The sequence below is a fragment of the Cnephaeus nilssonii genome, assembly GCF_951640355.1.
Source record: "Cnephaeus nilssonii genome assembly, chromosome: 13".
NCBI classification, from domain to species: Eukaryota; Metazoa; Chordata; class Mammalia; order Chiroptera; family Vespertilionidae; genus Cnephaeus; species Cnephaeus nilssonii.
In genome coordinates, this window is record NC_137084.1 from 7139462 (window position 1) to 7272482 (window position 133021).

At 48.9% G+C, this 133021-nt stretch overlaps 3 protein-coding genes across 11 annotated transcripts; 2 read left to right on the plus strand and 1 right to left on the minus strand.

Moving 5' to 3' along the window:
• The first annotated feature begins 5025 nt into the window (after nucleotides 1–5025).
• PPP6R3 (protein phosphatase 6 regulatory subunit 3) lies at nucleotides 5026–81539 on the plus strand. Of its 8 annotated transcripts, none has more exons than XM_079787810.1 (23): nucleotides 5026–5140; nucleotides 18231–18463; nucleotides 23926–24112; nucleotides 27498–27635; nucleotides 30068–30133; nucleotides 32185–32297; nucleotides 37134–37247; nucleotides 39136–39265; nucleotides 41942–42094; nucleotides 44161–44310; nucleotides 45055–45119; nucleotides 46234–46349; nucleotides 47883–47968; nucleotides 54956–55042; nucleotides 59811–59908; nucleotides 61734–61788; nucleotides 62782–62912; nucleotides 67266–67387; nucleotides 69651–69804; nucleotides 71316–71422; nucleotides 72918–73068; nucleotides 76345–76464; nucleotides 80019–81538. In XM_079787810.1, the coding sequence occupies exons 2-23, from the start codon at nucleotides 18237–18239 to the stop codon at nucleotides 80068–80070; spliced, it is 2622 nt and encodes an 873-aa protein (XP_079643936.1). In that variant the 5' UTR covers nucleotides 5026–5140; nucleotides 18231–18236; the 3' UTR covers nucleotides 80071–81538. The 8 variants fall into 8 exon arrangements, with proteins under 8 accessions (XP_079643936.1, XP_079643934.1, XP_079643935.1 ...); XM_079787808.1 differs by lacking the exon at nucleotides 5026–5140 and adding an exon at nucleotides 5259–5381; XM_079787809.1 differs by lacking the exon at nucleotides 5026–5140 and adding an exon at nucleotides 5427–6110.
• Nucleotides 81540–105514: 23975 nt separating this feature from the next.
• GAL (galanin and GMAP prepropeptide) lies at nucleotides 105515–109409 on the plus strand. 2 transcript variants are annotated; one of them, XM_079787009.1, is made up of 7 exons: nucleotides 105515–105738; nucleotides 105985–106056; nucleotides 106531–106585; nucleotides 107897–107983; nucleotides 108266–108346; nucleotides 108752–108830; nucleotides 109174–109409. In XM_079787009.1, exons 2-7 carry the CDS (start codon nucleotides 105985–105987, stop codon nucleotides 109340–109342), a joined length of 543 nt encoding a protein of 180 aa, XP_079643135.1. In that variant the 5' UTR covers nucleotides 105515–105738; the 3' UTR covers nucleotides 109343–109409. The 2 variants fall into 2 exon arrangements, with proteins under 2 accessions (XP_079643135.1, XP_079643136.1); XM_079787010.1 differs by lacking the exon at nucleotides 108752–108830 and having other exon boundaries at nucleotides 105521–105738.
• A 2286-nt stretch (nucleotides 109410–111695) lies between these two features.
• Nucleotides 111696–130910, minus strand: TESMIN (testis expressed metallothionein like protein; the record flags this gene model as incomplete). Its single annotated transcript, XM_079788294.1, has 9 exons — nucleotides 111696–111812; nucleotides 112200–112397; nucleotides 114013–114173; nucleotides 117169–117271; nucleotides 119742–119833; nucleotides 123044–123117; nucleotides 124800–124920; nucleotides 127009–127161; nucleotides 130434–130910. The coding sequence occupies 8 exons, from the start codon at nucleotides 130908–130910 to the stop codon at nucleotides 112208–112210; spliced, it is 1371 nt and encodes a 456-aa protein (XP_079644420.1). The 3' UTR covers nucleotides 111696–111812; nucleotides 112200–112207.
• Nucleotides 130911–133021: the final 2111 nt, after the last annotated feature.

Here is a 133021-nt window from a genome sequence, read left to right on the forward strand (position 1 = left end):
TAAGGCCTGGCTCCTGCCCCTGGGTCCCCACCTGTGGAAGGAGACACAGAAGTCAGCAAGTAATGGTGTGTGATCATGAAGCTGGGCTGTTCTCCCGGGGCCAGGGGAAGCTGGGAAGGGCCTGACCCTAGTTGGGATGTCTAAGGTGGGTCATGGAAGACGCCCCACGCATAGTGCTGGGAGCACTCTCCATTGGAGTCAAAGCAGAGATCTGGAAGGAGGGCCTCCCAGCAGGACCCTGAACCGTCCCCCCTCCAGGGCCTGCATACAGAGGTGACAGCGAGGTGAACGGATCAGCTGCCAGACGGCCTCCCACAAGAGGGCCCCAGAACGCACTGGATCTGGTAGCCCTGGCGCTGAGGCAGTGGGAAGGCAGAGGCCCTTAGCACGCCAAGACTGCTTGGCCGGGGGACAAGCCTGCCAGGCCTGGCTCCTGGGGTGGACCTGCAGGAATCGCCTCCCCTGGCCCCTGATTGTGGATGCTCCTGCCGCTGACGGAGGGCAGATGCCGGGGACAGGGCAACCTGTGGTCAGTACAAAGCCACAGGGAGCACCAGGAGCCAGAGCTGAGCTCCAGCCCAGGGCTGCGGGGCCACCTGGTGGGAACCGATGCTCAGGGCCCCTTTGCCAGCAGGAGGGGTCGGATCTGCATCTGGGAAGGCCGGCTGGCCCCATCTGTTAAGAAAGGTGCCGTCACCGCCCCTTGGACTGCTGGAAGGCTTCCAAGAGATAAATGCCCACAAAGACGCCTCGCCCAGTCTGCCTGGCAAGGAGCAGGTCCTTGGTGAATGGGCGCTGGGACGTGTTAAAGCTCAGAGGTGACTCACCTGCTCAAGGCCACACCGCTAAGGACCGGCAGAGCTAGATGGCGCGCCCAGGGTCTCAGCCCAAGGTGGGGTTCTCCGCCCCACAGAGCTGCCAAGCGCCCAGGATTCCTGTTCTTCCAGGTTGGAGCACACACCCTGAGGTGCTAGTCCAAGCACCAGTCTAAGCCTGGGCAGCCAAGCAGGAAGTGGAGGTCACTTTCGCTGACTCAGAAGCAGTGGCTGCATGGTGGGGGTCTCTTAGGAGACCCTCCCTTCACTTTCTTGCTCTTCGCTCACGCATTGGGGGTCCCCTGGAGCACACCCGCTCCGTGCTCCTATCCAGCCAGCCATGCAGTCTGCTAGGGTCTGCCAGGGATCAGGCAAGGGGTGGGGAAGGAGTGGCCTGGGCTGCTGACCCCTGGTGGCCTGTGTGGGCTTCGGGGGAGGGAGAGTCACCCATCGCAGCCCTCCCCCTCAGTCCCCTTGGACCCAACCCAGCCCCGATAGAGCCATTGCGTGGCTAGGGGTGCCATCTGGTGGCCAGAGGTCACGCCCCTGGACGCTTTCCTGCCTTGTGGTCAGCTAGAGGGAGTGGAGGACAACCTGCCCTGGTCTTCATGTGCCGAGTGAATCTGTCAGCCTTCAGTAAGCACCCACTGTGTGCAGGGCCCTGCACTTAAGTCACATGCCTGGGGACCCAGACGTTAGTCAGACGTCCTCCCTTGAAGGTCTCTGAATCCAATGATAGAGGCAGACAGTTTCCAAAGCCATGGGGGTCTCTGGGGCCCAGAGAGGGTATCCCATTCAGATGGGAAGGCTTCCTGGAGGAGGTGATGTTTGAGCTGTGTCTTAAGTGAGAGGATGAAATTAACCCAGCTTCTTTCATTTAAACTTCACAATAGACCAGCTAGGCAGAGGGTATTAGGCAGAGGGTACCCTCAATTGGTAGTTAAGGAAACCAAGGCTTGGGAAAAAGAAGTCAGAATTTTTTCCATTCATTTGTTCAATCATTCCTTTTAAAAAGAATTTTTTTCATTTTATTATTTATTTTGATTAATCCTCACTCGAGGATACTTTTCCATTGATTTTTTAGAGAGAGTGGGCGGGAGACAGAGAGAAACTTTGATGTGAGAGAGACACATTGATTGGTTGCCTCCTGCACGCACCCCGACCAGGGGAACCAGCAACTGAGGTACATGCCCTTGGCTGGAATTGAACCACGGACAAGGGTCCGTGGTTGGGCTGACACTCTATCCACCGAATCAAACCAGCTAGGGCCAACCATTCCTTTATCCAATAAATATTACTAATGGACTATTGATTGCCACTCAACCTGGCCAAAAGCACTTGTACCTTCCCCCCAACACCTCTGCGGCGACACCCAGGTCACCCTGTCCCAGGATGGGTGTGGGAGCTCCTCCCTGTCCGGTCCAGCAGCCCCCTGGGGTCGATGGCGGCCCTGGGTAGCCGGACAAAATCCATGTGGCCAGATCTCGGGCATGTCCACTGCCAGGCAGGGCAGTGGGGAACCAGGATGTGGGTAATGTGGAAGGTTCTGTCCCAGACAAACCTGGATGGTAGGGAAGGGTTTGGGTCCCACTTGGCCACTCTGGGGTACCTTCTCGAGAACCACTCAGCTGGTTCTTCACAGCATTGGGACCCCCTTGCTGGTCCCACCCTTGCTGCCTCTTCTCTGGAGGTCCTCACCCAGATTCCCACCCCTCTACGTCTCCCTCCACCCAAATGCCCACTTCTCTACTTTCCCCATAAGCTCACTGGTGGCCCTAATGGTTAGCAACCCCGGCAGCTCCCCTTTCTACTGACACCTGAGCGACCAACATTCCTATGATGGAAAAGAAAATACCTCCTCCCTCCCAGATGGAATCTGAATGTGGGGGAGAAAAAGAAAAGAAGCAGAAGAGTTAAATTACCAAGTTAAAATGCGTCTACCTGTCACACCCCACTAGAACTCCCTATCGGACCCCTTCTTTCCAGTCACAACAGGTCTTGACCGGACCCAGAACCAGCCCAGGTCCCTCCAGAGCATGGCCTTCCCCGGGGTGGCCCACTCCAGCGCTTGCCTGACTGAGCCCTGGTAACATAACAAAAGGAAAGGCAATGTGGGACGTCTTTGTCCTCAAGAGGAGCTTCTTCAATTAAAAAACCTTTTCTTTATCCCGAGTTCATCTTTCTTGAGTGTGTGTGTACAAATGTCCTTCCTTTTATGAAATCATGATAATAATAAATGATGTTTTTAAAAATCAATACTTGATAGAATTAAAATTTGGCAGTTCTATGTCTGTTCCCAAAATGAAGGAGTAATAACTGGGTGATGGGCACATGGGCATTCATTACATGTTTCTCTCTATTGTTGAGTATGTGTGAAATTATTTATATTAATTCTTTAAAAGTCTAGATGGGTTGAAAATGTTAACATTAAAAATTAAATCACAAAAAGGTTAGAGAGAAAAAGGGGAAGGTAGTAATCTGTGAAATGTAGGAATTCTACCAGGGTAAGAACAACGCAGTTTCAAAGTCACTCTTCTCCTTAAAGACCCCTGGCCCTTGGTGATTGGCTGAGCTCAAATGTCTCCTCCTTCAGGAAGTTCTCCTGACTTCAACCCTTGGGATTATGTTAGGATTTTTAAAACATGCAAATACCTGCACTGACCTCTTTTCCCTTAGATTGTCAAAATATGACAGCCAACACAATAGCCATCCGGTGTGAATGAATAAAAATTATACCTTTTTTTGGTGTCAAATTGGCAAAAAAAAATTTTTTTTGGTGTGCTGCAGAGTTTTAGTAATTAGTTTATGTGTGCCATGAAATAAAAAAGGTTGAACTTGCTGGGTTAGGAGTTATAATAATTGGGGGCTTTTGGGGCCCACTTAGGTTGTTCGAAGTACTGCATTATCTCATTTAATTATAGTGCACAAGGCCCTGTGACCCACCTCAGAGTCTGGGATGCAGGAGCCTGAAGCAGGTACTGGCAAGTCCTTTGATGATGAATGAGTAAAGAAATCGGTGGGTAGCTGGGCCCGCCCCAGGTGTCCCGGAGGGCAAGTCCCGGCCCTGTCCTGCTGTTCCCTGTAGCCTGCCCCCATGCTCCTCGGTCCAGCCCTGAGCTTGCCCCTCTGGCCCTGTGCTACACGAGTTCCTCCTCTTGTCCTCAAGGTCCTGCACCACCCACCATCCCTGCCAGGCCCCTCTCCCACCACAATCCCGCCACCCCTGCCTCTCTGGCGCTCCCAAGCCTCACCTTGAAGTCTCTGGTCTCTCTCCCTGCCACCTGGACCCAGGAGCCGGCGGCCCTGTCCTCCCCGTCCATGGGTTGAAATGCCACCTGCTCAGGAAGGATGCCCACCCCTCTGCGGCCCGTTTTACTTACCGCGACCCGGTGCTGCCCAGGTGGTGTCTGACGTCCCCCGCTGCGCGTGAGCCAGGCCCCCACGGGCTGGGCGGAGCAGGCGCTCGTAGAGGGCTGCCCACGGATGCAGAGCTCCTGCAGCCCTTGCCTCCCCCGCACTGCGCGCACACTCGTGGGCGTGATGCTGCGTTCCCTGCACTCCCGCTCGGCTTCACGGGGCGCTAACCTTGCCGCCTGCCTTTCTCAGCCCGGCCGACCAATGTCGCCCTCTTGTCGTGCTTTTAGGAATAAGGCAGGTTATTAGTAAACGCACAAGGAGGGTTCAGGGTGGGCTGCTCCTCGGTGGCCCGGCTTTCGGAGGAAGGTCGTGGGTAAATCCTTCCGTGAGACAAAAGGGACTCCCCACTTCGCACATTTCAACCCACGGTTACGGGGACCTGACCCCACTCATGGGGCAGCCACCTTTTTCTCTGGAAGAGAGTAAGACGTGCTAACAGATCCCACCTCCTTTATAAAATTCAAACGTGGAGAATGCGGGCATCGATCCCGCTACCTCTCGCATGCTAAGCGAGCGCTCTACCATTTGAGCTAATTCCCCAGCTCCCAGCAACTTCCGCCGTGGGTGCACATTGTGGCTCACGTCATCACCGGTTTCCTCCAGACCCTCCGACCCGCCCGCCCATCTCGCTGCCCCATTGGTTCCCTTGCAGTTCCTAGCTCCACGACCACGATTGGTTTGGCTCCATTGAGTTTTAAAAAGCATTGGCTATCGGATTGGTGGTCCGACACGTCCATCTAGGGGAGCCCCTACTGTTGCTACGGCGTCAGGGGACCCAGCTGGGTTTCTCCTGGTTTCTGATTTGTTTCTCCAGACGCCGGGGGTCCTAGAGATTCCGGATCCGTCAAGTCCATGGGAAAAGAATGCGCCTCTCGCGCTTGACTGACGGGTCCTGAAAGCCAATTGCAGCGAGTGCAACGGGGCACGCTGGGCGCTCCAATAGACTGCAGGGGGTGGGAGAGGAAGGCCAATGAGCGTGGAGCTGGAGGCAGGGTCAGGCTCGCAATTGGCCGCGAGGCGGCCGGAGGGTGGGAGGGGGGAACTCAAGGCCTGCTTGATACGTCCGCCATTTTGGGCGCTTCGCTGATGGTGTCGGTGAGCGCGTTTCCCGCCTGAGCGCAACTAGCGGCGGGTCGCGGGCACCTCCAGGTAGTGAAGGGGGAGGAGGGCGGAGGAGCGGGTGGCGGCTCGGGGTGCTCGGCACCCGGGCGGCGGCGGGGTCCCTCCGCCCGGCCTCGGTGGCGCGGGGAGGGAGCGTCCTGGCCCCCTCCCCTCCCCCCCGGAATTCGCCGGCGGCCGGGGAGGCGCGGCGCTCCGGCTCCCCTGACCGTCCCCGCCTGCGCCTGTCAGCCGCCCGCTTGCCCGCCGCGGGCCACGGGGTGGGACGCTGGCCCGGCGGCGAACTTTGCGCCGGCCTTGGGCGGCGGCGGCGGGGCGGACCGGACTCGCCCCTAACCCGGCCGGGCCCCGCTGCGCCCCGGCCTATCTGCTCCAGCGCCGCCCCGCGTGCGGGCCCCCGAGCGTGTCAAGTTGAGGAGCAACTCGCCGCCGACTCGCGAAGACCATTGTTGGACCCCGTTCCCCGGAAAACAAGTTCTGTGGGTTTCTGTTCACTGGCCGCCGACTCTTCGGAAAACGCGAGCACTCGCTCGGAGTATTTAAATAGCCTTGCGAGCGATTTTTTTTTTTTTTAAACTCGGGTGTTGTGACTCGAGCGTAGAACTGCTCGCGAAAGCCTCCCCGGCGCACCGGAGCTGGGGGGGTGGTCCTCCTTGCGGCTGGAAGTGCCTCCTCCTCAAAGAAGCCCGTTCGCTGTTGACTTGGAGGGGCTTCCTCCCTAGACACCGCCTGCTCGGATCGCCGCTTGGACTTGAGGCTGTAGGTGCACGGAATGAGCCCTCGGTGGTATCTCTGTGCCCGGAGGTTTCAGCCTCCAAGCTTCCTGTAATTTCCCCTGTGCTTCAAGTTTTCTCCATGCGGGTCCCGTAGAGGCTTTGTTTATGTTTTGCTTTCATGGGAGGGGCACTTGGTGGTGTTTCCTTTCCTCCTCACAGCACTTGGTAACGAGGACGTGGTCCCGCTTTGTGAATTTTACTCCGGTTTTTGTCCTCAAGGTCATGTTGCAGGTAGGCAGCAAGTGGGAAAGGGACTCCAGGCTTCCAAGCCACTAGGATGTCTCCTAAGTGGTGGTGAAGTTGGAGCTTTCTTCACTCTGGAGTTAGACTTGCCTGGGTTCAAATCTTGGCGTCACCACCTTGTAGCTTTGTGACCTTGGGCATGTTACTCAACCTCTCTGCTTCCTCTATAATGTGGGAATAATAATAGTGTCTGCCAAGTAAGTTTGTTGGGAGTAAATGAGTTCATGCATATAAAGCAACGAGGAGAGGTGCCTAGAATGTAGTAGAATCAGCTTAGTCATTGGTGGCTATTATTAATTTAAAATTTACTTTTAAATGTTTAGGTGTTATTAGGAAGCCAAATGAGTGTTTAAGACCCTGCCTCTTGGTGAATGTCTTTAGAAAGCTCTTGAGTATTTAAGAGTCAGCTGGACTGAGAAAACGAAGTGGAGATTTTTTTCCCCATTTTTCACTCAATGAATTGAATATACGTTTCCAGGAGTAATGGTTAGTGGTGGTGCCTCAGAGTGTTTTGTTCAGGAGGTGGTTACATAAAGAAAAGCCCATCAGTAACTCACGTTGGATTCTTTTCCTCTGACTTTTGGATGCTACATCCTAAGTGATTGGCACCCAAATCATGAACTCCAGGATTTCTCAGTGTGGTTACTGTGTATTGAGATCTACTTCAGTGAAGGTAGTTTGGGAAATAACTGTTGTCCTGGATGGATGCATTTCACTGTGTCTGAGGGAATCCAGAGTATCTAACAAAATGCCATCCATTCAGTCACACATATACTCAAGAGTCTCTGAATTCCTGTCCCGTGCTCTTCTCCTTGGTACTGGAAACCATGCTCACTCACCCTTGGCATTCTTGCTTGGGACCTGGCTTGCGCTGAGAAAGTGTTATTTTGATAGACTCAGTCTTGGGTAGAGATGAGCATCTTGCTGGTGTAATTTACCCCAGAACAGGAAGAAGATTGTTTGGGATTAGAAAACTAGCTTTTGTGTGACGTATAGCAAAACAAACAAACAAAAAAAACTTGCTAGATTCAGTTAACTATTTGAGAATTTGAAAGTCAGACCATAGCTGGATGTAAAATGAATAGTAAAAATTAAGACTGGACAGGGTGAAGTTTACTTAGCTTCTATAAGTTTTTGTATCAATTTGGTACAAATACAATGTTATTAAAGATAAACCAGCAGCTCTTCTTTAAAACAGTATTTGTGGTATTTAGTTTGTTTCTATGATAAACTTGTATCTTTCAGTTTTATAGTTTGGATCTTTGAGAGGCAGCCTGAGTATATATTGGTCTGAAATTTTATGTTTGTATTACCCTTAGTAAGAGTGAATGCTAGTGACAGTGAAACTCTTCGAACAATCTGCTCAGCTAAAACTCAACATTGAGTTTATTTCATAAAAAGCTCAAGAAGCTGTGGTTTGGTCCTCCTAAGTCAAGATCTGAGCTCCAGTGTGGGCTGAGTAGTGCTAGCTACTTTTGTTGGGTGAGATGGGCTAAAAAAATAGACCTGGCCTCTTGGCTTTAAGTAGCTTTCTTCTTATTTTTCTTTCTTAAGAGCACCTCATATGATTGGTTTTTTATTTACTCTAGATGAGTGCTTCTCAACTGGGGGACAATTTTGCCCCCAAAGAAACATTTGGCCGTGTGTGTGTGTGTGTGTGTGTGTGTGTGTGTGTGTGTATTTTATTGATTTCAGAGAGGAAGGAAGAGGGAGATAGAAACATCAATGATGAAAGAGAATCATTGATCGTCTGCCTCCTGCACACCCCACACACAGGACACTGGGGATCGAGCCTACAACACAGGCATGTGCCCTGACGGAATCAGTCACCTCCTGGTACATCGACACTCAACCACTGAGCTACACCAGCCGGGCTGGAGATACTTTTACTGTGGGAAATGGGCAATGTGCTATTGGCTTCTAGAGGGTAGAAATCAGGGATGCTGCTAAACATCTTGTAATGCACAGGACAGCATTTATTACCCTCCTCCCCCCACTTACACAAATTATCCAGCTCCAAAATCAGTAGTGCCGAGGTTGAGAAACCCTGCTCTAGATAAATGCTAGACTGGCCTCCTTTAGAATCATTTGGGATACTTTTTATGACCATGGATGATGGGATGATGGATCCCATCTCTGGAAATTTGTGGCGGGATTGATAGTATTATTTTTTAAAAGCTCCCCAAGTAATACTGAAGTGCAGTTAGGTTTTGAAAACATTGTGCTACACCAAAAATGTCAGGGACTACTTGGTCAAAGAATCCTTCTGGTGATTTGTACGGTGTCTGTTGTACGTAGCTTCTACTTTGGAGGTTGCTTAGTAATGGGAGAGATGGTGTACATACATTATTTTCAGGTGCCTGAATACTGAACTTTAAATGAAAATTTTAATGAATTGATTTTATAAAATAATTTAGAAATGTTTCTCCCCATGAAAATAATTACCATATTGTGCCCTGGCTGGGTGGCTCAGTTGGTTGGAATGTTGTCCCATATACCAAAAGGTTTCGAATTCAGTTCTCAGTCAGGGCACATACCTAGGTTGTGGATTCTATTCCTTGGGGATGGGGTCAGTGCATGTACAGGAAGCAGCCGATCCGTATTTCCCATGGATGTTTCCCTTGATGAGGGTTAAACAGAAATTACCGTATTGTGCTGAACGTAGCAGCACTCTCAGGTATTTAGGGTTGTTTGCTCCTATGCTAAATAACCTTAAACGGTGGTTTTTGAGTTTTGTATCTTTTGCCCTCATCTTGCTTATCATCTGTCAGTTCTGTTTTTAGATGTCAGCTTCATCATTATCTTTTTTTATTCCCAGAGAGTTGGCCCTGTATCAGTTTGCCCATTCTTCCCTTTGAGGGCAAGAGAGGCTACTCTGTGCTTAACCTTTCACACAGTGACCTTGCCAGCTGGTAAAGAGGGGTCCTGTGGGCCTGGACTCTGACATAGGTGTTTTACCTCCTGAGAAATATGAGGTGCAGTAGTAGAGAGAAGGGCAGAAATCCTTTTCTCGCACACACTTAAAATTTAGGTTATCTAGTTTATTGAATGGAAGAATGCAGTGTAAAAGCTATACAAATTTTCAGCAACTTAATGTTGTTAATATCTAGACATAAAAAAGTTCATGCAGACACTTTCTAATCTTTTTGGCTTATGGTCATCTACTTCTGATCTTCATTGATTTGATCAGCAAATATATTGAGTCCTTACAGGAACTGTATTAGGGACTCACTCATGAACAGGTACTTAAGGACTTGGGCGAGACAGGAATGAAAAGAGATACAGTTTTGGCTGGGAGACCAGATAACAAAACTTGTTAAATTTTACTAGTATGTGGAGTAAGTAGCCTCTTAGTGGCCCTCAAGGCCTCAGAGGACAGAGCTTGTACTGTATTTGCTGGTTAGGTGGTTGAGATTGCCACAAGTCTTGCCAGAGAATAAAGGAGTTACACCTTTGTTTCTCCTACGTATTAAATGGTTATGTTGACTTGCGTCCTTGGTTTGGTGTGTCTTAAAAAGCAATGCCATTCTTCCCATGCTGGCTTATGACAGATATTAGCCTATATAATAAAAGGCTAATATGCAAATTGTCCCCTCTAATGGGTGTTCTATCAGGACTTCAACCAGGGGGCGGGGCCGGTCAGCCAACCTCCCACACCGGGCCTCTAGTTGATCATAATGTCTTTTGCTCTGTAGATACTAGTTGTCAGTCAAACTTGAAACAGTGACTGGCTCCATACTGATCAGGGCTTGATGTAGGTTTATGCTAAACATCTGGAGTATCCTTGAAATTGATGGTGCTTGCAGTGGGACTGTTTTTTTGCTGCAGTCTGGACCTAGGTTGACTGGAGATTTGTTTTTGTGGCCTTTTGGCTCTGGCATAGGGTTAGTTGCCATGGGAACCCCTTTTCTTCCTTTCTCCCTCCCCCTTTACTTTTCTTTCCTAGGAGAAGGGGAGATATTAGTTACTAGTTGCATTAATATCCAATTTATTTAAGTTTTTGGATGATGATGAACTGACATCTGGATACCAGGTAAATTGACTAGATGGTAAAGAAGCAAGTAAAAGGGATCTTGGCAGCAATTGAAAGGCTTTTACTTTAACTGGGACATTTTTATGTCTCAGACTTGGCAAAGAACTGGGTTTACTCTGAGTAGAGGCGGTTTACTACTTGTCACATACAGCTGGCTAGTGTTGACCTGTTTTATAAGTACGTATTAGTGAAGACTGCATAGTCTGTGAATTTATATAAATAGTTTGATAAGTTATGAACATCTTTTTACTTATAAAAGGAGGCTCTGATTTTGTACTTAACAACTATGGAGAAAACTAGGATACTATTAATTCCAGAATTTCTTATAGTGGAATATATACTGATTTTGGATGGTTTGTGTGCCCCAGAGGTTAACTGCCATTGAAATCTGGTGGCCTAAAGGGAAGATGAGTGAAAGGTTGTTTTTTGGTACATTAGAGAGCAGAACTAAAAAGGCTGCAGAAAAAATAAAAATAAATAGTGCAGAAGTAAGTATGATTGAATGTTGAGTCGGCCGACTTGGAGAAAGCTGTGTAGATTGCTAGTTGGATTCTTTAATTCTCTGTATGTGGATGCCTATCTGAACAACAGTGATGGTGTTAGAGAGATACTTGGACAAGAGAAAGCAGAGCGTGCCTCAGCACGTGTGGCACTCTGAAACCCTAATCAGGGTAAGTAAAGCAGATGTGTTACACTATCCACGAGGCACGTTGCATGGTGGCCTAGTAGTTGATAGGCATTGGTTGGACCTGGGAGAATCTGCCCCCCCCCTTTTTTTTTTTAATTTAATTTGTTTTTTGTTTTGGTGCCCTGACTGGGAATCAAACCAGCAACCTTCTAGTGTACGGGACAACGCCCAACACCTAACCAACTGAGCCACACTGGCCAGGGCAAATCTGGGCTTTCAATCCCAGATGGGGGCAGTGATGGAAGGAACATTGACAAGTATTGACTCAGTTGGGTGTTTGGGGCTTCCTTTCATGAGAATCATGGTTTTGGAGCTAGAACCTAACTTAGAGATTATTGATTATCTTAGAGAAAAATTTAGGCTATGCTAGAGAATGGACATGTGATTCCTTAGGGTTTTGCTGACTACTAGACCACAATTCCAAGTGTCATTTGTTTCAAGAGTGACATCACAGGTGGATCTCACTGAGAGTTAAGAGCAAAGGGTTAACATGAATTATTTCCTTTTTGTGGAGTACATGCCAGTTTTTGTCATTGTAGTAGATGAGGGGGGTAGTGTCTCCTGGTTTTTTGTTGCTGACAAAGATACACAGGGGTTCTGTTGTCTCTGGACCATGGGTAGGTCTCATCTGCCTCTGTTGGCTGTGAGTTCACGAGACCCTGCCCCTTGTGATTAAATAACACTCTTTGAATGAGCCCCACCCCTCTCTTCCTTCCCACTGTGGATCTCTTGTCCTTGCTTTATTACATTGGATTCAACAACTATCCAGGGTAATAAACATCCATCATAGGTATAGTATTTTAAGCTAAGGGAGTTTTCACAGACAATTATGTTTTCTGTCCCCAGTTCAGAGTATGTTATGGAGGTCAGGAGTACTCAGGGTCTAAAATAGCTGGTTTTGAGTTCTGGCTCCCACAGTTTTCCAGCTATGGGAAAATATTAGTGAATATTAAATATAGACTAATTAGCATAGTGCCTAGCTCAAGAGTAATATTTGTATTAATTTTATTGTCACCAATCTTCCCAATAATAATAGAAGTAACTGCAGAAATGACTCCAATATAAGGTGAAGTGAATGCCCTGAAGAAGTGAAATGGACTATTATGGAGTCATAGAGGACTCTGAGGTCTAACTAGTTGTTCTGGGGAAATATAGGGTGATGGTATTGGGTCAGGGGAGGTTATGGAGTTAGTATGCAAATGTGTTGTGTTATTTTTTTAAAATTTAGATTATGTTATTGAACTCTCTCTGCCATTATAAAGGTAACTCTGCTTTGAAGCCTCCCATATTAAACCATATTTTCTCAGTATCTGTGCTCTTGTAGAAAAATCACATCTGCTTTGGAGCATCAGTGCGTTTTAACAGATGATTGGTCTTTTTAATTTTGTACTTACCTTCTTTACAAATTTCACATTATTACCAGACAACTCTTCTGTAAAGGGCCAGTTAGTAAAATTGGAAGGCTCTGGGGGCTATATGGTTTATATAACTACTCAACTCCGCAGTTGTGTGAACGAAGCCATAGACAACATGTAAACAAATGAAGGTGGCTGTCTTCCAATAGTTTTATTTACAAATCAGGTGGTGGGCTGGATTTGGCCAGTCCTGTGCTAACCTTTTTATTTTCATTTTTAATAAGATCATATGTTCAAAGAATAATATCAGTATGTGTACAGATATTAAATGCTAAAACAATAATTGTGTACCCACTATCCAGCTTAAGAAATATGATGTTGCCACACCTTTGGCTCCCTGTATGTCCTCCCCAGACCCCTTCTTCCCTCTTCTGACCTCCCCAAGGCAAGCACTCCCCTGCATGTATCATTTTCATGCTTTATTTTAAGGTGTTGCCATCTGTGAATGTATCCTTAGGTAACTTAGTTTTTATATGTCTTTATGTGAACTGTACCCCTCTACTGTTTTTGAGATTCATTTATTCAAATACTAGAGGCTGGGTACACGAGATTTGTGCAGGGGGGGGAGGGGTCTCTCAGCCCTGCCTGTGCCCTCTCGCAGTCCGGGAGCCCTCAGGATGTCAGTGGGTCATCCTTAGCGCTGCTGTGGAGGTGGGAGAGGCTCCCGCTGAGCTCGCCAGTCGTGAGCCCCGCTTCTGGGGTTCTGGCTGAGCGGCGCTCCCCCTGTGGGAGTGCACTGACCATCAGGGGGCATCTCCAGAGTTGAGTGTCTGCCCCCTGGTGGTCAGTGCGTGCCATAGCGACTGGTTGTTCCACAGTTTGGTCAATTTGCATATTACCTTTTTATTATATAGGAAGGATGTGTACTTACATTGTCTTAGGCATTAAGACTCATGTTCTCATGCTGGGTATATTAGCAGTGAGGAAAACAGAAAAAAGTGTGTCTGCACAGAGTTTACATTTTAATGGGGAAAGACACTTCACAGCCCTGGCCACTGGGATGTGGTTCAGTTGGATCATAGTCAAAAAGGATCGCGTTCTATTCTCCCTTCCTCTCTGTAATTTAAAAAAAAAGAAAGAATTCACAGAAAAGTTAGATATAACAATCATGTGATCAGCAGGGAGAAAAGTAAAGCAGGGGAGTGGGTAGGTGGGTAAGGGGGGGCTGTTTGCAGATTGAAATATGGTGATCCTGGCGGGCCTCCCTGAGAAAGGAGACCTTTTAACAGGAGGTCAGGGAGAGAGCCTTGTGGCTATGGGTGTGGGTGGGGTGGGAGGAGAGCCTGGTGTGCCTGAGGTACTCAGAGGGCAGGCGGGAGGGACAGTAGGAAGAGGCCAGCCTGGTTGGCAGGAGAGCCCCAGGGAGAGTGGCAGAAGATAAGGTCAGAGGGATTAAGGTGGAGTGGGAGCCCATCACACAGGCTTTCGTTAGTATTTTGTCTTTTTCTCTGAATGAGAGATGGGAAATTGTGGTGTTTTGAGCAGCTGTGTGATGTGAGATCTGATTCATTTTTTAAAAGGCCCCCCTAAAGCTCTGTTAAGAATAGCTGTCTTGCCCAGCCAGTGTGACTCAGTGGTTTAGCATTGGCCTGTGAACCAGGAGGTCATGGTTCAGTTCCTGGTCAGGGCTTATGCCCAGGTTGTGGGCTTGATCCCCAGTGTGGGGTATGCAGGAGGCAGCCCATCAGTGATTCTCTCTCATTATTGATGTTGCTATCTCTCCCTCTCTCTTCCTCTCTAAAATAACAAAGAAAAAAATCTATATATTTTTAAACAGAATAGCTGTCTTGTGCTGCTGCAAAATAATGGCAGCTGGGACCGACAGGAAACACAGGTGTCAGTGAGAAGCAAACAGTTGGATTCTGGGTGCAGCTTGAAAGTAGTGACAATGTGATTTGCTGAGAGTGAGTGAAGGATGATGATACTGGGGATTTTTGCCGCTGTGGGAGTTGCCATTTATGAAGAAAGGGAAGACTGAGGGAGGCACAGGTTGTGGAAGCAAGATGAATTGGGATGGGGATGTGTTAAGTTTGAAACTTTTAGAGTCCACTGGAGACATGTAGGATTAAAACTTTTGAAGTTGGGGAAGATTGGGGCTGAAGATAGAAATATGAGACACATTTAAGTCCTGAGATTGAGTGAAAGCACAGAGGAATGAGGGCTGAGTCAGCAAGGGAAGCAGGGCTTGTGGTAGAGGTGAACCATGTGAGCCCATGTAAGCAATGCAGCTATGAAGCCAAGGAGAATGTTGTCACGGAGGAGGGAGTGAGACCTGTGCTCAAGGCTATTGCTGTAAGGTCAAGTCGAATGAGGGTCAAGGCTTGTTTGGAGGCTTTGGCAGCACAGAACATTGATGACCTTGACAAGAGCAGTTTCTAGAGGGTGATGCAGGAAAAACCTGGGAAGGAGGGCTCATGGAGAACTGAGAGAAGAGGACCTCAAAAAAAAGAAAGCTTTTTATCAGGCTCCAGGACGCTGCAGTGAGATTTGGGACTCAGAAGGTTTTGTTGAGATGGGAGAAATTACAGCATTTTTGTCATGTTGATGAGAAATGATTCTGTACAGAGTGACCAACTTGATGAAGTGGGAGAGAGAGGGCCCTTGCTGGAGCCTGGCTTTTGGGAAGGCCACAGAGGATGGGCCGAGTGAAGAGTCCAGAGGCTCTTGAGAAGAGGGAGATAGTGGGATCAGGTGGACATTTTCTCCTGTCTTCCCAGTGAAATAGGAAGGCATTGTCAGTGAAAATGAGGGTGAGTAGGGGCTAGTGAGTTGTGGGGAGAGAGAAGGTATGGAATAGTCTGCGGTTAAGTATGATAAGAATGTGAGTGGATTAGCAACACGGAATGGCTTAGCTGAGGGGAGTGATCTGAAGGAAACAGCAATTGTGTTCTTTTTAGCAGAGGCAGAGTAGACAGTGCTGTGTTGTGCTGGAGTGTCCCCCCCCCCCCCCCCCCCCATCGTTCCCCAGCAAAAGTGGCAATGCCAGAACAGGTCAAGGCAGTGAGTCTGCTGGTGGGGCATGAAGTCCAAGTTGGGAAGGGAGGAAGGGAGGGCGTGTCGGTAGTGAGGGTTGTCAACAGTGATGCATGTAGCTGTAGTTCATTCCTGTTCACTTGTATGTCCTGTTTTAGACTGAATACATCTCATTTTATTTTGTCCTATCATTGGAAGGTAGGATTGTTTCCAGCAAAGAAACAATAATATTATGAACCAAGTGCAAAACATTTCTTTAGGGTATAGACCTTGCAGGGTAGTGGGACCTGTACATCTTTAACTTTAGTAGCTGGTGCAAATTGTTTTCCAAAATGGTCGCCCAGTTTACCTTCCTACCAGCACTGTTGTTCCACATCCTTGCTAACCCTTGGTGTTGTCAGACTTTCTTTATTTGCCAGTTTGTTGGGTGTGAACTTATATGTCATTTTCAAAAAATAATGTCATTTTCAAAAAATAACAGCTTTATTGATATAATTCACATACCATAGAGTTCACCCATTTAAAGTGTACTAAAAATTTAGTGGGTTTTAGTATATTCACAGAATTGTGTAATCCTCGTCACAATCTAATTTTAGAATAGTTTCATCACCCAAAAAGAAACCTTGTACCCAATAGTAGTTTTCTTCATTTCTGTCTAATCCTTAGACAACTATTAATAAACTTTCTCTTTCTATAGATTTGCCTATTCTAGACATTAAGAATCAATGGAATCATACTACATATATAAATGGAATCATACAATATGTGGTCTTTTGTGTCTGGCTCCTTTCACTTAGCAAAATGTTTTCAAGGTTCATCATGTTGTAGTGTCTGTCACTATCAGTACTTAATTGCTTTTCATTGCTGAATGATACTCCATTGTATGGCTATACCACATGTTATTTATCCATTCATTAGTTGATAAACATTTGGGTTGTTTCCACTTTTTTACTGTTATTAATACTACTACTATGAGCATTTGTGTACAAGTTTTTGGGTGGACATATGTTTTTATTTCTCTTGTATACTTAGGAGTGGAATTATTGGGTAATGTGGTTACTATGTTTGGATTTTGAATAACTACCTAACTGATTTACAGAGTGGCTATACCATATTATATTCTTACCAGCACTACATCAGGGTTCCAGTTTCTCCATGTTCTTGCTAACATTTACTATTTTCCATTAAAAAAAAATTGTAGCCATTTTAGGAGTGTAACCTGTGGTATCTCACTGTGGTTTTGATTTGCCTTCCCCTAATGATAATGCTATTGAGTATCTTTTCATGTGATTATTGGCCTTTTGTATATCTTTAGAGGAAAGTATTTAAAAACGTTACCCATTTTGTTACTTTGTTTTTGCATGGTTTTAATGTTCTTTTCTCTGGTTACTAGTGAAGTGAAGTATCTTGGCTTCTTGGATTTCCACTTTTGTGAAATGCCTGTTTGTCTTTCTATTTTATTTTATTGAGTTTGATTTTTCTTATTTGTAGGAATTAACATTCTGTTTAATAATCTATTAATTATCTGTGTGACAAATAATCTCTTCAGTTTGTGAATTGTCTTTTTACTGTATTTATGGAATCTTGAAAAAGTTGTTATTGAAAGCATGGAATAAAAGGACAAAAAAGGATCTCAGTGTTCTAATCTTTCCTTCTAGCCTTCATGCTATACAGGTAGAAGAGAAAATATATTTTTGGTTTATAGGTAGTTGTCTTTTAAAAAGTTTTATGGTTTCTCTTATAAGTCTTGTACATCTTTTGTTAGATTTATTCTTTAGGTATGTTATAGGTGGGGTTTTTTTATATTGTAAATAAATTTTTAAAGTTAAGTTTCCTATTTATTGGTAAGTGGAAATGCAGGTGACTTTATAGTATGTATCTTACCAAACCCTGGTTCAGGAATTCTGCAGTGAGCACCTTTGACAGATAGGAATGACTTTTGAATGGTCTTATCCCTAATCAGAACTTTTGTCATCTTTTGGTCAAAATTGGCCTTTGAGGTTGTCTTAATTATGGCAGCTTTAGAATATGTAGTGGACTCTGTGTTTCTGTTGTAACTAATAAGGACCTCTTTAACTCTGCAACTCAAAGAAAACAAAGTTCGTTTTGAGGAGGGGGGAGGAGAAGAGGCAGGAACAGTGTAGATGTGGCATTGTGGAGTCATTGTTTTAAGTTTGTCAAGTGTTTTTCCTAGTAACTGAGAATTGGTTTCTCTTGTTCCTCACGAATTAGGTTCCAGGTTTTTAGTTTCTTTATTAAGAATTGCAAAGATTTTGCCATTTTATGACTTCCAAAGTTTCAGCTGTGAAAGTGCTGTTAAATGGCTAAAAGTGCTGGTTGGTGGTGGTTATTGATGTATTTAATTCTTTAGTATTCTGAAGAGTAGTAGATACTTAGGTCTCAGTACTTGTCGTTGTTGCTGAAGATATTTGTTCTGTGTAAGAATGTGTTCTTCACCCTTAAGAAAGGGTTTACTTCCTTTCCCTGTAGTAATTCTTAAAGTGTGGATAGGATGATTTTGCAGGTTAAAAATCCCAAGATTTAGCATTGTTTCAGCATTTCAAATCAGATTTTTGTTATCAATAAAAACTTTTTTCTGAGATGGAAAAAATCCTGCTTACTTAGGAAATATTTTATGGGTTCAATGTGAAACTTACTTTACTTATGACATTTTAGATTGTAAAACAACTGAAAGGAAAAATTAATGTGAAATTGAAATTTTATTTGAAATACTCTCTGCATTTTGTTTAGACCAGCATGTTTTGGAAATTCGATCTTCACTCATCATCCCACATAGACACACTTCTAGAAAGAGAAGATGTAACACTGAAGGAGTTAATGGATGAGGAAGATGTTTTACAGGAATGTAAAGCTCAGAACCGCAAACTTATAGAGTTTCTGTTAAAAGCAGAATGTCTCGAAGATTTAGTCTCGTTCATTATAGAAGAACCACCTCAAGACATGGATGAAAAGATCAGATACAAGTAAGAAATTCAATATTCTCTTTAGGGTGGGACTGAAGTAAAGGGGGGTAGAATATTCATTCATTCTTGTTGTCCAGTAATGTCCTACAGCTGCTGCAGACCATTTACAGTGTTTAGATGGTCAGGAGTGACGGGCTCAGCAGAGGACCTAATCTGTTCTAGAACTAAGTCCAGTGAAATGATGGGATTTTTAAAAACAAGTGTTGTATATTTCACTCAAAGGGGCAAAGTGTTCTGTAAGTAGTGGTGAAGTTTCTTAAAATAGTAAGGCCATCTAAGTAAGTATTTTCTCTTCTTTGAAAATAGGAAGATAGAGGTTATGTGACCATCCAAGATCACACAATGAATCTAAGCTGGAGCTTGCGTTCTGAAGAACCTTGCTGATAAAATAAATTCTGACCTTTTGTTAACTGAAAGTAAGGGTGTGTGTCTTGGTGAATATTAGTGTCACTAAATTTAAGCATGTAACACCTTGAATAACTATAGTGGACTTACCTACTCACTAGTTTCACCTGCTTACAAAGAGAATGTTAGTACAGTGGGACCCTTTATCACTGTCTCTATGAAAATGTATACAGACCCCTGGAAACTCTGAATATTCCATATGTATTTGAAGTATTGGGGTTTCAGTTATTTTTCCATCTCCAACTATTGAAATATTTGGTTCACCTCCCACCTTTCCCCCAGGAAAATAGTACAAATTCAGGAACGAAAAATTATTATGTGCTAAATAAACTTCATGGACTAGGAAGAATTATGGTGGTTTATTTTATCCTCCACCCCAGAATGAATATATATATTCATTCTCTAAAAATAATATATATATATATATATATATATATATATATATATATATATATATTATTTTTAGAGAGAGAGAGGAACATCAATGTGAGAGAGAAATATCAATTGGTTGCCTGCTATACACACCCCGATCAGGCATTGAACCAGAAACCTAGATGTGTGCCCTGACCGGGAATCGAACCTGCAACCTTTTGGTGTATTAGACGACGTTCTAGCCAATTGAGCCACCCGGCCAGGGCGGAAGAATTATGTTTTTTAGTTGGTTATCTTTTGTCCTTTCTTTTTAGATATCTTTTCATTTCTTCATGGTGAGAATTTTGCTGTCAGGGAAATAATAATTATTAATTTTTTTAGTCATGTTCTCTGTTAGCCATGAAGATTGACAACTAGCATTCAATGACAGCCTCCACTCAGAGATCAGTGTCTGAAAAAAGAAAAGGAAAGAAATTTGGTTTCAGAAATACTAGTGTATTCCCGTTCTCAAGAGATAGACACTGTGCTACTTTGGAATTCCTGCCACATGTGGGGTGCTGCTTGTTTGGGGCTTATGCTGGTGGGAGACACTGGTGTGGGCTTTGTATCAGACCCTCCTGGGAGGGGTGTGGCCCTCCCCTCTTTACAAGCTCTGAGAACTTGAGCAGGGGACTTGCCCTTCTGGGTTCTGCTTCTTTCTGTACTGAAGGAAGCTAATACCTCTTTAACTGGGGAAGTGTAGGCACGCCTATTGAAAGTGCTTATTTTACCAAAAAGTAGTTGTGGCTTTTGTTATGCCATGCCAGCATTTTGGTGGGGGTTTTTATTTGTTTGCGTTTTCTGGTGGTGTTTTTTGGGCTACATTTGAAGTTGCAAAAGGAGGTGTGCCTCTCCTGGACACAGCCTTCTGGATGGCACCATTTCAAGAGAGCATAACCTGGGCAGAGCCGTTCTCTGCTGTGCTTCTGGCCTAGGCAGTGCCATCAGCTGTGTATGTTCCATTACAGCTGGATGACTCAGGCAACAGGATTAGTATAGAGGGGTTTTTCCAGTGGGATCTGAAAGCTTTTCAGAGTTAGGGTTGACAATAGTCATCTAAGGAAATTGAGACTGGTGTTTTATAGTTTCTGGATGATGGAGTGATTGCTGTATTTTGTGAAGTTTATAACTATATATTAATTATAAACTCATCACTGTTCTAACTTAGTTCGGTGATCATATACAACGTATTAAAGGATTGTCATTTTACACTAACCTTTTTAATTCTAATGACAGATAACTCATTTTAAATAATTTAGCATAAATTTGAACTAACAGAACTTTAAAAATAGGTCCTTAGTAGAAATATAAATCCAAAAACTAAAATGCTGTTGGTTGGGTCAGAGTTCCCACAGAGGGACTGCGGACTTCTAGAGGCAAGAGGAGAACCAGGAGGGGCTGCTACCCTGAGAGTCGAGGGAAGAAGGGACGGGACAGTGGGACAGGGCTGCTGCCTACTGGCCAGGTGATGGTTGGTGTTTGCATCATGGAGCCCATGGGCCCTGGATCCCTTTGAGGAAGAATTGGAGACAAACCAGAGACAGCTCTTCAGGTAGTTTCCTAGAAAGGGAGCAGAGGGAGAAAGTGGGAACTACAGGCAGATGTGGAGTCAGGAGAGGGTGGCGTTGGCTTTTACCCTAGATCAGTGGTTGGCAAACTCATTAGTCAACAGAGCCAAATATCAACAGTACAACGATTGAAATTTCTTTTGAGAGCCAAATTTTTTAAACTTAAACTTCTTCTAACACCACTTCTTCAAAATAGACTCGCCCAGGCTGTGGTATTTTGTGGAAGAGCCACACTCAAGGGGCCAAAGAGCCGCATAAGGCTCGTGAGCCACAGTTTGCTGACCACGGCCCTAGATGGAAGAAATAATGGTGCAGTTCAGCGGGAAATGATGGTGTAGTGTAGACTGAGGAGGAATGGAGATTGAGTGATGTGCTGTGCTTGAGTGGGTGGATGGGGATGGGATCAAGAGGACAAGTGACTAGTAGCTTTAGGAGCAAGGCTGGCTCCCAGGTCAGGGTGCAGTTAACCAGGCTTCTCTTCTGATTGCTTTTGTGTTCTCAGTGCCAAGGAAGGAATCGAAGTCAGAGTATGTGTGGGGTAGGAGCAGAGGCCTTGGCCAGGGGTGAGGTAGAGGGTTTATTGTTTGTTTATTTGTTTTTATTGATTTCTGAGAGAGGGAGAGAGAGAGAGAGAAACATCAGTGATGAGAGAGAATCATTGATTGTCTGCCTCTGGCACGCCCCCTACTAGGGACCGAGCCCAAAACCCCAGCATGTGCCCGGAACTGGGAATTGAACCGTGACCTCCTGGTTCATGGGTCATTCATTGCTCAACCACTTTGGGTATTTTTGAAACTTTTTTAATGTTGAGGGAGAGAGGGTGTAGCCTCAGCCTGTCCAGAACCATAACTTTGAGCCTTGTCTGTAGTGCCTAGGCCCCACATGTGCTCTTTTTAAGCTAGGTCACACTTCCAAGTTACCTGCGGGAAAATGGATGCAAAATTAAAAAGATGACCTCTGTGTCAGAATTTAGAGAGTATGCCTATACATTTGATTTGCATCTGGGGTTGAGGTCTACTGCCTTTTACCAATCCTTTATTTGCCAGTAACTTGCAAATTTCGGCAGTTGAGACAATGTGCCCCCCAAGCCCTATAGCAGCATTTCAGCTCTTCTATAAAGTAGAAGATAAGAAGGAATAAAAATAGCTAACACTCATTTACTCTAAGCCTTTCTTCTCAGTATTTTGTATGTATTATTCTCCCCAGTGGAGTAAGGACTATTGTCTTAACATTACAGACTTGGAAACTGAGGCCCAGAGAGGTTAAGTAACTTGCCCATGATACAGATTATAAGTGGTGGAGACAGATTCCTAACCTCAATGATGTGACTCTAGAAGTCACGCTTGTAATCACTGGATAATCCTGCCCCCACTCCCCTAGCATAATGGCGACTTTATGTTGCGGCATCTATATGCCAACATGTGAGGAAGGTTTTGATTTGATTGAGCCACAAGCCTCCAGAAGTGGCTATTTGATAATGTGATTTTTGTGCCCACGCACCTTCCAGTTCTATTGTCTCTTTAGTTTTTTGGTTTTTTTTTTCTCTCTCTCCCTGCAAAGGTTCATTTGGGGACATTTTCCTATTGCTCAGTCTTCTGACCTCATGCCAGACCCCCTCAGGTGCTGCAGCTTTCTGGTCTGATGCCAGTGGCCTCTCCAGCCAGGGGCCTCAAAACAGGCAGCCACTTGCTTGTGTATTCTAGCCCCCAGTCCTCACCTCTCTCTTTTGTCATACAGCTGCTTCTGGCTGTTCTGTCACTTCCCTGTCCTGGTCAGCATTTGAGCTTCCTATTCCTGATGACTAGATGGTTCTGGATCCTGGCTGCTTGACAGGGAGGAATAAAGAACAGAGAAGTAAACTGTGGGTTGGGGAGAGTACAGTCTACACAGGCCTTGCAGTCTCCAATGCTACTGAAAGCATGAGAAATTGTGGTCAGAGAACTGAGTGCAGGAAATGGATCTACTGCCTGTTTTTCAGAGAGAGAGAGAGAGACAGAGAGAGAGAGACAGAGAGAGAGACAGAGAGAGAGAGAGAGAGAGAGAGAGAGCCCTTTAGTGCTCAGAGGTATGCTAGCTTGAGGGGTACAGGTACTTTTAGTGCTGTGGGTTCTGTAGAAGAAATCTGATGGTGGATTGATCCCCAGAGACCTTGGAAGGCTGGTGTGGAGAGTGTTTGATTGTTGTTGGTATTTTTTTTAAATTAAATACATTTTTATTGATTTCAGAGAGGAAGGGACAGAAAAAGAGAGCGAGAGCGAGAGAGAGAGAGAGAGAGAGAGAGAGAGAGAGAAACATCCATGATGAGAGGAAATCATTGATCAACTGCCTCTTGCAGACCCCCAACTAGGGATCAAGCCCGTAACCTGAGCATGTGCCCTTGACTGGAATAGAACCCAGGACCTTTCAGTCCGCACGTCTATGCTCTATCCACTGAGCCAAATTGGCTTGGGCGAGAGTGCGGTTTTTTATATATAGCTTCCCACCTGGCTCACTCAGGCAGATGCCCTGTTCTCTAGTATATTAGAATATTTATTCTCTTTAGATGTAATATAGATTGAACATTTGAGAAGCCCCCAAAGCAACTTTCTAGTACCATTTGTAACCCATATGTAATTAGAAGTGGCCAGTCTAGGTACCTAAATGTGTCTTGAGTACAGTACAAGGTGCTGTGTGCAGTTTCCTGGAAACCAGTGTCCCTCTTGGTTGTCCTATAAGTGTGCCAGAGTAGCTACTGATGACTGCAGCCCAAGGCTTTTTACCTGTCACATCTTGCCTCATCTGAGAAGGCCATGCCCCTGCAGCTTAACCCCTTCCCCTCCTTTTGGCTCCTCTGAGTTCTAGGTGTGTTCTAGTTTTGTTGGGGGAAATGTATTTCTATTAAAGCTTGGTTTAGGAACAGTATTTTAGACATAGCAGACTTACTTTAGAGGTTGGACAGAATAGATTGAAATGATTTTGTAATTCTCAGAAGATAATTTTTTCCCCCACAAACTTTTAGGAAGCCTTTCTGATTTGTGTGTTACTTTATGCAATTAAACTGTTAATGTAGATGATGATACAAGTATCCTATTCTTCTAGGTATCCAAATATATCTTGTGAGTTGCTCACTTCTGATGTTTCCCAGATGAATGATAGACTGGGAGAAGATGAATCCTTGCTAATGAAATTATATAGCTTCCTCCTAAACGATTCCCCCTTGAACCCACTACTTGCCAGTTTCTTCAGCAAGGTGCTAAGTATTCTTATCAGCAGAAAACCAGAACAGGTAAATATTGTTTTCCAAAAGGTAAGTATTAGGGCTGATCATCACTCTGAGATGATCCCCAGTAATTTTGTTGCTTCAGTGTTCTGAGTGTGCTCTAAGTCCAGCTTTTATAAAAGAATATATTTTATACCTTAAGCATTCTAAATGTTTGCTGGCTTAACATTGATTTATACATTAATATGTTCTAACTTTACATTCTTTTCTAAGTGCCTCACATCTCGGTTTTTTAGTAGTCTGTGGTTTTCTCTTTTGACAAGTAGCTAGAAGCATGAGAGCGCTAGTATCTGTTTGTGAAGATGGCATGACAGTGCATACTGAGCAGTTGAGTGTGTGAGTGGAGTCCTAGTGACTGTGGTAAAGTAACAATTGTTTTTTCCCCCTGATGATTACAAATGAAGCTTAAATAAAAAAGCTTTCTTATAAATGTAATTGATTATTGGTTTATACAAATGTGATTGTTTCTATTTTGATTCTACTAAAAAAAAGTTTCGCTTGAGACATCTGGGTATAGACTGTCATGTACCTATTATGTAGCTCTGCTGTAGTGATTGGCAGAAATTCATGCCTTACTGTTATGGCAGGAACTCCCCCACCCCTCTCCTCCTCTTCCTTTTTCTTCTTGTTCTCCTCCTACCCCACTTTGTTTGCTTTTTAAATAATTCAGATGTCCTTGGGAAATTTATTTTCCAAGTATCAGTTGCATATGTAGTGGTTCTCAAAAGTGTGGTCCCAGGACCAGCAGCATGAGTACCTGTTGAGACTTTGTTAGAAATGCAAGTTCTTGAGCCCCACTCCAGACATACTGACTCAGACTCTCTGGGGGTTGGGCTCAGCCACCTGGGATTTTAACAAGTCTTCCAGATCAGCGGTCTCCAACCTTTCGGGCCTCACGGACCACCGGTTGGCGACCACTGTTCCAAAGGTTTCCTTAAACCAGCGGTTGCCAACCTTTCGGATCTCATGGACCACCAGTGGTCCGCGGACCACTGCTTGGCAACCGCTGTTCCAGATGACTGATGCATGCCACAGTTTGAGAATCACTGCTCTAATCAGTATTGGTGTGAAAAGCGTCTGCTGACCATTGATATTATCCACTTAGAGAAACAGGCAGCCAAGGAGCATCGAGTCTCAGATGCCCAAGTACAAACTGTCAGTCCTGCCAGAGTGCAGCAAGCAGAGGTGTGATGACAGGGTTTGCAGGTAGTCAAACCTGTCGGGCCTGGCACCCTTCATGGGGGAAAGCAGGCTCCAGGATCCGCCTTGCTATCTGCACATGTGGAGGGACTGGAACTATTTTAGGCCTAGTGTGTCTATCCTGTTACAGGGTGAAGTGGATACATGTTTTATTTTAGAGAGGAGGTCATTCTTTCATGTCTTAACTGAGTAGGATTACCTTCTTAAATGTATTGGAATTGAGGTTCTTTTTTCTTAGAGAATCTTCCCCAAATCATGATTGCTCTGATAGATTGTCTTTCTGTCTTCTGTCTTCTGATGAGAAATAATAGGACTGCTGACTGTTACAGGAAAGTTCAAGTCACTCCACAGCCTAAATTACTAGTCAGTTCCAGATGGTTGTAGTGACTACTGAAACAGGTCCTGGTTTTCAGTGTCATGAATGAAAATGCATGAGTATTTGTGAGCTTTCTGAGTTTTTGTGTTGGTCTTCAAGGTCAGATATAGTATCTGTGTAAAGATGATGGTATGTGCCAATTAAATGCTGAGAAAAGGGCTCAGTCACTGCTGCTCATTGTGCATCTTGGTTCAGGACTCCTTGAATGAAAACAAGTGGATTCTGTAGCCTTTGGCCTTTTAGCGCCAGGAAAAGGGTCAAACCGGCACCTCTCTAACCTTTTGGGAATTATGAGTGTAAATAAAGATTTCCCATCACATGATGAATTAGTAAGGATATATGCAGCTTGTTAAGTAATGAAAAAAAAAATCAGGCTCCACCTGGCTTAACCGATACAGACATTTATTAGCTCGTAGAGCATGAAGTCCAGTTGTAGGGCACCATCATTGTTGGATGACTTGGTACATCAACAGTGTCATCCTCTGTATAGGACATACTGCTGTCCTGGCTGTGCCTTTGGGTTCCAGATCTAGTGCTTTTTCTTCCTCCCTCCTTAACTGTGTTTTTAATACTATTGTGTGATTCAATTGTGAGTGGATTCAGTGTGTATGACTTCTTTTTTTTTTTTTTTAAATATATTTTATTGATTTTTTACAGAGAGGAAGAGAGAGGGATAAAGAGTTAGAAACATCGATCAGCTGCCTCTTGCACACCCCCTACTGGGGATATGCCCGCAACCAAGGTACATACCCTTGACCGGAATCGAACCTGGGACCTTTCAGTCCGCAGGCCGACGCTCTATCCACTGAGCCAAACCGGTTTCGGCGTGTATGACTTCTTGAAGATTTATTACAACATTTAACATCATTGTCTAGAGAAGCTACATGGGGTTGTCAATCCTGCACTTACACCTGGTTCTGTGTGTGAAGCAGGTTTAGTTGGCTGTTAGACTTCTCATGGGATAATAGCAGGATCATGGCTTTGGGGACATACAAATTTAAGTTTAAATTTCAGGACAGCCGCTTGAGCCTTGGTTTCTGCAACATGAGTTAAGCAACCCCACCACTGGGGCTTGAGAGATTTCAGTGAGACTATGTTAGAGCAGCTGCCATGCTGGGCTGCTGCTTCTGGGACTTGTGAATAGATGGTTCCTGCACACAGACAGAAACCAGAAGTACACAAGGGAGTATGGGACAAAACAGTCTCCTTCTTCTTCCTGTACAGAAAAGACCCAGGTGGCAGGGATGTAACTTTATTTCTGTCGTCATGGTCTCGGTATACTGTCAGCCTCTGCCACAGTCACTCTCCTTGTGTGAATCTGATCAGGTGAATTGCTAAAATAAAATCCACGTGATGTTTCTATAGCAGGTGAGTTAGTCACTTTGACTGATAGAGAAATCTTAATGTTTTGAATTTTTCTCTCTCACTGGCTAGAGTATAATTAGGATTTTAAATATGTATCTGCAATTTAGTGCACAGTCTAATAATGGACTTTCTTTATGTTCATAAACTGAAATGGTATATCCTCTTTCTCTGAATTTATAATTAATGAAAGTGAACAGAAATAAAAGATTCTGTGATGGTGTGTTTGTATTAGGGAATATGTGATAATTTGGGAGTTTTTTCCCCCAAAGGGTTTTTGAATAGCATAACAATTAGCAGGCCTCCCAACTTGACATCTTGTTATGAATTCAACATTTGCTGTTCCTCCACTCACAGTGGTGATAGGATTTTGGTGGGGGCAGGACTGGCAGCATTCTAAAATTTCTAGTTCTCAGGTTACATGTCTTTCAGTTTTGGTTTGTTCTCCTCTAGATTGTGGATTTCTTAAAGAAGAAACGTGATTTTGTAGACCTTATTATAAAGCACATAGGAACTTCAGCTATCATGGACTTGTTGCTCAGGCTCCTGACATGCATCGAGCCTCCACAGCCCAGGCAAGATGTGCTGAATGTGAGTAGAATTATGACTGTCCTTGATTGGGGTGAGGAGAGGCGCATGAACCCACAGGCTGCTGTCTGCTGGGGTGGGATTCCACGGGTTGGTAGAAGGTTATCTGGGAAACTAGAGGGTAGGGGACAGGGTGGGGCAGAAGGTTGTTCCGAGATAGGAAGAGATTCAGATTTTGCAGGATTAAGGTTTCAGATGTGCACACCCCTGGGTTTCTGGGATGCTTCCTTGTGGGGCCTTCTGTTTCCTTTGCTGGCTTGTTTGTCAGTGGGGTAAGAAGGTAGAATGGGCTGAGGATTTGTCTCAAAGCTGGCCAGGTAGTGAAAGCAGAAGTATGACTGTTATGAGCTGCATCCATTTGAGATGCTTTGAGGCTTCTTTCTTGAGAAGATGGTCACATCACAGAGGTATCTCTACAAGTTGAAAAGAGGTGTCTGTATTTCCAGGGAATGAGGCTTCAGAAGTAACTTTCTAAGAGCCTGGGATAAGGAGAATGGAGCTTATTTCCAAAAGGGCACATATTTAAAAATTTGGGGAGATGATTATTTTAGGATATATGTGCCTCTTGAGCAGGATTTGGGTGGGAAGAGGGAGGTGTGAGTAACTTGAAGTTTCCCATAGACCTTTGTCTTTGCCTTCTTGTCTTCTGACTCTTCCCTGTTGTTCTCTTCCTTACCTTCTTCCAGAACCACTCCCTAGTTCATTCCATCTTAAATACTCAACCTCGAATCTTAGAACTTCTTTCTTTCTCTGGAAATGAGTTTTATTGGGAATGCTAATTTTAATTAAAGAAGGAGAGACAGGAGCATTTGTCAGGTGATGCCCCAGGAAAGGGGATGCTCTGCAGAAGTGGGGTGTTTGTGTGAATGGAAGGATCTGGGCATAGGCGTGGGGCTGGATTTGTAGAACAAGGTAGAGGAAAACTGAGAACCGTGCTCCTGTGAGGAAACCAGTTGGTGGACCTAGGGAATGTCTTGGGCCCTGCCCATGGAAGGGCCCTGAATTGGAACACTGGTTTCTTTTAGGTATGTTTTTGTATGTGTGAAAAAAGGTTGAGGATTCCAGGGAAGACTGTTGAGGACAAGCGGAATGTTACCTTTATATTTGGATTATTACAGGAGTAAATTTTCGGTATGGTTTTTTAGAAGGAATTAGAGGGATACAGTGACAGGTAATTAGTAAAGGCATAATTTAGGGGAAGGGTAGCTAAAAACTCCTAAATGACTTACTTTATTTGGGGACCCACTATGGGGGATCAGTCAAAAAGTGTGCGTGATATGTAGCTACTTGTTAATAGCTATGAAGGCAGTAGGGTGGGGGACTGACGAGTGTTGGTCAGAATCCTCCACCCCACCCCCTTTATACAGGCATTACCATCCTCTGTTTTAGGAGACACCATAGTTACTCATGGTGTGGTCCCAAACATCACCTGAGAGCTTGTTAGAAACCCAGAAACTTGGGTCTCGCCCTGCCCTGATGAGTCAGATCTGCACTGAACAAGACCCTGGGAGGGTGATTCCTGTGCACACCGTAAAACAGAGTTTAAACTGTGAAGTTGGGCCTCTACCTTTGTTCTCCCCAATAGCTGTTGTTCACATTTCCTTTGGCATGTCTCCTTAAGAAACTGGGGACAGTATGGACAGTATTAGGGTTTCTCTCTATACCTTTAGTAAATTTAGCTATCCCCCCATCTCCTTTAACCTTTTTTGGGGGGTGTCCTTTCTAGGTATTGAGCATCTCATTTATTATGGTGTTTCTGTTCCTTGAGGAACTGGTATTACACAAGCTGAGTTTTTACTTATTCTTCTTTATTTTCATCTCCTCATGTTTTCATTCACAGCAGTATTTCATGTGTGGCTGAAGAAGAGACTGTCATAGCCATGATAATAGCTCTTTGCTAACATGTGACAGGGTAGATAAACTGCTTCTGTAGTGCTGCCCCCACCTATGCCCCCCTTCCCCGCCCCCATGTTTCCTGTGATTGTTTTGGTTTCTGAATCTAAAAGTTCATAATGTGTTTTAAGCCAGAGGCTTAATACTAAATATTGCTTTTCTCAGTCTTTCTGAAGCTCTCCTAATGTAAATACTCTTTTATAGAAAATGTATGAATTCCATCCCCCAACCTCCAGTAACCAAAGTTCAGACCCTTTTAGTACTCAGTGAATTATCCCATGGCTAGGAAGCTGACGTATAGAATTTTCATTATGTGGGCATTGTAAGTTGGGGAGTACTTAGTACTGTTGGCTACTGTTAAAATAATATATTCACTGGCGTTTTCCTTGGGGGACTTTTAATTTCCTGTAGTGTTCAAAGTCCAGAGAAACCTGTAACATTCTACTTAAAATGTGATGGATATTTCCAAGTATGTTAACCTTCATTGGGGCTTGAACAAGAGCCACGCATTGCTATGATCACTTCTACAATGTGTTTTACAGTGGTTAAATGAGGAGAAAATTATCCAGAGGCTTGTGGAAATAGTTCATCCATCGCAAGAAGAAGATGTAAGTTCCCTTGTCTGACTGTAAACTGATTTTTTTAAAAAAAGAACCATGTTTATTTAGGCATAGAGCATAATTGCATGAAATGTGAAATGGAGGGCAGGTAGAACAGTGATAACCTAGCATTCTTAAAGTTGCCAATTTTCTAAACACTAAAGGCTTTAAAAATACTATGCTTAATATTTTTTGCTGATACCCAGAAAATTTCCAGAAGTGTGGAAAGCAGCAAAGTCTGGTTGTAGCATTCTCCTTTCCAGCGCCCAGATTTCATGCTGAATCTGCTTGCCTTTGTTACAGACCTCTGTCCATGCGTGCACATAACATGGCCACATCTGCATTTGTGTCAGGGCCTTGGTCACTGTTGACTCTGTTGAATCCCTAGAGTGATGGGGTCTTGGTGCTTGTCCTTCTTGGCCCGGACTTTATGCTCTGGCAGGTTTGGCTTGGTCCTGGGTGCTGAAGATGGACTTGGCATTAGGATTGACACTGCTTTGCAGTTTGAAGATTGAGCTCTGCTGAGGGGCCGCCTGTCAGGATAGGGTCTCGGGGATCAGCTGGTATGGCTGTGTCGAGGAGGCTAGCACTATGCTTCTCTGCTGCTACTCTTGCCACCTTCAGTAGTGGCCTGAGTCATGTGGAATTTTCAGCATTCAGCCATTTCTACCTACAGACATGACAGTTCCATGCTGTTCAACTTAATCTCTATGAAGGAGTTGGTTTCAAGAAGATGCAGGATACATCATGAGGCACAGGGGCACCTCCTTGAACCCTTAGGCTGCTGGTTAGACAGGAGAGTGCAAAAGAAGGAGCTGTGTCACCAAAGGGTGTGTTCTCATGAAGGCCTGTTTTCGATGAAGATGAACCCAGCCCCTCCCCTTCACTCTAGTCCGTTTCAAAACTTCGTACCTGGAGTTTATCTAAATAGGCTTAAAAAAAAATAAAAAAGGAAGAAAGAAGAAAAGAGCTAACTATTAAAGGGGTTGTTGATTCTCCATCATTCTTTTTGGGGCAGTGTATTATTGTTACTGTTGACATTGAGGACACATTCCAGTGTGTCAGGTGCCCAAGTGTGAGGACCCTGCTTAGAAGAAGCCTTGAGTCTAAGGGAGGTAATCTTCCCTCCTGTGGCTTGGGAGGTAGATGGTAGGTGGTTCCATGCGATGGGTATATGGAAAGTGATGGCAGGAGCACGGTCTGCCCATTCACAGGAGCATGTGGCTGTGGACCAGACTTGCTCCTCACTAGGTTCAGGTTCTTGAGCAGAAGAACTTGATGGTTCAACAGGATGTTATACCTAACTGCAGGGTCCAGGCGAAATCAAAGGAGAAGCCCCGTTCTGCAGCAGGTTTTTTCCAAAGGACAAAGTGTTTGGGGCATCAGCACCTTCCCTACTTGACTTGCAAGAAAGTTAATTTCACCCTTTGGGACAGTCCTATTGATATTTCTGTATTAAATGATAAATTACATGCTAAAATTGTACTGCCCAATTTATATTTATTAAGGAAATATTAGGCTCCTGTTTCCAATCAGTGGATTTTGATATCCCGGTGCATGTGTCATCTATGTTGGGATATCATTGTTCTACCTGTACTGCAGGTGATGCTCAGTCTTTGGACACTGAGATTGTAGTGTTTTCCTGTAAGGTAAATACACTATACAGTTGGGAAAAGTGTAATATTTTTTACCCATTGGTATAGTCCGTAAAGCTGTATTTGCTTTTTTTTTAAATGCTGATAAAAGTATATGTTTTGGGGTGTTTTTTTTTTTTTTCAAGAATGCAGTTGTAGTAGCTTTTCCTTTCCAAAAATTCTATCACCTCTCCCCACAAATAGCAACATGTACTGTGCAATATTGTTAAGTCAAGCTCATTAGCTTGGCAGAATAAAAAACTCATGCTTTTTCCATATGTTATTTATTTTGAGCTTGACTTTTTACTCACTGCATCTTATGGCCAGTGTTAATTTGTGTCATATCTTAAGCAGTTTCCTTCCTAACTTTTTATAAATTTGACTTTTGACATGTTTTATAGTTAAAATTGTACTTTTTTCCTTTAGCGGCATTCAAATGCATCACAGTCACTTTGTGAAATTGTTCGCCTGAGCAGAGACCAGATGTTACAAATTCAGAACAGTCCAGAGCCAGATCCTCTGCTTGCCACTCTAGAAAAGTATGTTTAAAATTCAGTTTTTGTCCTTTGTTCATATTGATGCTATTTGATGTGTTGCCATTATGAGATTGGTAAGTGTTGGGAATCACGTCCATGGAAAATATTATTTTGGGTGGGTGAGAAGGTAGGAAAATTGCTTGTCTGATCCCAGCCATTGGTAATTCCCAGTAGAGACCCAGAGGGTAAGAATGTAAGTAAATGACATTTATATGTAGACTCTGAACTTTTCAAAGTTCAAACTAGAATTCTTTTTTTTTTTTTTAAATATATTTTTATTGATTTTTTACAGAGAGGAAGAGAGAGGGATAGAGAGTTAGAAACATCGATGAGAGAGAAACATCGATCAGCTGCCTCTTGCACACCCCCCACTGGGGATGTGCCCGCAACCAAGGCACATGCCCTTGACCGGAATCGAACCCGGGACCCTTGAGTCCGCAGGCCGATGCTCTATCCACTGAGCCAAACCGGTTTCGGCCAAACTAGAATTCTTTAAAGCCATTGTAAGATGGAGTAGCCACATCATAACTGTACTCACAGTCTCCAGGAGTTTTGATGGAGAATTTCTTATGAATGCACTAATTTGACCTATTTTAGCGAGTAATTTTATCAGAAGCCCTTTTTAGGGTTTACTCTCCTTTTATAGCTGACTAAGGGCAACCTTATCAGACCTGATTTGAAGGGGATACATGTCATGTATGTTTCATTTCTTTGTACTGGCGTCTGCCCTTTTTAGAAAATTCTTAAATGAGCAGCCATGTCATGTTCAGGTTTCAGAAAACAGCTTGGGGGTGGTGTGCTGTTTTGAAATTTGTGAGTGGCCACCCTGCATGTACTAGGTTTTTCTAGATTCACACGTTTTCAGAAAGAGTCTTGACCATTAAATATGGGCATATGTTTGACCTGCATCCATGCAGCTGAAAGTATTTTAATAAAGAAAAACCAGGCATTTCCCCATTTAGATGGTTAGTTGGAAAGGTAGCATTGTTAAGTATGAAAGGCTGTTTTGTTTCAACTTACTGCTACTCTCCTTCTTTTTAGTGACTTTGTCAGTCCTGTTTCAATCCTCCTGTATAGTGAGGCTCATTTGCATCTTTTGGCTTAACACCTTGGAAGGCCTTTTATTAAAATAAACATGTGTATGTATTATTTACTTGGCAAGTTTGGCCCAAGCAAGGAACAAATTCGAGGCAAGGTATCTTGTTTTAAACTCTGTCTTCTGAGAAATAAAGTTGTAATTCCCAGAGTGTGTGATAGAATGGGAGGAGTTGACTAGCTCTCTCAAGTAGCAATACTTAAAGAGATTACTCGCTTTTGAGTAAAATGTCATTTTACCTGCCCCATTCAGTAGTTCTTGGCATTACGGCATATGCACTCCTTTTATAACATGTAAGACATTTCATGTTCAGATACTAATAATTGCAATATTCTTTGAATCATATAAAACTGCCATTTGAGTAGATTAAAAAATATTGAATAGCAACTATTTCATATGGTTCATGACAACACTGTCCAAGAGAAACATAATAAAAGCTGCATGTAATTTAAAAATTTCTATTAGTTATATTAAAGTAAAAAAAAAAATAGGTGAAATTAATTTAAATAATGTATTTAATAGGTTAAAAATAATATTTCAACATATTCTCATCTTAGAAAACTGTTACTGAGCCTACAGTTAGTCTTCCATATCTGCAGATTCCCTGTGGGTTCAACCACCCATGGATCAAAAATATTAGGGGGGAGAAAGTTACGATGTTGCTGACATGTCCTATGTACTAAACGTGTAGACTTGTTTTCCTTGTCATTATTCCCTAAACAATATAGTGAAACGATGATTTATGGAGCATTCACGTTGTATTAGTTATTATAAATAATCTGGAGATGTAAAGTATACAGGAGGATGTATGTAGGTTATATGCAAATACTCTACACAATTTTATATAAGGGACTTGAGTGTCCTTGGGTTTTGGTATCCTTGAGATCCTGGAATCCTTGGATACTGAGGGACGACTGTATACTGTAGTCTTCTCTTTTTTTATATAAATATAGACTTTATATAAAGTTTTGGAAATCCAACATGTTTTACACTTAAGACAGATCAATTTAGACTAGTTACATTTTGAGTATTCAGTGACCACATGTGGTGAATGGCTCCTGTCTTGGACATCACAAGTTCACTCTGAATGTCAGACTGATCACTAGTAATCACTGAGTTCTTTAACGCCGCTGCAGTCCTCTGTTCACACAACTCTGCTTGAACCAAATGGGGGATCTAGCCACCGGAGCCTCTGTGTACTAGCTGTTACATTTCAGGCTGTGTCTTTACTTCTGGGTCAGGCAACTATCTTTTGATGCAGATAGGTACATTCTCAGAATTCATACCATTAAATTTTAGTTGGAGTAGGTTTCTTCAAATACATGGATCTAATGAGTCGTGGGTCCCACTATGTCACTGAGTTAAACCTTCCCTGTACTTAGCAGCAGGGACACTTCCTCTACTTCCCACACTCTTCTTGAGAATGAGAACCAACCCCCTTAAATATCAGACATACTCCTACATTATGGTGGTTCTTTTAGTATCTGTTGATTGAGAAAATACACAGAGACAAAAGGCTTCTTTCTGTGAACCTAGTAAGCTTATTAATCATAATAGGTTTTTTTTACATATTTGATAAATTATTATGTAGAAATATAAATATTATTAGGACAATTTACTGACAATATGTAGTAAACAGATTACCTAATCTTTATATTATTATGCCAAACAACTCATAGGTTGGGTAGCACTGTGTGTGTGTGTGTGTGTGTGTGTGCGCGCGCGCGCGCGCACACCATATGTATGAATATAAGTTAGCATTAAAGGAAAAGTTTGAAATAAGCTAAAGTTAAAGAGAATGATAAAGATGGGTAGGGGTACCAAAAGGTCTCTAAAAAAGTGGGTTCAAGTGTTAGATAATGAATATTAGCTTGGGAAGCAATCTGGGCTTAAAGTGAATGTATTCAATTTAGTGGATCTGGAAAATTTTCTCAAGTTCAAAAATTCCTTGAAAGATAGTTGTGTTAGAGAGGGTTGGACTGTACAGCTCTTAATTCTTAATACTAATGAACTTGGAATGAGTTGGGGTTTGATTCCTGTTCAGCCAGTAGTTGTATAGAAGTCTTTCCTCTGCCTGCCCATAGAAAAAACAAAACAGAAGTGAGCCGTTGTCTCAAATACATGGGTAAAGACCCTGGAATGCTTCATGCACCAGACAGCTCATACCATTAGTTCCACTGATGCTCATCCAGGAACTGCAGTTAGTTTGTTTTTTAATGTAAAAATGAATATCTTTTCTCTCATGTGTAAATAAACACCTTATTAAAGAATATGAAGACATTCCTTTTATCCTATTTGGTAAGCTCAGTCCCTTGGTTTATGATTTTGAAATCTGTATTCAGTGATATTTGTATGTTTAGATAAGACTCAGAATATGGCTCAGCTACTATGTTACATCTTGACCATCAAGTGTTTGCAGGTTAGTATATCCTTTTTGTCCATTAGTAGAATGCCTTTTGGATATAGTAGAGATCGAATTTGGTGCAGCCATGAAATAGTGAGGGCCTCTTTGTTAGCCGCTCCGTTCAGGCACAGTGTTGATGAAAGTATGACAGTGCTCCCTGATAAGTAAGGTGGACATCTGTAGTCTGACACTGTGTCGGCACCCCTTTTCCTTCAGTACCTCTGAGGTTGCTATTTGAAGAATATACGTATTTTCTGTAAAAAACAACAACACTGTCTTCCAGAGCGCAGTCCCAGGCCTAAACTCATATTTACCCTGTAGACTGCCGTGCTGAGTGACTGTTAACAGTACTGTTTTAGGTAGAGGTCTCGAGTGATTTTAGTGTAGGTGTGGGAGTACCTGAATGCTACTACCTGCAGGGGAATCCTGAGTTAGTTTAGATACCAGTTTTATTTGCTTCCCTCAAGTGAAAAGAGATTCTCTCCTCCTCGCTGCCCTAGGCTGGCAAGGGGCCTGGTGTTAGGATACAGTGAGCACTGCTGTGCCTTGGGATGACTAGTGTGAGCCGCGGGGCAGCCCAGCTGTATGTCAGGGAGGTTCCTTCCTTAATCCACATGGATTCTGAAAATTACTGAGATCCTAAACAATGGAGGCTTTCCTTGAGAAAATCCATGTAAATTTTCCTAGCAGGTTACCTTACATTTTAACTGTGACCTTGCCTGTGTGCAAGAGAGCTGTAATAGGAAGCGCCTGCAGAAAATTCTTTTTGGGCAATAGTTCAGTCAGACCCATTTCACTGCTACCACATTATTTTGATTTATGAAATTTTAACTGTAGAGTAAAAGGCAATAATTGATGTTCTCTTTTACCTGTTTTAGATGTTAATTATACATTAATGCCTTTGTAGCTTCTAATTAGCCTTTTTAAAATTTCCCTTTTTGTGTGGGGGTGAAGGGTTCTAGGTCTTACTAGGCCACCCCACCCCCCAGCAACTGCCACCACCACCACCACCACTCTGGTCTAAGTGGGAGGTGATGTCCAGTCTTGAAATATTTGTTGGCTCTCAACAAGTTTGGCAAAAGGAAGCAGGGCCCAGATGATTTTGTAGAGGGAAGGAGGGGAGCAATATATATATGGAGAGTTACATTTATTATAAGCAGGATCACTTGCCTACTTTAATAAATGTATTAAAAGAAAATACTGTTAAGTGAAACAAACATGCACAAGTGACAGTGAATTCTTGTATATTTGTCTCACTGGTACCATGACCTTTTTCTCTGAAGTTGTTATTGGTGAATGATGTTACAATTAATACTTGACTGTTGATTTGTTTCCCTAGGCAAGAAATTATAGAGCAGCTTCTATCAAATATATTCCACAAGGATAAAAATGAATCAGCTATAGTCAGTGCAATACAGATACTGCTGACATTACTTGAGACACGACGACCAACGTAAGCTTTTCTTTTATATATTACAAAATGCCATTTAGTTTTGCTTTTAGATTTTTTAAAAGCTAAGAGTTGAGTTGTTGGTTATAAGCTACAATATCATGCCCTTGAATTTCAGGTGCTGAATCTTTTTCTGCTGTGTAAACTATAAGTAAGTCTTATGTGAATGCAATACATAGGGATGCAGTTGAAAAATATCATTTGGTGAATACTCTTTATTGGCAGTATTTGGATTCTGGACATTTGGGTTTTGTAGTACTTACAAAAATGTAAGACTAGCCAAGGAATTTTGAGCAAGACCAGTGATTGAGATAAGTTGTCTCCTGCATATTACAATGCATCATTGATGAAATAATATAGGGCAGCGTGATACTAGTATTTGTGATAACAAAGTTTATATGCATGATTAAGTTTATGGTTTTTTTTGTTGTTTTTTTTCACTTAAGCAGGAAAGGTGGTTGTTCTATAAATATGGCTTAGGAAGTGACTCACCACTTGGGGAAAAATATGTCTATACCTATTTTACATAAAAATGAATTCCAGTCGAATTAAATTAAAAACACTAGAGGAAAAGTATGCAAACATTCAAAAGAATTATGGAATTGTGAAGAACTTTTAAGCATTTCTCTTTAGACAGAAACTGTAATGAAAAAGGCTATATTTGGCCACATAAATTATTAAACCTCCCTACACATCCAAAAGCACTGTAATCTGTTTCCCTTCCTCCCTTTCCAATAATTGAGTTTCTGAATGCTGTCCCATGTAGCTCTTGAAGTTAGAAATCACTTCCACATGTGGAATATTTTCAAGTAATCGTCATAATAATCACTCTAGAAGTTAGCTGTGTGCCAGGCAGTGTTCAGTTCTGTGTCTGCATTAGCATGATCCTCACGGCAGTCTTGGGAGAGACGTTGAGTAAGCCCACTTTCCACATTTGAACAAATAACTGGGAAGAGAAGAGCCAGGACTTGGGCACAACTCCAGCAATGACATTATTAACCACTGGTTTGCACTGATATTCAGTTGACACCACTTCCAGATATAACTTTTCATTTGAACGGCATCCCTGTAGTTTTAGGCCCCTTCTTCCTGATGTCCTTTCTCCCCACTTGGGCTCTGTCCTGCCCATTGGGATTTGGGAGTCTCATTGCATTCATAAGTCTTCTTGTAGGAGTGCGTTATAATGAGTATTGATTGAGCTTTCGGGAGAGGGGTAATTTAAGCCTTTTAAATAGGAAACCATGTTGATTAGCCAAGAAAAACTAGAATAAATGCAGGCCTGTTACCTACATCCCAAATGGTAGGCAGTGTGGTATGCCCTGTACTTAAGGGGTCAGAGCTCCTGCTTTCCATATTTTCTGGCTAGAGAACTGCTAGTAGTGTAACAAAACCAGCTAATCCACAAGCTGTGTGACCTGCCCAGGGCCAGGCTGCCAGGACCAGGCCAAAGGATAAGGAGCCTTCTCTCCAGGTGGGCTCTGGAGGACAAGGAGGTGATAGTCAATATCCCTCCACTTCTGAGTGACCACCCCTTAGGCCAATAGAATCTGAATGGTAAGGAAAGAGGAAAAGCCAGATACTCTGGGGTTAGGGCGGGGCCTATACCTCCTCTTCTGGGAGGGGGTTGATAGTTCCCAGCAAGGACAAGTGAGGTGGATAACAGGTACAAGGAGATTGGTGGTTCAAGTGAATGGGAAGAAATCACATACAATTTCCCACCCGACTCTCTGGGCCTCTGGATTTCAGGTTGTGTCCGTTGGTCCCTGTCGAATTATTACATGTTTATATAGCTGTTGTGTACATATCTACATGCTGATAGGGAACACCGTGATTTGTTCTGATTTGTTAATTACTTATTGTAATAAGTATAATTAACTTGCTTTATTTTAAGATTTGAAGGCCATATAGAGATCTGTCCACCAGGCATGAGTCATTCAGCTTGTTTGGTCAACAAGAGTGTTTTAGAAGCCATCCGAGGAAGACTTGGATCTTTTCATGAACTCCTGCTTGAGCCACCCAAGGTAGGGCAGCTATCTTAACCTTTTGCACTCAGATGTCGAGTGTGACTCGACACGATTAGCATTAGAATAAAGGAATCGAGAAAAAAGCAAGTGAGTGCAAAGCGTTAAACATCTGGCCAGCTTAACAATTTGATTAAACAGTTGTTAGAAAAAGTATGAACCTTCTGAGTAATAGAACTGGCTGTGACCAGCATGTACAAAATATGTTACAAGTACACTGCCAGTTGTCTTTATTGCTTTTGAGCTAGTTTTTAATTGGCTTTTATCTATATACTAGAGGCCCAGTGCATGAAATTCGTGCACGGGTAGGGTCCCTAGCGGCTGCCAACTGCGGGCCGGGGCCTCCCTTCCCCAGCTGCTGGCCGGGGCCTGCCTTTGTTTTATGCTGCCCCCTGGTAGTCAGCACACGTCATAGCGAGCGATCGAACTCCCGAGGGGACACTTTGTATATTAGGCTTTTATATATATAGACTAGAGGCCCAGTGCATGAAATTCATGCACTGGGGGGGCGGCCTGCACCATCTCGCAATCTGGGAGCCCTCGGGGGGATGTCCGACTGCCGCGGAGGCGGGAGAAGGCTCCTGCCACCGCCGCTGTGCTCGCCAGCCATAAGCCCGGCTTCTGGCTGAGCGGTGCTCCCCCTGTGGGAGCGCACTGACCACCAGGGGGCAGCTCCTGCATTGAGCATCTATCCCCTGGTGGTCAGTGTGCGTCATAGCGACTGGTCATTCCGCCTTTTGGTCGATTTGCATATTAGACTTTTATTATATAGGATAGTGTCTAAATTAACAAATGTGTATAATTAAAATTAAAAATTTTTTACCTGCTTAGGAAACTTATTCTTTTTATAAACTCTGGTTACTTATATGCCCATAAAATGAATACTTTTCTTCTCATAGCATATTATTTTCACATTTTTGAGGTAAAGTAAATCTTTCAGGAATTGATCTTGGAAGTGGAGTTGTCTTATTCAGAGTTGGAGCAGTGGAGCAGCTAATGGACAGATGCTTATTTAAGAAGCTGTCAGTTGAATGTGACTTGGAGCCCAAGATTTTCCGCAGGGAGCATGTGTGTGCTGATGTAAAAATGACTGTTTACTCGGGCAGGCCATGAGAGAGCACAGAATAGGCAATGAAGACCTGCAAAACGAGTCCAGGGTCCCCAGGCCCCAGTGGTTTTATCGCTCCAGCCCCTGCCTGCGCAATGGTGCACAGGTGTAGATTAGGGTAGGAGGCTCTCTCTCTGGCATCTGGAGGGTGGAAGACTCAGTTCTGGAGAGTTCTGCCAGCACCAGCTCTTATGTGTTCCTTTTCCTTCAGCCCTGTGTCACTGGATTCAGTGTCCTAGACATTGTAGCTGGAACCTTGGTGGTATCTACTGTGTGAGCTACTGGGGATTTAGGTTTAGTATGCTAGTTTCTTCGTTCAAAATGAAATGTTTTCTGTTTATTTAGCCATTTTGTGGAGTGGGAACCCAGGATACTTTGTCTATTACCAAGGAAGAGTAGTTCAGCTTCTGGATGATCTCTTCAGATGGCTGATGCTACAGTGATCAAGTGTGGTCCCGCCTCCTCCATTCTGTCTTCCCTGCATTCAGCCTGCATGGGATTCCGGCCAGAGTGCTTGGCGTTCTTTCAGGAAAAGTGCCCGTGTTGGTATTGAATATTTAACTGTCAGTGGCATTCCTCATGCCAGACCTAGGCAGAAGAAGAGGGAGAGTAAGGAAGAAAAAGGATTTACTTAGGAGGAGAGGAGAGAACATCACAAGTGGAAGCTGGAAGAGGAAGAAGGATGAGAGAGAAGAGGGTGCATGATGAAAGGCCCTGACCAGTTAACGTAGACGACCTCCCCATCTTCCTTGCAGAGGGACATCGAGGGCAGCATCTAATGGGGAGTCTCACACGCGTATTCTTCTTGGCCTCAATCCAAAGGGAGGTATTGTCTCATTTGGAGGAGTGAGTGTGTTCAGTGTGTCCTGATTTTACTGTCTGGTGTGGTGTGTGAGTAGATCATGAAGCTTTTTAAAATATCTGATGATTAGAGCTGTTGTACATAGAGTAAAACTGTGAGCCTCCCAATCCCCTGAAGCCTCGGGGGAGCAGAAAGGGGTGAGGGTGCTGACAGGGAAGGGGACACTGAAAGGACGACCACACAGCTGAACTTGAGATTCTGAAAGGTTCTGTGCCTGTCGTGACTTCACACGATAGGAACTCCCTTTTATGGACAAGAGCAGGTTTGAGTTGATGTTGTTTCAAGGTTGTGGTCCAGAGGCCGCTTCTGAGTGTGCATCTTTATTGCAGATTTGGCAAAGGCAGAGGGCTGTGTTCCAAGACTACTTGTAACTTCTCTTGGTTTCTGGTCACGTTTGACTTATTGCACTGGTTTTTAGGGACCCACGTAGCTTTCTGCTTTCTTTCTGTGGCAGTTAGAATGTTAAAATGGGGCACTTCATTTCTTACAAAATGATCCAGGGAAGTTGCTTGATTGTTTTCTCTTGGTTACTTCATTATATCCTGAAGATGTAAATTTTCCTTCATATGTAGAATTCAGGCCAAATTGTTGACAGTGTTAGTTTACCTGCTGTTTCATCGTTAGCACATACCCTGTCCCTTTCTGTTTGTTTACCTAAGTGGATTGCATTGGGAAGCCTTTTAATTGGGAGCTTTTTCTTCCTCAGAAAAGTGTGATGAAGACGACATGGGGTGTGCTGGACCCTCCTGTCGGCAACACCCGGTTGAATGTGATTCGGTTGATATCCAGCCTGCTTCAAACAAACACCAGCAGTATCAATGGGGACCTTATGGAGCTGAACAGTATTGGGGTCATATTGGTAAGACTTTCCTGGACAGATGCTTCCATTTGCCCTTGGTATTTTATGGCCATATAACTCAAGGTACAACCTCACAAATTTACCATGCTTGTCAATGACTTTTCTCGGTCTTGCGTGTAAATGATCTTAGAAATTTTTTTTTGCCTTGAGTTAATCATCAAATTTGAATGCTTTAAACTTGTCAGTAGTTATTTATGTAAAGAAAACTGTATTAGAGACTTTCAGAGATGATGAAGACAGACTTTGCCAAGAAGTTCCGCCTGTGGTTAGTCACCCTCTTCAGGAGATTGTATGAACAGTGAATAACTGCTGGTTATAGCATTGTTTTCTATTCATTGTTAGCAAAGGGGCAAGTGTTTATCTTCTTTCCACGGAGATATATCTGTTTATCATGTCTGAGACACCATGTGGTCTTTTGATTTGAGTCCAAAATTTCCCTTTGAAACAGCTGTGAGTCTGCTTGTCAGTGACAGGGGAAAAGGAAGAGCCCAGGAATGAACTCCTCCCCAGTTTCAAAGTTTGTGCTTAGAATCCATGGGCCCCATGCTTGCTTTGTTCTGCCCCACCATCCAGAAGGTATGAGGCTAACACTTAGCAGGTTTCACAAGGTACCATCACACTGTCCATTTGGGGAGTTTAGGGTTGTTTCACAGGAGGATGTGTGGGTGTTTGATCACTACATGAAAGGCAGTGCACGTTAGAATGTGCACTTGCTTTGTGCTCATGTGATCTTGAACATCAAACACTGTGAGAGAGAGAGAGACTGTCTTTCAGATCATTCCCAGAAAAGAGATGCATTCATGCTGTTCATGGTGGAGCCAGATTTGAATTCACATCCAATTGCAAACCCATGCATGGTTTTCAACTATACCACGTGCTTGCTAACGTCACTGAGATACTTTAAGTTCAGCTTTGGTTAAATGACATGTCAGTGTAGGGCATAAAGAGCAGGAACATTTTGGATAAAGGTGAAATGTGAAAGGATAATAGTTTGTTTGGTAGCATAATTGTTGCCCTGGGGGGCATAGTATTTGCCCTACTCTCTGGATAGAATGTAAAACTCGAGGAATATACCTTTCTACTCCTGTCTCTGAGTCTCCCTAAAGTCATCAATTACTAGTCTTTAATCTTAGTAGTTTAATCTTACTGTTGCTAATCTTTAGATAATAAATTTGATAAAACTCTTAAGTGGATCATCATTTCTTTTTCATTTGAGATTAGCTAACCAGACTCAATGATATCCTAAATACATACATTAAATGTGTCTTGTGCATTTGGGAATTATCTTTTTGTGATATGTTACCTTTTCAGGTAATCAGGAAATCCCTTGTTTTGCTCCATTCGCTGACAGGTCTGAGTTTCAAATGCCCCAGTGGTTATTCTTGGTTAAGGTGTGAGCACCTCAAGATTGGGGCTTATGTGTTTCTCTCTGCCTTGTTGCGCCTAGCACTGTGCCTTGCACAAAAAGCCTTCAGTAAATATTTGTTAAATCAAAAGGAAATTATCATAAATAGAGGCCCAGTGCATGAAATTCGTGCACGGGTAGGGTCCCTAGCAGCTGCCGGCCAGGGCCTTCCTTTGTTTCGCGCCACCCCCTGGTGGTCAGCACATGTCATAGCGAGCAGTCGAACTCACGGTCGGTCGAACTCCCGAAGGGACACTTTGTATATTAGGCTTTTATAGATAGATAGATAGATAGAAAGATAGATAGATAGATAGATAGATTTCTTTAAAAATTATTTACTGAACTTAATGTCAGCATTAGTTTTCTTGAAAACATAAGAGGATATTCCCTTTCTCTTTGAGAAACTATTACCTTTTCTTCATCTGTTTATTTTTGGTGTCTACATGATTTCATGAAAACTCTGGCATGTTGAAAGAGCAAATACCCTGTTATTTAGCCTATAAAGTGCTGTTTCAAATAAACTTGTGTTCTTTTAGTAGTCTTATTGGACTAAGAATACATCATTTTTACTTTATTAAATTACTATTTGGTCAGTATTTTAAAGCAGTGACTTAAATATTGAGGTAACTGAATAAAATAAAGCATTTTTTTCTTTTTGTAGGACATGTTCTTCAAATATACATGGAATAACTTTTTACATACACAAGTGGAAATTTGTGTTGCACTGATACTTGCAAGTCCCTTTGAGAACACAGAAAATAGCACAATTACTGATCAGGAATCCACTGGTGACAATTTGTTGTTGAAACACGTAAGCTTACTTGACTTTTTTTCTGCTACTCCTGGTCATAGCATTTTTCCACTTAAGTGTGAAATGAATTCTTATAGCTCACATTTAAAAAGTATAAGTATGTTGCCCTGGCCAGTGTCTTAGTTGATTGGAGCATCGTCCCATGCAGCATCGTCCCATGCACTGAAGGGTTGTGGGTTCAATTCCTGGTCAGGGTGCATACCTAGGTTTCTTGTTCAACCTCCAGTTGGGGTGCATGTGGGAGGCAACTGATCAATGTTTCTCTCTCACATCTGTGTTTCTTTCTCCCTCTCCTGTCCTCTAAAATCAGTAAAAACAATATCCTCAGGTGAGGATTAAAAAAGAAAGTACAAGTATTACTGTGAATTCTGAGTTAAAAAATTTTCTTGATTCCATTTTACTTTCGGTCAGGCTCTGTATTTCTGGGCCCAATTTCCATGGTTAATAAAACCTGGCTTTGCTTTAGGTCAAGGGCTCATTGGTAGTAGTACTTGAAATACTGTCCTTTCCCAGTAGATGCACAGCTAAAGGTGTGGGTCCTGTCTGGAATCCCTGTAGTGTTCTGAGAGCCTCGGGTACATTTATCACCACACTGCATTTGATTTAGCCAATAATTTACAGTTATATTTAGCTTGCTGGGCTACACATACCACTATTGTATTCAATTAGCATTCTATCTCACTTTAAAATTTTGACACTTTGACATTTATATAAATGTTAACTGGAATATTCCTTTTCATTCAGCTTTTTCAAAAATGCCAGTTAATAGAACGAATACTTGATGCCTGGGAAATGAACGAGAAGAAACAGTAAGTGAATTGTTTGATAGGAATTCAGTTTGATTTTCCATTTGAAGAAAATGTCCTCCCTTAGCCTGGACAGAGAGCAGTGAAAGTGATTACATGGTATATGGTACTTCATAGTTACAGATGCTTCTCCCTGGACGGCCAGGGTATTTCCTTGTAACAGGTATTTTCCTCATAATTTATTTTTTGATCCCTCTGTCTATCTCTTGAGGGGAAACCAGGAGTTGGGAGTACTACCCACCTCTGTGCTGCTTTTGAGACTTCCTAGTCCTTTTTGAATGGCTGATTTTCTGAGAACAATGTGGAGTTGAAGGAAGAGTTGTCAAGTCCAGTCCTACTCAGTGATGGTTGGACCTAGCACTCTGGTTCTGCGTACCCCATGTTCTCACTGTGCAGAAGTGTCACTTCATGGAACTAGAGGGAGGAATTGCCGATTTTCTTGTCAGGAAATTTCTATTAGCTGATTGGCAAGATTACTTGAAGTCTTAGTTGATGTGTGTCAGTAGTTTGTTACATAGATTTATTTTTTCCTAGTGGTGGTGTTTGTAATAGGCGTTGGTCTAAATGGAAAGATGGATATAGTTGGGAAGGTTAGACCCTAAATGGGGAAAGGGACAAGGGATGATTTGCCTGGGTTCCAAGTGATATGTGGGCCAGACAAGAGTGGATTACTTCTCTTGGCCAAGTTTTCGAATCAGCTAATATTTTAACTTGAGAAATGCTGTTGGTAGATGATTATCTTTATTAAATGATTAAAATTTGATGACCTTTAATAAAATGAAGCAGTTCCCTACGATCTGTTTAAAGTCTGAAAAATAGTTTCACAAAAAGATAAAAAGGAAAGTCACAGAAACATGAAGCATCAATGAATGTTTGGGTTTTGTTGGTTTTTTAAAGCTAATATGTTATTGAGGATTAATGGTTTGTTGGTTAGTTGGTTGGTATATTTGAATAAACCTTGTCCCATTGAGTGAGGCTATAGTATAATCTTTGAGTAGAGTTTCTGCCACCCCACCTCCCATCCTCACCCCCAAGCCTGGTAATATTCTGGCACCCCGCTTTCCTGTTTCATCCCGCCGTCCTGTCAGGAATCTGAATGTCTGTCCTTTCCTATCAGGGCCGAGGGAGGACGACGGCATGGCTACATGGGACACCTGACGAGGATAGCTAACTGCATCGTGCACAGCACTGATAAGGGCCCTAATAGCGCATTGGTGCAGCAGCTTATCAAAGGTAAGTGCTTTTTGGAGTTCTCATCACATTTTTGTAGGGTCAGAGGAAGGATTTAAGGATAAAATGGAAATACTCTGTCATTTGTAATAGTTCTCTGTGGAGTTTCTTTAATAATTATCTGGAGACTTGAATGAGTTTCTTGAGAATGTTCTGAACAATGTAGTTCTTTACTGGTCTTATTTCTGCAGTCTTTTAGCAGGTATTTCAGGCTTGGCCGAGCTCAGCACACTAGAGTTACCCACCTTCTAAGTCAAAGAGCACTGCTCAGTGACCTGGTCCTTGAGCTATAATCACTCTTGCTTTCTCTTTCCTTCTGAAGACCAACTGTGTAGCCTGTGGATTGAGTCCTTTAACTGGGGTATTAAAACATTTCTCAGCATTTGTCCAAATCTCCATTACTAACGCAAGAACTCTTTCTGTACTAACATTGAAATTTAGTCAGCCCAAGGTTACTTGGAAGAAAGTGTGTGGGTGCTTTTATATTGGCACCCAGACTCTGGCCCGGTCTGTCACCTCTAAAACGAGAGAGCTCTGTGTACCAGCAGAATCACTAGTCCTGGGACTTATTCTGTGAAAAATCTTCACCTTTGCAGCACAGAGTTCTTTCAGAGTTAACTTGATGAAAATCATTTTCCAGTCTCTTCTTCGTTTATCTTTTAAGAATGTTTACAAGAGGCTATTATCTATGGGATGTACATTCAAAGAACAGCTGTTGCCCCATGATGGAAAAATTGGGGCTTGCCCACTTGGAATTTTGCTTCTCGAGAGAGGTATAAGCCAGGTCATCACAGGTTATCTTTCTGTTCTTACCAAGGAGAAGTGGCCATGTGTGTGTGTGAGATGGTTTTTAGATTGGTCTCTTGTATGGTGGTTGCTTGCCAGTGCTGTGTGCTGGTGCATGCAGGCGTGTGTTTAAAGCAGAATTGTCAGATGACAGCTGTAGTCTAGTAAGGCCTCCAAGATTACAGCTGTGGTTTCATTTTCTCAGAAAAGGCATTATGTATCCTTTTCTTTAAAAATTCTTTAGAACGTAGAATTTCACTATTGCATCTGATCCATGTGTTGGTCTATGGCACAAACATTTAGGCAACATTATTTTTGATCAATTTGAAAAGCCATACTGGGTTCCATGGAACATCCTTTGGTCAGATGTCAATCAGAGTACCTCAAGAAAATGTGCAGGAGCCGACATTTGCGGCATTGCCTAACTTACGTGATGGTGAAGAAAGATGGCATTCCTCCACCTTAGAGACCTGTTGCCTTTCTCAGAAGAGTATATTTGAAACACTCATATTTTCTAGTTTGTTTTTAACAAAAAGATTTAAAAAAACATGTTATATTTACAGCTGCTAAGGGCTTTTGACATCAAGCATAGACTTTTGGGGAGTGGGAGTTCTGATCCTGAAAGCCCTCAGGTTCCTCTGAGTTCACCTTTGGGAACTGCTTGGTGGGCCTCCTGTGTTACCTGGTGAGTTTATTTGCCTGAGTGGGTTACTATGGTAATGACACTTTTCTCCTCCTTTCCCTCTCAAGATCTTCCAGACGACCTCAGGGAGCGATGGGAGACCTTCTGCACAACCTCCTTAGGAGAAACTAACAAGAGGAACACGGTAGATCTAGTAGGTTTTACAAGGTTAAATTTCTATGGTTTCAGGGCACTTAGCCTTTGCTCATTTATTCAGAAAGACGTGAAAGATCTTCCATTTTCCCGGTAATAGTGTATCAAAGATAAGTTTGTTTCTTTACTAAGAAGACAGGTCAGTATTCGCATTATATTTGCTAATTTGTCTAGTCAGCTCCTAATTCCTGCCTGGGATGACAAAGGGACACAAGGAAGCCACCGATGCTCCTTCTCATACCAGAGGTGGTTTCTCTCTCCCTAGTCCTCTGCTCCCTGAGCACCTCAGCCACACAGTGCCTGCCACTCCGCCGGGGTTGTTGCCTTCTGCCTCAGGTAAAGGTAATTACCCTGGGTGGTCAGAAAACCTAAATATTCCTTTGGATGTTTCCTAATGTTACTCAGTTTAATTGACCCTTGTTTTAGCTCATTCTCAGTGGTAGAAAATTTGTAGATGCCTTTGAAACCCCAGTTTAAAGCCTTAACTGATTGGTACTTTTAGCCAGGGAATAATGGCATTGATAATGTTTTTTAAAATTATATTGGACTTTGGAATGCATTTTTTTATAACACGTTAAGTTTTAAGGTGAGTATTGCCTTTGCTTTTAAGATGTGGGAAAGTATTTCCTTTCATAAGCACATGGCAGCCAATGATTGAGGTGGTGGCCTTGACTCCACATGGAAGTGGGTATGTCAGGCATTGAATTTTATCATTGAAATCCAAATCCAGCAGCCACAGTCTTGAATTTATAATAAACAGTAACTCCTCAATTATTAGACAGTCAAGTCTCTGGCAGCCTTCTCTGTTCAAAATGGAATCTAGAAACAGGCGAGAAACGGAAAGGCTGAGGCAGCTACAGATGGTCACCAGGTCATCCCAAGTCACACCCCGAAGGGCCTGTTGCCTCCTCCGTTATAGATTGTCTAACAGATTTGGTTATCTTTTTCCAGACTCTTGACAGATTGGTGGGCTAATGTCTTGTTAAGGTGGGCATATGATAGAACCAGTAGGTATTAGGAGTTGGAGGAATTATGAAGTTAAGAAATAACCATAAAAAGGGAGCTATGTAGGGCCATTTAATTAAAATAGGTCTTATGGCCCTTAGTGTCTGAGTGTATTATAGCCCAACAGAGAAACACATTCACTTTGGCTGCCGAGTCATCAAGGAAGGGTTAAGTAATTCTTCGTGAATGTAGTACCCATTGTAGATTGCCCTGCCCCCTACATCAAATTGGTTAAAATTCTGGACAGTCAGCGTTTTATTGTAGAGTGAAATTGTTCTCTGATACTGTTAAATGAAGCCATTTCATTTTAGAGGCCCCGTGTTGATTCCTTGCAGACAAGGTGGTCTCCTTTAAGAGGATTTTTGTCTTATTTCTATTTAAAAAGGAATATTTGGGAATAATATTTAGGGATATTCTCATTTTGTTTGAGAGACTTCTTTTAAAATTATCCTTAGATTGACTTCATAGGTGGAAGTAAAAAATGTCCAGTTAAACTTGTTATAAGGAATTTTTTTTAAAAAGTCTTTATCTTTGGTAATTCAAGCAGATTTCTCTTGTGAGCAGTTTCTGTATAAAGGACTTCATTGCCGTTCAGATAACACTCCACAACTTTGCATGATGTTGTCAGTAATCTGATGTGTGACTGTGCAAATGTTGTTAGGTATATCCACATGCAGGCTGTGCAAACTGATGTGCAGCCTTCTGGGGTCAAACACATCTAGACATGGCACCTGTGTTGAAGGAAAATTTCCACAGGCTCCACCTGCCACTCTAATTGGAGCTCAGGTCTCCTTTGCCTGTTACACTTTTTGCCACTATACTTGGACTGCAGTAAAATGAAGTAAGGAGCAGCGGCTTATTATAGCAAAAGTGGTCAGATTTGGAGCCCTGTTCTCATTGCTCACATCCCAGGTTGAGTTAGCCCCCTCTACCACTTTATTTTCTGCTGAGAATTACAGGTTGCTCTCTCAAGACCTCTTCAATTTCTTGGTCCCACATACCCAGCACTAAAATACCACCTCCATTTAGTCTTGAGTTCTTCCTATAGGATTTTTAGGGATACAGATGTTCTAGGTTTTAAAAGATGCTTATACAGTAATCCTAGGCCACCAAGGAGACTTTAACTGCAGCCTCCAAACTCTTCATTTTTCCACCCAGAATGTTTCAGGCTATATTCCAGTGGGGTTGGGAACCATGTTCCAGGGAAGATAATGTTGTTGTGAATATTATTAGAAACATGACTTGGTAACACAGTGGTCTTGCCATGGCAAAGATGTCACACAAAAAGAGTGCACACACAGGTACTGTAGTGCAAGGTCCAGGTGAAAGCATTCCCTTCTCATTGTCTCAGGTACATTATCAGTCAGATCAGCCGTTAGGTAATAGATGGCTTTCTCCGTGGCTCCTCCCTAAATAGATAGATTAGATGCACTGCCATGGTTTTGTTGGTTTTAGGATGGCTCAGGTACCTACCTCTCTGGGAATCATGTCAGGTTATTCACAGAATGAGTCAACCTGTGACTCAAGAACCAAATGCTTGAGTTGCTACATTGTTGTGTTGCCCTGGCCTGTTAGTATTTTCCTAGTCTCAGCAAGGATTTGTTCATTTACACACCAAATACTTAACTGTCCATCCTACTGGCTGTGGGCTGGAGGAGTTGCTGGTTATGTAGGATAGGCTGTACCAGCCCCAAGCTCCTGTCACTTCTAGGGCAACAATTTCCTTATCCCCCTCTGAGAACTCTGGAGTACTTGAATCGTTTGACCCCATCAGCAGATGCATGCATATATTGCTTATGCTTTTATGTTGGGAGTTTATTATGAATGAAATTTTGTGTTTTAATTACATCCAGAGACCTTTGTGTTTTGACTAAGCCCCCAAACTGTGGATATTGGTAAGGACTCAGAGTAAGTTTAGATGATGTAGGAAATGTTTTTGTGCTTACTTTGGAAAATTGGGTTTCATTCTCAAGGGAGAGAATGAAAAGTCTTGGTGCTTCTTTCCCAGCACTGATGAGATAGTTTATGGAGGTCTTTTGTGGACAGTACACAAATGTGCACAAATGGCCCTGGTCGGTGGTTCAGTGATTAGAGTGCCGGCCTGTGCACTGAAGAGTCTCGGGTTTGATTGCCAGTTCAGGAGCATGCACCTGGGTTGCAGGTTCAATCCCCACCCCCAGTCAGGGCGTATGCATGAGGCAACCAATCGATGTGTCTCTCTCACATTGATGTTTCTCCCTCTCCCCTCCCTCACTTCCACGCTCTCTAAAAATCAAATGAAAAAATATTCTCAGATAAGAATTAATAAAAACAAACAAAAAAGCCCCACACAAGTGTGCACATATGAATTGCCTGGAGATCCATTAGGTTCTGGTGGAACCTCTGAGAGTTGGTGGTTCTAACCTGCTCCAGGTCAGAGGTTAGCAGTCAAGTCATGCTTGTGATTTCCCTTAGCAGCCTAATCAGCAAAGATAAAAGAAAATACTTGTTTTTTCCTGTAACAGCAGTTAGTAAAACATTTTTTTATAATTGATTTTTTTATTGATTAAGGTATTAACATGTGTCCATATCCCCCATTGCTCCCCCACCCCACTCCCATACATGCCCTCACCTCCCTACTGTCTCTGTCCATTGGTTATGCTTATATGCATGCATACAAGTCTTTTGTTTTTTTATGAAAGATAGTAACATCTCAAAAGCTATTTTCACTGCAGCATCAATAAGGTGCTTAGAATACATCTGGCCTGGCAAGAGTGATCGTATATACTTGTTACTTTTTAAAAAGTCATGATTCTGTGTTCTCATTTAGTGGTTTACTAGTACTCTTTAATTCAATAAATATTTGAATGGCTGCTATGTGCCAGACACAAGGACGCTGTACTAAATCAGATTGGCAAAAATCCTTGGATAAATGGATGGATAAGCTCCCAGGGAGGAGTGCAATTTTAAATGAGGTGGTCTAAGAAAACTACATTGAGAAGGTAACTTTTCTAGAGCCTTGATGGCAGTGAGGGAGGAAGGATGAGTGCCAAGACTGAGATTGGCGTGTTTCCCGTGTGTGCAGAGGCTGCCACAGTGTCCTCGATCGAGCAAGGGAAGGAGAGAATGGGATGTGAGGTCTGAGAGGTCAGATCTTGTGCAGTTTCTAGTCCACAGCAAGCCCCTCAGGTTGCGATCTTAGTACGATGAAGAGCCATTAGCTTAGGAACTAACAAGTGATGTATATTTTAGAAGATTATTATGGCTGCTGGATTAAGACTAGACTATATTGAGCATGCAGGGAGACTAGTTAGCTGCATGACACAGCATTATCTAGATGAGAAGTAATTGGGACTCAAACTAGGAAGGTAATAAAGATTTGATGATTGACTGGGTGGTGGGCACACAATGCAATATATACAGATCATGTATCATAGAAATCTACACTTGAAACTTATATAATCTTATTAACCAATGTCACCCCCAGTAAATTTAATTTAAAAAGATTTAATGAGAGGATGGGATTCTAGGTTTTTACATATGTGTGTGTGTGTGTGTGTGTGTGTGTGTGTGTGTGTGTGTAAATTGATTTTTAGAAAGAGAGGAAGTAGGGGAGAGAGAGAAACAGCAATGGGTTGCCTCCTGACCGGGGATTGATTCCACAACCCAAGTATGTGCCCTGACCGAGAATTGAACCTGCCACCTTTTGGTGTACTGGACAACACTCCAAGCAACTGAGCAAGGCTAGGTTATATTTTGACAGCAGAGTGGATAGATGTGTGTGGGACAGAAAAAACAAGATGACTTGAAATTTTAGCTGAAGGAGAAGAATGAAGGTGGCATTTACTGAAATGGAATGCCTCAAAAAGCTGTGTTTAGAAGTTTAGATCAGGGACTCGTAGTGGATACATCTGTATAATGAACTACTGGTATTCTAATTAGCAAGTTTTCCCCTGTGGGTAAATTAAATTGTCTTTTTACCTCAAAGTATTCAATTAGAATCCCCACATCTTTTTTTCTTTTTTTTAATACATTTTTATTGATTTCAGAGAGGAAGGGAGCGGTGGGAGAGAGAGATAGAAACATCAATGATGAGAATCACTGATTAGCTGCCTCCTTCATGCCCCCTACTGGGGAACGAGCCGCAACCAGGCATATGCCCTTGACCGGAATCGAACCCAGGACCCTTTAGTCTGCAGGCCAATGCTTTATCCACTGAGCTAAACCATCTAGGGCAGAATCCCCACATCTTTCAATAACATACAAAGGTGTGGGTACATGCATTTTGTTACTATTAATAATAACTTTCTAGAACAGTTTCTTTTTGGAGAAAAATATTATTTTAGATCCTTCCTAGAATTGCTTTGATGTCTGGCGCACATTAGTTGCTCAACAAAAGCTAGTTTCTTTCTCATTAATAAGCTAAATATCTTATATTGTAGCAAAAAGTAAAAGTCTGCATGAGCATATGTTGTATCCTTTTTAAACTTAGACAGGAGTAGCCACCTCTTTTTTGGTTCTCTCTTGTTAAGTTCACCTTGCTTGCTCTGTGAATTGCCTTTAATTCTGCACCCCACCATGGTGTAAAACACACAGTGGCGTAATATGACTCTGGCACTAGCCTGCCAGCCAAGTAGCCCAAAGCTCCTCTAAATCTATTGCAGTGGAACCACTTGACCCGCTCTTGATAGCAATGGCCCCAGGAAAAGCCAGCTGCCAAGGTCAAGCAGTATTCTGCCACCTCCTCTGCATTCTGACTGGGCACACCTGGCATATCCCATCCTCCCCACATCTTTCCCCATTAACTTGCTACAGTATGATTGACGTAAGCAGGTTTCCTTTATCGATCACAAATTCTGCCTCTGATTTCATCAGACCAGATTCAAAATTAGGGTGTGAGTGCGTTCTCTAGACCTTAGGGGGCATAGAAAGGGAATGAACTGAAAATGCAGGGTTATTCACTTGGGCTTAGTATCTTTACCACAGATGATCAGCCATAGAGAGAGATTAATTTTCAGGCTGTAATTTAGTCAGAATTTCACAAGCCCTACTACATACAGATCTATTTAGATTCTACTTTGGGCTTAAACCAGTGTTGGAACCTCAAAAATCAGATTGGCAGGTTCTGTAACTCCTCGGTATTCGGCACAGCTTCAAGGGCTGGTAGGTAATGGCCTCTTGTGTCCTCCCCTGATGACAGTGGTCTCTGCCCACCACACTTGTACAGAAAGTTTAGGAAGAGTAACTCAGAAAACGTGTAAGTGACCCTCAGAAGTTTTGTGCTAGTTTTTAGGATGTACAGATTCTTTATGTTTGTTACTTCCTGTATAGAAGTTATTGCTATTAGTACTATTAGTCCTTTGTATTTCTTCATTCCTAATTGTTAATACATTTCCCCCTAATATTATGTGACATTTGTAAATTAATAAAAATCACCATGAATTGGTGAGCAGAGTTCATGTTTGCGTTTTTGCTTAATTAATGAATTGGTTATAAGTTCTAAGCGCAGGGCTGGTACTTTTTAAGGGGTGGAAAATTTGGGGTCTTTTTACAAGCAGAGGACTATTAACTCAAGTGTTTAGAGTGGGCAGGAAATGCAGGAATTTAAAGTGTAATCTTTTAGTGGCTGAATAGTAATTCCTGGGAATTGCAGTTTTAGCTCTCAGGCTTGGCACATATGAATTATTTTTATATTTCATCTGAGCCATTCCTTCTGCCTTCCCTTTGTAAACATTTTATAGGAGATAAAATCACTTGAGGGGAGTAACTCATCTCTTACTGTTTTCTGGTGATGCTAGCATGAGTGAAGTCACCACAAGTGGGCGGCAGAGGGCAGGAAGCCAACCATCTGGTTGAGTGAAGTGCACCCATGAATATCGGGTGGGTTTTACAACTTAACTGTTATTAGTTTTGTTCTTGTTGTTGTAATTTTCCATAAAAATGATGATGCAAATGTCCAAAGCTTTTCTCTGTTAAATAGTCTTTTACATTTTTATGCATATAGGTTACAACCTGCCATATTCATTCATCCAGTGATGATGAAATTGACTTTAAAGAAACGGGTTTCTCACAGGATTCTTCTTTGCAGCAAGTGAGTCATGCCTAAAGCTTTGCTTTTGTTTTTATTTTAAATGCTTAGTCCAGTTGCCATTTATGAATCAGTTTGGAGACAGATTATGTGTTAGGATGTAATTTAGGGTTACTTATTAGTTAGCAAAAGCATTTAAATAGGAAGTGGATATGTGAGAGGAAGGTTTGTGTTGATGATATTTCCAGGAAATGTTCCATGCTTGGTAACGATGATTTGGGTAAGTTTTCGAGAGATTTGAATGAACGGAATAGTTTAGTAAGCGTCTCAGACATGCTCGCTGTGTAGACCTTTAAATAGTTAACTTGTTGCTTAAGGATTCCTATAGTAGAGAACTCAGGGTAAAAATAATAGGAATAAGACCTTTTTAATGTCACAAATATCCCTGAACTAAATAGCTTATATGTTTCTAATATCTTTAATGTCTTTTATAGTGACTTCTAAATTAAATTCTAGTTGAAGCAATTTATTGCCACCCTCCCTTCCTGTCCCCAAACTTATCTCTACTTATCAGCTGCTTATAATTGTTGTGAGGGAGAAAACAGGTTGTAGAAATAAATGTACAGATTTATCATCCATTGGTGGTTCTTGAAGACAAATTATTTCACCTGGGTATCAAGTTTGGGAGCTAAAAATAGAAGCCCTTTTAAGTCATCAGCTCTTCATATGGAGAAGTTGACCAGATTTTCACATACCAGTTCCTTTGGTGTGACAGCAGAATTAATGTGTTCACCTTCCCACCCGGCACTGAGTGTTGCTTAGTTCTTTTTCCTCAACCTGTAAGCCTCATTTTTTACCGGGGCCAGGATGAAGCATCTAATGGTTATACTGGCCCTGTCTTTGGCATCCAGGTAGGCTGTCACCACACTTCCAGTGTAGGTTGAGCTAAGCATTTGCTTGGTTTTGATTATAAGGCAGTTTAACATTCACATTTTCAAGATAGGTCTGAAATGGCATTTCCACAGTTGGCTGGCCTCTCTTTTGATTTTCTTCTTTTTTTAATACGTTTTTATTGATTGTTATGAAGGGAAAGGGGGAGAGGGAGAGGGAGAGAAAAAAGGAAACATCATCAATTGGTGCCTACTAAACATACCCCGACCAGGGACCGAACCGGCAACCTGGGCATATACCCTGACCAGGTAATGAACCGGAGACCTTTCCATGCATAGGATGATGCCCAACTGAACTACACCAACCAGGGCTCTCTCTTGATTTTTGACACTGCTCTTGAATTTGAAGCCAGCCTCCCAAGGTTAGGAACAGGGAGCAGCCATCCTATAGGGGGTGCTTTTGAGCCGCAGGGCCTTCCTGTGGATGGCAGCAGCCCCTCACTGCCAACTGTCCTACATTGGCTTGCGGGTCAGCAGCACTGGCCACCCAGGGCGCCCTCCTGGCTTGCTGTGAGTCCTCATGCCTGCAAGCAATCCTTTCTTGACCCGAGTTCTCTGGTGCTACCCCAGGAAGCACGTGGACGAAAGCCTTCCCCTCCACTGGAGCACCAGTCGAGTACTGAAATTGTCCACTTAACCTAGTGTGAATCCCTGCCACATTGCTCCACCCCACATGGAAGCATGATGGTGGAGAATGGAAATTACCTCGGTGATTTTGTAACTGTTGAAATAACTTGAAGACAAAGAGTCCCCTAAACTTCTATTGACACATAAACTAATAAACTTGGAGCTTCGGGCCACTGATTTAATCAGGGAGTGATTGGGTGCAGGTGTCTGGAAATGGAACCCTTATTTTTCAGGAAACCTGGTTTTATGGTTATAATTGTTCTGGGATAAATTTCTGACTTTTTTGTGGTTTGACAGGCTGTTGATGTGCACATGAAGTAACTCTGTCACAAAACTGCCTGAGTAACAGCTCTCACCAGGCTTATTCCTGTGGATTTTGTCCACTTTGTGTAACCCTCTAAAAGTAGGAAAGTAACTGTTCTTTCCTGACTGACAGGCGTTCAGTAAACTTGTTTTGCATGTTTAAAACCAATCATGGGTCATTTTAAAAATAAGAAAAAAAACCATTTTTTTTTTTTCATTTGAGAATATGAGTCTAGGTTACTTTAGTCCAGAGCTCTTTTTCATGTGAATGAGAACTTCAAGTTCTCATTCACATTTGAAGTTAGGTCTCATGTTGGTCAAGTCCTGAGGGTAGAGAGCTTAGGGAGGTCATTAGACAACGTTTCCTGAGCATGTCATCCATTCGGCCACGTTTGGCTCAGGGCATTGTTTTGCCTCCCGCCCCTGTGGTTTCCTCACCGCTGGTGTTTGACTTTTTCTCCTTGTAATTCTGCCTAACAGATGTGGAGGGTGTGAAGGTCTCTTTCTAGCCTCCTCCTGCTCCTCATTCCAGACAGGTTTGTCAAGAGGCAGGCAGGTCAGACAAAGTGGCCTTGGGTGTCTGTTTCCCAGGTGGCACCACCAAAGAGATTTGCTTAATGAAGCAGTGGGCTCACTTCTCAGTGACTTGTACATCCCTGACTTTGGCCAGGATGTTAGTTCTGGGAAGTATGGTTCTTTTGTTTTTTAATAATGGAAAGATTTTAATAGCTACACAGCCATGTGGTGCTTTCCAGATTTGGATTCCTCAGAGTTCAAAGCACTTTTTATGTAGCTTTAAATAGAATACAGTAACATCTTCACTTACATGGGTTTAGTAAGCCTTGATGCTTTCTTTATTAGTGAAAATCAGGTTTGAAACCTGAAGTTCTTTGCTAGGTTATATCTATGTAGAAGCTATAATAAACTTAGCATTAATGAGGACTAACAATACAGTTTAACAGCTATTTATACAGCATTTACATTGTGTTAGTTATAAGTGACCTAGAGGTGAATTAAAGTGTGCAGGAGGCAGGAGGATGTGTGTGTTTTATATGCAAATACTCTACACAGTTATATAAGGGACGTGAACATCCTCGGATTTTGGTATCCGAGGAGGTCCGAGGACCAATCTATGGATACTGAGGGACGATTGTATGTACATAAATGTAGGCATTGGCATACACATTTATAATACATTTAGAATTTGCGTTCTGTTTATGAAGCAGCTAAAATATCAGGAAGCATTTAAAGGAACACTTTTGGTAATATTTCTTCCCTTTTACACCCAAAAGACTTACAGTAGGATCTCTAGAAGTACAAAAGAAAAATAAAGGAAAAGAGGTCTAACAAAATAATTGAGGAGGACCTTTTCCCTGTGTGACCAGATTTCCGATAAACTCAGAGCCTGGGCTATGCTGCTTGCTCCCTCAGAAAGACAACTCCTCATTCTCTAGCACGTCTTCCAAGTTACCAAGCGTTACTTTAACTTGTAAAAGACAGCTGGTTTCTTCCTTTTTGATTTAATGAATCGCAATGCTACACATCCTGTTTTCCAATAACATATTCAAGACCCGGTCCCAGATTCCCACAACCCAGCCTTGGTTGCCTTACTAACAGCTGCCTGCAAGGCTGGCCCTGTGCCCCATGTGCTCATACAGTGTCATGTCTGGGCAAGCAGGGACCGCCTGAAAGGGTGAGAATGAACAGAGATGGCAGTGGGTATCTGGAGTTAGAGCAAAGGTGAGGTTTTAGGTTTCAGTAAAGTAGTAAAGTTTTTTTCAGACCTAAGGAAAAGAGGCCTTCCAAAGCCAAATATAAGGTTTATTTTTTAATTACCCACAACTTGGATTATTCATGCCATAATTCCCTGCCACCAGAATGAATGATCAGGAAGGAAGGACAGGGCATGTCTGCAGCAGTTTGCAGGATAGAATCCACGATCTCTCCTCAGAGAGGACCGACTCGGCTACAGCCTCCCTCCCAGCAAGTGCCTCAGGAATGATGCCTTTAGTTCAGCCACCACCTGCTGCTCATGTCCCTTGTGTGGGACTCACCTGCAGGAAAGAGCGATCTTATCTGTCCATGGGCATCACACACATTGTTTTTCGTTTCCATATTTATTGTTGGGGTAGATTGAGGAGTGGTACTTGCTTATATTTATAAATGCTTTACTCCTGATCCATAGCATTAGAACATACTCCGTTTCACTTGCCCTGGGCCTGCTTGTTCTTTTAAATTAGAATATCAACATTTTTGTGGAGTTCAGTTTAACATTCCCCCATTCTCACCTAAGAAAACCCCAGTGAGCTGGGCTCCCTGGAAGTGGTGTAGGAAACAGGGTGTAGGCTTTTCAGAGTGGTTTTGGATTAGTATTAGAACTTTGTGTCCTCTCTCTAAGGTAGGTAGGATAGAAGTTAATTTTATACTCGTCCCAACTTCTAAAACTTGAGTCTTTTTCTTCTTTAAATGAACATTGTGTTTGTAGGGTCGTGGATGTTCTCTAATGCTATGTGGTTGTAATGGAATGGGGCAGGGGATGCAGGGAGGGAGGGTGGATGGTCACCACTTGTTGGATCTTAATGAGAAGGTTGGTGGTGTCCAGAGGTAGCCAATACACCTTATAATTTCAGATTGTCACATGTCACTTGAATCATCTCCTTGAACTAGACAACCCAATCCTCTCTTAAGATAATTTGCAGTAGAGGACAGAGTGGTCTCTTAACATTTATTACAGTGACATGTGCATTGGAATGACTTGTGGACCAAATTCCAAACATTTCCTCTTGGGTAAATTATGTCTGAAGTTATTTGAAATTTTTCTGAGAAAACACACCAACTTTTAAAGCCTTACGACTAGATAAATAAGGTGGTTTCTGAAACACAGTGGGCAAGTAGTCTGTAGAATGTCATTAGAATCATTATATCACTGTCACTGGTCCTGGGGTTGCCAGGCCTTTTCTGATTATCAGATGCAACAAATGACGTCCAATTTTATTGACCAGTTTGGCTTCAACGATGAGAAGTTTGCAGATCAAGATGACATTGGCAAGTGAGTATATTTTCCTGCTTCCATAATTGTTTCCTATGCTCCCGCTCTTTGTGAGACATTTTGTGATTTTCCTGGATTCTTGGAAATTGTCTGCATCCATGAGTCAGGAGGAACTTAACCTTCCAGGTTAGTTCTAACCTGTCCGGACTTGCAGCACCCAAAGGACAGGGAGGAATTAGATTGGTCTCCCACTAAGAGGAATTGCCTTGGGGCTTGACCTGTTTCACAGAGGTTTATTTTTACTAAAAACGTAATTTATTCTTCTGCTATTTAGTGATTAGTGTTAGGTGGCAGAACTGAAGCAGGAAGTCCCTGTGTTACTTCCCAGGTTTGAGCAGCACCTTCCCTTACAGCACACAGTGAGGGTGCCCTTCTCTAAGGTACTCACCATAAGGCAGAGTTGGGTTGTTTGCAAGAGCCAGGCAGCCAGACCACACTCATTCTGCAGTCAGGGTGAGAGGAGCACAGCGAGGGGCATTGCTGGTGCTATAGAAAACTAACAGGTAGAAGCTGTGTGGTGATCCTCAGAAATGGAAACAGACAGTCTAGCATCTTCCCGGGGGGAATAAAGTGTTTCAGAGATGGGTAGCATGGCTCACTGAAAACAAAGTTTTGAATGTTGGATGGCTGCTCTCACAGGAGACTCCCTGACGACGCTCAGGAATACCAGATTGTTGGGGTTCCTCGCAATAGTTTGTTGAACTGCAGCCAGTGGAGGCTGTTGTCCATCACAGCTACAGTTAAGGCATGGGAGAAACTAAAAGACATTCCAACACACTGTCACTGCCATTTAATAGGCCACGGTGGCATCCTGCACTTCAGGCCCCACTGTCAGCCGCAGGAGTGGAAAGCTGTCAGTAGCCCTGAGAAACCCAAAGGGAGCATTCATGTCTGAACCCCAGGGGCACACACACTGGAACCTGTAGGCTCCCCACACAGCATCTCAGCACATGCCTGTCTGCACTCGTTAAATGCTACTTGTTAGGATTCCATAGTCTAAAATTTGTATTGGGGGACTTAAAATACAATAATGATTGATTAGAATAGGTCTTTTAAGATGATAAGATAGCCCCACCTATTAAAAAATTATGTTACCAGGCTCTGAATTTTTTTACTCCTTACTTTTTTCCTAATGATGCCGTATTCAAGACTAAGATTTCAGGGATATCTGCGTATTTTATATATGACTTTGGCTATACCTGGAGAAGCTCAGGCTCCACTGTCAGCCGCAGGAGTGGAGCTTTTTATGTTTTGACTTGTTTCTTTGTGAGTAACCTTTTTCCTGGTTATGGAGCCATAGTTGTCCATGGATGTTAAAAATCTTTTATAGGATGTCTTTGAGGGTGTGTTTATTGTTTCTCAAAAGGCTTCTATTTCAGCCTTCCCGTTTAAAAAAAATATTCTCTCTTTTTAAAAAAAATATTTTTTTTGTTGATTTTTAGAGAGAGAGGAAGGGAGAGGGATAGAAAGATAGAAACATCGATGAGAGAGGAAGTCATCAATTGGCTGCCTCCTGCACGGCCCCCACTGGGGATTGAGCCTGCAATCTGGGCATGTGCCCTGGCGGGGAATTGAACTGGCAACTTCTTGGTTCCTGGGTCACCACTCAACTGCTGAGTCACACCAGCCGGCCAGCCTTCCCATTTTATATAAATTCCTTAATTTCAAAGGAGGGGGTATCATTTAATGCAAGAAGGGTGTGTGTTCTTTTAATGTATACAGATTTTAATGATAGTGTAAATATTTTAAATTTGGGAAATTTCATGAATACTGTTTCTGTGAGTCTAGATAATTAACTATTTCTACACTTATATTTTATTTACAGTGTTTCTTTTGATCGGGTATCAGACATCAACTTCACCCTCAATACAAATGAAAGTGTAAGTATTAACTTACAAGTGGGAACTGGGTGAGTCAAGCTGCATATGGGTGCTGTGTACACCAGGGGCTCTGGGCCAGCAAGCTTCATCTTCGATTGGTGCTTTTTCACCCTCTCACATGGCCTGCCTGGCCCTGTGGCTAAGATGCACAGGGCTAATAAAACCAGGGCCACTTGTGATTGCAGTGTAGACATTTAGCTTCAAAGAATGCAGTTTGATGCTAGCCTGCTGCCTTTTTCTGCTGTATGTCCGCAGAACTTGGGCCAGATCAGCACCGGCCTCTTAGCCCCAAGCAGTTCTGAAACACCAAGTCACCCACATCAGCAACTGATCTAGTGGATTAGTGTCGCTTGAATGGACACAGTCTTTGTGGTTGTTAATCCTCACCTGAGGATATTTTCCTATTGACTTTTAGAGAGAGTGGAAGGGGGTGGGAGACAGAGAGAGAGAAACATCAATGTGAGAGCAAGACATCGGGATTGAGCCTGCAACTGAGTAATGTGCCCTTCACCAGAACTGAATCCGAGACCCTTCAGTCCGAGGGCTGATGTTCTATCCACTAGGCCAAACCGACTGTGCGACACAGTCTTGATGTTTAGGTTGATTGGTGTGAGAGACCACCGGTTTATTGGCTGGTGTGATAAGGTAGTTGGTGCTCGTCACTGCTTAGCTGGGCTGGAAAAGCAGAGGAAACACAGTTGCTTTTTGTGTTCCCAGAGACCTGAGACTGCATCTCAGGTGGCGGGTGTTTTACTAGGTGAACGTGCGTCCACTAGGACAGTCCTGCTTGTATGCTAGTTTTGAGTCCAGTCTTAGTGGGGGGACTTTTTGTCATTACTTCCACGGAGGCTGACACTAGATATTTGCATTTTATTTTGGTGTATGCGAGCAGCACTGTTTTTTAAAGGAAATAGAAGAATGCAGTTTACATTGTTCACTTTGGAAGATTTGAGCTTTAAATTTTGTTCTTTTCCTCCTCTCATTTTTACTTAGGGAAACATTGCCCTGTTTGAAGCATGTTGTAAGGAAAGAATCCAGCAGTTTGATGATGGCGGCTCTGATGAGGAAGACATCTGGGAGGAGAAGCACATTGCATTTACACCAGAATCCCAAAGACGGTCCAGGTAAAGCAGAGTCTGTTCCATTAGCAATAATATCCAGTGCATAAAGCAAAGATTGTTCACAGGAATCATTGTATCCTCTCCAAAGCTTTTGTCATGATCAGAAATATCCTGGATAACTGCTGTGAGCTGGTGCTAGTACTTACATCTGTAGGGTGATAGGAGAATGGATGAATCAGGGTGACCTGCTTGAAGATGCTGGGTGTGCTTATGTGTAGTTCGTGAAAAGTTGTGACATAGCCTCTCCTGACTGGGAAATGATGCCTAGGAATGTGGTCACAGAGTGCTTTGAATAACTGTTCCTCACCAGTAATAGCAGTAGCTGGGTTATGGGTTGTTCCTTACATAGACTGTTGCCCCAAGGATGGAGAAGTTGTTTCTAAAAGCTAACCTAACTTGGGGAGACAGACTCATGTCAATTGATATCCATCAGAATCAGTTCAGTATTTTTTCTCCCCCAAATTTTTAAGTCACTGTATCATAGGAACCTAAATAGATTTGCTTCTATACACAGGGAGTTCTTGTTACCTGAGTATTCATTGTCAGAATCTTTATAGTTAAGAGAACAACAGCTGAATGTTGGTGTACCTAATAACAGCTTCAAAATACATGGAGAAAAACTGATCAAACTGCAAGGAGAAGTAGACAAATCCATAGTCAGATATTGATAAGACAATAGGCAGAAATCAGAAAACAGTACTACCAACCAGTCTGGCCTTCTGGACATTTGTGAAGCACTCCGTCCAACAGCAGCAAGACGCACATTCTTTTCAAATGCACATGAAATAGTTATTCAGAGAGACTGTACTTGGGCCATAAAGCAAGTTTCAGTAAATTCCCAGGTTTCAAGTCATACAGAGCATGTTCTCTGACCCCAGTGGACTTAAGTTAGAAAGAAATATAGAAAGGTCTCTAGAAAATCTCCAAATGTGTGGAAACTAAATACCTCGTAATGAGTTAAAGAAGAAATCAAAAGGAAAATTACACAGTATTTTGAATTGAAAGAAAATGAAAACACAGCCTATCAGTATTTGGAGGGTGCAGCTAAACAATACTTGAAGGGATCATTTTAGCCCTAACTGGTTATTTTTTCAAAGAAGAAGCATCTTGAATCAGTGATCTCAGCAAACAGAAAAACAGTAGAGAAAAATTGTTATCAAAAGCTGTAAGATTAATTAAATTGATATACCTCTAGATAGAATGATCAAGAAAAAAGAGAAGTTACAAATTACTGATATCAGGAACGAGAGATCTGACATATTACAGACTTCACAGATACTAACTAAAAGGATAATAAGAGAATCTTATGCATAGCTTTATGCCAGTAACTCTGACAACTAAGATAATCTTTGAAAGATACAAACTACCAAAGCTTGAGCAAAAAAGATAATCTGATGAGTCCTGTATCTCTTAAAGACCTTTCTGGCCGAAATCGGTTTGGCTCAGTGGATAGAGTGTTGGCCTGCGGACTCAAGGGTCCCAGGTTCGATTCCGGTCAAGGGCATATACCTTGGTTGCGGGCACATCACCAGTAGTGGGTGTGCAAGAGGCAGCTGATCGATGTTTCTCTCTCATCGATGTTTCTAACTCTCTATCCCTCTCTCTTCCTCTGTAAAAAATCAATAACATATATTTAAAAAAAAAAAAAAGACCTTTCTGGTGCATTCCCCCCCAACCTTTCAGGGAGAAATAATACCAGTTCTATACATAAACTTCCAGAAATATGACAGGGAGGGTATAGTACCTATCTCATTCTATGAGATATTTTTTAATCTGTACCCGAGGATATGTTTATTGATTTTAGCGAGAATGGAAGAGAGAGAGAAACATTGATGTGAGAAAGAAACATCAACTTGCCTTTTGAAAGCACCCTGACTGGGAGTAAACCCACAACCTAGGTATGTGCCCTGACCAGGAATTGAACCCATGACCTCCTGGTGTCCAGGATGGTGCTCCAACCTGTAGGGAGCGGTTATAGGGTTAAGCCTCGGACTGACCTGCTGGCAAAGCCGCAAACAAGTCCCAGCTTAGAGGGCACAGCCCTCTTAGCATAATTAAGCTTGACCTTATGATGCTCCTTAGATCCTTCCTGGGTAGCTAATGGGCTGTGGGAGGTGCAGCAAGTGCTGCCAACACAAGTGAAACTCACAAGAACATTGTAACTATGGTGACCACTACCTTGTTTACCTCTGACCATAAAATAAAGGCTCAGCTTGCAGTCTGGATCTTTTTCTGTGGTCTCAGCCAAGCACAGAAGATCCACCTAGACCCAGCTTATTTTCTTTGTCTGTCTTTTCTTCATCCTTCGCCGGCTCCCCTCAGGCTTGCCGAACCCTTGGCTGTGCTGGCGCGGCACACCAGCCAACTGAGCCACACTGGCTAAAGCCAAAAAGTCCTTTTTAAAACTTTAGCAAATAAATGTGACAATAATATATTAGGGCCAAGCAGGGTTTATTCCAGGAACACAGAGTTGGTTTGGTTTAACATTTGAAATTCAGTCAATAAACATGTGGCTGAATCCATCATGAGAATTCCTAAGAATTCTCAGCAAATGGAAGATAAAAGGGAATTTCTTATTTTTATTTATTTTTTTATTTTTTTGTTTTTTGGAATTTCTTTTTAAAAATATATATATATTTAATTGATTTTTTACAGAGAGGAAGGGAGAGGGATAGAGAGTTAGAAACATCGATGAGAGAGAAACATCGATCAGCTGCCTCCTGCACACTCCCTACTGGGTATGTGCCCGCAACCAAGGTACATGCCCTTGACCGGAATCGAACCTGGGACCCTTGAGTCCACAGGCCAACGCTCTATCCACTGAGCCAAACCAGTTAGGGCAGAAGCGAATTTCTTCAACCTGATTAAAATCTTCAACAGTGAACCTGCAGTTAGCATCATTCTTAATGGTAAAAGACCAAAGGATTTCCCTTCAAGATCAGGAACAAGACATGTATATCTGTTTTCACCACTGCTCTTCAATATTGTGCTGGAGGTTCTAGCCAGTGCAGTAAGTCGGGAAAAAGAAAAGGCACCTAGGTTCGAAAGGAAAAAGTAAAAATATATCCACAGACAGCATGTCTCTCAATGTAGAAAATTTATTGGAATCTACAAAATGACTACTCGGACAATTAAGAGGCTTTAGCAAGATTGCATAATACAAAGTCGATAAAATTGTATTTCAATACACTGCAACAAACAGAATCTAAATAACTACACAATACTATTCAGAGTAACAGCAAAGTATTAATTGCGTAGGGATAAACCTGGCAAAAGATGTGTAAGATCTGTACACTGAAAATTACAAAACAGCTGAAAGAAACCAAGGCTTGATCAATGATAAATGTTTATGAATTGGAAGACTCAACATAGTTAAGAGTTCAGTTTTCCCCAAATTGGTCTCAATTCCGTGCAATCCCAAACAAAATTGTAACACGTTTTTTGGTAGCTGTTGACAAGTTGATTCTTAAACTCGTGTGAAAATACAAAGGATCTGGAGTAGCCAGAACAGCTTTCATACAGGATGAAATTGGAGACCACCATGACCTGGTCTCAAGTAATTAAGACGAGGACTGGGTTGAGGGACAGAATGGAGCCCATGAATAGATTTTTAGACAGCTGGTTTTGATGGAGGTGCTAAGGCAATTCAGCGGAGAAAGGGTGGACTTCGGAACAAACCATGCTCAACAGTTGGGCATGTGTATGCAAAAGAACAGCTCAGTGCACACTTCAGAACTCAAATGGGCCATAGACCTAAGAGTACAACTATAAAACTTAACACTGGAAAACCTTTGTGACCTTGGGTTAGGCAAAGATTTCTAAGATACAACACTAAAAACACTATACATGAAAAAAATTTTAGTGAGTTTAAATTTAGCAAAACTAAACCCTTCTACTCTTCGAAGGACACTACTAAGAGAATGGAAGGACAAAGTATACACTAAGAGGAACGCTGCAGCCGCCTGTCTAAGAAAGGACTTGTAGGAGAGGCAGTGAAGCACTCAGAACTGTCATGAGAAAGTAGACAGTAACCCGTTTTTAAATGCACTGAAGACAAGCAAAAACGTCAGGAAAGAAGGCACGTGGGTGGCAAAGCAGCAGGAAGGAGGAGCTCAGCACCCTTGGTCCATAGGAAAAGTCAGGTTGACACCACACAAGGTACCTCTGCACGGCTGCTAGGTCACGCGCCACATCTTAAGCAAGGGTAAGGCAGCACCACCACAGAGCCGAGTCTTGAAGTGATGTCAGACAGAGGAGCTGTTAAGTGCAATGTGGTTTTCTACTGTCGAATGACCTGTAGAATTTTCTGGTGGCTGATAGGCTGCACTAACTTATTTTGGCCCCTTTTTTCCTTAGCTCGGGGAGTACAGACAGTGAGGAAAGCACAGACTCTGAAGAAGAAGACGGGGCAAAACAAGACTTGTTTGATTCCAGTAGCGCCAACACAGAGGACAAGATGGAGGTGGACCTCAGTGAGCGTGAGTCGCCTTATTCTTCCGCGCGCATGTGTTGATCTGTGTTGAAATAGTCCTTGAGACACATGTCATTTGACCGGACCTGCGGGAAGGAGCTTCTTCTCTTGGTGTGGAAACCCCTGTGTGAGTGTAGAGGGGCCATGGCACCCTGTGCCCCTGGGTGCTTGTGCCGAACGGGAGCGGCCACAGCTGTGGAAAGATGAGCCGGTGTTGTCACTTGTAGAACATGAATGCACTGAGCCAGACGAAACACCTTAAAGCTTAAACAGTTTTAAGTGGGGGTTTTCAGAGTTTATTTGTGAATCTTGTAACCCTAAAACTCCCTTATTTGTGTCCTGCTACTTGCTAAAAAGACTTGTGTTAGCTTGTTTATTAAAATTAGTTAACTTCTAAGAGTTTCAGGTGAGATTTCCAAGCATTCGGGTATCGTCCCTTCTTGGTATCAGTGCAGCCCTGCCACACTCACCCAGCCTTAAGGGCAGGACGCATGGAACAGACCCTAATTCAGAACCTACGACGTGCAGGCCCTCACTGAGTCCTCAGCTGAAGCTCAGTAAGTGGGTAGTCCCTATCGGAATTAAACAGGTTGGGTAACAGGCTTGGGGAAGTTAAGTAACTTGCCGGAAGTCACAGTAAGGTCTTTAGAACTGGAACATTTCTGTTGTACACGGGTACGTCCCAGTCTCATGCCTCTAGGATAGTCTTCCTAACAGTTGGTAGATTCCCTAGCCGAGCATGCCTCCCTACAGCCTGGAGATCCCCCGTGTGCTAGGAAATAGCCCTGAGAGAGAACACCAGCTGACAGGATTGGGGATACAGCATAAGCACTGGGAAGGGAAAGCATATGGTGTGCACTGGACACAAGTATCAGCCTCGTGTCATCTGAAGGGGCACATCTCTGAGGAGGTGACATTTAAACAGACCTGCAGGTAGATCCAAAGTTGGCAGGCAGGTGGCATGGAGAGGCACCGCAGATAGGAATCAGATGCCCATGCAGATCCCGCCACCCCCACCCACCTCTGAAATCAGCCCATGTCTGCAGGACTTAAAAGTAAATAAAGCTTCTCTCTGTGCTCTCACAGCTTCACTTCTGACACCAGCTGGTGGGCTTTCCCACGTGGACCGCATCTCCAGCCCCAGCTGGGCGTCCTCCAGTTCAGTTCAGATACTGTCTATCTGGAGTTGGAGTGGATCTCCCACATCGGATGTCAGTCACAGTGAGACACGGGGCCTTTGTGCTTCCATCCAACCAGCTGTAAACAGGGAGTTCCTGTGACCTCTTTGGGTTCCGTTATAGCTCACAGAACTCAGAAGAGCACGTTACGTGCTGTTACCAATTTATCACAAAGAATATTTTAAAGTATACAAATGAGCAGCCAGGTGAAGAGATGACTAGCAGTCTGGAAGGGTCCTGAGCACAGGAGCTTCTGTCCCTGTGGAGTTTGTCATGGGCCACCCCAGAAGCTCTGACCCCTACAGTGTGGGTTTTTATAGGGCCTCCATGAAGTAACTCGTTAAATCATGGCCATTAATGAGTAGCTCAACTTCCAGCCCCTCCTCCCTCCTACAAAGTTGGTTTTCTTGGCATCCAGCCACCAGTCAGCTCATTAGCATATGGAAGAAACCATTTCTGAGATTAGGATGAGAGAGGAGGGACCAAATACGTTGCTTATTGTGTTCCAGGGATCCTTTCTGGTGTCTGTGCTCACTCCAGGAGACTAACTCCAGGAGACTGCAGCGGGCCCTTACTCCCTTAACAGTGAGGCATGGGACCGGATGCGGATTAGGAAGCATTAAGGTTGTTTCCAATTTACTGCAGTTGAATGAATAGCCAACATATTCTTTATTTTTAATAAACTTTTATTTTGGAATTATTTTAGATTTACAGAAAAGTTACAAAGATTTTTACAGGGAGTAGTTTCCTTTCCCCATCTTCCTAACAATGTTACTATGACCTTGGTACATTTGTGAAAACTAAGACGTTAAATTAGCATATTCTTTCATGTGTAGCTTTGCATCTTTGTGTGATATTTCTACTGGGGGAAAAATCTCCGTGGGAATTGCTAAGGCTCAGAAGGCACTGCAGTTTGTGCCACTGCCCTCCAGGTGGTGGTGCCCTGCCCTCCTACCCAGTGACTGGGAGAAGGGGATGCCTTCCCCCACCACTCCCATCTTTTTTAATCATTGCCAGTCTGTTTCTGTAAAATATCTTGTGTTATATTGAACTACTGAAGTGTTCTCAAAATGAAATTCCTCCCCTCTTCAGCACCCAACTGGTCAGCCAACTTCGATGTCCCCATGGAGACAACCCACGGTGCTCCCTTAGACTCTGTGGGCTCTGACGTCTGGAGCACAGAGGAGCCGATGCCAGCTAAAGAGACAGGCTGGGCCTCTTTCTCAGAGTTCACATCTTCCCTGAGGTGAGCATGGGTGCCAGCTCTCCACACCTTCCCATACGAGAACTGGGATGATGTGCTTTGCCGTAGGCACCACACACCATTCCAGTTGGATATGGTGCCTTAAACAAGACTAAAAATCAACACGGGGGTACTGCCACAGCTCTGAGTTGCCAGAACAGCAGTCCCCACCCTCCTTCCTTTCACCAGAGCAAGCTGAGGGAAGAAGGGAGGGAGTAGATCCTGCACCAGCAGCCTGGGAAGACCTGGCCCCAGCGAGCGAGTGGGCCGGGTGCTGATGAAAATGGCATCTCCCAGGCCTGCTCCGTCCCCACCGAGCTGTCAGGACAGGACTGAGGAGAGAGGAATGAAGGGAAGCCAAGGAACTGAGAGGCCCCTCTGGAACATGATGGAACAATGCAAAATGAATTGAATTTAGTAATAACATGGACTTCTATCTCACCTGTAGCTCAGCTAGTGCTGTAAATTAAGGGGTGTAACAGGTACGCTGTCAGTCTTACTTGTATTCTCTCTTTAAAATATATATACATAGGTTTTTTAATTGATTTTTAGAGAGAGGAAGGGGAGAGGGAGAGAAACATTGATTGTCTGCCTCCTCCACATCCCCTACTGGTGATCAAGCTTGAAACCCAGGCATGTGCCCTGACTGGGAATTGAACCAGTGACCTCTTGGTGCGTGGATCGATGCTCCACCACTGAGCCAATAACCAGCAGGGTTATTTGTATTCTCGATGACAGCAACCTGTCATTTCGTAATTTTCCTGAATAATATTGTCAGCATTTGAGTATTTATCATGGAATTCGTGTCTTGTTAGGCTCAGTTTGATTTGCAGAACATTTTTTATTTTGTCTACTGAAAAGGTGAGTGAGCAGCTACCATCTTAGACAAATGAAAGAGTAGGCTAAAACCCATGTTGCTTTATCCAACTCTAAGTAATTTGTGGTAAGTAAGCTACTATTCAGCAATAAAGTAAAATTGGCGGAAAATGTCTCCAAAATATGAATTATCTTACCAACCTCACGCCAATCCAGAACAGTCAGGTTTCCACCTCCTGCTCTTCTCTGTCTTCCTCACTGGATGATAGATATTGTGAAGCGCCTCACTTCCTTCCCCTTGTGCACAGCTCGGGTTTTCTCAGTCCGTGTCCTAAGAGGGTGGGGCCCTCCGGGCAGTTCGCCTCTACATAAGTCGGGGTTTTGGTAGAACAGACACGGAGATGCTGTTGCTGCTGTGCAGTGTGCACCATTGCTGTCCCGGCCCTGGGAGCTGGTGATGGTGGTGAGGGAAGAAGCTGGGGCCCCTAGGGACCTGGGAGAGAGAAGTTCCTGCGTTCCTGCCTTGCTGAATTTGCAGATGCTTGCCTGTGCGTAGATCCTTGTATCCCTGGAGTCTGTAACCAACTGCTGGTGCCTTCCCAGCAGAACGGAACTGACTTTCAAAGGATTTTTTCTGAATAATGGTAACAGAAGGCTATTACCCACTGCTAACATGTGCATTTTCTCTTTTCTAAAAGTACAAAAGAGTCTTTAAGGAGTAATTCTCCAGTGGAAATGGAAACCAGCGCTGAACCAATGGACCCTCTGACTCCCAGTGTCGCTGCGCTGGCCGTGCAACCGGAAGGTGTGTGCAGAGAGCCTGGGTGCACATCCCGCGGGCCGTCATTTCGTGGTTGTTCACGTTTTAACGTACGCTTAGTGTTCTAGGTTTGAAAAGGTGACTTTATCCCATAGCAGGTTTATAATAAAACCGGACTTGACTCTCTGTTCTTGGGCTCAAGAGCTCAAAGTAGCCAGGAAAATGAGATGGTGGGTCTCATGTTCACCGGGGAACTGGAGAAAGGAAATGGGGTGTTCACTTTAGAACCACAGCATGTTGAGCTGTCAGTCCCTCAGCCCATCCGTGTGCAGAAAGGAAACAGGTCTTAGCCTCTAGTACCCGGGGAAACGGCCAGAGTTAACGTGCGATCCAAGCTCAGCCTGTGCCCTGTTCTTTTGTCCCGTGGGTACTTTGCTGGACATGTGTGTGTATCCGGTGTGGTTCAGGCTGTGGGCCTATTTTCTTCTCACCTTATGAACAGACAAAATGGTCAAGGGGATCCAGTGAGTTTTCTTGTTACTCAAAATGCACACATTGTTTCTTGCATGGGCCCTGAACTGTTTTCAACCTGAAGAAAGGGACTTGGGGAGGTTGGGGAAAGAGAGGCGGTTAGTGAATGGATGTGAGGGAAAATTGGTGGTATGTGGAGGGAACAAAGAAGTAAGTCCTGTGAGGCAAGAGCTGGATGGAGGAAAATGGGGGACATCTGTAATACTCTCAACAATAAAGATTAAATAAATCAAATATTAGAAAAAGGATAAGTTCTTAGAGAAAGGAGGATACAGCAGAGGGCACAGGAACCAGGGGGCAGGGAAAAGTAATAAAACCAGTACTAATAATGCTTTTATTTGTCATTCTATTAAACATTTTGTATAGATGACCTCACTTTATCTCTCAACAATTCTGTGGGTGAGATCAGTTACCCTGTTTTGTGGTTCAGAAAATTCAGGTACCTGTTAGGTGCCTTACCCAAGGGTTATGCAGCTGCTAAGTGGCTTTTGAGTTCAGTAAATCTGACTTCAGAGCCCAGGCTTACAAGCACTAGACCAGATGGCTCCCTATGATATAAGAAATAAATCATCCACAAGGAACCACAAGTAAGTAACTTGGAAAAAAAGAATGGGACCCAAGTGGGATAACTGAAAGAAAGAGGTGAGTGAGGACAGGGCAGTGGATACACTGTGTGCACTGTGGATAGGAGTGGGGGGACTAGACTCTTTCACTGCCTCCTGCCCTGTACTGTAGGCTGGAGAACATTAGGAACAGCAGAGTCTGCTGGGGAAAGCTGGGTGTGTGAGCTCGTACGACTGGGGGTACTCACTGGTCCTGTGCTGCAGCAAACCCATGAACGTCTCCATTGGGCATTGTTAAGCCTGTGCCCATCAAGAATTGTCCAAGGCGACAACAGGCAAACCATCTCTCTCTTGAAGCAGGAGAATGTCACATTGGGTGGATGGGTCTACACAGTTCTTGTTTGGTTTTGGTGTGGATGACCGTCAGCTGTGTGTGTGTTTTTCAGTGACAGGTAGTGTGGCCATGGAAGCCAGCTCTGATGGAGAGGAGGATGCAGAAAGTACAGACAAGGTAACTGAGACAGTGATGAATGGCGGCATGAAGGAAACTCTCAGCCTCACTGTAGATGCCAAGACAGAAACTGCAGTCTTCAAAAGGTAACCAGGGGCGAGATCGTACTGGCAGCTTCAGGTTGTTGGGAGGATGATGGAGGAGAAACTTCAAATATTAATGTCTTTAATTTGGTTCAAATGTGGATTCAGACATCAACCTGACATCTTTCTAATGTCTGTTCAACTCTATAAATCTTAATGAAGAGATGAAAAGTTTGAGTCCCCAAGTGCCCCGCCCCCTTCTGGTAGTATTTAGAAGACTGTAGTTTCAGTCTAGCAGATTCAAAATACATGAGTATAAGAAATTGGCGAATCCTTAGTCATAGTAGGAATTGACTTGTATACAACCCATCACAAAGGTTCAGTATCATACTGATCGTTTTCTTCAGACATCATGCAGGCTTTAGAATTCAGTAGCAAAATGATAGCTTTAAAAGGTATGAAAAAAACTTCTCTAAACTTGTAGACTACACTTAAATCAATGCTTAGAGCTTTGGTCTCTCTATTGTACAGAGCATTTCACCTCACAAGAGAGGATGCTCCCAACTCATTGTGAGGCCACTACAAAACAGCATGAAAGAGGAAAATGAATTATAGGCTAATGAGTGGGCATAGATGCGCAAAACTTAGAAGCTAGCACACCAAATCCAGCAATGTTTTAAGTCATGACCAAGGGTATATCTCAGGAATGTGAGGATATTGTGGCATTGTAAAAATTTCAGTTGTATTTTAAAAAGCACTTGATAAACATACTCTGAAATATCTGTGGAATAATAAAGGTTGCCAAATGGCTTAGAGAACCATAATAAGGAAGGTGAAATAAAGATACTTGCCCTGGCAGGTCATGCCGCAAAAGTCACAGCAATTAAAATTGTGATGTTAGCACGCAAATAGGTGAGAGGCCAATGTGATGGGGGAGAGAGCCCAGTAACCACAGGGATGGCTTAGTGGGAGGGGTGGGTGGGAGGGGAGTGGTGGGGAGACCATGAAATCAGAGCCTCCCTGCCCTCCATTCAAAGGCAGTTCCTGCTGGGTTATATGCGCCCACGTTTGTGTGGTGCTTTAACCATTCATTGATTTCCCTCAAGAACCTGAGAGGTTCAATGAGAGTGGGTGTCCTCCCACTCTTCGGGGGAGAAAATGAGATTGGAGTTAAGTGATATGGCCAAAGTCTCATGGTTGTTAGAAGAAAATACAGTGTATCTTTCTGGCCTGCAGCAGATTAAGACTTTTTAAAAACAAAACGAAAATGTCCAGAAGTATAAACCATGATGCAAAGGATAGACTTGGACTGCATCAACGTGAAGAATTTCTGGCTCACCCTAGTCGGTTTGGCTCAGTGGATAGAGCGTCAGCCTGCAGACTGAAGGGTTCCGGGTTCAATTCCGGTCAAGGGCACATGCTTGGGTTGCATGCTCAGTCCCCAATAGGAGGTGTGCAGGAGACAGCCAAGCAATGATTCTCATCATTGATGTTTCTATCTCTCCCTCTCCCTTCCTCTCTGAAGTCAATAAAAGTATATTAAAAAAAAAAAAAAAGAATTTCTGGCTGATAAAGTACTGTAGCCTAAGTCAAGAGGCAGATGGCAAATCGAGGGGGGTAAAGGTTACAGTATCTAAACCAGAAACTAGCATTTTCTATTTAATTCCTATAAACCAGTAAGGAAAAGGTAGAAAACCCAAATCAGAAAAGGGACAAAAGATATCAGTAGGCAGTTTATAAACAAGGGAAATCCAAAAGGGCTAAAAAATTTTTTAAGGAAAGATGCTCAAAAAGCAGCTGCCACCTGACGCCTCTCAGAGCCTCGCGGGAATGTGTGGACGGTGCTGAGTGCTGGCGGGCTCTGGGCTACAGCAGCCCCGCCGTCCTGCTTGTGGGATGCGGACTGGGCTTCCTTGTAGATGGAAGGGTGACCTCCTTTCCATCGCTGGGAAATGCCGGGCCGTCCCCTGTGGCCCTGTGCAGTGGCGTGCATTGCCCTGTTGTACACAGAGACATGGAGGTGGAGGGCAGTTCAGCACTGGTTGCTGCGAGAAGCAGGTAGAACTAGAGGTGCGCGCCTTGGGGGCACTGTCAGCAGGGACAGATGGACCTTCCATAGTGTGCTCATCACAGAGGTGATACACCAGGCGTAAATTCAGTGCCGGTTGTATGACTCACAGTACACATCTGCATTGACTGCATTTTACAGGAATGAAATGCAGGGAGGGGCAAAATAGGTGGTAGTTATGAGTACATGAAAGAGTATATTCTAGCATTATTACTTATTAATTACTCCATTATTTTCCAAAGGAACACCTGTGTGACAACTCAGGGTAGCTGCTTTGGTGGTCAGGGAGTGGGGAGTGGGGATGAAGAGGAGTAATGAACCAGGCAACTCAGATTGTCAACAAGTCTGTAGACTTCAGTTCATTTTCCCCCTCATCAATTGACCTACCCATCTGAAAGCCACCCCAGAAATCATCCTAAAATTAGGCTTTTCAAAGGCAACCTCCAACTGCCCTTTAGTTCAGTTTAGTGGCATCTTGATTGTGTCAAAATGGAAATCCAGACAGAATAGGCAAACGTCTGAAATTTTAGCCCACAAACAGTTGAAAGCATTTGCTTCTTGTCTTTCTTCACCAAGAGCCATCTGAGGGGAAAATAACCCTTTCGTGTTCCGCTTCCCCAAGCCCTCTGACCCCTCCAGCCCATTTCTGCCTCTTCTGGCCGCAGATCTTGGCTCTCTTCCTTGAGGGTGTTTGTACTTCTCACTCGTGGTTGGAGGACAACTCGAGAAGGTCAGGTGCCCTAGAACCTGCTCCCGTGACCTCAGCCAGCAAGCTGATGGGGGTCTGTCCTACTGACGGTTTGAATGGTGGGCTCAACCCAAAAGCAAAATGCTTAACTAAAGACTCATTCCTTCAAACAGGTTCATTTGACACCTTCACCGAGTCTGCAGATTTGCTTATGTGCAGTCGTGGATATATTAGCCCTACCCCTCATTATAGGAGTGTTCTGAAACTCTTGTACATTTCTTTTCTGTTTTGCACACTTGGCGTCAGAGTGTTGAAATCCTACCGGTATGTAAGCCACAGGGGCCGTTCTTTATCAACGCCAGCTGCATCACATCGTCCCTTTCAGATCCCTCCTGCGTGATCCTCTCCTCCTGTGGTTTCCCAGTCACTGTCTGTGCCCCTGTGTCCCTCATCTGAGCATGCTCAGCCCAGGGCTTGTGACTCCATGGCAGTCATGACCCCAGAGCCATTGCATGATCCCTCATCCTCCACTCGGCGCTGGCACTGCGGGCTCTAATGCTGCCTCTCGTCCTCTTTACCGCAGCGAGGAAGGAAAACTGTCTACCTCTCAAGATGCTGCTTGCAAACATGTGGAGGACAGCCCTGAGCCGGCTGAGGCGAAGTCTGCAGCCCCCCGGCCCCCCAGCAGTAGTCCTGAGCAGAGGTAACCACCCGCTTTCTCAGGTCTGCCAGGCCCAGCTCTGGCTTTGGCTGTTGGCTCCTGGGCCCTGGGAGGAAAGTTGGCACAGGAGGGCAGGGGGAATCATTACAATTGTCCTGGAACAGTCAGCGACTTACCTCAGCAGTTTTCTCAGTCCTTGTGGAATCAGGGTGATTGAGCTCAGAACTTAGAAATAGTATCTCCTTACCCCAGAAGTTGAAAACTGACCATTTTTGGAGATTCAGTAACATTGCTGGCTCTTTAAGAAATTACCGTAAATGGCCCTAACCAGTTTGGCTCAGTGGATAGAGCGTCGGCCTGCGGACTGGGGGGTCCCGGGTTCGATTCCAGTCAAGGGCATGTACCTTGGTTGCGGGCACATCCCGAGTGGGGGGTGTGGGGGAGGCAGCTGATGGATGTTTCTAACTCTCTTTCCCTCTCCCTTCCTCTCTGTAAAAAAAATCAATACAATTGTTAAAGAAAAAAAAGAAATTACAGTAAATGGAAGGGTCTCTCATGCTGGCATCCCCCCCTTGTGTTTGTTTTTGATGAGATGCTGAGTGGAGACTGATTGAGCCGTCCAGGATTGGGTTCCCTTAGCGAAGGCAGCCAAGTTCTTGGCTCTGTGGAGTCATGAAGCCGCCAGGCACGAGAGGCTCCTGGTGCCTGTTTTCCTGTGGACATGCCCATGTGACTCACTCAGAGAACTTTCCTGGAGACCCTTTCGTATGTGGAGCCAAATACTCTCCACTCTGATGAGTCCATGTGTGGTTTGGTTTTTGTAAAATACTTTATCTCAAGTGTGAAAGTCCCATTACCAGATTTTCTTCCTGGTCGCTTTCTGCTTAGGCCAGGCCAGAGTCCCGCCACCGCCGCATGGCCTCACAAGCTGATCGGGGGCAGCCTAGACGCCCCAGAGCTCCGCCAGGATGAGGACTGATCCTGGGACCACAGGGACTTTTCTCAGCACTTTTGATTAAATACTTCTATGTCTGAATATTCTTCCCTAAGGAATAAAATAACTCATAAAGTCATTTCACACAAGTTGTGCTTTCTCCCTCGGCAGCCCCCTCCCGCAATCTAATCATTTTGGAGGTAACATCACCAGTGGGGCCAGCGGGGCACTCTCCGTCCACTGGTCAGCAATCCTCTACAGCAAGCATGTCAAACTTGTGGCCGGTTTGACATGCTCTACAGTAGCAAACTGCCTTTGTTTCTCTCGTGGAAATTATAGCCAGAATGAATGTGATTTTTAAATATATATTTTTTTGCTTATAAGACAAATTATGAGAACTATTTGGGCATGTTGGCTCTAGTGAAGGCTTTGGGAGGAAGAGGCACTTGACACTCCAGCTTCAGAGGATCCAGCCCCAGCTGTGCTGCTGAGGGTGAGAGCAAGTCACCTTTGCCTGGGTTTTCAATGTATGTTTTTGATAAAGGCCCTTTGTAGGTCTGATGCCTAATCATTGGTCATCTCTCTGGTTTCTACTTACAATTCTCTTGATTTTGAGACGTGTCTAGAAGGCAGAATAACCCACGTCTGTCCCAATTGGATAGTTGCTTCAGGAGTCTGGCTTTGGCCTCTCTGACAGGAGAGAGAGGTACAGGAGGCTGTGGGTGTGTTTCCTAGGCTCTCTGAGTGCAGAATTATTCACTGGGAAACCCGCTTGCTCCTCCTCCCTTCTGAGAACCCTCTGGTATGAAGAGCCCGCCTCAAATCTGCAAGGCAGAGGCGTGGAGGAAATGCGGGGCGAACCAGTGGAGGAGCTAGCATCACTGTGTCCATGTGGGCATTTGTCCTTTCGTCCTTCCTTCAGTATAGGGCTCAGCGTGGCAGCTGTTGGTCAAGCCTGAGGAGAAAGCAGTAACAAAACAGACAGACAATATAGGGAAGCATAGGAAAGGTGCTAAAGAATAAACAACTGGGCAAAGGAACAGACATCCCATTTTAGATAGGCTGGCGGGCAAGGCCTCTGAGAAGGTGACATTTGAGCAGTTGCTACAGCAGGGACAGGGTAAATTTTCTGATGTGTCACATTTGTGTTCTTAAAGCAAGTTATGCCAGTGTTGAAGATAAAGAGCCACTTGGGACTTTTCGTATGTAGTCTTCCCCACCGTGGCTCCTGTCACAACCAAACATTGATGGAAGTGCCCTATTGCTCGCAAAGATTTGCAGCACCACAGAATCTTATTTTTCACTGCTGTTCACCAAGCATGTCCGATACCTGTGCCCGCCAGCATGCTAAGTACTTGGCACACATTGTATACTCATGAACACCTGGCTGGGGATTATTGTCCCACTCTTACAGGGGGAGAAAACTAAACTGAGAGGGTAAGGAATTAACTAAGATCATACAGCTTGTAAATGGTAAAAGGGGGCCCTAGCAGGTTTTGCTCAGTGGATAGAGCGTCGGCCTGCAGACTGAAAGGTCCCGGGTTCGATTCCGGTCAGGGGCACATTCCCAGGTTGCAGCTCGATCCCCAGTAGGAGGCGTGCAGGAGGCAGCCAATTGGTGATTCTCTCTCCTCATTGATGTTTCTCTCTCTCCCTTCTGAAATCAATTTTTTTTTAAATGGTGTAAGGCGGGGAGGGGCGGGTAATGTGCCTGGCTATGTCTTGTTCCAGAACTCTAGGTTCCTATTTCTGATATAGGGAGACATCAGCAAATATAAGTAGGGTGCAGCTGACTTCTTGACTCTGTTATGGTTAGCAGTGATCTGAAAGCATCTGTTTGTGAATGTCCATGCTCGTTCAGAAGAACTTGTGTGCTTCCCAGTTTGCCCTCCAAGCATCCTCTTGCCCAACTCCCTAAGATTTGGGTAACACCCTCCAGAGTGGCTGACATGTTCAGGTTGTCGTTTTGGCAGGAAGGCAGGCAGACGTTCTGATTCTGTCAGCACCTTGTCCAGATAGTGCCACCTCCTCCCTCCCCACGGTAACCTCACATTGCTGTGTGGGAACATTTGTTACAGTGCACACCTTTTCCTGTTGATTTGAGAGGAAGAAACGGGGATTTGTTGTTCCACTTACTCATGCATTCCTTGGTTGCCTCGTGTATGTGCCCCGGCCAGGGCGCTGCAGTGCATACCTTTGTTTGCAACAGTTGGTCCAGTTGACAAGCTTTTCCTTTTTTCCTCAGTAGCAGAATCCTGTTTTTCAAGTGAAATTTTATGTGGATTTCAGTACATGGAAGAGAGAAAAGACTGTAGTGAAGGAGGGATGAGCAAATGGCCCCGAAGGTTCTGGGAGCAGCAGTTCAAACCACGGACCTGGACTGTGCTGAGCGGCGCGCTCCCCGGGAGCCTGCGTGGTGCTGCCCTGGCCAGTGCTGGCTAACCGAGCTCAGATGAAGCTTAGATGCTCTTCAGTTAGAGTTTCTGGAGCTTTAGATGAATTCATTTATGAAGCATTTCATACACAACAACCAAGTGCCAGGCTTAGTGCTAGGCACGGCACAAACGATATTAAAACACACCTCCACCCTGGAGAGCTAAATGAAGCTAACTTTCCCTCTCACATTCTGCCTAATGCCTCAGATATCTGTCTTACTGCGTAGGACTGACCAGCCAAGCGTGCCAGGCGACACATCCGTGAACGGCCCTGTATGATGAGTGACCTCTGTGCTGCTGACTGAGGACTGCAGGCCGCCACCATTCAGGGCTCCGGGGCTTCAGTTGGGCCGCCAGCGCCCCTGCTGCCTCACTCTGCAGGGGATCAGGACCAGCAACCTTTCTACTCGAGATGCTAAGACATTGTACAGAGAAATTCGACGTGTACAAATATTGCACATGACAAATACCAAGAATTTTTGCGTATGTTTATATTGTATTGTTCTAAATAATGGGTAGCCTGTGAAATAAGATCTTGCCACCCATGTAATAATAGTAGTAATACTATAGTTAAAATGGCTGTAAGAATAGTTTTATAAAAGTGAACACAGAGCTATTGTATTTGAAACATAACTATTTGACAATTATTAGTGTGACCAAAGTATTAGGCAGTTTTCATACATTTTTCACCTTGTACAAAATTCTGAATTCATTTTCTTCCAGGTCGGCAAGGAGTAAGTAGTGGGATTGGAACGCCCTCTGAGTGTTATTTTGGTTGTTCTTAACTCACAAAAGTGATTTTGAATAAGAAATACTTGGTGTTCTTTTTATAACCAGTTTTTGATTGGTAACTGTTTTTTCTGTATTGTTTAAAATGGATCAAAAATGTAAGTCTATTGGTAGAGATGAGTATTTATTGCTACAACTTAGTTGATGAATTGATGTTATTGTAAAGCCATATGTTCTGTTAAAGTCTTGTTTGCTTGAAATGATTATTCCTGCAGGTGAAACACTAGAATTTTTTGGAGTGTACATGGCTTGTGGTTTGGTTTTCTTTGTCTTTCGTTTTTGTTTTTTGTTTTGTTTTGGTAGTTCATCTGCCTTTTTAACCCATTCACCAAAATTTCCCCTGTTAACAGGCATCACCAATGAACATTTCCGAGCAGTCTGCGAATTTAACATACCAAGATCATATTAGGCAAGTCCGTTGAAAAATGCTCGTGCTGCTAATGGAATTAGAGTGCGTTCATTTTACTGGCTAGTGTTTAAACCTAGAAATCAGACTGTGGCACCTCAGCATGTTAATTGTTTTCTGTGCCCTGTGAGGTTTTCACTCGTAAATTCTCAACCAGTCTATTTTTTTTAGAGCTGGTCTATGTATATATATATAGTGATTATGGATACTAATTCAATGTAATTTATAATTTTCTATGTCAATATAAAAATACATCACAGCCTTCAAACAGCTGAAGCAATATGTTGTATATTGCGTACCGTCTGGTGAAAGGGTTAAATGACTTCACCTCTTGCGATTTTAGATGCAAATCAGTTTTTCATTTCTGTAATAGAAAATTATTCACCTATTTTTACATTGTTTGTTTTTCCTGACCAGTATTTAAAACCAAAAGGATATTCTGAGAAATGGCCAACAATTTTTTTAGAAATAGCCTCCCAAGCAACGTGCCTAAACATTACATTGCATATGGAAATAAAAGAATCAAACATCTAATGCCTTCTTTTTTGTTTCCTTTTTATTGTACGTGGTGCGGAGGCTCCTTGCGATCTTTACTGAGCAGACCTAGCACTAAGGGGCAGTGGAATCTGGGGTGTCGGGGGCAGGCTGCGGGTGCCCTCGGCCTTTGTGCGTCTCCTCCCTCCTCAGGAACCTCTGTTGTGGCTCCTCTTCCAAGAGACTGTCTCGTGTGTTCCCCTCTGGATCGGTACTCCCGATGGATGGACGCGCTCTTATCTTACCTGGTAGAGAGCTTTGCCAGCAACACCAGGGCTTGGCTCCAGGGTGCACATGCTGTCCCATATGGGTTGGATTTGGTTGGCATCTTCGTCCCACCCAAGGTAACAGTGTCTTATTTCCCCCTCCTAATGCTGATGAAAGAGCGTCGGAGTTTTCTTTGGGGCTGTGTTTGGTGTTGCGTGTCTTATGTGCAAGGAAGGGCACGAAGATGGCAAGAACAGAGCCGGTTGGCCAAGCATGTCAAACTCAAAGGCTTACGGCCAAATAAACAAGGTTTAAGTTTATGTGGGCCGCAAAAAAAACAAAAGCTTCAATTTTCATAGAAATGTAGGTTTATTTCTATAGAGAAATGCTGAATACAAAGGGCTGAAATAAATGAGTCATTGTTAACATAAAATAATAGGACATTTTAATAATTAATATTTTTTCTTGAACATTAACTTACCAGACACTGAATAACGGCACAAATTAATCAGTGTAACTCCATCCACCACATCCAGAGGCAGAGAAACAGCCTGGCGCCCAGCCTTCCAACGCACCAGGAGCTGGTGCTCAAGAGCAAGAGGAAGGGGAGGCCGAGGCCGTGATTGGCTGGGCAGTGTCCGGACTGTGTCCACTGGAAGCAGCTACCCTGTGAGGAGGAAATCCGGCCTTCCCCGGGGGAAGGTATAGGGGCGGGGCCTTGCATAAATGCCTCTTCCTCTGACCTTGATTTTTATATATGTATATATATTTTTTCTTTTAATCTTTATTGTTGAAAGTATTACATAGGTCCTTCTTTTGACCTTGATTTTTAAAACTGGCCTCAGAACTCTGGGAGCTGCTTCTTTTTTTTTTAAATTTTATTAATGTCAGAAAGGAAGAAAGAAGGAAAGAGAAACACCAATGATGAGAGAGAATTGTTGATCGGCTGCCCTGCACATTCCACACTGGAGACCAAGCCCGCAACCCAGGCATGTGCCCTGACCGGGAATCGAACCGTGACCTCCTGGTTCATAGGTTGATGCTCAACCACTGAGCCACACCAGCCAGGCTCAGGGAGCTTCTTAATCTTGCCCCACCTGACATTCCTGTAGTTTTGTTTTCTTCTTCCCTTAAACATCCTTTCTTCTCCAGCGCCTATTAGCCTTAGAAAAACACAAATCAAAAACCATTTCCTCCTTATTTCTCTCCCGAACTTTTGTTAAGAGATGGAGGAGTCAGGCCCCCCCCCCCCCCCCCCCCCCCCGTGTGGCTCAGTGGTTGAGCTTCGACCTATGAACCAGGAGATCATGGTTTGGGCACATGCCCAGTTGCAGGCTCGATCCCCACTAGGGGGCGTGCAGGAGGCAGCCGATCAGTGATTCTCTCTCATCATTGATGTTTCTCTCCCTCCCTGAAATCAATAAAAATATATTTAAAAAAATTTTTTGTGTGTGTCCGTATGGATAAACACCAAACCCTAGAATGTGCTAGAGTCTATTCTTTTTTAGAGCTAGAGTCTATTCTTTTGTTGTTGTGGTTAATCCTCACCCAAGGTTATTTTCCCTTTTATTTTTTAGAGAGAGTAGAGGGAGGGGGAGGATGAGAGAAACATTGATGTGAGAGAGACACATTGATTGGCTGCCTCTCACATGCTCCCAGACCAGGCCAGGGATCGAGCCTGCAACCCCAAGTACATGCCCTTGACCTGAATCAAATCCAGAACCCCTCAGTCTGCAGGTTGACACTCTAATCACTGAGCCGAACTGGCCAGGGCAGCATCTGTTCTTTTAAAAACTAGCCAACATGAAATGTTCTATTCCAGCCCTCTTCTCCACCTTTGAAAACAGAACCTGGCTATTGAAGGCCAGGCAAAGGGGGATCCAATTCTTCAGAGAAAAATGCACAGCCAAGGGTGCAGGTCCTGAAAGCAGACAGAGCCTGGAATCATGTGAGCCCTCCCTTCGGGAAATTATAGGCACCAGTGACTCTATTAGACATTATGACTAATCATGGTTAATACCGATGTCGTCAATTAGCCTCATTAGCACGGCAGTCGGAGCACAGACGGCATTACTTTAATTACCACAAGCAGCTGCTCGTTTGTGGAGAGGGGTGCATTTCCAAAAGGGTTACGCTTTCTGAAAATTAATGGTAACCTCCTGCATTGTTGGAAATTCAGGAAAATGGGGGATAAACTATAAGCGAGAGAATAAGAAATTAAGGTGACGAAAGTTGCACAGTAATTGTTACTATTATTTTTCTACTATTTTATTTTCTTGGCTTAAGTGAACTCGGGCCATTGTATGCTTCTTTTTCCCCCCAGAAATCTGAGTGAGAGGCAAAATTAGCGGCATTAGAGTTCAGCCAGGACATTAAGCCCATTAGGGAGGCGACGTCAAAGAGCCTCCAAAGCTGGGCTTCCGGGGCTCAGCCCGGGGCTCAGGAGGGGGCCCGGCCACGATGCTGGCCCATCCCTCCAGCCCGGCCCAGTGCCCACTGCCCAGGGCCCACCGCCTGCTCTTCCCCATCCACAGGCTTCACCTCCCCTCACCCGCCCCTGCCCCCCCCCCCCCCCCCCGCATGCTGTTGACGCCCCAGTTCGAGTTGGAGGGGCAGCAGGAGCTCACCCACGCTGTGGCCTCGACCCCACCCTGGAGGTGAGGGGGGAGAGCCAGGTCCCTCCCACCACGCCCTCAGCTGCGGCTAGCGGTGGGGCTCACTGTGCCCAGTGCACACGCTGGACATGACAGCCGCCCGGGGCTCAAAGCCGGGAGCTGGCAGGCAAGTGTCGCCCGTCACAGCTCCCCTTCTCCTCCCCTCTCTGTGCTGGGCTGTACCTGCCCCAGCAACTTGCAGTCCAGAGGCCTCAGACATTGACCGTGCTGTCTCCCGCCTCCCGCCATTTCAGGGCCTGTCCCCCAGCCCTGCTCCCTGCCTCACGCCCTCCCAGCAGGTTCCCAGCACCCAAATCTCTCCCCTTGGGCGGGCCTGGCCTGTAAGTGTGGGTCGGAGTCTGGGGGGCAGGCCCACCTTTAGCCTTACATCTAGTCATGGTTCAGTTGGCTCTTGCTGGCTGCAGGCCAGGCCCTGGGGGCCCACGGTCCCCACCTTTACGGAGTTTACACTCTGTAGGGGACGATGCCCTTTAATCACACGAAAGTCAAAATAAAAACATGGTGCACTTTGTCGTCAACCCAGAACCACGGTCTTGGAAATATTTCCGTCATAACAGCTATGGCGAGCTTATATTTGGTAAGGACCCACTCAATGAACTCACGTACATGGAGCCACACCCAGAAGACAGAGGGTCCCCTGGAGCTGCTACCCCCTCCCTTCCAGCCCACGCCCCTGAAGGTGAACCGACGGGAGGACGTGCCAGGGGCCAGTCCCCAGCTTCCCTGCAGGCCACCTCCAGCCTGCGCTGCCCTCCGCTTCCCGCTCGCTCAGGTCCCTGTTTCGCCCACGTGGTTGTATGTGGCCAGGGTTCTGGTCTTCGCTTGAACAAACCGCAGCTTATCCTTCCATTCTGCTGTCGATGGGAACTTGTGCTGCAGAATCAAAAACGACCTGCCTCCTCCAGACAGTATAGTTAGCTGCTACTGGTGCGCTGGCCCGAGGTGCTGCTGTCCCGGGGTCCCCACCCCCACCCAGGCTTAGCAGGTTCCATGCTTGCCCCCTCACCCCCTCTTCTGCCCCTCTGCAAACAAAGCAGAGGGGGCCAGGCCTCGCCCTGGCGACCCCGAGGGGCCTCTGGAGGCAGTGGAGTTACTGCAGGTGGGCTCCACTGCCCAGCTGCCCGGGGTGCTCGCACCAGACAGGCTCGGCTGGCTGGGGCCCTGCCCCCGGGATGCCACAGGATTGCTGCCCAGGACCCCCCAGCAGGAGCCGGGTCCCTGAGGGGCCTTGGCCAACCTGCCTGTGCCCTCTGACCTGGGCTGAGGGGCGTGCCCCCCAGGCAGGGGCAGGAGAAGGTGTTCAGGCCAGGCCCTCGCTGCAGGCCCTCATCTTCCCAGGGAAGGGCAGTTGTCACTGTTGAGGGTGGGGAGACTCGGCCCACCCCTCGCATCGCCATGTTTGGTGGTTCCTCAAAAAGATTAAAATAGAATTACCATATGACCCAGCAATCCCATTTCTGGGTATGGACGCAAAAGAATTGAAAATACGGTTTTCAAGAGATACTTCCACACCCATGTTCATAGCAGCATTACTCACAACAGGTAAAATGTGGAGGCACTCCAGTCTGTGCTGATGGATGAGCCAGTAGCAAACTATGGCCCATCCACGCAATGGAATATCATTCGGCCTTAAAATGGAAAGGAATTCCAACACGCTACAACGTGGATGAAACTTGAGGACATTGTGCTGAGTGAAATCATCCAGGTAGACCCAAAAGGACAAATACTGTGATCCACTCATAAGACGGCCCTAGGGGGGTCGAGTTCATGGACACAGAAAGTAGAATGGGGGGTGCCAGGGGCTGGGGGAGGGCAGGGGGTTGTTTGATGGGGCAGAGATTTTTATTTTTATGTTGATTCATATCCTTTGCCCTTTTTATGAATTACAGTTGACATACAATAGTATATTAGTATCAGGTGTACAATGTAGTGGTGCGATGTTTTTATACATCACAAAATGATCACGGTAAGTCTAGTTGTCATCTGTCACCACACATCGTTATTACCGTATTATCGACTATGTTCCCTGTTCTGTACATCACATCCCTGTGACTTATTTTATTTACTAGAGGCCCGGTGCATGAAATTCATGCATGGGGGCGTGTCCCTCAGCCTGGCCTGCACCCTCTCCAATCTGAGACCCCTCAGGGGATGTCTGACTGCCAGGTTAGGCCTGATTGCAGGATCAGGCCTAAACCGGCAGTCAGATATTCCTCTCACAATCTGGGACCACTGGCTCCTGACTGCTGGCTCCTAACCGCTCACCTGCCTGTCTGCCTGCTTGATCGCCCTTAACCGCCTCTGCCTGACTGCCTGATTGCCCCCTAACTGCTCCCCTGCCAGCCTGATCACCCCCAATTGCTCTCCCCTGCCAGCCTGATTGCCCCCTAACTGCTCTCCCCTGCTGGCCTGATCGCCCCCTAACTGCTTGTCCCCCCGTGCTGGCCTGATTGCCCCTAACCGCCTCTGCCTCGGCCCCTGCCACCATGGCTTTGTTCAGAAGGAAGTCGGACGTCCAGAAGATGTCCGGTCAACCCAGTCTAATTAGCATATTACCCTTTTATTAGTATAGATACCTGGACGTTTGTACTGGAATCCCCTTTGCTGTGTCTGTGAGTCTGTTTTGTACTGTTTGTTCGTTTAGTTTGTTCTGTGGGTTCCACATGTAAGTGATATTCTGTGGTACTTGTCTCTTTCCCTGTCTGACTTACGTCACTCATCATAATAGCCTCTAGGTCACTCTGTGACAGGCCAGGGAGGGGCACCTGGGAGGCAGCCATTGGCAGCACCCAGAAGTGGTGGGTGGACCTGTGTCCCCCAAGAAGGAAGGTTCAAGTCCTGCGGCTCCGTGGGCCTGAACTCTGCCAACGAGCCGAGTGAACTTGGTGGGATTGTCTTACAGCTGAGCGTCGGTGCACTAGGGCCCGTGGGCCAAACCTGGCCAACGCCGTTTCCATAAAGTCCGATTGGTCCACAGCCGGCGCCATCACTCACGTGCGGTCCGTGGCAGCTTCAGGCTGTAGCGTCCGGGCTGAGCCACTGTGACAGACCAGAAGGCCCGCGAAGCCGGAAATAGTCCCTGTCTGGCCTTACAGGAAACATTTGCGACCTTGATTTAGCTTCTGGGACAGATGCTGTCCTTTGGGCCTCACGGGGAGAGAAGACTTTGCCCTGAGCGAGGTCAGGCGAGGCCTGGGGAGGGCTGCCGACTGGCCTGGCCCGAGGCCCCTGGGCGCCCTGAGCCCCTGGGTGTGAACTCACAGCAGACAGAGGCCCGGAGTGAGCTCTGCCCTCAGCCGCGAGCTGGCCCTCGCTCGGGAGTGTGTGTGGGGGGGTGTCAGTTCTCCAGAATGTTCTCAGCTCGAGTTCTTAATTCCAGCAAATATCCCTGAGATGTGTTTTCAATAGCTTCAAATGAAACTCGAATCTTGTTAGGGGCCGCCAGAGCAGATTCAAATATAAATCTCCGTCTGCCTTAACGTTTTCGAATATTGGAGTTATCAACGGAGTGCCAAGTAAAGGGATAAAAATGCAAATGAAATGGAGACTCGCCCGCAGGTCCCTTCTTGGGGTCAGTGTCTGGCCCCTGCGTGGCCCTGGCCCACGTGCAGCCTGCCGTCAGCACCCGAGCTTCTGGAAGGACGTGGAGGGGTTCAGGCTCCCAGGGGCTCATGTCTCAGCCATGGACACATTTTTAAAAACACCCCAAAATATAACCACAGAAACAGCCACTCCACAGAGGTCGCCTCTGTCCTGTGCTCAGGACACGCAGCCACGGGTCCACGAGCTTCAATGGCCCAAATTGCCAATAATTTCAGCATAAATTAGGCCATTGTGTGCTGCCTCGCTCTTTCCCTGGGATGAAAAGGGACGCAGCGTCTCCTCGCCAGGCATGAGACGTGGGGGGGGGGGGGGGGGGGGGGGGTGTCTGGTGCCCTGTGGGGCCCTCGCTCCTCTCCCTGTGGGGGAGGGGCCGCTGCTCAGCCTGCGGTGACCCTGGGCCGGGCTGCAGGCCCCCAGCTGTCTCGGGAAGGGGAGGGGGTGTCACCAGACCACAGCTCCCCTGGAGACAGGCTCCAGGCGACCCTGACAAGATTTATGGAGCCCCTGGCATGGTGGGGGCACTGCCCTTTAGGGGTTCCCTGGGGAGAGGGTGACACACACAGGTCAGACCTCCACCGAGTTCCTGGGGACAGAGGAATGACACGGGCAGGGAGGGTGAAGCCATGGCTGTGAGCTGTGCACGGACTGGTGGCCCCACCCCCAGTGTGGTGGCATTTGGAGGTGCAGCCTGTGGGAGGTGGTTAGGGCTGGATGAGGTCATGCGGGCGCCCCACCATGTTGGTGCCCTCATAGGAGGAGACACCAGCGAGCAAGCTCTAGCTTCTTCCTGGGGCGCAGACAGGTCAGGGCGCACAGGCGGCCGCCTGCCGCCAAGAGAGGAGGCTCAGCATGAACCCCCCCGCAGCACCCTGACCTTGGACCTCCGGCCTCCAGGACTGTGAGACGCAAACGCCTGTTGGTTAAGCCCCAGACCAAGACCCTGGGGAAGTGGTAGACCTGGCATCAGGCCACCGCCAGCGGCTGGAAGGGCGCGGCAGGGAAGGAACAGAATGGGCGCAGGCTGGGCCACAGGAGGCCAGGTGGGAGGAGCCCTGGAAAGCCATCTTTTAGAGGAAAATGCAGATTGTGTTTGAAGCCGTGGAGCCCAGCTCAGCGCGGCTCTGTCCTCGTCACCCGCCTCTAGACCGCAGACTCCTCGCCTGCATCCAGACCTGCACCGCCTGGAACTCCTGGGGCAATTCCTGGGGTGCCCTGTGCCCTGAGGGACGTCTGCAGCACCCTGGCCTCTACCCACCAGCTGCCCGAAACACTGTTCCCCGAGTCGTGACAACCAAAACCGCCTCAGACATCGCCGTGTGTGCCAGGGACAGAATCCCTGCAGCGGAGAACCTGCCATGGCGGCCGAGGGGCCAGGCCTGGAGACAGACCAGGTTCAGGGGTGCAGGCAGGGGGTGGCCCCAACTCTGCCAGGTGCAGCGCCAGGGGCGCGCCTTTTAAACTTGTCACGAGCGCCCTAGCCAGTTTGGCTCAGTGGATAGAGCCTTCGCCCGAGGACTGAAGGGGCCCCGGGTTTGATTCTGGTCAAGGGCAGGTACCTTGATTGCAGACTCCATCCTGGACCAGGGCCAGGTGTGCAAGAGGCAACCAATCGATGTCTCTCTCACATCAATATTTCTCTCTCTCTGCCTCTCCCCCTCCCTTCCACTCTCTCTAAAACTCAATGGAGCCCGGCTGGCGTGGCTCAGGAGGTCACGGTTCAATTCCCGGTCAGGGCACATGCCTGGGTTGCGGGCTGGATCCTCAGTGGGGGGCGTGCACGAGGCAGCCGATCAATGATTCTCTCATCATTAATGTTTCTATCTCTCTCTCCCTCTTCCTTCCTCTCTGAAATCAATAAAAATGTATTTTTTAAAAATGTTAAAAATCAATGGAAAAATATCCTCAGGTAAGGATTAACAAAGAAATTAAGAAATTACTTGCTAAGAGATAAGATGCCTGTGGTGTGATCCGGCCGAGTCAGTGAAATCATAGCCTTGGGCTGTCCCGCGTGGGGACGCGGTGCCCGCCGTGCGGGTGACACTGAGGAGCGACGGGTGTCCATGGAGCACCTCCTCCGTCCCGTGTCAGAGTTTGACATCAAGTAGCTCGTCTTCTCCTCGCCACCCTGGCGGGGGGAGCGCTGCTGGTCTGGGTACAGCCGTGCGGGCGGCGGTGACCACACAGGGAGCAGCAGAGGACACAGCCCGGAGGGCCAGGTGCCTGAGCGAGCACCGGCCTGAGGTCCCAGCTGGCTGCTCGGGCCCCCAGGTGGCCAGACGGCGCTCAGTGTCCCTGTCTCTGTCCCAGAGCCCGGCTGCGACTCCCGATGGCGGGCCGCTGGGCGGGACGTGGGGCGTGGCCGCCCTGTCCTTCCGAATCTGCCTGTTGCCCACGCCCGCCCTGCAGTTGGGGCCCAGGTGGGCTCTAGGTGGGAGCTGGCAGCTGGGCCTCCCCCCTTGCTGGCTGGGCAACTTCCCCAGCCAGCGGCCACGCCGGTCACAAGGGGAGGGGAGACGCCCCGGGGAGTCCAGCCTTGCGGGGGCCAGGGCCTCTCCTGGCCGGAAGCAGCCCTTGGCCACGCAGGGCGCTGCCTGCAGCCGGACTCGCTCCTTCTTGCTCTAAGTGACCGCTGTGGCCTGCGGGGCAGGGGCGGGGCGATGCTCACCCCACAGTCAGGAGGCAGGCAGAAGCGCCCCCGCTCCGTGACGTTTTCAGGGGATTGGCTTTTTTTAAACAGAAAAGTTCATTTGCTATACGTTATTCAATTAGGAAACCTGCCAGGCATGGCGATGCTTTTTTAAAAGGGCAACAATAACCCAATAAGTCCAATTCGATTTGGCAAACTGAGTCCATATGTTCTCCAGAGGGTGCGCCGCGGCAGCAGAGGGAGGTGGGTGAGTCGTGAGCCGGAGGACAGGATTGGGGCAGGTGGCGGGCCCCGGGCACCAGCTGGGCCAAGGAACAGAGCGCCAGCCCCAAGCCCCTGCAGGTGAAGCGCAGGGCACGCCGCCTGCCCCTCGCTGGGCAGGTCCCGGCTCAGGAGCCGGAGAGTCGGGGCACCGACCCAGGCAGGGCCCGGGGACAGAAAGGTCTGTCACACCCAGAAGCAGAGGTCATTCCAGGCGGGGTGAGGGCCACGACCCAGGCTCAGGTCCCACCCAGAGGCGCACGACGGACATGTTTGCTCATACACACACATGCACACACACGCGCACACACGTACACCCGCACACGCTCACAGACACACCCGCACCCGTGCCACACCAGCACGCTCACACTGCCTGGCTGGGCTTTTCCTCCAGCTGACCAGGACATCTGATCTGCACGTCGTGGTGAGAAGGGGGCGCGGGCTGGGCCCCAAGTCCAGAGACCCCGTCCAGGGCTCCACGGGAACTCTGTGTCCCAGGCCAGCGCTGGGCCTGGCCTCAGCTTCCCTGCCATCACCCAACATCATCCAGCAGCCTCCCAGGGCCCTCCTGGCTAGAACAGTCTAGAAGCTGGACGGGGGCGGCGGGGGGGGGGGGTACGCGGTGGGGACCTCCACACTGGGAGGCTCGTGCTGTGAAAGGTCTGACGTCGGTTCTGGGAACTCTCGTCGGCCCGCATGAGCGCGCTGTTCCCAGATGGAGCCAGGTCCCCAGAGCCTCCCTTTCTCAGCAGGCTCCCGCAGCCCGCCTGCCAGGTTAGAGCAATGACTCAGGGCCGGCGGGAGGGGCAGGGCTCCCAGGGCGTCCTGTGGAAGGCAGACCCCGAGGGTGTGGAGCTAGAGAGGCCTGGGGAGGGGGCGGGGGTGGCCGGTGGGGGGCGGGTGGCCAGTGTGTTCAAAGCCAGCACTCCCCACGCTGGAGGCGCGTCTCTGGGCCCACTGACCTGCTTCAAATCCCGGCTCAGCCCTTTCCGGCTGGGTGACCTCCAGCAAGTTACTTAACTTCTCTGAGCCTCTGTTTCCTCATTACTGAAGGAGGTTAATGATTTCAGCTCCAAGTTACTCGGAGTCTTGGGTTGTTGTAACAAATCGACTGAAAGTGACTTAAGCTAAAAGGGAGAATCTATTCAAGGTGAATTTCTGGAACCTCGAGGACAAGAGAGCAGCTGGGCCTCAGGCGGCCGCTGGCACCTGTGGCAGAGGAATCACCAGCACGTGCTGTCCCCGTCTCTTACTTCCTGCCCTGCGGCTCCATTTCTGCTCTCTCCGCCCAGCCTCCTGAGGGCAGGAGGTGATGCTGCTCCTAGCAGGAGGCTTTCAGGTTTAGTCACAATCCCAAATGCTTTCTTTTTGGTAAAAATATTTTTTTTATTGATTTCAGGGAGGAAGGGAGAGGGAGAGAGAGAGAAACATCAATGATGAGAGAGAATCATTGATCAGCTGCCTCCTGCATGGCCCCCACTGGGGATAAACCCGCAACCTGGGCATGTGCCCTGACCGAGAATTGATCTGTGACCTCTTGGTTCATGGGTTGCTGCTCAACCACTGAGCCACACCAGCAGGGCCACAATCCCAAATTCTGAGGGAGGAGGTCTGACCCAGTGTCCCCAGACTTGTCCCATAGCTCCTGGTTGGGGTGGGGGAACCTCGTGGCACAAAAAGGCTGCCAGGCGCCGGCCCACGTTGATGACGTGGGGAAGGCATGGGTTTACTGAGCTGGGGGATAGCTCACACAGCTTATAGGATTCGGAACTTGAGCCCCGGTCGGAATAAGTCCAAGCCCTCGGCCGTTACCTCCAGCAGAGCCTGAGAGATTCCTGCGGGAGTGGAGTGACCCGAGGGAGTGAGGGAACCGGACAGGGCGGGAGAAGAAGGCACACGGGAGCTGGGGGTGCAAGGCCTCACGGGTCACCCCTTCCTGGGGAAGAAGCTGAACGTTCAGCCGTTACTGGGCTGTGCCAAAGCGGGGCGGGTGGGGGGCCTCCCCCGGACCTCTGAGCTGGGCAGGGCCCGATGGCAGCTCTGCAGGAAGGGGTCAGCAGGGAGCGCGGCGCTCGGAGGCTGGGACAGGTGCCCAGGGGATCTGGTCTCCACGCCGTGGCGCCCGCTGCACTCACCCAGCTCCCTGCTCCGAGGGACGAGTGCCCAAGCAGCAGGGGTGTGGGGGGAGGGGAAGGATTCTGTGCTTGGCCTGGTTTGGGGAGCACTCACTCCCCCCAATGCTGATATCTGCGTGCCCACAACTCAACAGGGCCTCCCCACCCCCCGGGAGAGGAATCCTGGGGAGATGGCACCAACCCAACTCCGGGAATCACCACCCCAAGAAATGAAGACCACACCCCCCGCTGTGGACTCCTCTGAGAGGGGACAGTCCCACATGCAGGTGGCTTCCGGGCGGGAAGCAAAGCAGGGAGCAACGGCCGGACTTTCGGATCGGCTCCACAGTGTTCCTCCGAGAGCCCTCCCCTCTCGGCGCCCTGGAAATGAGATGGCGTCAGTCGGGATAATGCCATCGGAAGGGTCACGCCGCCCTGGCGATTCTCGGACAGGCGCGGTTTATGTAATAATCAGAAAGCACTCGGGGCCTGAAGGGGCCCAGCGCCCTGCCGAGGCCCGTGGGTTATTCACAGCGCCGCACGCTCCCGGGCCTGGCGGCACCCCCCCCCCAGCCCCCCTTTCTCCAGGGAACACAATAGAGTCGGGAAGCTAGCCTCTGAAATTTGTAAAAATTTTCTCCAAATTACTCTTTTGGGGAGGGAGGACATTGTAGATAATTACATGACACTGAGGATAATTATTCTTTCTGGCTGATTTTTTTCACTTTTAAAAAATCGTGGTAAAACATATAAAATGTACCACTGTATGCATCTTTAAGGGCACAACTCAGTGGCATTAACCGAATTCACATTGTTATAAGACCACCCCCACCATCATCTCCAGAACGTTCCATCTTCCCAAACCGAAACTGTCCCCATCACACACTCACTCCCCGCCCCTCCCCCAGCCCCTGGACACCGGTGCACGTTGTCTCTGTGGATGTGACGAGGAGACCTCGCGGAAACGGGGGGCAGGCAGTCTCTGTCCTGTGCCCCGGGTCCCGTGCTCGGCGCAGGGCGCAGTTCATGGCGCAGCAGGTGTAGGGTCCCCTCGCTCCCTAAGGCCGGATGCACTCCGTGTGCGGACAGGCCAGTGCGTTAACCCATCCACGGGCGCTGGGTGTTTCCGCCTTTGGGCTGTGGTGATTCGTGCTGCCGGGCACACTGGGCAATGCCACACCTTGGCAACACATTGCAAAGGAATGAAACATTTGCCACGTTTGAAGGTCAGCATGCACGCTTCCGCGGGGACTGGGAAGGCAGCCCCCACCCATGGAAGCTCCCCCCACCCCAGGGAGCCACCTCCCCGGCCCAGCTGCCCACATGTGCCCCTGAGCCGGCCTGCGGCGTCTGCCCACCGCCTGCCTCCTCAGCCCTCCTGGCTCAGCCGCCCCCGGGCCTCAGACTCACAAAGACCCCAGATGAAAGCTCCTATAATGGACTCTCTCAGGCCCCCCCCACCCCCCCCACCCCCGGCTGGGAGAGCAAGATCAAACCAAAGTGCCCAAAGGAGCCAGATGATTGTCGTTCAGACACAGAGCAAAGGAAGCCGCTGGTAATGGGGCTCAGCAAACGGCACCCCAACGGCAGGGTGGGCGGCCTTGGCCCTGCACCCCGACAGCGCTTTCATCTGCCTCACGGCTCGGCCGCTTCCCTCGGGACTGAGCCGCCCAGGGGGGCTGGTTTCCTCGGGCCTGCCCCCCCACCCCTCCTGCCCCCCACCCCTCCTGCCCCCCCTCCTGCCCCCTCCACCCCTCCCACCCCTCCTGCCCCCTCCACCCCTCCCACCCCTCCTGCCCCCCGCCACCCCTCCTGCCCCCTCCACCCCTCCCACCCCTCCTGCCCCTCCTGCCTCCCCTCCCCCCACACACACACCTCCTTGGAGGTGACCAGTGTCAGTCTCATGGCCATTCGTTCTGTGTCTAAGAAGCTTTCTCTCTGGACATTCTATCCTTGGTGAAATGCAACTTTACTACTACACACTGCTTCTTGGGAGAGGGAACGTTTTAAGATACTTTTGAAACACCTTCTTGGATAACAGGCTATAAAGCACCTCATTTTCATGGCTGAACTGTTTCAAAGGAGAAAGTAAATGCTCTTTTCTCCCTCCTCACAGGTAGAGACTCCAAGTAAGACTGCGTTATCTGAAGGTCACTGGGGACTCTCTTAATTGTGCAAACTAATCCCCGGTTTTTCACGATGCCTTTTCATGGCTCAAAACTGGAAACGGCAAACTGAGCATGGATATCCCAAATTACATCGGTCTCTCCTGGCGGGTGGACCAAACGTTTGGGGAGCAAACGCTGGGGCAGCTGGAGGGATGGCCACGCTCTGGCCAGCCCGGGCGCCAGCAGACACCGTCTGAACGTGATTCCTGGGGCAGGGATGGGGCTTCCGGGTTTCCTGGCGAGAAAGAGCTGTGGTTGGATCTACTCTTGTTTTTTAAAGGTCTTCCCGTTTTGTTTTTTATTGGCTTTTTAGAGGGGGAGAGAAGATGATACTGATGATACTGCCTCCTGCAGGCCGCCCCACTGGGGATTGAGCCCCAAACCCGGGCCTGTGCCCTGACCAGGAATCGAACCAGCAGCTCTTGGTGCATGGGATGGCGCTCAGCCCACTGAGCCACGCTGGCGGCTGCCACAGAGTGGGGTCTGGGCAGGGAGGAGCAGGCAACACTGGATGTTAGATCGGACAAGAGTCCCGAGGTCTGGCCATGCTTACCAAATGCTGTCCTCGCTAAATGTTAGAATGCAGTGCGGTGCTTTGCAGTAGCTGGAAACAGGGTGAGCTTGTAGGAGCTCAGGGATAAAATAGCCAACGGCAACCAACATGGCCTGACCGAACAGCCTACGTAAGCCATGGCCACCCTCCCTCTGCACACAGTGTGGGTGCAATCCCCCCGACTTCTTTTCTTTTTTTTTTTTTTTAATTTCTTTATTGATTAAGGTGTCACATATTTGTCTTCATCCCCCCATTCCCATCCCACACCCCTCCCCATGGATGCCCCCACCCCCCTGTTGTCCTTAACCATTGGTTAGGCTCGTATGCATGCACACAAGTCCTTTGGTTGATCTCTCCCTCCTACCCCCACCCTCTCCTACCCTCCCTCTGAGACCCGACAGTCCGATCGATGCCTCCTTGTTTCTGGGTCTGTTCTTGTTCCTCAGTCTATGTTGTTCATCATTTCCCCTAGATGAGTGAGATCATGTGTCACTAGAAATATACTTATAAGAACCGAATGTGAGACGAGCAATAATAGTTTTGCTGACAGGCAAATGAATCAGTCTGTAGTGAGTTTCTTTCTGGACCAACAGTTCTTTTGAGACCCAATTTCAATGTCCACCAGTTCCTTATGTGTACATGTCGGCACTGACTTTTCAGTTCTGGATGGTGGACAAATGGTGGTAATGCAGGTCCGACTCCCTCTGGTTTGGTCTCGCCCAGACCCAGGGGTACGGCTTCACCCGGACTCAGGGGAGCGTGGCCTCACCCGGACCCAGGGGCGCGTGGCCTCTCCCAGACCCAGGGGCGCGCGGCCTCTCCCAGACCCAGGGGCGCGCGGCCTCACCGGGGCCCGGGACCCAGCCTCATCCGGACCCAGGGGCGCGTGGCCTCTCCCGGACCCAGGGGCGCGTGGCCTCTCCCAGACCCAGGGGCGCGCGGCCTCACCGGGGCCCGGGACCCAGCCTCATCCGGACCCAGGGGCGCGTGGCCTCTCCCGGACCCAGGGGCGCGGTCTCACCCGGACCCGGGACCCAGCCTCACCCAGATCCCGACTTCTTTTCTTGCTGCAGGTAAGCACAACTCCCCTTCCCTGGCGCGCGAATGGAGCGCCCCAAGAGGCGAGCCCCTTGCGTTCGGTAGCAGATGTGGTGCATTAAAAATCACCACAAATACTTCCACCCTGGCCCGTGGAGAGGCGGGGTCTCCTCCCACACCCCTGGCATCTGGGTGGAACCTGTGACTGCTTTGGCGATAGAACTTGGCAGAGGTGTGGCTCTGCGGGGCCAGGCCTCCCCTCCCTTCTGGAACTCGGCCCCCAAACTGAGAGGAAGCCCAGTAGCCACTTGGAGGGGGAGGAGGGCCCGCCCACGAGTCGGCATTCTCGAGTGTCTCCACCTGCCCTGGCTGAGCCAGGCAGGCGATGCTGCAGGCCCCAGAAATGAGCTGTCTCTGCCAAATCCCGCCCACCGTGCAAAACCAAGAGCAAATCCATGTAGTTTAACCACTAAATTCTGTGGGTTTTGTTAATCCTAACCTGAGGATATTTTTCCCATTGATTTTTTTTTTTTAGAGAGAGTGGAAGGGAGGGAGGTGAGGGGAGAGAGAAATATCAAGACACATTGGTTGGTTGCCTCCCTCATGCACCCTGAGCAGGGCTGGGGATGGAACCTACAATCCAGGAACCTGCCCTTAACCGGGAATCAAACCTGTGACCCTTTGGTGCTCGGGCCAATGCTCAAACCACTGAGCAACCCTGGCCTGGGCTAAACCACTAAGTTTTGGGGCCGTTTATTACATGCAATACATAACCCAAAACACTGGACATGCTGTTATATTGTAAACCAGAAGACGCCTTAATCAATAAGCCAAATGTATTTGGAGTCCTGTTCATTTCCCTAGCGCTAGCGAGCCCAGAGGAAGTCTTGCTTCTCAAATTCTGGGGCCTAATATGGTGGAAGTCTCCCTTATTTATATGTTTTTCAGCTCTTTGTTTTCCAAATTTGGAATGAGACTTGCGGACCTTCTGAGAAAAAGTCCTGTGTGCTGGGACAGGGCCATGAGACCGTATCTCAAGGCCTGGCCTGGCGCCAGCACTGACAACTCTGTCTGGGGCATAGTTTATGGCCTCTCTGGAATGGGAGTAGTCTTATTTCCCCCTATTATTTAAGCAAGCAAACGTTTACAGAAGCCAGAATAGCAGGCTTAAATTTTAAACAGCAGTTTTTACCCAAGATGGAGGTTACTATGCTTCAGCGGGAGGTTGGGGAGAGGGTTGGCCTGGACTCCCGGACAAAGACTTGCTGGGCTCGGGCAGGGCCAGCGCAGTGGCCGGAGCGGCTTCACCAGCTGCGTCTGTGTGTTTCTGCTAAAATCGCAGCAGCGCCTCCACCCCACCCCGCCCGGCGAGCGCAGTCTCCCGGGTGACGCTGGGCTGCGGCCGGGCCTCGTCTGGGCAGCGTGCAGGACAGCTGTGCCTCGGGAGAAGGATGGCCCGGCGGTGGTAATTGGCAGATCCTTCCTTTGGGAAGTCATCCTGCCTCTTCAAATACAATCACAGGGTTTGAGAATTTAATTTTTCCCCGGGGGCAGGATTTGTTCCGCTGTCAATGGGCTGCGGGGGAAGCAAGCTCGCACTGCAAAGGACCTGCCCACCTGGTTTCCTCTTAACGGGCATCGCGTCCCTCTCCCAGCGGCTCCACGTCTCCGGTGAAAACACACGGAGCCCGCGCTGGCCTTTTCACGCTTCTCTCTCATCGATGTTTCTCCCTCTTCCTCCCTCTCCCTTCCTGTCTCTCCAAAAAATCAATAAAAACATATTTACAAAATAAATGTTCATTGTCCACGATGAATAAAATATAAAACATTTAAATAAAGTTCTGCAAAGAGTTCAGTGTGGAATTAGTGGATGACCCAGCAACCGCACTCCGAGGGATACACCCCAAAGAAGGGCCGCGGGGCCAGGCGCCGGGCGGTGGAGTTGTGCGGGCCCCAGCGGGAGGGAGCGCGGGGCCCTCAGCCAGAAAGGCCGCTGAGATGCGCAAATGGAAGCGACGAGTGACAGACATCACATAGCAACGTCCGTTTGCTTTGCTTTCAGATTGCATGTATGACCGCCGTGAAAACGGAAATACCGGGAGGGGGACACACGTGCCCGTGGCAGAGGCTCCTTCCAGAAGCAGGGGTGCAGCGCGTGCATTTCTGCTTTGAAAAACCTAAAAAGTGATATGATTGTGGGTGAATTTTACTCTGTTTCGCACTGTCCTGGTTTGCATTTTCAAATATTACAGCTTTGACAAGAAGCCCTTAAGGTAACTCCATACCGAGGTCACAGCGGGCCTTCCAAAGAGGGGGGTCTGGCACGGCCTGTTTGCCCCCCGCCCCCAGCTCCCTGCAGGACTGTCCCACCCGGGAAGTCGGGGGTCGGGAGTCGGGAGTCGGGGAGTGCACGGTGAGGGCAGGAGGCCCCGGGAGGGTGCTGACAGGCCCTGCCTCACTGCCTGGGGATGCAGGATGGGTTCGCCGCGGCCAGGCGCCTCCCCAGCCTCTGCTAGGTTTCCTTTGTTCTCCCTAAACTACCTGCGGACACAGGAGTGGGTGAAGCCCGTCGGGGGGTGAGCTCTCAGTGATGTGACCAGCAGCCATGGCTGTGCCCACGGCCTCCGAAGTGACTCACTCAGCTCCGTCCACACTGAGCTGGCCGCACCCAGACCCGCACCCCTGACAGGCTCTGGCCGGCTGACTCAGGCCGGCGCCCGGGTCAGTGAGGACAGAGCCCCGAAGCCACACGGAGGCTCGGACAACTGGGAGGAGGAAGCGGACACTAAGGGGAGTCGCAGGACCAGCACCCGGCGGCCCTGCACTCTGTGCGCCTGTCCGTGTGTGGGCTCCTCTGCTCAAGGGCTCTGCGTGCGCACTGTCTCCCAAGTCCTCTGACGCACCCCGTGCCCTGAGCGGCGGGCGCCTTTCCGCAGAGCCCCAGCCCAGGCCCAGGCGCAGCGCCCCCTTGCTTCCGACAGCACCCCTCCTGTTTGCCCTCCCCCCGCCACCACCCCCCCCCCCCGCCGCCACCTGCCCTCTCCCTGGGCACCCACATCCCATTAGCCAGATGGGCTCCCACATGGCCCCGGGGGGGGGGGCTGCCGTGGGCCTGACTCAGGGCCAGGAAACAGGTGCAACTGCCCAGGGCCTGCAGCTGAGTCACCAGCTCCCAGCACCCCAGCCGCAGGGCCTCGCTCTGCCCTCCTCCAGCCCCAGCCCCAGGAGACTCCCCCCACCCGTGAGTCACCCGGCACAGGTGGGTCCTGGGCTCCCGGCAGAGCCCTAACCCGCAGCAATGCCCCCGGGAAGCTTGTCTGAATGGACTCACCATTGGGGGGCTATGGGCGTGGAGGGGGGAGGGCAGGCTGGGAAGTGGGGACTTCCTGGGCAGGGGAGGAGAGGTAGGGGAGGGAGGAGAGGGAGGGGAGGGAGGGGGCAGCAGGGGGAGAGAGGGCTCCACATGGGGGGGCCAGGAGGGCTCAGCCAGAGCCCAGGACACGTTAGATGACCAACGTGGGGCCATCCAGGCAAGGCCCCCCACTCCACTCCCTGAGGATCTCCGGGGCCAGTTGGGTTTGCAGAGTGTGGGCGGGGCAGCTGGTGTGGGGCTGTGGGCTCACTGAGAGGCCCGATGGCCCCAGGACAACCGCGTCTCTCATTCTTCCGGGGCCCTGGCCCCGGTTCACCCCCCTCCCTGTGAGGTGACAGCGTCCAGGGCTGAACCAGCGACCCTGCAGGGCCCGTCGGCCACCTGTCCCGAGGTGGGCACTGTGGCCGGAGGTGGGGGCGGGGCAGCAGCACGTGGCCCTGAACCAGCCCACGAAGCACGGAGTCCAAGCACGCTCAGCCCAGCTCCTCCCGGGAGAACCCGCCGTGCGGCAGCCGCCCCGCTGTGGTGCGAGGGCGGCGAGGCGCGAGGAAGAGATGGGGAAGCTCTGGCCCTGGACAGACCGTGCTCACAGCTTATCTCAAAGCTTACAAACTGCAACCATGAAACGGCCTTGGGCCCGGCCGGAGGCAGCCTGCGAACGGCCTGCACCAGCCTCCAGCCGAACTTCTGGGCCCAGTGCCTTGGTTTCAGTGGGGTGCTGCCAGGCCCGCCCATTAAAAAGACCCCATTTGCAGCTGGACGCGTCTCTGACCAGAAAGATGTTCGAAGAAGTGGGTGGAGGGGTCTCCCCAAAGGCCGCTTAAAGGGAGGAGGGGATCCCCTCACCAAACCACTAACCCCGCCCTAAACGGGTTTGGCTCAGTGGATAGAGCTTCGGCCTGTGGACTCAAGGGTCCTGGGTTCGATTCCGGTCAAGGGCATGTACCTTGGTTGTGGGCACCTCCCCAGTGGGGGGTGTGCAGGAGGCAGCTGATGGATGTTTCTCATCGATGTTTCTAACTCTCTCTCCCTCACCCTTCCTCTCTGTAAAAAATCAATAAAATATATATTTACAAACAAAACAAAACCACTAACCCCTCCTGTCCACCTGCTCCCCCTCCTTCTCAGCCGGCACCCCCAATAACAGCCCCGCCTGCTTCTGTGGACAAAGCCTCCCGCCCGGCCAGCAAAGTCGCACTGAAGGAGGACTGTTCACACCCACTCCAAGAGTTCAGCAAGTCCACTGGAGCCAAATCCTCACCCACTATTCTTAGGGAGCAGCTCGGGATACTTTCCCACGGTCGGTGTTACGGGAGTGGGGGTGGGGAGGGGTGGGGTTGCAGCTAGAAGTCCTGGGAGGGGAGGTCCAAGGACACACATATGTCAACAAGGTCAAATAAAAGCCAACGTTAGCCCAGCCGGCGTGGCTCAGTGGTTGAGCATTGACCTATGAACCCAGAGGTCACGCACGGTTCGATTCCCGGTCAGGGCACATGCCTGGGTTGCAGGCTCGATCCCCAGTGTGGGGCGTGCCGGAGGTAGCCAGTCAATGATGTTTCTATCTCTCTCTCCCTCTCCCTTCCTCTCTGAAGTCAATAAAAAAATATATATTTTTAAAAAGCCAACATGAGATCATTAAGCAATTTCCCCATTTCTCCAAGAGTAATGAGATCATTGGCAGGCAGTGCCCATCTGTCATCTTCTCTTCCAAGCCTCTCCTTTTTTTTTTTTTTTTTTTATCTTCACCCGAGGAAAGAAAGAGGAAAGGAGAGGGAGGGAGGGAGAGAAACATTGATGTGAGAAACATCGATTGGTGGCCTTCTTTACACACCCCTAACAGGATTGAACCTGCAACCTAGGGATGTGCCCTGATCAGGATTCGAACCTGCAACCTTTCGGTGGACGGGATGACACTCCTACTAACTGAGCCCCCCGGCCAGGGCCCAAGCCTCTCCTTCTGATGAGCCCATCTCACCAGCGAGCCGCTTACCAGCATTGGAGGCGGCTCATCCCTTCAGTCATTCGTATCCCTTAAGTCACTCACCAAACACGTGTTGACATTTTGTGTGAAACTTACTTTAAACAGGAGTAATTCCAACTACATATCATTTAAAAAACACCCCAAATAGCATGGGCTTAGGAGCCCGGAGGTGGGCAGCCGGGGACCTGGACCCCAAGGCGTCACCGGGTGACCCAAATGGCAGCTCAGCTCCAGCCCTCACGGCCACTCCGGGCAGCTGGGAGGAGGCAGGGAAAGGACCTAAATGGGGCCTCCCCATGTGACCCCTCCACCTGGGCCCCTGGCCCATCCTGTTCACCTGTCAGGTCAGGCTCCCTGAACTAATAGATTTCCTCGTGACAACGAGGCGGTTGCTTGTATAATGGTTTTCTGTGTTTGGGTCCCCATGAGGGCAGGGGCGTCTGCTGTCAATCTCCCTGCTGCAGTCTGGGTGGTAGGGGCTGGTAAGGGGTAGTAGGGGGAGGCAGGGGGTGGTACGGGGTGGTAGGGAGGTAGGGGGTGGTAGGGCGATGGCAGGGGGTGGTAGGGGGTGGTTGGGGATGGCAGGGGGATGGCAGGGGTGGTAAGGGGATGGCAGGGGGTGGTAGGGGGTGGTTGGGGATGGCAGGGGTGGTAAGGGGATGGCAGGGGGTGGTAGGGGGTGGTTGGGGGTGGCAGGGAAGCAGCGTGCTCCCGAGCGCATGGCTGAGCTCCGGTGCGGCCCAGCCCGGTTCCCCGCACCCTTGCTCTTTCTGCTCGGCAGACCCGGTGGTTTTGATGGTGGCGAGCAGGACTTCTAAGGGGAGACGGGCCAGCTCACGACGCAGGATAAAATGATGCTTTCTGCTCAGTCCATTACTGTAATGGGGCCCCATTTTGTCTGCCCCACGCTGGCCCGTCTTGGAGATGACAGGTTGACAGTGACACTCACGGGGTCGTCGCGAGCACACGGAGCCCATTAGAGCGTGGCCACGGGGCAGCACAGCCTGTGCCGGAAGCAGACGCTGCCCGAGGTGACGGTGCTGCCCGCCTCGCCTGACGCATCCGCGGCGGAAACCACAGTCTGGGTCCTCCCGCACCCGCCGGACTCCTCCTGCCAGGTCACCCCTCCCGCCCAGACCCAGGAGAGCAGCACTGTGCTGTCCCCCGTGGGGTCCTGGGGAGAGACGAGGAACTTGGGGAGCAGCTTGGTTTTTGTTCAATGGAGTCATGATACACGAGAAGATTGCTGATGACTTCCCGTGACACACGTGTTCTCTAGTCTGCATGCCAGCGCCCCTCGGTCCATGCCCGCACCCTCGCCGGCTCCCGGCGCCCGGGCCCTGCACTCAGAGCTGTGCCTCCAGGAAGGGCTGGGCTGTTCGGACACAGTGCTGACACCCACCTCCGTGCATCACGTGACCAGGCGGCTGTGCGTCCTGCTGGGCTGCAGGGCCGCCTCCTCCCCATGTGCGACCTGAATGCTGGCTCCAGGCAGGGCGTTCTGGACCCAGGTTTCCAGCTGAGACTCTGCTTCTTCAGACCGAGAGGCTCCTTGACAAAGGGAGTCAGAGCAGAGGGTCCTCAGGCTCCCGTCGGTGGCAAGCGGCACCTGTCTGACCTGGGCCGCAGGGGAGGGTGGAGCTGGCCCAGGTGCACCGTGCACCGGGCACTTGTGTTCTCAGAAGAAGAGTTGAGTGCAGAACCAGCAGTTCTCATGGCCGGGGGCACCTGTGGTTGGCCCCTGCCCACTCCCCAACACGGCCTACATACAAGGCCACAGGGCATGACAGGGCGTCACCATCACTCCCGTGATGAGTCACAGAAAACTGCCCTCTGCTCTCCCTCTCTCAGCTGTCTCTGTCCCCAATCCCGCTGCCCTCCCTGGGGAAATGTGCCCTCGCAATCACCGTGGGCTTCAGAAACCAGTTTGTGTGTCCTGGTCAGGCCCCCTGGCCCCTACTGTCCTCCCACCCCAGCTGCCAGAAATAGGAGTAATGGGAGTCAGACCGTGACCTTGAGAACAACCCTGTCACCCCATCACAGCCGGGAGTCTGTTCCCCAGACCCCTCTCCAAGCCTCGTCTCCCTGCCAGCACCCTCCTCACCCTCTAGCAAACCAGGGCAGCGCTCGGCACCCAGGCGAGGACCCTGCTCCCTCCTGGCCACCTGCTGGCCTTGACCCAAGTCCTCAAGCGCCGGGGGTCCTTCGTCATCCATGCAGAGGCAAATGGCTCTCCGCTGGCGCTGTCTGCACAAAAGGTTCATAAAACTGAAATGTAGGCTAGATGGAGGCTAGCATCACTTATTACCATTTGTCCTGGATCCCGCTCACTCCAGGCCCCCGTGACATGGGTCAATCTGATACTCAGCTGGCGGGTGGGCTGAGGGCTGCACCTCCCAGTGACTGGCTGGAGGCCGGCGGCACCACCTACCGGCAGGGGCTGCCTCTGTGCGCCACTGCTGACTTCCGTGGCCAGGGAGCAGGGGCTCAGGCAAATTTTTGCCAGCCAGCCTCATCCCTCGTTAGAAGTCTGGAGGTGCCCGAGTGCCCGGTGTCTGTGAGCTGGGGAGGAACCCACTGGGTCTGGCCCAAGCTCGGGAGGTATTCCTGGAGCAAGTAGAGGAGGGCCCATTCCTGCCCGATTCCTGTGCCACCTGCCACAGCCTCTTGCTACTGCCCTGCCCACCGGCCCTGCCCACCGGCCACCTCAGGGAGCCTGGGCTGGTGTCTGCTCCGGGCCCCCCAGGTCCCCAAGGGCTTGACCACTACCTGATCCTGCTCAAAGCAGCTGTGCCCTGAACCCGGGAGTCAGCAGGAGAACACTGGCAGGGACCCATTCTAAGCCAGCAGTGCCCATGGGAAGTGGGGGGCACCCACAGCTCCGGGTGGGAAGGGACTCCTGGGGCCCACAGCCCAACAGCCCTGGCCGATTGGCCCCCTTTCAGCAAAGTGTGGCACCTGAAGTCACTGGGCACCCAGAGGTGGGAAAGCTGGTGCCAGTCAGCAGACAGGGCGCCCAGGCTGTCCGCCGGGCCTGCTTTGGACTGAGGGGTGGTCCCAGGGTGTTGGCGGAGCTCACGGCTTGCCCGGCAGGGGGCGCTGTGCTGGGATGGGGGCTTCGCTGTCCCCAGGACCAGGATCCGGGGTATGGGGGTGGCGCTCTGCCCCACAGCCAGGACCCGGGTGTTCGTGGGAGCCGCTCAGGCTCTCCATTCACGGCGATGGGGTCTCTCCGCGCCCCCCCTCCCCCAATGCGGCGCTCCCGGAAGCAGGGAGCCCCCCAAGAGCCGAGTTGCGGTCACTCCCGCCCCCTCGGGATTCGGCGAGGGAGGCGGGACCGGAGCTCCGTGACGTGGCCGCGGCTCCGGACCAGCCGCATAAATAGCGGGGCAGCGGCGGCTCTGGGCGGACACGTCGAGGGAACCCAGCCGCCGCCCGCTCCTCCTCCGCATCCGAGGCCGTGCCATGCGGTGAGCGCCCGGCCCGACCCGACCCGGCCCGACCCGACCCGACCCGGCCTGACCCGACCCGACCGGACGCCCGGACCCGCCGACACCCCGCCCGGACACTGACACCCCGGGACCCGCCGCTGCTCAAGGTACCGCGTGCCCTCGGGGGCCCCGGGGAGGCGCCCCCCTCCGCGTTCCGGCTGCAGAGCGCCCGCCGGTGGACGCACCCGAGGGGCGCGGCGCCTCTGCCCCGTCCCCCGTCCCCCGTCCCCTGTCCCCTGTCCGGGGGGCGCAAACCGCTGGGTCCTCGGCCCTCTTCACCCTCCGTCCTGCCGGCTCGGGGTCCGAGCTCCGCCCCGACGTGCACGCGGCGCCCACCGCCCCTTCCCTTGCAGATGCCCGGAGGCGGCGCCCTCCTGCTCGCCTCTCTGCTCCTCGCCGCCCTGTCGGCCACCCTCGGGTCCCCGGTGAGTGCGGACACACGCCCTCCGCACCGTCCCCTCTGGGAGAGGGGGTCGATGGCCCCAGAACCGGCCGGGCGGAGTGCGGGCGCTGTGTGCGGGAGCGGGGTGCGGGGTGGCGGAGGGCTGGGGCGGGGGGGGGGGGGGTCCTCCCGGCATCGCTCCTCCCGGTGGTGGACTGGACGGCCCGCTGGGAGCCGGTGAGCGTGGACCCACGAGCTGAGCCTCGCTCCGAGGAGCGGGTCCTCGCACCAGAGAAGCCAGCGGCGCCGGGTGAGGCTGGTCTCCGCTTGTCGGATGCGCGCCTGGGCCCTGGAACGCCGGGCCCTCTCCCCTGTGCACGTCATCCGATGCCGGCCTTCCACCTGGAAGGCCTGGCCCTCTGCCCCAGCGGTTCCTGTGAGAGGAACTAGCGCGTTTGTAACCGCCCGTGGGGAGGAGTGTGGAACTTCCCGCCGTCTGACCCTTTCTCCGCTGAAGGTGAAGGAGAAGAGGGGCTGGACCCTGAACAGCGCTGGCTACCTTCTGGGCCCACGTAAGTGACACGCCCGCCGGCCAGACAGGAGCCTGCGGCTGGGCTGCCGTTTGTGTTAGCGGATGAAGGGGAGGGGCACTTCCTGAGGCTTTGGGGCTGGGGTTCCATTAGGTTAGTGGCATTTGTCACCTCTCTAGGCAGCACATCGGCCTCCCTGAAGCCACGCCCCCACCCCCCTCCTGTAGCGATGCTCCCTCCCTCCCCTAGAATTAGGGCCTGGAGGGACTCTGCCTTGAACCCTGACCACCCTGCAGCCCTTGCCGCCCCCCCCCCCACCCTTGTCTTTTGCCTTCTCCCTTTTTGCCCACATTCCTCAGGGCCCGGGAGCCGTCTTAGCCCTTAATCCTGGAGTGTAAGGACGTACTTTCTCCTGCTCAGACGGTTCATCCAGCGCCTGGGGTCCCTGAGAGCCAGCACACTAGGGGGCCCAGGCCGGACCCACGTTCTCCTGCACCCTTCGCACCCCTGAGCTCTCTCCCTCAGAGAGCACCTCGTCTCTGGGTGCTCCTGGCCCCCGACACTGGAGGAACTGTCAGCAGAAAGGTCACTTTGGAATGTTGACATGTCAGGAAGGCCTTTCACCCTGAGTTGGGAAACACCCTTCTCCACTGAGCAGTTTTAAGTCTGTCGAGTTGGACCCCCAGGAGCTGGCTTGCAGCAGCTCTTTGTGGGAAGTCCTTACAGCTTAACGGTTTGCCCTTGACCTCCCCCGCCCACGTAGAAACAGCGCCAGAAGAACGCGTTCCCGGCTGGCACAGCTCACTTACCGCCCTTCTCAGTCTAGTGCCAGGCGCTCTGTCTCGGGAAAATGAGTTAATTTTCATTCATCAGCCTGTGGATGACCAGCCCACCAGGCCCAGCAGCCAGGAACCCTGAGGCGCCCTCGCCCTCGCCCCTCTTCTCCTTTATCTCCAGCCCCTTCTCCTCGTCCCAGGCCACCTGGTTTGGAGCCCTCATTTCTTCCAATGGTTTCCTAAGGGAGCTCTCAGGAAGCACACCACCCTGCACACAGTCACCCCCCTCTCTCCCTGGCTCCAATCCATCTCCCACACCGTTGCCAGAGTGGTCTTTGAAAAATTGAAATATTTCGGTACCTCCCTTGTTTTCAGAAACATGGGCCCGGTCGCCTGCCAGCACCCTGGGAGCCTGGTGCTCCCCGCTGTGCCAGGCCCGTGTGCCCCGTGGAGTCCCAGCACCATGTCCTCCCTCCTGTGGTCCCCACACTGGGCTGCAGTGCTCATTGGGTCCTCGGGCGGGGACGGGGGAGGGTGCGAGTACAGTAACCCTCGGGCTGTCCGCTCGGCTCTGCAGATGCCGTGGACAACCACAGGTCATTCCATGACAAGCACGGCCTTGCTGGCAAGCGGGACCTGCGGCCTGAAGACGGCGCGGGGGCAGGTGAGGGGACTGGGTCCCGGGGCTCCGAGGCCCCCCACTGTCCACCTCTGGCTGCACAGGGCAGTGGTCCGAGCCGGGCCCGGCCACGTCTGTCCACTGCTGGAGACAGGAGCAATGACACTGGAAGATGTGGGGGCAGCGCAGGAACGGCAGAGAGCCCTCTAGACTCGGGGCCTCCAGGAGAGGGGTCCCCGAGATGGGTTACAGAGATGCTGGGGTTCATGACCTCAGGGGGCCCAGAACACCTGTGTAAGTCGTCAATGTCAATCATTTGGTTTCTAGGGGACTTTGACCGGCCGCTGCCGGTGAACGATGATGTTGTGCGCAAGATCATGGAGTTTCTGACTTTCTTGCGTCTCAAAGGTCAGTGAAATGTGGCCGATTCACGTTTCCACCTCCTAGGAGCCTGGGCCCTTAAAACGGAAAGGATCCCTAGACCTCCGCAGTGACCGGCCCCACCCGCCGGTTGGAGTGACAGCCCGGGAACTGGAACCAGCTGTCGCGGGGCTGGGCTTGCTGCCGGTCCCACACGGTCCCTGCAAAGGGTCGTCAGACCTACTGTTCCCAGAGAGAGAGAGAGAGAGAGAGAGAGAGAGAGAGAGAGAGAGAGGAAAGGGGGGGCACGCTCAGGGTTCCGTTCACTCGTGCACTATTGACGTGGCAACAACCGCTGTCCCTGTCCGGCCTACGTGCCCCACGGGCCCGGCTCCTCACAGGCGTCCGAGGCCCGGTCTGTCGCACTGCAGTTAACAGGAGCCCATCCTTCAGGTTTGGGCGTTCCCATGCGTCCGGACAAGCTGCGTTTAGTGCACGGCCCTCGGCCCTGGACGTCCTGCAGAGGCTGCAGGCGACGAGGCTCCCCCTGCCCATTTCAACCCCGGCTTTGCTGCCTGAGCTTCACGCTGGCCGTTCATTCCACAGGGAGGGCCTGGCCTTGGCCAGACAGCCTCACAGGTCGAGCCGCCCGTGGGAGGCCGGCGCTCTGAGGGTTAACCGTGCTGGGGGCGGGGCCGGGGAGATGGACGCTGAGAGGCTCACGACAGACAGTGGCTGTCAGGTTTCACACGTCACCACTTTGTGATGTGAGAGTCCAGGCTGACTCTGTCCGTCTTGACCCTGTTCCGTGCGCTGTGGGCTGTGATGGCCTCTGTGTGGACAGCAGGGGCTCATCAGCGCCCGTCCCGTTGCAGAGGCCGGGGCCCTGGTGCCCATGCTCCCCTCGGCCGCGTCCTGGGAGGACTCAGAGCTGCCAGCCCCGAGGGAGCCGGGCTGGGCCCTCCCGTCCCAGGACGTCAGGCTCTGAGACGATGGGTGAGCTTGAGGCAGCTCCCCGAGGAAACCAGCCCCTCCTCCCTCTGAAGCTGTGTTGTAATTTAAGATTCCCGTGGCAATCATTCCACTGGCAAAATAAAAACCAGCAAGTGTTTCCGTGTCTTTCTTCCTTGGGCCTGTCTGTCACCACCACCAGAGTGCTTTAAGACACCTGGCCGGGTGGCTCAGTGGGTGGAGTGTCGTCCCGTACACCAAAGGTGGCGGGTTCAATTCCCAGTCAGGGCACCTACCCAGGTCTCGGGTTTGGTCCCTGGTCAGGGTGCCTACAGGAGGCAACTGATCCATGTCTCTCTCCCTTCCTGTCTCTAAAAAAAAAAAAAAAAAAAATATATATATATATATATATATATATATATATATATATATCCGCGGTGAGGATTTAAAAAGATAAAAAAAGAGGAAGCTGGATTGTAGTCACGTGTATTCGATCAGTGCACATCGGGTACATACAAAGTCGTGTGCACACTAAGCTGCGTCAGACACAACTGTGAAGGTGAGTCTGTTACTGAGACCAGTCCTGGGGCCAGCAGGGGGTGGGGCTGGGAGTGAGCTGGGGACCCACAGGGCATGGAATGAAAATTCGTGTGGTCCAGGTAGAAAGGTGATTGTCCTGAAAACTTCAACTGCTTCACAGCTGAGGAGCTGTGGGCCCCGTCCGGGTGCGGGAACGCCAGCACCTGGCAGCAGCTCCGAGGACCAGCGGCCGGGGCCTCCCAAGCAGGGAGGCAGTCACACCTGAAGGCCCAGAGGAATGCGTGACGGGGGAAGCCCTCTCTTAGGTCATGTGACGACACGGGGCCTCTTGGCCTTGGGAGCAGGTCTCTGGCTGCATCAGGACTACACACACCTGCACTTGGCTGCTACTCCTCACACTGACTTTCCTGAAAGCTGTGCTGACTTGCCAAACCCTCCCCCTTGAGTAGCCGACACGGGTCACGCCTTCCAGTGGCCTGTCCCTGGCTTTTAGGCTTCAGCTCAGCACACCTGGCTGCAGCGCTGGGTCCCCACCCCAGGGTGCAGGTGGGCTCCCTGCTGTGCTGGGTCCTGGCTGCCTCTGGGCTCTGCAGGTCGGAATGGGCTGGAGGACCCGTTCCCTCCCCTCCACACCTGACTCTCAGGCTCCTGGCACTTCCCCTGGGCCTGGTGCGGACGAAGATGGTGGTGAGTGCGAAACACTCCCTGGATGTTGAAGATTGGTGCACAAAGAATGGAAACAGCACAGCCACTTCTATTTTGGTTACATGTTGGAATGATAGTGTTTTGGATATATTGGGTTAAATAAAACATCATTAAATTGGCTTGGCTGGTGTTGCCCAGTGGTTGAGCATTGACCTATGAACCAGGAGGTCATGGTTCAATTCCCGGTCAGGTCATATGCTGGGGTTGCATGCTCGATCCCCAGTGTGGGGCGTGCAGGAGGCAGCTGATCAATGATTCTCTCTCATCATTGATGTTTCTATCTCTCTCTCCTCTCCCTCTTTGACATCAATAAAAATGTTTTAAAGGAAGATTATTAAATCGAATTTCACCTGTTCCTTTTCACTTCTTTAAAATGTGTTCACTAGAAATTGTAAAACCACCCGTGTGGCGGCAGGTACTGCCATTTGCCCTGCTGAGAAGGCAGGCCGCCCCAGGAGGAGTCACAGCCTCATCGCGGGCCCCCTTCCGCCGAGGGTGCGGTGGGGCAGGTGACCCTCGGCAGCGGTGTCCCCCTCTGCCCCTGCTCCACTCCCGAGAACTCGCAGTCTCACAGCTCTGCCTCTACCCTGGGCTTTCGCCTCAGAGTCTGGGTCCGGGTGGGAGACAAGGGGATTGAAACAGAGAAATGAAGTATCAGGAGGAGGCTGTTCCTAATATCGCTCTGCTGGCCTGCTCCTGCTCCTGCTCCCCAATGGGCCAGAGGCCCCCAGCCACACTGCTACAGCCCACTCCGGCGCCTGCTCCAGCTCCTGCTCCCCAATGGGCCAGAGGCCCCCAGCCACACTGCCCGCTCTGCTGTGCCTGCAATGAGCTTCCAAAGGTTGTCTTCGGGGCCAGTACCATCCACACACGGAAACATGGCGAAGTGTATTTTCAGTCACTAAGCTAATTACAGCCACAGGAGACAGCTGAAATTTTTATTCTTTGCTTTTACAATAGAACCAAAGGAGTCAACTTAACAGCTAATATTACCCGCTACTTTCTGCAAACAGTCGTTTAACCATACTCTACCAACAACAATAGCTTACCAGTGATCATGGAGAAGTTAACTGGATAATAGAGCTTTCCCACAATTCAAATAGAAACACCTAAGAAACTAGATACATTTCAGTCCCACAACTCAAGACGCTACGGATGGAAGCGCGGCCGGGGCGCCCGCTGTCCCTCGGTGTCCGGGCGTTAGCCGGGCTGATAACCCCTCGGCCCTGGGACACGCCCGCACTCAGATTCCGTGGGTGTTCAGGGTTCTCTCGAGATCTAAGGGTGTATCTCAGCAGCCCACCTGGAGACGTCATTTCTAAGAATTTGGGGGAAGTCGTTATGGCTTTTACGCAGAGAAGCCTCCGGAGGAAACTCCCCGAGGGGCTGAGGTCAATAGGGGTGACTCCTCTCCGCCCAGTGTCCCCACCAGCACTGGGTGTGGGTGCCGAGGTGCCCAGGCTCACGGGAGCCCATGCTCCCTCCTGGCCCCGCCATGTCGTCAGTCACGCCCCTCCTCACACAGGGGCTGTGGATGCCAAACCCTCCCAGACTAAGCCCCCGGGTCCCCTGGCGCAGAGGGAGCGCCCCACCTCGATGGTGCAGCTGTGGACACAGACCGGCCCGGTGTTCCTTAAAGCAGCCTCCTCCTCCATGGATCCCCGGAACCCCGAGCGCAGACCGGCGGCTCCCCTCTGCTCCCCACCTTCTCCTCTACTCCATCTTCAACCCTTTGGACTTAAACTCGATGTGGAGAATCTGGGACAGGCACCTCCCGAACTCCTCCAGGACCATCTGCTGGGCCAGGCACTCCGAGCAGCGCCCCTTCTCCGCCTCCTCGCCCTGAGCCAGCAGACAGGCGCACGCGGCTTCCACCACCTCCCAGGAGATGCACGAGGACCGCCTGCAGAGACACACAGTCAAGGCCACGGTCAGAGGCCCGGCTGCTCCTAAATGCCGGCTGTGTTCAAGGGGACCGGCTTGTCATGCATTTCAGACTGTCACTGGCAAAACCAAATGCTGTCTTCCTGATACTGAAAGCTATTCACTAGAATAACATCGAGGATTGCTTTTAGAAGGAAAATATAGAGGAAGGTAAATCTGTCAGCTTCTTGACATCCCTCTCGTGGTCGATTCTAAGTTTCTCAAAATTAGATCCTCACAAACCCAGAGGCCTGGGCTCTGGTCCAGCCCGTGGCTGGGCAGGAGGAGCAGCTGGAACCTCAGACAAGACCAGTCCCTGCGGACAAGCAGCCTGGGTCCCAGCGCCGTGCAGGGCTGCGCAGCCCTACTGGGCGCCTGCCTCCCCCACAGGTGCGCATGGGACTGGGGAGCCCTGGTGGCTCTGAGGACTCCCTCGTCTGTCACCCCTGGGGTGCGCTTGCTCTGACTGCCCAATGGACCCTGAACAAGGACCTGCAAGACGCTGGGCTGTGTCCTGCAGGGGCAGCCACGTCCCCAGGAGCTCAAGGCCTGCTCACATTGAACAATTTGTTGGGTTATGAAAATAGAGATAGATGTTGGGACTGGATAGATGTTAAAATCTCTCCACAGCCCTAGCTGGTTTGGCTCAGTGGATGAGCCTTGGCCTGTGGACTGAAGGGCCACAGGTTCGATTCCGGTTAAGGGCACATACCCGGACTGTGGGTTCAGGCGTGCAGGAGGTAGCTGGTCAATGATTCTCTCTCTCTCTCTCTCTCTTCCTCTCCCTTTCTCTCTCTGAAATCAATAAAAATATATTAATAAAATAAACATACTTTAAAAAACAAAACAAAAACCTCTCCACAAAGGTAACACGCAAGAACTGAGTTGAAGGTGAGAGAACAGGGCTGCCCAGGGCGGAGCCATTACACTGAGACCAGAGTCCACGGCTCGGAGCCCTCGTCACTCTCCATCGGACACGCGGTCCCTGGGGAGGCTGTCACACTGTCCCCTGCAGTTTCACAGAGGACTGGGCCACGCCTGGTCAGCGTCCACTGACAGTGATGCCACCTCTGATGTCTCTAAGCAAAGAAGCATGAACGTGGCTTTTCAACAAAATAACATTTGAACGCAAAGGCGTTTTTTAAATGGATGAATCTAGTCCAACATATAGTGAAGTTATTATTCCGTCTTTGAGACCCACGGGGACCACCATACGGCCGCAGAATAATTAATGGGAAAAATCCAACTACATGGGCTCATCGCGCTGGGGCGGCCCTAGCCTGCGCCCCAAGCATCTCTCCGCTACCACCACACGGGGACGGCGACACGCGGCTCAGAGGTTTGCTGTCTGGACGCCAGGCCCCCGCAGCCCGAGGCCAGTGGCCTGCTGGTGGCTCCTGCTCGGAGGACAAACAGGACAAAGCAGCGGGGCCTCTGAGGACAGTGTGGATCCAGGGTGAGTCTGGAAGGGGGGACGGCACCCTCGTCCAATCCCTGGCGCCCGCCCTGCAGACAGTCACGTCCCTTCCAGTGAGTGAATGAACTCCCTCAGATTAGCCCCGTTCCCCGTCAGGAGGTCAGTTCCGAGCACCTACCTCTCCTTCCTGAATCTGGGTAGTCCTGACACGTGATGGCTGCCTTCAAAACTGCCAGCTTCCATGTAGTTTGGCACGGCCATTAGCGTTTTTTGTTTGGGGCTTTCTTCATAGTTTTTGCAGCCAGTGCATTTGCAGATAGAGGAGCACATGATTTTGGCCTGGAAATAGAGAATTGTCCTACAATCCGTCCAGAACAAACTCCGTTTGGACCTTCAATAGCTTTATGTTTGCGTGTGCACGTAATCTGCAATTTTCATACCAAAAGCGCAGGAGTGAGAGGAGCCCGTGGCGGTGCCGCTGTAGAGGGGACACGGTGCGCTGACAGGGGGTGGGGAGGGCTTTGGGAGGCTGGGCCAGTGTGGGTGGGGTCCCCAGGGGGCGCTAACTCTGGTTTTGAATGCAGCTGCGTCAGCTGGTTACACAATCCCAGCTCGGTTCTCACCTGGGCCGCAGCTGAGGGCACCTCGTGCTCCCACTGCGGCAGAAGACGGGCGGGCGGAGGAGTCTGAAGCCGCCGGCCGGCCTGCGCTGGGTGTTCTGGGGCAGGCTTCCTCACTCCCAGTGGGTGGACTTTATTCCTTGTTACACGGCAGTGTTGCACCCCGGGGCAGGGAGGGGTACCGGCTGTGTCCAGCAAGCCTGGGTGCAAGCCCCTGCTCGTGCCCTGGGACACTGGGGTTTCCAGCTTCCTCTCTGCCCAACCCTGCCATTGCCCTCCGTTCCTTCCCACTCAGAAGGTGTCCGGTGGGTTTTATTCTGCACCTCTGGGTGTTTTGCATAGGAGGTTTCTCGGGATTTTTAGTCACTCTATAACGCCAGGGACTACAGGTCCCCTGCACCTCATGTGGCCGTGGCTGGGCAGGCACGTGGCTGACCCAGCGTCACCCGGCAGCCAGCAGGGCGCAGTGAGGAGCAGGGAGAAGCCACAGCGCCTGGATTAGGATTCCTATCTCTGCACCAGTTGTGACTGTATTTTCAGGGTCCGCACGGGGTAAAGGTGGGGGGACGGCTAGGTCTGCTTGCCGGACCTTCCAGCGCCTATCTCCGAAATCAGGAGGCCTTTCTTATGTCTGAGCTTTTATGACAACTTTTTTAAAACGAAGCTCACAGCCCTGGCCCATGTGCTCAGCGGTTGGAGGTCAGCCCATGCACCGAAGGGTCGGGGGTTCGATTCCCTGTCAAGGTCATGTACGTGGGTTGGGGGTCCCCTCCCAGCCCCAGGTCAGCTTTGCCTGTCACTGGCTCTCGCTGTTCCCTGGAGGAGCCACAGAGAGAAAGGCACAGTCCTCCCATTCACTGGTTCACGCGCTGGGTCTCCTGCAGGCAGCCTCCCGGGCTCGCTCCCTCCCCCCCCACACCCCCGAGCGTCCGCGTCACATGTTGGCTGGGCTTTTGCTGTAGAACGAATGGCTGGTGAAGATGCCAAGGGGGTGGCTGTGTCTGGACTCATCTCCTCCCAGGGCTTCTCGCTGCTCTTCCTAAGACAGCGGGACCCTGGGGCTCTGCCATTGGCTCACTGCTGCCCAGCGCCGCGTTCCCCATCTCCCCGTGGGACCGACACAGCCACGTGGGGTGTGCGCACGACTGCTGCCCTGGCCTCACAGATGCAGAAACTGAGGCGCCGGAGGCTGCATAGCAGACGGCACGTGGTGGCATCGACTGAGGCCACCGAGCCTGGGTCTCGGGCGCTGGGCTTGCTGTTCTCATGCAACTCAGCTCCTTTTCTCCGGCTTGTTTGCATGTCCTATCCATCTACCTACCTTCCCTCTACATACAGATGTGCACATGTTCTTACTAACAGTGTGATCCGACGCTCTTCATAAACAGACACGAGTCACAGTCCCGTCCCGTCCGCAGGCTGGCAGCTGGAACCTGGGCCCCGGGACCTGCCGCTGGAGCGAGGCTGCGGCTGCATTTCCCTCCGAGCTGCAGGACGGCCAGGACTCTGAGCAGGCTGTCCCTGTGTGCCCCCCACAGGCCAGGTTAGAGGACGGCCCAGCCCCACGACTCCGATGGCGCCGGCCCATCGGCAGCCCCCAGGGGGACCTGTCCTGACTTGGGGCTTTGTTCCGCCTCTGCTGGAACTTCCCGCAGGTGGAATCAGGCAGCGTGTACCCTTTCCGCCTGGCTTCCTCCCGCAGCTGCACACAGCTCTCCTCCTTCCTGCCCCGCGGACGGCCAGCATTCCGGGTTCGCCGGCCCTCACAGGCTCACCCGCCCTACCATGGACGGACACTCGGGTCGTGTGCGGTCTGCGGCTGTGAGGAGTAAAGCTGTTGAGGGCCTTCTCGTAAAGGCTCTGGTGGACATTTCCATCGGCTGTGCTGTTAGAAGCTAAGACTGCGGGGCGAGGGCGATAGCACACGCCAGGGTCAGCTGTAGTAGTTGGTGCCAAACAACTCCCCACAGTGGTTGTGCCGGTTTGTATTCCTATCAGCACGCACGGGAATCCCACCACTCCTAAAATAAAGCTTCTTACGCTGCAGCCAGTGCCTTTACCCGAAAGAAAGTGCTGCTGCACTGAAGTCATGGGTGTCATCATTTCCAACAAGTGTGTCTCTAATTCAGGAGGGGAACTGGACTATTGCAGGAACGATGAACTGGCCAGCCATGGCGCACGGCAATCCCCGTCCGCGGCGATGGCCTCATCCGCTGTGCAAACGAGGCCCCGCCCAGCCTCACCGTCCTCCCTGCTCTGGGCACCTTGTGTGTCCACAGAAGGGGCGGCCTGCAGGCTCCCGCGTGTAGCCTCTAGCAAGCGGCCTGCAGGGCGGTGGCCCTTGAAGGAAGCCCAGGTTCTCCCCGGCACCCGGACGCCCTGGAGCACAATCAAGACATTCGTGATGGCCGAGAGCTCTCCCCCCTCCCCCCGGACAGTGGACTAGCCACACGTCTGCAGAGCACCTGCTCCAACGTGGGCCTCTGCTACATGTATGACCCCATTTCTCAGGGCAAGACAACGTGGACATGTGCGTGTTCTGGAATCAGGACCTTCTGAGACCTGGGCGTCCCACGGGACAGTCACGTTCGGTGTACATTCTTCAACACCCGGCTTTCCCCAAACTGAAGTGCAGCATCTCTGGAGCTGGCTCCTAGGCCTCCGATGCAGTCAGTGCTTCGGAGACGCGTTCACTGACGGGGAAGGTTCCTTACCTGAAGGGCCTTAAAGCGCTCCAGTCCGTGGCGGAAGGTGCTGCAGCAGGCATCACAGCTGCAGTTGCTGCAGAAGTCCCCGCTGGCAAAGCAGTCGCAGTACCTGGGGGACAGTCACACAGCGTGTCACAGGCCGTGGCCGAGTCAAAACAGCCTCCTGGAAATGTCCACGGATGCCCCCTTCCCCTGGCCCCATTGCTGCTGTCCCAGGAACACAGCAGGTTGGGGTGGAAACATGAGTTAATAAGGAGCCGTCTTCCCATCAGCTGACTCCACCCCTCCGCCACGGCAGGGGAGACCCCGACTGGGAGAGAAGACGCGGGGGACCCGGCGGCCGCACTGCTCTAGGCTTTGTCTTACTGTCTCTCCCGTCGGGTGCCGTGCGGGGGAGATGAGTGCTGAGGACACACGTGTGACAGGGTTCACACTACGCCCCTTACTCGCAATCAACCACCTCCTCCTTGGAAAACGGAAAGACCTCGTCACTGCGCCAGCTCCCAGCCGCTGTGGCACTTCCGGCTCCGGAGCCGCTTCCCCGCGGCACCCCCCGCTCACCGCCTCTCTCATCACTGAGGCTTCTCCCTCTCCCTCTCCCTCTCCCATTCTCTCTGAATCAATACAAACATATTTTAAAAGAAAAGTTTCCAGAAAAGCGGAAACTTCATGTTCTTTATTATAGTGTCATTACGTTACCAAAAATAACAGCAGCCACGATGCGTCAGAATTCACACCGATGCCGGTGCTGGTGCTCGGATCACTGGAAGGACACCGGTGGCGGACGGCCTCGTCGGCGTGATAAGCTAGTCGGTAAGTGAGCAGTCACACCCAGCCCTGAAGGACGACTGGGAGTGAATTCACCCATTCGCCGGCGGGCCAGACCCCGCGCTGACCGTGCCCACGTCCCCTACTCGGTAAAAAGCATCCGAACAGAGCCCCTTCCTGGTGTCTCAGACCCGGCGCGACCTTGTCTTGTGGAAATCACTAAGGAAGCTGATGAAGAACCTAAGAGGCGCGAGCTGTGGGCCGGGGCCGGCCAGAACGGAGCAGCAGCAATCCTTGACCGCCCCTCACCGCGGACACCAGGCCGCAGCACAGGGCGTTCAGGTGAAGGTACCCGCTGGGTCCGCGCAGTGACAGCAAGTCAAGTAATTATTTGCAGCAAAAAAATACGAACACAAAGCTCATGTTGTTCCTGGCACATCATTTATAACAGAAACATCTGTTATGACCTGTACAATTACTTCCAAAAAAGGAGACTGTGCTGAGTGAGAAAACCTGGCAGAGGCTGGAGAGGGGGAGGGCCCGGGAGAAATGGGCTGCAGGGAGGATCCCTCACCGGGGCTCTGCCCCCACGTCCTCCAGCGGCGCCCAGAGGGAGGGACGGGGCGGTGCCGTGGCTGTGGGAGCCGGTCCCCTTGGGGTCCTGGCCGCGCCAAAGCACATGGCAGCTCCCGGTGACAAGGAGGGGAAGAGTGTCTTTGGGCCCATGACCCTCACGGTGCTGCACAACCACACCTGCCCGCGGCCGGCAGGGCCACAGTGCGCTGTGCTGGCCGCGACCACAGGACCAGGACAACAGCAGCAGCGCCCCCCGAGGGGAGCCCGGAGAACAGCCTCGTCTTCCTCCGGGGCAGCAGTCGGCAAACTCATTAGTCAACAGAGCCAAACATCAACAGGACAACGATGGAAATTTCTTTTGAGAGCCAAATTTTTTAAACTTAAACTTCTTCTAACGCCACTTCTTCAAAATGGACTCGCCCAGGACGTGGTATTTTGTGGAAGAGCCACACTCAAGGGGCCAAAGAGCCGCATGTGGCTCGTGAGCCGTAGTTTGCCGAACACGGCTCCAGGGGATTAACTGAAGTTCTTCGACCGTCGGTGCTCACTCCTCACGGCCACGCAGCCTCCAGAACTGACTGGGGTCCCCTTGGCCTCTCCCACTGCCCGCGCCCGCCCGCCCGTGAACCTGTGCCCCTGGGCAGCACCGCAGGAGCCCTCCCACTGCCCGGGCTGGCCTCCTTCAGGCCCACGCACGCCCGGCCGCCTGCGGCTGAGTGTCCCGCACTCCTGGGGGCAGGACAGAGGTCTCCACGCGCGGAAAGGGCTGCCTGTCCACGGCTGGTCCGTGAATGTGAACACAGAGTTTCAACCAGCTGGGCTATTTACTGAGTTGCAATTACAGTCACCACTTGAAAATGGCCATCCAATCGGCGCTGCTGGAGAGCGGGAGGGACCTCGCGGGGAAGGCGCAACAAGACCACCACCCACACGGTAAGTCCTGCCACACCACTGCTTACGCTGGTGACAGCGAAACAGAAAGAGAAACACAACAGCTCACGTGAACCGATGTGAAACAGCCGAGCCTCCGACACAGCCCAGCGGCGGCGTGGGGCCGTCCCGGCGACACCACCCCCACGCACACGACCCTGTCGCGGCGCTGCTCCATCCAAAAGCCCTTTACTGATCATGAAGCCGCAGGAAAGCTAGTTTTTCCACTAGGAGAAAATGACAAATGTTCCCGAGAGAGCCTCTTATATTCTTGAATGAGTGACAGTGACGGCTTTGGTCCTTACCCAGCCAGAGTTATCCTGGGCGGTCCGGGGAGGGCTGGTCCCGAGGGCAGAGCAGGCCCCGAGGCAGCGGCCGGCTGGGCTCCGTGGTCCAGCTGCAGAGTCAAGCCCAGCATATTTTGAATTAGTGGATGTTTAAAAGTTCCTCCCAGTCAGCCCCTAACTACAGAGAAAAACAATCCTTTTTCTCCTCCTTTTACGTCACAATCCCTTTCCAACAAGTCTGGGTCTGTTAGCAGGAACGTGTCACAAGCCCAGAAGGCTCCAGCCCAGGTGGTGGCCACAACGGGGAGCTGAGGCCACAGACCCTGACTGGGGACCGGGGGAGGGGTCTGGGACCCAGGGCCAGGCCACCGACCAGCTGGCAGGCAGCACACACTGCGGTCAGCCGCTGGCCAGACATGGTATTGGACATCTTTTTCATTTTGTGAAATAAATTCAATTACCAATTTCTGTAAACTAAAAATGGCCATTATTATTATGTCCTTAGTATAACATGAGAGATCTTGATGTCTCATTAGCAGCCATTACTTATTCATCTATTCAAAAGGAGCATTTCATAGTCAACGTTAACAAATTCAAAAGCAGCGTGGTAACCTCTGCTTTACCCATGGCCTTGTCGCTCCTGCTTCCAGCTTATTTCCTTTGTTCCTCAGCAGCCCGGCTCCCAGGGAAGGGAAGAGCTAGCGAAATCGCTGACCTACTTTTCTCCCTATCAGAGCTTGAAGAAATGAAAAGTATTGGGGACATTTGGGTTTTGAGATTGTCTGTATCACAGCTACACATCCTCTCCTTGTCCCTCCCCTGAAAACTTGAAATTTAAAAATAAGCTTTACTTAAGCAGACAGTCTGGGAAAACACCATTTTACCCATCCTCCTCGTTGTCCCCCTTTCGCCTCTTTTTAAATTGTGTGTCACCGCTGCCTGTTGAGGCTCAAGGACACCAAGCAACCACCCTGGTCCAACTCCTCTGTGCAAAGCCTCCAACTTGCATGGGACTCGGTTTACAGGAGGGACGTGCCCGCGAGTTACTCCAGCCAACGCTTCCTGCCGTCCCAGACACCCGTCCCCACGTGGCTGTCCAAAGAGCTGCGCTTCTTTTGGAGAAAGGATCTCACGGGGTTGAGGCCATTCTTTGCACAAACCAGGTACAGCTTCTTTCCTCCCCTCTGCTTAGGCCCAAAGTAAAGCAGAGAAAAGGAAATGTCTTCTGAGTACCACGCAGGCAGCAAATCTAGGGCCACCTTTTGCGAGAACCCACAGCCTTCTTCAGCGGCGTCTGGCCACCCCGGACGGAGACAGGAAACCCACGTCACCTGGACAGCTGCAGGGATGCCCACGCTGCGGGTCCTCGAAGCTCAACTTGAGGAGCGAGGCTCTAACAACACTGGGAACGGGGGTTGGCAAGGAAGCAGGGGCTCCAGGGCTGCAGCCAACGCACTGCTGGGATAATTGCCCAGGTCCACAGGGGAAGAGGTCAGGGGAGCCAACATGGGGACAAGAGTGAGCACAGCCAAGGAAAGCCGGAGGAGCTGTGGTCTAGAGGGCATTTCTCATTCCAGAGCTCAGAGGAGGAAGAGCAGTGCAGCGTGGGCCTTTCGAGCTGAGGCAGCGAGGAGGGCTGGGGGTGGTGTGGGCGGCCAGGAGGGAGGAGGTGCAGGGCGGTAGGAACAGACTGAGTCGGGCGCTCACAGGACCATTAGACTCATGAGCATTTGCTGTCTCATTAGCAACCCTTCCCTCCTGGCTATTGTATCACTTGAGAAGCATTTACTCAACCAATGTTAACTCTAAACCCACGTGCTCAGAAACCTCTAGTCTGGTGGCGCTGACTCCTCCCTCTGAGACCCGAACTCCACACTCCCAGGGGCACGCAGGCTGCCCCCCACTCCCCTCTCTCAGCTCCGAGGACACGCCCCCTTGCCCGTGTTCAGGCTGAAGACCCTGGCATCCTTGGCTCAGCTGATGCCCACACCCAGCCTCTCACAAACACGGGCGCAGCCGTCGAGGTATCCTGAGGAGCTGCTACTTCTGGCCACCTCCACTGCCCCCCTACCTCCCCCCCCCCCCCCCCCGCCTGAGATTGTTAGGGCGGCCGTTTACCACTGGCCTTGCCCTCCTCTGGGCCGGCCCCTCTAAGCCCAGTGAAGAAGGCACAGCCCTTCCATCACCTTCCTCTTCCTCCCGCTCCCTCACCCCAGCCCCGCTGTCCTCCTGCTCTCCGTGCTGGGCCCTGCCTGGAATCTTCCTCCACGAGGCACCACATGGCTCCCTCCCTCCGTCTTTCAAGACCTTCTCAATGGAGCCAACGGGCCGCCTTCCTCCCAGGGACCCCCACGCCCTGTGCCCATCCTTTGCTGTCCTGGCGCACAGGGTGACTCCCTTATTGGGCCTGTTTGCTGTCTGTCTCCTGCAGGAGCGTAGAGTCCTGTGTCTTAGGTTGCTTTGTTTTGGGGGTTCACTTTGCGTTAGCTCACTAATGTAACCCAGGTGCTCAGACCTGCAACCCTGTTGAAGGGATTGATGCCCTGTAGTGCCAGGCTTGTTCCCGTTCTCAGTTTAGAGACAAAAGAGACGCACGAGATCCCTGCCCCTGCGGAGCTCGCGTCCCGGAATGGATGTGCAGACACACATGCGCACACCCCAAAACAGAGCGCGCTAGTGCTGTGCCGAGAACGGAAGGCGTGCGGTGACAGTGGATTATGGAAGGCTCTTCCGGGGAGGTGACATTTTATATTGGGAAAGCCCTGGCCGGGTAGTTCAGGTGGTTAGCGTGTCGTCTGGTTACACCAAGGTTGTAGGTTCACTCCCCAGTCAGGGCATAAATACGTGGAACAACAAATCAATGTTTCTCTCTCTCAAACCAATAAAAAATTTAACAAATACTTAGGGAAAAGATCATATTTGTCTTGTAGTTATATTTAATATATGCACACTATAGTGCGGTTATAAATTTTAAAAAAGCATTCTCATCACACTGAGGAAGGTGAGGATGGTCTAGACTCTAGACCAAGTGGTGGCAGTGCTGATGCAGGACCCCACGGGCAAGTTCAGCCAACGGGCGGAGGATGGTCTGAGGGCCCGGGAGAGGACAAGCCGTTTCACAGGGGGACAAAGAGCCGGGTCTTGGACAGACCCACCCCTCCCAGGCCTGTCACTGTGGGGACGGGGCTGAATACTTGGTAAATGGTTCACTGTGGACCTTTAAATGGAGGATAATTATATTTCCTGAGAAATTCCAACCCTGACCATCAAAATTTCAAGACAATAATGCCCAGTTGTTGTTTTGTTAAAACATGACTCACTTGTGTAATGAGATTCACTTTTGCTGGCACTGGCAAAAATCTTCCTACTAAAGTAGTCACTGGTTTAGGGACATCTGTAAGGAAGACAATTAGAATTAATTGACGCCATATATTGTCTTTCTTCCACGTGCACACAGAAGGAAGTTCAAGCATGAAAATGTATCATGGATTTATCATCATCCTCTTTGTTTTTTATCCTATAAAATTTTTCAAGTCAGTGTAAGTTTTTACTAATTACACCCTTTTTCTTTGCCATAGAGCTACTTTGCTTGAGCTCCAGGGATAGTCTATCCTAAACAATGTTGCATACCCAGTTTCCCAAACTGCTGGCTGAGGTACCCTGGAGTAGGCAGCAAACTCGCCAGCAAGTCGCCAGAAATTTTATTTTCAAAGCAAGCACAGCGACATCTGTTGGTCACCAGGTGAAATACTTGCCATTTATGTGTTTTCTTTCAGCTGGTTGCTAAGTTGTTAGGATGTAAATATTGATCAGGCTATTTAGTCCAAACTACCTGAGGAGCAGAGCTGATGGGTGTTTCTTGGGCCCGAGGGCACAGTGACAACCATTCCTGAGACACTAGGGCTTGGTGGGTCCCAGGGGAAGGGGAGATGTGCCTTCGTCTCCCGAATCACCCACCTGCAGCCTCTGAGTATGCTGCCTTAAGACTTAGGCCAGGATGCAGTTATTTCATGCTGATACTTAGTATGTGTACAGCTTAACAAAGGGGACTAGGCAAGGCAATCGGGGTCATCTGACAAGGAAGTCCTTCTGCGGATCTGAAGGCACTAGGGCTTGCCGCGGGCCAGAAGCGGGGGATTGGGAAAGAACCCCCTGCCTGTGTGAGGACCAGAGCAGCGCTGACCAACAGGGAACGGAGCCCGAAAGCTCCCCGCTGTGAGGACCATGCCCAGCCCTGCTCTGCACGGTGTGACAAGGCACAGTCCTGAAGGCCTTGCCTGTCCCTGGATGAAGGGACTGTCGGAGGGAAGAGGGTCACAATCTCTCTCTCTGCCCTGGACTCTGCCGGCCCATGGAAGTGACATCTGGGTTTAATGTTGATTTACATTATGGGCAGTGAATCATCCAGTAAGGGAATATTCTGGTTAAATCAAGATTTGGAGAAATGCAATTATATATACAGTCCACATAGAAATGCCCAGTTTTTAAGAATTCTTGTCTAACTTCTGTAAGCACAATCCTAGAGCTATGCCATTCAGTCTCTCTTTAGTCATGCATAAGGCATTACAGAATAATTAAGTACTTGCATATCGCTTATTGCTATTGTGCCAGTGGGAAGAAGTTTCTGAGTCAATGAATGTCAGATAGTCAGCATTTATGCTGTTATTTCAGAACTCCTGGGGATTATATGAAGGCATTCCCATTACATGCAGTTTATACCACACCTGAGGGCCACCCCACCCCCCCAAGCTGGGAGAGGCTGATGCTTCAGCCAGGCCCCTCCAGCACACCCGCCTGTGGGAGGAATTGCCACCTGTTAGGATGGCAGGCTGTCCACAGCGAGCGGAAGAAGGGGACGGCCACCCAAAATTTGAGACAGTCAATACAACGCACATAAATTGGTCTATAAAGATATTTTTCTATTCGTAGCTCACTACTATGGAGCATGGAGTTTGTCAAATTGCCTCCTTAATACCCTCACTGCCTATTTCACTTTTTTTTCTATATACAAAGCCCAACATGTTCACTTACCAACTTATAGATATGACATAATTTTTGAATTAATGTACTTTGTACCTGACTGTAGAGAATTGTTTTGGTCTTGATACTGAGGAACCAGATGGAGTGCTTTTAGTTCTCTCGCGCTCGAATTGTCTGTGCACAGCATCTGTGTCCCCCCTTTCAACTGACAGAGCACCTGGAATGAAAACCAAGGTCTCTCTTGTCAAAGCCGCCCCGGGGGGGAGGGGAGGCTCTTTCCCCTCCCACGTGGAGTCTGTGCTGTGAGATTCTTCCCCCCTCCCACGTGGGAGTCTGTACTTGCTCTTTAATAAATTTCCACCTTTGCTATATAAAAAAAAAAGTCGCACAGAAACTTCCACCGAGAACATAGCTTTAATCCCGAATTTACGTTTTCCTGGAAAATGGCAAACTGCCCATCTGTTCCCGATTTCCTGCCCGCAGCACGCTCTCTGAGACGCGTGGGTGGGCTCACCGAGGTCGCTGCCTCCTTCTCCAGGCCCCGTGAGCGCAGAGTGCACCGAGCTGCCCAGCCCCGGCCCCACTCAGAATCTTCTTTAATTTCATGACAATTGTTCTTTCCCGCCACCCTCATGTGTTACTAGTTAACATGTGGGATTTTTTAAAACATCTATTCATGTTATTTCCTACAAGCACAGCTTTAAAAGGTTAATCCGCCCTAGCCGGTTTGGCTCAGTGGATGGAGCGTCGGCCTGCGGACTCAAGGGTCCCAGGTTCGATTCCGGTCAAGGGCATGTACCTTGGTTGCGGGCACATCCCCAGTAGGGGGTGTGCAGGAGGCAGCTGATCGATGTTTCTCTCTCATCAATGTTTCTAACTCTCTCTCCCTCTCCCTTCCTCTCTGTAAAAAATCAATAAAATATATTTAAAAAAAAATAAAAAAATAAAAGGTTAATCCAAGAACTGGGAAATTCTAAGAAGCCACGGCAGTGTTCCTGGGCCTGGCCAGCCCTCAGGCCACCTGGCTGGGCTCTGACCAGCAATAAACCCTCCGTGAGGCAAGTGCCCGCCACTCAGGCATGTCGGTAGGCAGAGCCCGGCTGGAGCCCTCGCTGGTGGCCCCGGCCCAGGAAGGCAGCAGCGGTTTTGCCCACACAGCTTCCACCTCGGATGGGAAACCACAGATCCCGGCCGCTGTGCTTCTGCCCTAGGTGGCCTTTGGGCTCTGAGACAGGACAGCTCAAGCCTAAAGGGTCAGTGTCCCCAGTCACAGGGGAGCCCATGCTCCCGGCAGCGCTCCAGGCACCCTGACCCTGGACGAGAGGCCAGCATTCGTGTTCAGTGGGAGTTTATTTGTATCTGGAGGGTTAAATTATAGCCACTCACGTACACTCACTCACACACACATACACACACACGAGAGAGAGAGAGAGAGAGAGAGAGAGAGAGAGAGAGGGGGGGGGGAGAAAGAGAGAGAGAGAGAGAGAGAGAGAGGCACGGGGTGGACACCAGGCCTCTGTCCATCGAGCACCCGGGGCCTGACTCGTCGTCTGGTGTAAATGGAGGAGGTCCCGCCCTGCTCACCTGGTCCGTGTGTCCTGGAGAGGCTCGGCCCTCCTTCCCCGGGGGCCTGACAGAGAGGCGAGTGCCGCGCATGCCAGAGCTAAGCCGAGTTCATTCCCTGGCAAAGCGTGGGCTTAGGGCTAAGGCCTCCTCTCTCAGAGTAAAGAGCTGCGGGGGAGGGGGCAATCTGGGTTGTTGGGCTCTTTGCTCACGGAATGCTTGGGGCGGGCCCGAATCCTAGAGGCGCTGTACAGGCCGACTGTGTAACATCTGTTTTCTTAGCCATAAAATGAAGACAAAAATAACGCCCACCCTACAGACCTGAGAAGACAATTACAGGAAAGTAGCACAGAGACCACAGGTGTCACTGCCTGCCTGTCCGAGGGGAGTGTTGGTGGTATTAGGGACTTGGAGGTGGGCCGGGAGGGCAGCAGCCGCAGCCCTGCCTCCCACCAGCTCAGCCGGCTGCCGTCGGGCCCCTGGGTCTGCGCTGACGGATGTGACGTGTGGTCACTATCCTTAAAAACACAGCCATGTCCTCGTCCTTGTTGGACTTGCTACATCTGGTTGGAGTGAGAATCTTAGAGCTGGGAGGATTAGGCAGGCGCTAATGTCCCTCTGCATGAGACCACCAAAATGTTGATTCAACAGGTAAACAACGACAAACCACCAGTGCAGCTGGCTCAGTCATAGCGATAAAGGCCCAGCATTCACTCAACAGCCGCTCTCTCGGCAGGGTTACCATGGTGTTCGCGTCCTTCTGAGAGCCGCCCGGGGCGTCCTCGGCGTCCTGCGAGGACGGGAACTTGCAGGGCTCCTGGGACGGAGGGTTCTGCAGAGCGGCCTCCTCCACGCCCTCTCTCGGCACAGCGCCACCTCCTTCCTTCACTTCCACCTGGAAAAGCAGTCGCTGCTCAGAAGCCACGTGGGGGACATTGGGTGCAGCAGCTGCACAGCACAGAACATTCTCTGGGGAGTCACACTTGGCCCTTCTGCCTCCTTCCTCACCCTCTCTCCCTGCGGGCACAGTCGTCCCACCAGCCTCCGTGGGGCTGAGGGCCCGAGCCACCTGCCCGTGGGGCGCAGAGGTGTGATCTCCATGTGGCCCCGGTGTGACCGAGCAGACTCCCAGGCCAGTCGGCGCCCCTTGAGCTGCTCGCCATCCCCCACTCCACTGGAGCTGCCGCCAGCGGGACCGTCCTGAAGTGCCCACCCTTCAGTACCACCCTGAGAGCAGGCCCGTCGGCTCTGTGGAACGTTCTGGTCCATTGTTTGCTGTTTCCTCGCGAAGCCGGAAGTCCCTGCTGCTGTTTGGTAATATTTATAACTAGAGGCCCGGTGCACAGATTCATGCACCAGTGGGGTCCCTCGGCCTGGCCTGCGGGGATGGGGCCAAAACCAGCTCTCTGACATCCCTGAGGGGTCCCAGGTAGCGAGAGGGCAGTTCTTGGGTGATGCACCCCGGAATTGGGCTCCCTCCTCTCTGGTTCCAGGTGCATCACCGAAGAACCGCAGCTGCCAAGTCACCGCAGCTTGGCAACTCCTGCATTGAGCGTCTGCCCCCTGGTGGTCAGTGCACCTCATAGCTACTGGTTGGAGCATCTGCCCCTGGTGGCCATTATGTGTCATAGCTACCGACCAGACAGTTGAACAGAAGGTAGCTTACATCTACCGTATATAGATGTAACTTATAATGCGCTGCTAGCGATAGTAGTAAAGCTTTCCTAACTGAACAGTAGGACAACGTGAGTGTGAAACAGTGAGGGTAGGAATGACTGCCACCTTCGTGTCTAAGCTATGCTCTACACAACTGTCACCTCAGTGACACACCAGCAAATTGCCAAGAACAGGGAGAAATACCATGATATTACTGAAAATCAATAGAATAAGAAAAACACTAAAAAGTCTCAGTTTAAAAAATTACCGTCAGAATTGAGGGCTTTAAAATGGAGATACTTGGTAAATGATAAGAATGTAAGGAGGCTGCCCTCGGTTTTTCTCGGTGGTTAGAGCATTGACTTGCAGACCCAAGGGTCTCGGGTTCGATTCTCCGTCAAGGGCATGTACTTTGGTTGCAAGTTCAATCCCCGGCCCTGGTCAGGGCACATACGGGAGGCAACCAATTGATGTCTCTCTCTCTCATCGATGTTTCTCACCCCCCCCCTCCTTCTCCTTTTCTCTCTCTCTAAAAATCAGTGTGTGGGGGGGGAGAGAGATGAAAGAAAAATAAATAAAAATCAATAGGAAAATATCCTTGAGCAAGGATTTAAAAAAAAAAGAATGCAAAGAGGGCTGAAAACACAGTCAACCTAACTGTGCACCCTCCGCCCCCCACCCTTAAGCTCCGCCTGCCCAGCTGCCTATGAGACAGGGCAGGTAGTCCTTCAAAGAAGATGGCATTTGTATGGGAGCCGTGCCAGGACCAACAGGCAGAAGCTATCAGGGCAAGTTTGGCAAATGGACATTTACACCGTCTGAGAGGTTCTGGGGGAGACCTCCGTGCAAGAAAGGCTTGGGGGCTGCCTGCTCTGTGGTCCCTCTCAGTCAGATGGGACCTTTACACCAAGGAGCAGTGATCGGGCTAACATAACCCAAAATACCAGAAAGCAGAAATCCAAGGTGCTGCTGCTATGGCTTAGGGCCGTGGTCGGCAAACTGCGGCTCACGAGCCACATGCAGCTCTTTGGCCCCTTGAGTGTGGCTCTTCCACAAAATACCACGACCTGGGCGAGTCTATTTTGAAGAAGTGGCATTAGAAGAAGTTTAAGTTTAAAAAATTAGGCTCTCAAAAGAAATTTCCATCGTTGTACTGTTGACATTTGGCTTTGTTGACTAATGAGTTTGCCGACCACTGCCCTAGCTGGTTTGGCTCAGTGGATAGAGCGTTGGCCTGTGGACTGAAGAGGCCCGGGTTCGATGCTGTTCAAGGGCACATGCCTGGGTTGCAGGCTCGACCCCCAGTAGGGGGTGTGCAGGAGGCAGCCGATCCATGATTCTCTCTCATCATTGATGTTTCTCTCTCTCTCTCTCCCTCTCCATTCCTCTCTGTGTGAAATCAATAAAAATATATTTTTTAAAAATGAATGTGGCCCTAGCCGGTTTGGCTCAGTGGACAGAGCGTCAGCCTGCGGACTCAAGGGTCCCAGGTTCGATTCTGGTCAAGGGCATGTGCCTTGGTTGCAGGCACTTACCCTGTAGGGAGTGTGCAGGAGGCAGCTGATCGATGTTCCTCTCTCATCGATGTTTCTAACTTTCTATCCCTCTCCCTTACTCTCTGTAAAAAATCAATAAAATATATATTTTTAAAAAATAATGTGTTTAGTGAGGACAGAGCAGAAGATTATCCATGATTTTCTTCAGCAAAGGAGAGTAGTTAGCTGAGAATCGGCAGGAAATTGCCGTGCTCTATATGACATAGACTCGAAGAGCAGAGCATTCTAAATATAATTCTAAATATAAAGGGGGAGCCGAAACCGGTTTGGCTCAGTGGATAGAGCGTCGGTCTGCGGACTGAAGGGTCCCAAGTTCGATTCCGGTCAAGGGCATGTACATTGGTTGCAGGCACGTCCCCAGTAGGGGGGGGGCGGATGTGCAGGGGGCAGCTGGTCGATGTTTCTCTCTCATCGATGTTTCTGGCTTTCTGTCCCTCTCCCTTCCTCTCTGTAAAAAATCAATGAAATATATATATATTTTTAAAAAAGACCGGTTAAAAAAAAATATATATATATATATATATATATATATATATATATATATATATATATATATATATATATATAAAGGGGGAAGGAAGTAAAAGGCAAGAACATGGAAATTCAACCACGCCGCGTTTGTTTCCTCCAGTTACTCTGACAACCAGGGCTCCTTTCCTGAAGCCAGTGACAGCGCCCGGATGGTTACCCACTTTCCATCCTTTTCCTCTGTTGTCGGGCGCCCCCTGCAGGGCTAGGCCCGGTTTGAACCAGGGACCCAGGACATAATTCACCTGCAGGCAGAGTGGCTGGGCTGGCTGGTGTGTCTAGGGTTACAAAGGGGTGCGCCCTGTGTGGCGGGTCACCCACCAGGGATGGGGCTGACACAGGGACCTGCGGTGGCAGCCAGCGGTCTCCCCACCCTGCTCCGGGAGGGGGGAGGGGGTACCGTGCCCATTTCCGCCCCGGATCTTACTGGGATCACCCGGACGCCGGCGTGGGCGGCTCCGTCCAGGGCCCAGGCGCTCAGGGGCACGAGGGCAGGACTCCGGTGCGGGGTCAGCAGGGAGGACAGGAGGTGGACGTTGTAAATCGGCGGGGGCGGTGGGGCCGCGGGGAGCACCGCGTCCTCCAGGGGGTCGAGCTCGGCGAGACTCGGGAACTGGCCCAGGATCTCCTCCTCGTGGTCATCCACCAGCAGCTCCACCTTGACCTTGCTCCCGAAGTCCGCGCTCAGCGGGGGGTTGAAGGCGTGCAGCAGGGGCTCCTTGGGGCCCGCGGGGCTCAGGTAGGGGTCCTTGAACACGTGGAACTCCTCCTCCTCCGCCTTCACCACCGCCGGCGCTTTCAGGCCTGTGTTTTCCGAGACAAACCGACCCTCTGCGCCGAACAGGTCCGGCCCCATCTCATCTTCGGGACTGGACATCCCGCCCAGCAGGGGCGCCTCGTCCATGTTCCCGACGGGACCCCGCACCTGGCGCCAGGTGAGATCGGCAGAGCCGCGCACCTGCAAAGACGCGGCCAAGTAAGAGGGCGCTTCCGCACCGCGGCCCCCGGGCTGATGTGGGGAGAGGGGTCCCACCGTCCCGACCAGGGGGTCCAGCCGCCCCAGGGGTTGACCAGGGGCCCACCGTCCCCCACACCACCCCCCGCCTGCAGACCCGAGGCCGGGCCAGGGCCCTGGGAGACCCGACGGCGGCAGGCCTCCTCGGAGGGGCGCACCTGGCCTTGGGGTTGCTGGGGCACAGTGGTGGCGGTTAACGGTTGTGGAAGGGGGCGGGGTTGGGTTGGAGTGGGCGGGGCCTGGAAAGGGGCGGGGCGAGACACATGGGCGGGGATTGGAGGCAGGGTCCGCTGGTGGGTGGGGCGTGCGCGGGGAGGGCCCTGGGAGTGGATTGGATCGCAGGCTAGGGGGTGGGGCCTGTGGCAGTGGGCGGGATCTGCAGGGCGGACCTGCGGAGTGGATTGGGTCTCAGGCGAGGGGGGCGGGGCCTGTGGCAGTGGGCGGGGTGCGCGGAGAGCAAGCCGGGACCAGCGACCAGCCATTGCGTGGAGGTGGGCAGGGAAGGACACTCTGGAGCTCAGCAGCTCCAGGCTCAGGTGGGGAAACTGAGGCCCCCAGACCCGTCTGATGCAGCGCTGGTGGGACTCCCTCGCTTGACTTATGACTTTAGTCTTTAAAATATACTTTTTCTGCTCCGTAGAGCTCCGCCCCCTGAGCTCCCCCCACCTCCCACCATCGCTGCGGGTGGACCGAAGGCCAGGCCGAGCGCACACTTCACATCCTTGGTGCTGCAGCTTGGGGTGTGTGACTGAAAACTGGGTATCCCTAGCCAAAGATAACCACCCAACGTTGATGACTATGATGCTGGGGAGGAGGTGGAGTCCCGCAAACCTAAACACAGCTCACACTAGTGTGACGCACACTTTGGGTGGGGAGTGAGCTAAATCCACCCTCCATAGCAGTGAACGCTGCAAGAAGTGAGAGTTATCTAGGGTAATGGCCTGACCTGCCAACCCAAAGTGCAGAGCTGAAAGGGATTCTGGGGATGCGAGGGGAGTGCGAGGGGGGAAGATTCACCATAACTCTCAGGTAGGGTTTCACGTGCAAGTATTGTTTGGGTAAAATTAAAATGTAAACACATCAACTTCCTAATCTCATTTTTAAAAGTTTAAACTTTTGCCCTAACCGGTTTGGCTCAGTGGATAGAGCGTAGGCCTGCAGACTGAAGGGTCCCAGGTTCGATTCTGGTCAAGGGCATATACCTTGGTTGCGGGCACATCCCCAATGGGGAGTGTGCAGGAGGCCAGCTGATCAATGTTTCTCTCTCATCGATGTTTCTAACTCTATCCCTCTCCCTTCCTCTCTGTAAAAAATCAATAAAAAATTTATTTAAAAACAAGTTTAAACTTTTCAAACAGTAACCAAGACGGCAACACTGTATACTGCCATTTAGCTGTACACCTCACCATTCAAGAAATCCCAAGGAAATTTCATGCAGTTGAGAAATCCCAAATTCAAGGTACAGCCTTAAGTGTCCTAGGGTTTATCTGAATTTTTTTTCTGGGGCATTACAGTTTAGTTCAAAAGAAGACAAGGTAATCAAGATACGCCTGTTGGAATTTTCCTGCCATGTGAATGACCTAAAACATATTCCCCGCAACTAGTTTATTACAAACGCGCTTGACTTGAAAGGAAGCGCACGCCCACTTTTTGGACATTCACTTCCTGTTCCTGTGATCCACAGGGCAGGACTCCATAGAAGGCTCTAGCAGCTTCTTCAGATTAAAACTAGGATGGCTTTATAAAAATCATATTAAAAAACCCCTACTGAAGTATTCAAATATCACAGATAAAGCTGACAGTCCCTTGAGCACCATGCTGTCCCTAATCACGCTGCCTTGCAAAGGCGGGTCACTGTGAATGAAGTCCTTTCCGGGGGATTTGCATACATATGTGTGGAGACGGCTTTACGCTAATAACTTAATGGTTGTAATAATCATATTGAACTCAGTTGAGTTCGGGGGGTCCGGGGGGAGGGGGGTGCGCAGAGAGTACAGCTG

What these genes read in the sequence shown, in the direction of transcription:
- PPP6R3 (XM_079787810.1), top strand. Translation starts at nt 18,237, where the DNA reads ATGTTTTGGAAATTCGATCTTCACTCATCATCCCACATAGACACACTT. An exon ending in CCCTCAATACAAATGAAAGT is followed by an intron (nt 61,789 to 62,781) that starts GTAAGTATTAAC and finishes ATTTTTACTTAG; the next exon opens with GGAAACATTGCCCTGTTTGA. An exon ending in GAATCCCAAAGACGGTCCAG is followed by an intron (nt 62,913 to 67,265) that starts GTAAAGCAGAGT and finishes TTTTTTCCTTAG; the next exon opens with CTCGGGGAGTACAGACAGTG.
- GAL (XM_079787009.1), top strand. Translation starts at nt 105,985, where the DNA reads ATGCCCGGAGGCGGCGCCCTCCTGCTCGCCTCTCTGCTCCTCGCCGCC. An exon ending in CGGCCACCCTCGGGTCCCCG is followed by an intron (nt 106,057 to 106,530) that starts GTGAGTGCGGAC and finishes TCTCCGCTGAAG; the next exon opens with GTGAAGGAGAAGAGGGGCTG. An exon ending in TGAAGACGGCGCGGGGGCAG is followed by an intron (nt 107,984 to 108,265) that starts GTGAGGGGACTG and finishes TTTGGTTTCTAG; the next exon opens with GGGACTTTGACCGGCCGCTG.